At 41.5% G+C, this 144,179-nt stretch overlaps 2 protein-coding genes across 2 annotated transcripts; both read left to right on the top strand.

The window, feature by feature from the left end:
• Positions 1-5,783: 5,783 nt before the first annotated feature.
• Lsmem1 (leucine rich single-pass membrane protein 1) lies at positions 5,784-11,273 on the top strand. The gene is made up of 3 exons (XM_032908795.1): positions 5,784-5,910; positions 7,515-7,643; positions 11,143-11,273. The coding sequence occupies exons 1-3, from the start codon at positions 5,784-5,786 to the stop codon at positions 11,271-11,273; spliced, it is 387 nt and encodes a 128-aa protein (XP_032764686.1).
• A 41,704-nt stretch (positions 11,274-52,977) lies between these two features.
• Positions 52,978-124,787, top strand: Scin (scinderin). The gene is made up of 16 exons (XM_032907669.1): positions 52,978-53,218; positions 59,005-59,159; positions 61,998-62,159; positions 79,027-79,176; positions 99,456-99,548; positions 101,695-101,827; positions 102,301-102,389; positions 103,288-103,503; positions 106,071-106,192; positions 106,625-106,715; positions 111,164-111,334; positions 115,202-115,379; positions 115,611-115,732; positions 121,089-121,166; positions 123,450-123,510; positions 124,031-124,787. Exons 1-16 carry the CDS (start codon positions 53,020-53,022, stop codon positions 124,156-124,158), a joined length of 2,148 nt encoding a protein of 715 aa, XP_032763560.1. The 5' UTR covers positions 52,978-53,019; the 3' UTR covers positions 124,159-124,787.
• The last annotated feature ends 19,392 nt before the right edge of the window (positions 124,788-144,179 follow it).

The following is a 144,179-nucleotide window of genomic DNA, read 5'->3' as shown; positions in this document are numbered from 1 at the left end:
GTGGTTGGCCAGCCAGCCAACCACTGATTCTCAGCCAGATTGCTGTGGCACAAGAATTAATTTTGAAGCAGTCAACAACAGGTGACTCAACTCTGTGAAGGCATTTATTGGCTTTCCTGGGAATTGACTGAATAACATGAGGGACATTTGAAAGGAAGTGCAAAAATCCATGATAGACAATTTCTGTGACAATGTTTTCTACTGATTCAAAATTTAAAGCAGCTTCAGATACTGAGAGAGATGTCATATCTTACTCAAGTCATTGTCTAGGAGTTCAACTAAAGCCAGGCGCCTTCAGACGGGTGTGATGGGATGGATGCGTGGAGTTGTTTCATCTCTGCCACTTTATCCTCTGGCCTTGGAGTACTTAGGCTGTTTCCCAGTTCTGGAGGACTAGTACTTGAAGATTATAAAGTTGGGAAGGAGAAAACAGTGATCAAAACTGAAGCAAGTGCTTCTGCAGGTGATAGGGGATTTGGGACAGATTGGATAGTTAGAAGGGTTTTGTTTTCTGACCTGCATGATGATTTGACCTAGCTGATGAGAACATCTTCTTTTCTGAGCTTCGATGAAGTTAGCAAGTGCATACATAGTCTTGGTTCTCAAGCCACGGGAAGACCAAAAGAAGTGAGTATAGTAATGTCTCTAAAGAAACGTGGAAGGGAAACAATCACACAGCTGTATAGTGAGCAGGCAGTTGTGACAAAGGAAGGCAAATCACAGACAACTGCAAGTCTGCTCCCACCCAAACCAAGCAGCCTGTGAACTGGCACCCGGAGCTTGCAGACCCCAACTCTCACTGCAGTACCTTGTGTGTACACCAGAGGGAAGGAATTGCCACATGTGGAAGGGAAACGAGATTGGCATTCCCAAGAGGCAGATGTGCTGAAGTTTAGATGTGGTACATCTACACAATGGAATATTACTCAGCTATCAAAAACAATGACTTTATGAAATTCATAGGCAAATGGATGGAACTGGAAAATATCATCCTGAGTGAGGTAACCCAATCACAGAAAAACACACATGGTATGCACTCATTGATAAGTGGATATTAGCCCAAATGCTTGAATTACCCTAGATGTACAGAACAAATGAAACTCAAGACGGATGATCAAAAATGTGAATGCTTCACCCTTCTTTAAAAGGAACAAGAATACCCTTTACAGGAATAGGGAGGCAAAAGATTAAAACAGAGACAGAAGGAACACCCATTCAGAGCCTGCCCCACATGTGGCCCATACATATACAGCCACCCAATTAGACAAGATGGATGAAGCAAAGAAGTGCAGGCCGACAGGAACCAGATGTAGATCTCTCCTGAGAGACACAGCCAGAATACAGCAAATACATAGGCGAATGCCAGCAGCAAACCACTGAACTGAGAATAGGACCCCCGTTGAAGGAATCAGAGAAAGGACTGGAAGAGCTTGAAGGGGCTCGAGACCCCATATGAACAACAATGCCAAGCAACCAGAGCTTCCAGGACTAAGCCACTACCTAAAGACTATACATGGACTGACCCTGGGCTCCAACCTCATAGGTAGCAATGAATAGCCTAGTAAGAGCACCAGTGGAAGGGGAAGCCCTTGGTCCTGCCAAGACTGAACCCCCAGTGAATGTGATTGTTTCGGGGAGGGTGGTAATGGGGGCAGGATGGGGAGGGGAACACCAATAGAGAAGGGGAAGGGGAGGGGTTGGGGGATGTTGGCCCAGAAACCGGGAAGGGGAATAACAATCGAAATGTAAATAAGAAATACTCAAGTTAATAAAGATAAAAAAAAAAAAAAAAAAAAGAAGAGATCATTTTGGAAAGAATGCTGAAGTGTGCAATCTTTGCACTCACACACACTTTTTGTAGCTAATTGAAGGCCCAGAAGTCCCCGGGCCTGCTGCTATAGTTTACGTCTCTAAAGTCTCCCTAAAGAAAGGTGTAGAAGGCTTTCTTGGTCACCAGCCTAGAACCAGTGGAAGATGGTAGACCGTTAGATGTGAGGCTTGTTTGAGGACAAGTCATCGACCTTTTCTTTCCATCACTTCTTGGCGTCATGAGACCGAGCCTCCTCTTCCAGCTGTAGCCACTACCATGTTTTCTATTGCTTCAAGTCTAGGCCAGAGGTCTGAAACGGTGGGCTAGTATAAACCTTTACTCTCTATAAAGCTGACCTGTTTTGGATACTTTGATACAGGAATGGAAATGGAACACACCAGCCATTATGCTAGTTGTATTATCACAACTATCCTCGCTGCTTACTGAGGTCTTTGCTTGGTCTGGAGTCCCTGCACACCAGCTGTCCCAGTGGCAGCTCCTGCCTCCTGCAGGGTATTTATACCCAGGAGCACACCCCAGCAGAAGTGCTAGGAATGTGTTGTCAGCTGATACAGCCACGTCCACTGAATAAGGACTTTTAGCTTAATAAGAACCACAACAGTTACCAACCGAAATCAAGGCTTGCTGGTTTGTTGTTTTAAAGCCAAGTTTCAGCGATGCATATCTAAAACTCTTAGACATTACAGGGGAAGCCAGTGCAGGGAATCTTGCAGCTCTTGAGTAAATTTACACTAAATATAGACTACCAATTATGTGCTGGGTTTATGGGCCTCAGGGGAGCACTCGTGAGCCGCAGGGAGATCAAGAACACACTACAGAATTGGTAGAAAGTTTTGCTGTTGTTGTTCCTGAATAGTTGTCGTTTCCGGGTAACTGAGCAGTCCAGGATCACGTCTTCGTAAGTAATTCGCATGCTATTCCTTACTGAGGCCGAATGTTGATTCTTGAGTCATTGGGGGCTTTCATTGCCTGTGTTCTGTGCTTTTCGACTGCTGACTGAAAAGATGTAGACTTGATTTTAAAAATTACCTCCCGACTGAAGCATGAACTTAGGAATGCTGCTCATAAATGGCCATGACTCACTCAGGGAGGTGTCTCATTAAGCTTTGAATTCAGCCTTCATTGGTAAACAAGTTTGAGTCAGTAACATACAGTATGGTGTGGGTTATTCTGGGGAGGGGGGACGAGTTTTTTCAGAGACAATTTGTTGAAGTGTAGAAAAATCAAGCAATTATTAAATGATAAACGCTCAGCTGTTAGCAGTGATCGGGAGCACGGGGAAATGAAGCTACTTACGTGTCTCAGTTCCAGGATCAGAAATGGTTCCATCCAAAGGATGCTGCCTTGGCCGTTTGGGAACAGGCTGATCTACACAGTAGAGTTGGGCAGGAAGGCTGAGCTAGGCGGACACGGAATGGCTAGTGACACTCTTCACCGGCCTTGGTGGTTGTTCCCGGGTGCCCTCATTTCAGCTGCCAAAGATAGCAACCGCTGGTGTCAACAGCAGTGGGTTCTGGTTTTCAAGACGTGTCCTTGTGTCCATTTCCTGGCAGAGTCCCTGGCAAGCCACCTGCAGGGTCTCAGGGGCCATGGGGGCCCCTGTCTTTTTCTCTCTACTAGTTTGTCTTTCATTTTAACATGTTGCAATATTGAAAAGGTTTATTGAAAAAACATCCACGGTGTGAGCTCACTGTAAACAGGTTTTTCAGAGCACTCCATTGTTTACTTGGTTTATCTTACATTTAGGAAAAATCTTGAACAAATTTTACTACGGATTTTATTCTAATTACGTGGGTGGGAGGGGCATGTTCACGCTACAACGCCTGTGTGGAGGTCAGAGGAAAAGTTGCAGGAGTCGGTTCTCATTGAACAAAAGTGAAGGAGATTAAGTTCAGTCTTCCAGGCTTAGTGCCATGTCTCCGTCCCTTAGATTTCCTGGCATCACCTTAGTCTGCGCCAAGAAAAGTTTATTAACTGGACTACTACTTGGAAAGCAGGACTTTTTAGCAATGACTTTTGTAGCTAGTTTTCTACTTTGTAACTAGTTCTCTCCTTTCCTCTCCTCTCCCCGCTCCTCCTCTCCCCTCCTCTTCCCTTCCCTCCTCTCCCCTCCCCTCCCTTCCTCTCCCTTCCCCTCCCTTCTCTGCAACACTAGTGACATTCCTGAGGGGGAAACGGATATTAAGTCAGATTCAGAAATGAACTGTGTCTCAGTTACCACGCCCAAAATAGAAGCTGTGTTTGCAACAGTGATCCTACCACGTGACACATACAGCTTTCTTTCCCTGGTCACCCCCGTACAAAACAATAATAGTGCTTGGGATAATAAAGTATAAGGAGGTGATGAAACAGAAAGCACTTCTGGAAGAGTGGTTTAGAGCCCAGTGTCTAGGTGTCCGACAGCACTTTGAGGGCGTGGCTTATCTTCCAAGGGGTGTGGTTTGCTCGCTAAGACCCTTTCCCTCACAGCTGCTGCTGGTGTTGTTTTTAAACTGTATCATGTCAAGTCACTCTCTTCGGACTGCTCCATGCAGCATATTTGAAGTTCAATAATTTCAATATTTAAAGTGTTTTATAATAATAACTCCATCCATGCGTTCTTTCCAATTAAAATTTCAGGATAATGAAAACACACAGTTTGGATTTATGAAAAAAAAAACCCAGTGCATGATTTTCTGATCTTACAGTGTTTCTCAGCTAGGAATCTATGAATATGTTTAACACAAGTGCCACTAAATTTGTGGGTGCTACTTAGAAACCCTCCACCCCTCTACCCCTCCGCCGAGCATGCGCAGTAGGCGCTCACAGAGGCCTGAGGAGGAGGTCGGATTCCTTGGAACTGGAGATAAAGGTGGTTGTGAGCACCTGACGTGAGTGCTAGAAACCAACCAAATTCAAGGCCTCTAATAGAGCATCAGGCTTTCCTAACGGCTGAGCCATGTCTCTAGCCGTGAGGCTTTTGGTCGATAGTATAGTTTAAGGAGTTCAGGAAGGATGTGATGCTTCCCCCCAGATTTTCTATGGTTAGATTAGTAGTCTTCCCCGTTTGGTTTCTTCGAACTCTATGGTTGGGTCTTAAAAGAAATCTCTTCAGAGAATGGTTATCAGGAACAAATCTGGGCCACCTAGATAGACAGGCACATTTACTGCTGCCTCCTCTTTCTGAGGATTATTTCAATTAAGTATCCTTGTGTCTAAGTGTGTGCATGTGAGTGCGGGTGCCTAAAAAGGCCAGAAGAAGGAGTTGGAGCCCCAGGAGCTGGAGTTACAGATGGTTGTAAGCCACCAGACACAGGTGCCCCTACCTTGTCTTTCTAAAATTTTAGCCTTTTAGACACCAGACTTCATATCACCACTGACTCACCTTATGAAGAGAAAAAGAACTTCCTTAGTCATTAAATATATGTCTTGGAAGCTTTTTTACATCTTTCAATGATCCAGAATTTCTTAGTATGTTAGAGTGTGTGTGTGTGTGTGTGTGTGTGTGTGTGTGTGTGTGTGTGTGTCTGTGTGAAATTAGGAAATTAGAAGGACTCATAGCTAAATATTTGTCTGTTTGTTTTACGATCATTTTGTTGACTAGCTTGTGTTTTTGTACAGAGGACTTGAAGCATATTAAACTGGCAACCATGTAATAGGGGGGAAAACATTTTGAGAGGCAATTATGAAACAAAATACAGACCCAGAGGAAAGAAGATAGAAGTGGACAAGCCGAGGAGGAGAGAAGAGCGTTACAGGGTATGAGTGGCTGTGTGCTAACCACACACTTGATTCAGGCAAGCAGAGGCAAAGGAATAGCCAGCATTGTCCAACACAGCGTGTCTCTCCTCTAGCCCAGCATTTGTGGATGGACTATGGTAACTCATGAGCCTATCCAGCTTCTTCCTGCTCTGGCTTACGCAGCCCCCCCAGCCCAGCTTCTTCCTAATGTTGGTGCTTTCTTCCAGGCACAATGACTCATTCCTCTCAGGATGCTGGATCTCATGACGTCCACGAAGAAGGAAAACTCTATGTCGTGGATTCCATAAACGACTTAAACAAACTCAATCTCTGTCCAACGGAATCACAGCATCTATTCTGTATGTGTGATCCTGGAAGCATGGCTTTGGGACTTTCTAAAAACACCAAGGGCGTGGTGGATGTGTTTTGTGTGGTGGGGGCAGGGTGGACATCAGCAACCACTGGGCACTGGAAGTGGTGTTTCTCATTTAGCAGTTTTGATTTTGGGCCCCCAATCTGTCAAAGCATCACTGACTTTCTCAGCAAGGGCTGAACTCATCAAAATTCCTGTGAGAAGCTAGGCATAGTGGTTCGTCCTATTCTTGGAGCACGAAGCAGGAGGATTGTAAGTGTAAGGCCAGCCTGGGCTAGCGTAGGTAGTTTCTGGTAGCCTGCCTGTATAGGAAGACCCTGCTCCATATCCTGTTTTTCCCTTTAAAACTTTTGAGGAAGAAGCTATGGTGTTTTCTTACTGGGTACAGGGATTGCTCAGTCCCTCTCGGCTGTTGGGCCTCTGGGTGAGCACGGTTAGTTAGGTTTATTATAATCTCTGCTTCCCAGGGGTGTTGCTTTTATCAGAGATTACTGAGGAAAATGCTCAACACATTCATCAATTCATTTTCAAAATCATTAAAATTGTGCAAAAAGTCAACTTCCTTCTCTACTTATCAATTACAAATTGTCCAATTAAAGTACTGGAAGAGACATGAGAGCAAACCTAAAACCTCCAAAATACACAGTGTGTCTGGCTCTCTGGTGCTAGAAACCAGGCCTTTTGGGCCCTCTGGACCCCATCTTTTCTAGCTTAACTGACGACTATTCAAACACAGGCACGGATGTGCTTCCTTCATGAACACTCTACACCTACCGTCCAGTTCTATAACTGCTATTTCCATTCTTGTCTCTTCAGGGTTCTTCCTTTTGTCATTGTTCAGATCCTGGCCTGTTTTTAGTTTGGGGTTGTGTGGTGTCAGCTGTGGTGTGGCGTGGGTTAGGAAACAGCAGCTGTTGACAGGCCGGAACATGGGATGCACTTGATTAGATAATCAAGCAGTGGGACCAATTCAGGGAGGAGCAGAATATAAGATGTGTATTGGCACTCGCTCTACCCCAGGGGTTTCCGCCTCTTATTCAAGGCTATCTTGTGTATTTTTAGGCACCTGAGGGTTACAAAGTACCTAGTGAGAGACAATTCCCGGCCCAAAGCATTTAGAAGAGCCTGACTTCTAGAACAGATCTATCTTGGAAATAGCTTCAAGAAACCAAATACCCCAGGGGCTCTTTTGTCAATGGATATAGACCTAAGAGATTATTCTGATAATAAAAGCAGCTTCCTGGGATACGCCACACAGCTTTTGCTTGTCCACTCAGGGAAGGCATCACACCTAGCTCTGTTTAAGTTACCTAGGAGATGGCCAGTACAGCCTCATCCATTTTCTATTCCTCCTCCAAAGAATAATTCATGCCCTTCTACTCCACAGTGAACAGTTTTCAAATAATCTTCCCAACAGGTTCAATGTCATAGCTCGTCTACTCATTTTTTGAATCCCAACAGAGAAGGTAAACAGCCCCAAAATTGCTCATCCAAAGGCATTCCTAATGCAGACGTCACTTTCAGGGAAAATGGGTGTGTTCACCACATCTCTGTGAGATGCCGAGATTCTGTCACTTTGTTTCCCATCAGCTTTAGAGGAGAAAATTCCAAATGCTGGCACAACTCCCAGAAATGGAAGGCAGGGTATGTTTTTTGTGGGGCTGCTCCTGGTGTTGACGGTCAGCCTGGCTCTGGTCTTCTTCTCCATCTTCCTAATAAGTAAGTACTTAATAAGTCTGTCTCTGCTTGTGCGTGAGTCCTTTATAGCTGTTGCTTCTGGAGTTAGCGCAGCCTAGCCATCAGAATTTCCAGAAGAAGCCAGTGGGAGACCCAGTGTCTTAAGGGCAGTTCATTGCGCCTGGACTGGGTCCTTGGCTACAAGTCCAGGGCATGCTCCCGCAGTTCCAGGTTACATTTATGTTAAATATTTATGTAAGCTTTTAATTTGTCACCTGGAGCCCCTGCTACCAAATTGTATGCAATGTGTCCTACTTAATTTTAGTTTTCTTTATTCAACACATAAATATCTTCATCACATTTAGATATATAACACACAGTTTCCTGAGGTTTTAACACCCCCTCATCTTTCCTCATTTGCATATCTCCCAGAGGTCTGTTAGGAGTAGCAAGGGCTTACACTAATGGCTAGAGCTAGCTCTGGGGTTTTGAGGGTGGGTTACTTCTGCCCTGTTTGATACCAGGTAGCTTTGGCCCTGTCTGCTCTTGGCCTGGGCAATACACGTCACCCTTAATTGATGACACAGAGGTTTTCCCATACCTGCTCCTCAGACTAGAGACCCCTAAGCTGATCATGTCACTGTTCTGTCTGGATACCAGAAGAGGAACTATCTACCTGAAGTGTGATGTGTGTGTGTTTGTATTCTTCTCCATCAGAGCTACCATAGTTCTCTCTTAGATGACTATTTTTTTTTACTATTATCAGTAATTATTGCTATATTCTTTCATACTACAGAATGCTACCTGGAGTCGGGGATAGGGAGGGTGTTATCTTTGACACCATTTTGAGTCTTCCGTCTTGTCGTTTCTTCTGCCCTTTCATGCTTTTGGCATCTGACAAGTTTTCTCTTTTTGAAGCAGGATCTTACTACATAGGTCAGGCTAGCCTTGACTTTGAGATCCTCTTGTCCCAGCCTCCTGAGTTCTGGGAGTATAGGCATGTGTCACCACTCCCGTCTTGCCTTCAGCAATTCTAAATAAGAAATGTAACTTCACGTCTTCGCAGTGTTTCTTACTTAAGTTCATTTAGGAGTAGAGGAGGTGGCGGTGTTGACGATAATATGACCCCTTTGGGTGTTTGAGGTGAGCTTGTGAGAAGGGGTGGTGTATGACCTTTCCCATGGAGACATGAAAAAAAATGTCTATTCATCCCGCCCAGACAAATCAAAAGAAATGACTATATTCATTAAACCAAGGAGTTTATTGAGATTGTTTATATGCATTAAAGGTGTATGAGTAACTTTTCTGTTGCTGGGATAAAAACACACAGCAAAAGGCAACTTAAAGAGAGGAGAGTTTGCCCATGATGCTGGGGAGGCATGGTGGCAAGCAACACTCGTGGTGGCAGGAGCTGAGAGACGAAGTCTTTCACCACAGACATCAGCACCTATCCCCAGCAATGCAACTCCTCTGATAAGGCTCCATCCTCTCAGCCTTTCCAAACGATGCCGCCAATGTGAGCCAAGCACAAGTACCTCAAAGGCAGTTTGCATCCCAGGATGCAGACTTTAACTTTTACAGATGGGAGGGCACAACGTGAGTGCTGGGAATGGAGCTCTGGTCATCTGAAAGAGCAGCGAGTGTATCTCTCAAGCCCTGTCTTCTCCTCCTCCTCCTCCTCCTTCTCCTCTTCCCCCTCCTCCCATTCCCCCTCCTCCTCCTCCTCCCCCTCCTCCTCCCCCTCCTCTTCTCCCCCTCCTCCTCCTCGTTCTCCTCACAGGGTTTCTCTGTGTAGCTGTGGCTGTCCTGGAACTCCATCTGTAGACCAGACTGGCCTTGAACTCACAGAGATCCACTTGCCTCTGCCTCCTGAGTGCTGGGATGAAAGCTGTGCACCGCTGCCTGGTATTTTCTTCTTCTTCTCTTTCTTCTTTACATCTCCTCTTCGGTGATGCTCTATGTGCTTTGGAGGGGGTAAAAAGACATTTTGCTCACAGCTCCCTGGGAGAAGCCACAGAACAAAGAATGACATTAGATAGCTTCTTTTCCTCCAAGATTCTGTCCCATTCCACTTAGAGGCAGTAGGTGAATTATCTTTGCAGTAAATGCAAACTTGTAGCTAGCTGTCAACGTGGGAGGGTCAGCCACCTACCTAACCCACAGGTACGAAAGAGATCTAGGTTCTGATTCTGAAATGTTGACATGTTAGCGCAGAATAAATGAATGGCCTGCCTGTTATCCTGCCAGGCCTAACTTCAGGTAATGACCCAGTGAAACTAGCGCGATAGTTTAGATGTGCCTATGGATAACTGAGCAATCTGAGGTAGCCCTCTCTTCTGTAGGATACAGGGAAAGATAAGAGAAATGACAATAGCAAGTGTCACATGTGAGGTGTGTAGTCCTAGGCTGTCTGCCAGAAACCTTCCAAAAACTGTGTAGTATAGGATCTAAAAAGTTTTTTTAAATATAGTGCCGAGGTGTGAACCTGGGGCTTTGTGCATATGAGGTGACTTTCATACCACGAAGATGGATTGCTAGCGCCCCTTTTACCTTTTATTTCGAGACATACTCACTAAATCGCCTTAAACTCACTGAGTAACCCAGTTAGGCAGATAAGGTTGTGATCCTCCTGCCTCAGCCTTCTGAGTAGCTGGGATTACAGGATGACATTACCTTGCATGGGTAGGCTCTAGCATTATCTTGAGTTGACTACTGATAAAAATGGAGCCTCATGTGCTCAAGGTGACACAGCTAATAAGAACCCTTCAGGACTCTGGCGTACAGCACAAGGCAGAACACGAATGACACTGTTTTTCAAAAGGCTTACTGCTTTATGTGTATGAATGCCTTGAATGCATAAGTGTGTTCTATTGAGGACAGGATCATATTGAATAAGAACAGGAAAAAATGAGGCGAGGAAATAAGAGTGTCTTCATGCCGACTGGGGTGGTACATACTTGTAATTCCATAGCTTGGCAGACAGAGACAGAGAACATGAGTTCAAGACCAACCTGAGATACACAACGAGACCCTGCATCAAAAAAAAAAAAAAAAGTATATTTTTATCATACAAGCACCCTAGGCCAGATGTATCAATCTCATTATCGTGTGTGTGTGTGTGTGTGTGTGTGTGTGTGTTGTGTGTGTGTGTGTGCACACACATATGTTCATATGTATGGAGGCACAGATTGATGCTGGAATCAACAGAATATCATTTTCTGGATAACAAGGGAAAGGTATTTCTAAGAAAGGGCCTGGAAATAAGACAATGTGACAATCACTCCTAACGAACCAATCAGACACACTGACAGCCCCTGGCACACCCTTCTCAGCCAGAGTCGTATGGCATTGCCAGGAGTGGTCTAGCCTGGCACTAGGAGGTTTTAAGCATAGTTCACTAGCTAGGCAACTCTTCCGTTCCTTTCTGGGCTTCTCGGATGCCTGGGGGATTTGCCAAGGGTGCTTCTCAGTACTCAGTTGAGTATCCGCACAGGGCGCCCTCTGCTGGCTCTATTGTAACAGTGTTTTCCATTTTTTTAAGTTCAAACAGGAAACAAGATGGAGGACGTGTCAAGAAGACTGACAGCTGAGGGAAAGGACATAGATGATCTTAAGAAAATCAACAACATGATCGTAAAGCGGCTCAACCAACTGGACTCTGAACAGAACTGAAAGGATTTCCCCCCAAGAGTGGTCATGGATACCAGAGCTCACTTGCTGGAAGTACACTAGGACTGGGAAAATGCAGTTCTTCAGGCAGTGGATACGATCCGTTATACCTCCTGGTTCAAGGATGGAAATAACGCTCAGGGAAAGAGTTTAAAGACGGCAGCTGAAATGGGGGAACTTGATTGAGCCTTATTGACTGCTAGCTGGCTGCTTCAGTGTTCAGTGGCGTTAGAGTGGTGGGCGGCTAGCGTGGAGAAGAGTCAGCAGCAAGAGAACTTAGCTCTTTACATGCGACTACTTTTTAAAAATAAACTTGGTTTAGAAGATTTCGAATATTCTAGTGAGGTCTATGATGCCTCACGTACCTGTACAGATTCCTGCACACGCCTAAAAGAATGCACTGAACTGTCTGTGCTGAGGTGAACCAGGTGCTACTCTTTTCAGCAGCGTACATGCTTCTTTTCGGGTGACACTTTGACGACAGCTTCCGAGCCCTGTTAGGTGATCACTGGAGAAAACATGGCTAGCATGAAGTACGTGTGGTGATGCTGAGGGATGAGAGATATATACTACTACTATTTCCTTCCTTGACTTTAGAGACTCTACCACACTCATATGGAAAGAAGGAAGTATGTCTATTTATATCATCTACAAGCTCGGCTAGCTTCATCATGAAAAAAATCCCTAGGAATCCTGCTTATGGCTTTGGAAGAAACTGGTTAGGTTTGTGTGGTCTTTGCTAAACTAGAGTAGAAAATTGTGTATTTGGAAGCAAGAATAAGGTATTCTATATCAATGAGGTATTCTATGTCAAGAGTGAGGTAAAATAAATGAGTTTAAAAGCATGAGTTTTTATTTAGTTAAAATACACCATTTATGCATCAGTTGAAGAATTATTTAATTTTTTGGGTCATTTTAGTTTATTCAAAACATTTGAATTCCCTTGAAAATGAAGCCGATGCAAAACCACATTTTGAATAATAATAGATGAAATAAACAGGAAGAATCTTACTTCCATTCTTTATTACTAGTTTTACACTAAAATATTTATATTGCATATTTTTCTTAAAATGATCAATATACAGAACATTAAAAATATAAAATTTGTGTTTACTGGATCATATTGATCTGTTACAGCAAATCCTTGCCATAAGGACTTATTGGAAAATTGTTTTAAAAACTAGGTCTGACGCCACAGCTCCAAGAAAACATTCATTTCTTACTCCACTACATTTTTGTCTTTCTACTTACATCGTGCACATTTTTATGCTCAGTAATAAATGATCTTTATTCAAAAGCATTGTGAATTTTACAATGCGAAGCAATTGAAAATAATTATTTTTAAGAGGGTTCTGGGGATCAAACTCAGGTCTTCATGCTTGCAAGACATGCGTGTTGCTGACTGAGCCCTCTCTGTAGCCCCTGAAAAATCATTTTATTCTTCTTTTTCATCCTGCTTATATTGTGTATACAGATGGAGGCATGGTGACCACTCTGGCACTCAGTCTGAAAAAGACCACAGCTTGTAGTACGGTATCCACAAATCAGAGACTTCTAATGAGATAGTAAAAGTTTGGTGGGGCCAGAGAGGAGGCTCAGCAGGAAAAGGTGCTTGCTAGACCTCGTGACCTATATCCAATCACCAGACACAAATATCCAGGAAAGAGAGAGGGGAGAGGGAGGGAGAAAGGAAGGGAAAGAGGAGAGGAAGAGGGGAGAGAGAGAGAGAGAGAGAGAGAGAGAGAGAGAGAGAGAGAGAGAGAGAGGAGAGAGAGAGAGGTGTCATAGGCTCATCTGTGCATACATAGACAGATAGACAAATATATATATATATATATATTATAATTTCTAAAACCGTATTGGTTGGCTACATGGCAGCAGCAAGACAGAGCAGATAAGACATGGGCTGGCCATCTAACTTCCTGATTCATGTCCTGGTTATCACTGCTGATTGTGACTTTGAGAAAATAATTAGCAAAATGGATGCTTATAAAATGTATTTCATAGTATTACTCTGAGGCTTAACAGAAGTGACAAATGTGAAGGAATGAAAAGTGTTTGATACAAGAACAATTTGTTGAATGTACTCAAAGTACTAGTCAGTATTGCTAAAGTATTATTGTTAAAAGTCTTAGACATGGCACTATGGAAATAAACTGATGTATTTAAACATAAGTCTATTGGTAGAGACCCAATTATTTTTGAGTGTTATTTAAGATCATAGCATCATATCACCAGACAAAGGATGCGAGTAACTATTTCAAGAGACAATTGGTATAAGTGGGAGGGTGTGTTGCTTTCCTAACTGATTAGTCTGGACAACATTAGAATCTATTGTTGCCTTCCTGAGATGGAATTAAGACCTGTCTCCACTGGACTCATAAATGACTTGATCATAAGGTGTGGTAGGGAGAGGAGGCCAGTGTTATGGGAAGAAGAAGCCAGGTGTGATGGGAGGAGGGAGCCAGGTGTGATGGGAGGAGGGAGCCAGGTGTGATGGGAGGAGGGAGCCAGGTGTGATGGGAGGAGGGAGCCAGGTGTGATGGGAGGAGGGAGCCAGGTGTGATGGGAGGAGGGAGCCAGGTGTGATGGGAGGAGGGAGCCAGGTGTGATGGGAGGAGGGAGCCAGGTGTGATGGGAGGAGGGAGTCAGAATATTAAAGACGGTTGCAGAAAAGAAATAGGAGGGACTGGTGACACATGTCTTGATAGGAAAAGAAAGATTGTAATATTCTTTCAATGCATTCTGTGTCTATAAGATGCTGAGATTTCTTTCTGTTAGTGGACCTTCTCTGTGTCCTCCTTGTAATAATGTCCTCTTTCGGCTCTGCTAGGAGGATGGCACAGATGTTCTGACCAGGTCCTCAGAGATGAACTTTCTCTTTGGCAATGAGGACCCTGGTAGGACCCTCTTTCAGACCTGGCCATGTTGACTCCCTGCAATAAGCCTAACCCAGCCTCTGAGGTACACTCAAGGATCTCTGGTGTGTGTGTGTGTGTGTGTGTGTGTGTGTGTGTGGGTGTGTGTGTGTGCGTGTGTGTGCGCGCGTAAGTGTCTGCCTCCACCTTTCAGTGCTGAAATTACAGATGAATGCCACCATGCCTGACCCTTTTCATGGGTGCTGTCTTATATGAACTCATATCTGCATACATTTCCAGCAAATGTTTTACCCACCGAGACATTTTCCTAGCTCCTACCTAGGACTCTCTTCAAATATTTTTGGGGTCCAGATAACCCCAGATATTTTAACAGTAATTACAGAAGTTACAAAGGAGTTTTCTTTTTCTGTGGATGTGTGTGTGTATGTGGAGGTAGATATGTATGTATATGCAGGTATACATGCACATGCATGCATGTAGAAGTCAAAGGATAAATTAGGTGTTACCCTGAAGAGTACCATAACTCCATTGACACAGGGTCTCTCGCTGGTCAAGAGGTTGCCATGTAGGCTTGTCAGATGGGCCACTGAATCCTAGGGATTTTTCTACCTTGTCTCCCCAGCCCTGAAATTACAAGCACATGCTAGCACTCTCTTGCAGTTTTTACATGGATTCTGGGAATTGAAACCAGGTTTTCAAGCTTGTAAGGCTAATTCCATAATCTCACAAAAGAGGTTCTTTTGGTTCTTTTGTTTTTAAACAATGGTTTTATTGATTTTGGGGGATTTTACATCATGAACCCTGAGCACACTCACTTTCCAGTCCTCCCAGGTCTGTCTTCCTGTCCTTGTGACAACCCTCTGCCAAAAAAGAAGGAGGAGGAGAATGAGGAGGAGGAAGAGGAGGAAGAGAAGGAGGAAGAGAGAGAGGGGTGGGGGTGAGAAAGAGAGAGGATAGAGAGAGAGGAAGGAAAAAGCAAGGGAAAAGGAAGGAAAGAAGAAAACAAATAAACAAAACAAGTCCAATTAAATTGTTGCCCATATACTCACTGGAGCATGGTGGCTAGCCCCTTAGAGAAAACCAAGACTTTCATCACCCGCATCCCTGCTAGAAGCTGTCAATTGTGGAGAGCTACAGTTCAGCATCCTTATCACTGGTTTTTCTAAAAAAAAAAAAAAAAAAAAAAAAAAAATCATTGTTTCCCTCATTAAGTTGAACCCACAACTTTATCCGACCCTCACAGTTGTGCTTTGAAACTGGAAATTTGTGTTTTGTCCTTCTTTGACGTTCTCTTCTGGGCCTGGTTTGATTTTATAATTTAGCTAATGCAAATAACTTTATAGTAAGCCATGTAGGTTTATAGTAACTTTATAGTAAGGCATGTAGGTGTCTCTTTTCTGTGATAACTTCTGACAGTGATTTAAGGAACATACAAAGTTTTCGGTTTTTTTTTCCTAAGCTTTAAAATTAAAGCTAATTTAAAAATGTTATTTATTATAATTATATGTGGGTATATGTATGTGGGTATATGTATGTGTGAGTGTGTGTATGTGTGTGTGTGTGTGTGCGTGTGTGGTATATGATGTGTGGAGGTACATGGGTGTTCTAGTGTGTGTGTGGAGGTCAGAGGACAACTTTTGATGGTCAGTTCTCTCCTTCCACTGTGGGTTCCTGGGTCAAAGTCAGACCATCTGGCTGTGTAGCAAGTGCTTTTGCCCTCTGAGTCGTCTTGCTTGTTCATGAACGTAATTTCAAGAGCTTGTCTGTTGATTATAGGTTTGTCATGGATAGCCTTTATGGTATTGAGATGGATTCCTTCCATTTCTACTCCATTCAGGGATTTTTATCTCAATTGAAGGGTTGTTGGATTTTCCCCATATACTTAAGAATGATTACATTTTTAATATGCAGAAAATCATTTGTCCATATGTAGGAAATCTGTAAGTTGTTCCCCCTTCCTTTGCAGGGAATGAACACAACGAGGACCTCCTGAGTCTTGGAAGTGTATCATTTCTAACTTGGGATATAGTTACTTTGTGGCACTATGCTTATTTCAAGCTGAGGGTGGTGCTGTATAGATGTAATCCCAGCATTTGGGAGGTAAAGCTAGGAGGATCACAGATTCAAGGCCAACCTGAGCTAAGCAAAGTATAAGAGGTCAGCAAATAAAAGCTAAAAGCAATCAAGCAAACAACGTTTCTGGGTCCTATTCTGTATATATGTAAGACTTTAATGTATCTTTGATACAATCCAGAATGATACAGAAAGAACATCTTTTTTTAAAGATTTACTTATTTATTTTATATATATGAGTACACTACTGCTCTCTTCAGACACACCAGAAGAGGGCATCAGATCCCCTTGCAGATGGTTTGTGAGCCACCAAGTGGTTGCTGGGAATTGAACTCAGGACCTCTGGAAGGACAGTGAGTACTCTTAACTGCTGAGCCATCTCTCCAGCCCCAGGAAGAAGATCTTATGAAAGAGTATCAAGATTAGGTTGGTCTGAAGGGGCTTTACCTTGATTATGTTAATTGATCTGAGAAGACTCAGGCAGAATGTGGGTGGCACCGTTCCTTGGCTTTGTTCTGAATTGTATAAGATTAGAGGTCATCGAGCTGAGCATTGAACGCACACACTCATCCTGTCTTTGCTCTTGTCTGAGGATGTAACTAGCTGCTTCAGGGGCCTTTTTGACTTCTCCGCGGTGATGGACTTGCAAGGCATTTTATCACAGCAACAGAAATGTAATTAGACAAGTACTAAGGAGGCAGGGTGGTTGGTCCAGGGGTCACGTGAGGCAGAAATGCCCTCAAATTGTCCTGTGAACTCCTGCTTTCCCTCTGCTCTCGGTGAAGATGTGACTGCTTTACTTCTCTGTGCTCTGGCCGTAATGAGGCCCTACCCTCCTCAGAACGGAAGCAATGAAAGGCTTTGAACTCCAGATAGTGAGCGAAATAAACCTTGCCTCTTAAAAGTCAGCTGCCTTGGGCATTTCACTGTAGTATCCTGAAATTGTCGACTTCATTTAATATTTAGAAAATACTTAATCAATTTACCCTACAAAATATAATTTTGAAAGTTGGTATTATTAATGTATCTTCAAAATAGTTTTTCTACACTGATGACTTTAGCTTATTGAATATTAACAGAATCTCAAAGATCCTCAATTCCTGTTTTTGGTTGGGTGGGGGAACAGGGTCTCTCTACATAGCATTGGTTTGAGCCTGGAACTCACTCTGTAAATCCAACTGGCCTTGAACTCACAGAAGTCTTCTTCTTGCCGTTGTCTCTCAGCGCTGGTGTTAAAACAAGTGTGGCCAGGGGTTGGGGATTTAGCTCAGTGGTAGAGCGCTTGCCTAGCAAGTGCAAGGCCCTGGGTTCGATCCCCAGCTCCGAAAAATAGAAAAGTTAAAAAAACAAAAAACAAACAAACAAAAAAACACCAAGTGTGGCCAATGCCTCACCCGAAGAGCCTCTGTTTTGATGTTATCGTTTAACAACATTAAATTCCAGCACAGGACAAGGAAATTAACCCCACATAAGATCCTTATTGCCAACCATCATGGTTTACTTCCTATATCTGTTCTAGTTAGTCGTTTTTGCTCTTTCCAAAAAGACTTCAAATCCATTGGCATTTTACAGTAAGGTATTGGTAGTTATTAAATCCTAGAAATAGCCTAGCCATTTTCTGGCCACTAGCTAACTACTCTACAAAACAAAACAAAACAAAACAAAACAAAAAGCAAAACAACCCCCCAAAAAACAAACATCAACAAGAACAACACAGCTGCTGCTGCTACATCATCACCATCATCATCATCACCACCATCATCACTACCATCATCATCACCACCACCATCATCATCATCCTTTATATCTTATATCTTGAGTCTGGAGAAATGGCTCGGCAGTTAGAGTGACTCCTGTTCCTCAGAAAATTCAAGTTCTTTGGAAGACATAACACATAATTAAAAATATAAACGTAAATATTCTGCATTTTAGAAAAAGATTTTTAATTATGTGTATGTATATCTCTGTGTGGGTGTGTGGACCTGAGCGGTGGTGCTTCTCGGGACCAGAGGAGGTCATTGGATCCCATAATGTTGCATTCACAGGCAGATGTGAGCCTTCTGACAAGGGTCTTCCAAAGGGACAATATGGCGCTAACTGCTGAGTCATCATCCAGACTCTCGTTCACAGGATCCAGTAACAAGATCCGTGTGCTCACTGTGATATATAGACAGCCACAAACATGGTGGAATGCTTATGACAAACTCTCTCTCTCTCTCTCTCTCTCTCTCTTTCTCTCTCTCTCTGTGTGTGTGTGTGTGTGTGTGTGTGTGTTGGTAATGTCAGGTCCTCCTTTCCTTACCATACCACCTGGAATGTTTACACTTGTCCTTCACTGTCTTTTCAAATGAAACTTTGGACATCACTTCTCTTCTCCTAATGAATTCACTGACTGGTCTCTCTTCCCTGAGCCCTGTTGTAACATCTCTTTTATCACAGAGGTATTGGTTTTCATTTTTGTGTCTAACTTCCCAGTTAACTTTGAGTTCCTGAAGGACATGGAATGCCAGTCAATTCTCTTTGAATTCCTATTCCCTTGCACTCAGAACTTGCTGTGACAAAGGTCCTCAGTAAATCCTTGCAGCAATAATTCTCTTCCTTTGAACACATGTCCTCTGCCATTTCTCAAGTTCTTCTCCCCTTGGTAACCAGGTTCTTCTAACCTGGAGAGCGGATTGTGAGTTCACTACTTCTACAGAGACAGACTTCACCCATCTCCGGGGCTGTGGCAGATTATTCCGTGTGAAGATCCCTCTACGTACCGAGTACAATCATACATCAAGATGTGAAGATCCCTCTACATACTGCATCATGAACAACTCTTTGTATTATTCCTCACAAGCTCTCAACTCTCAACAGGTGAAAAGCATCCTTTAATCTGACAGCCTAAATGGAAGCTAACCCATGGGAAATAAAGCCCACTGAGCCTTCAGCTGTTTAGAAAACCATCGAGGAGCGTTAAAGTAGAGAATGGCGACTTTTCTAAAATAAAGCTTCGCCTGCTCAGCCTCAGCAGCCACTCCAGAAGGCTGTCTCTTAAGTCTGCAACTCTGATTCCACATGTGGATTCACAGTGACGTTAATGTTTGTGGATATTGGAGAATATATCTGAGCAGTGAGTACGATGACCTAGAACCATGATGTTGGCAGTTATGAAAGAGTATTTGATTCTCAACAGACAAGGGAAGATACACACTTCCACTTATCGCTTAGTAAGGATGGTTACCATGTTATAAATCCATGTGTATAATACTTCACTGAACAACATATGTAGTCGGACTCAGCAGCGAATGACAGGAGCAAGAATGGAATCTCTGTTGTTTCCGATGGGTCTAATCATGTCGTAAATGAGCTAGGTCTGAGAGGATCTTTCTTAAGTCTGAAAAACATATTTTAGGCATGATTAGAAATTAAGACATCATTTACCACGAATGTGTAATATAATAGTAATAAAGTAAATTCATGAACGAATGGGTGGATGAATGTCTAAGTAGGATATCTCCTTATTTTAATATATTTCTTTCTGATGACTAATAATTTAATGTATAGGCAGGTATTGGTTTTATAATTGAAAAAAGTATCAGAAAAATGCAGAAGCAAAAATGAGATCAAATACAATTCTATCATAATATGACTCTGATCTGTATGGGTATTTATAATTTCAGCGTATAAATATGACTCTTCCTATGTAAAGAGAAAAACAAGAGGGCAGATAAAGCATAAATGTGGAAAAATGTCTATACACATATATATACAGTATTTATATATTATATATAGTATTTATATATATTATATATAGTATATATACATTATATAGTATTTATATATTATATATAGTATATATACATTATATATAGTATTTATATATATTATAGATATAGTAATATATATATATATATATAGAGAGAGAGAGAGAGAGTGCTAGTAAAAGCATGATTCCCAGAGTCAGATTATTTCTGTTTTCATTCTCTCTAATTGCTGTGCATAAACTACTAAACCTCTTTCCTTGTTTATCAATAGAATAACAGTATGAATTCTAAATATTGATGGAGGTAAAATATTTACAACTAGGTCTGGTTTACTTAAGTATTCACTGAATGTCAACATTATGACACTGATTATACCTGTTAGTGTAAATGTTGAGAAACCACAAGCAATAATTGTCTTGTTTAGGCCATCAGATATGCTACTCTTAGAGATGGGGGTCAACAAAACATGCTTTCTCATTTGCGAGTGGTTACCAGTTTGACATAGCTTCTGGGGCTTAACTAAATATTTCACAAATCCTAGTTGGGATTCTAAGATTTATGAAGTAAAGTTCAAGGAACGAAGTATATTTTTATCTTAATGAAATTAGTTTTTGTAGTTGAGTGAATTGGAAGCATAGGGTTGTAACTGTGTAGCCACCAGATGTCAGTATTGTTACAGGTTAATTTTCCATGTGGCCTTACATCCTGTGTGTATAGGGCTGCCTTTAGAGTGCTCAGTGTTCCCTGTATACTGTGGGAGCATCCTCTAGCTCTTACGATCTTTCTACCTTCTCCATTAGGACCGGGCTCCTCAACTCTGCATTTCGATTAGTTATGGTTTTCTCTAATGGTCGCCATCTGTTGCAAAGAGAAATTTCCTTGACAAGGGATGAGGACTACACTTGTCTGTGGGTATAAGGGCACATGTTTAAAGTGCAGTCAGGGATTATGCTGATTAAGAGGTGGTTGAAGGTTCTCCTCCAAGACTCATAACTTCATTAGTCCTGACTAGTTGGCTAGATTCCTAGTACCAGGCATGACTCCTCTCATGGAGTAGGTTGCGAGTCCAATTAGAGAGCTGTTGGTTATTGTCATGGCACACGCACCACTACTGCACCCATAGATCTCTCATGCCACGTTAGTCATTGTTGTGGTTCATAGGCAAAAAGACAATTTTTGAGAGGTACTCTTTTGGATTAAATTTAAGACATGACTCTTAGGTAGAGGTGAGTTGTCATAAAGTTATGATTATTACAGAAAAGAAACTGTATGCATCACATTTTAACAGTACTTTTTATGAAGGCATATGGCTAAAAAGATAGTATCTTCAATTTGTCTTTGAGACGGGGTCCGGCCTCAAATTTGATATATAACAGAGGTTAGCTTTGAACTCTTAATTCTCCCTGCTCCATTTTACAAATATTGGAATCACAAGCATGCACCACCATACTTGGTTTGAGGTCTTACTATATAGCCCTTGTCATCTGGAAGTTGCTATGTAGACCAGGCTGGCTTCAAACTTACATATATCCACCTACCTCTGCTTCCCAAGTGTTTGAACTGAAGATTTAAACAACCACATCTGGCCAAAATGGTAAATTTTTAAAATGATTTTTTAATGTAACCACACCAATTCATTTACTTTGCTACTTATATTTATGTTAGACCTAAAAAGTTACATTTATGTGTGTGTGTGGGGGCGGGGTATATGATGTGTGGAGGTACATGGGTGTTCCAGTATGTGTGTGGAGGTCAGAGGACAACTTTTGATAGTCAGTTTTCTCCTTCCACAGTGGATTCTGGTGTTGAACTCAGGTCACTAGGGGTGCTTGGGAAATGCTATAACTAGTCTGATCTCTCTCTGTTTCTGTTGTTCTATCATTTTAAGACAGGGTCTCCAGTGTCCTATCCAGTTACTAAATTCTCTATGTAGCAAAGGATGACTTTAAACTTCTTTAAATATATTTTATTTATTATTCCTAAATGTATGTGCATGTCCATGTGTAAGTGGATAGATACATGTATGTGTATGTGTGAAGGTCAGAGGTTAGTCTCAGGCGACCTTCCTCAGGAACAAGTCATTTTACTTTTGAGATGGGCTCTCTGACTTTCCTTGGTACTCAGTAGTAGGGTAGGTTGGCCAGTGACGTCCAGGCATCCACCTGTTTCTGCTTTCCAAGGCTGGGGTTATAGAGGCACATGCAGTTACATCCAGCATTTTCACATGATGCTCTAGAAATTAAACTCAGGCTCTTATGTTTTCCTATCAAGCTGAGTCATTTCTCTCGAACAATTCATTTGTTTTTGAGACACAGGATCTCATTATGTAGTTCTGGCTGACTTGAATGTAGAATCCTGTATCAGCATTGGAATTAAAAGTGTGAGGTACCATATGTGGACTTTTAAAAATGTGTATGAGCGTTTGCTTGCATATGTGTGAGCACGTGTGGAATCCCAGAGGCCAGAAGACAACACTATTCCTACTGGAACTGGAGGTATTCACAGCGGCGAGCTGCCTATGTGGGTTGAACCCACATCATCTGCAAGAGCAGCAAGTGCTCTTAACTACTGAGCTCTCTCCGGCTTCACAGCTTTTAAATCTACACAGTGACTTTGGCTTCTCTGCAGGTTTGGGAATGTTTCCAGTATTGTTGCTCCTAGAACATTGGAACAAGAGTTTTTGTTTTTTTTTTTTTAACTAATTGTGAGAATTATCTTTAAGAAAAAAAATCACATAAAGGCCCCTGCCTTTTTCTTGAAATGTGAACAGCCACTATCTAGATTTTCTTTTTACTGTCTCATTTATTATGAATATCATTGATTCAGTAGATTGAAGGGTGAATGTTGTGAGGAATATTTCCCAAATCTCCTCCTCTCCTACTGGGAGCCCATGGGCACTCAGTTTAGTGAATCTAAATAATATATTCAAAGAAGAAGTTCTGACAAGAAGTCCTCCTCCTCCTCCTCCTCCTCCTCCTCCTCCTCCTCCTTCTCCTCCTTCTCCTCCCCTCCTCCTTCTCTCTTTCTATCTCTCTCCTCCTTTTCGCTCCCTCCCCATCTCTCCCTCTCCTCCCCCACCACTTGAGAAAACAGGCTTTTATGAGGGTTTAAAGCCCACCCTCATCAAATAAGACTGTTGTGTAGTTTCCGAGGCCGAGGTGAACACGATGTTACTTGGTACACAGCCGAGCATCCAAAGCACACAGTTGCCATCACTTGAGATAGGATCTCCTATGCAGCCAGGCTAGCCTAGAAAGGATTATATAACTTAGAATTGCTATCGCCCCATCCCAGCTTCCTGAGTATAGGATTAGAGGGTGTGTGTGGCCATGCCTGGCTCTAAGCGAAGATTCCTAGCCAACAATTTAGAAAAAAAAAATAAAAAGGAATACCCATTAAAACTAATGCATATTTGCTTTTGCTGACTTCCTCTGTAGCACCTTCCATCAGACATACAGCAGGCAGCAAGGAATGTGTGCAGTGCATTTATGGATTGTGTGGAAAAAGTTTATGAAGACACACCCGAGTAGGTGAGCCAAGAACTCAGGAAATGTTGATGAATGCCTGTATCAACTCTTTAGGATTACTATTTAATTACACTTTCAACTGAAGTATATTCTAGCCTAGAAAAACTAATATCACAGGAATATCAGGTGGAGTATTTACTTGGTGCTCACAGCATTTTAAGTGGAGTTTGAAAGACTCAATAATTATTATTTCCCCAGGTTTTAATGGCTTTTGGAAACTATCAGTAGACTGTCACCATTTTAGATTTTGTAAAAATATTAGGAGCCACCCATGTTTCTCCTCTCAAAGCTTATGACTGGAGAACATTTTTGTCAGACTTGCCTTTGAGTATCCTTGCTTGAGTATTTGTCTGGGAGCTGGGGCTGTCTGTCCACAGCAGGTCAGAAGAGCCCGAGGTTCCCAGTGGTGTCCAGCCAACAGCTGATAAAACTATTGCTAGACACTCTTCCCTAGGATACACAGAGGTCGAGGTTCAATTTGTACCCCGCTGGCTTTCCTGACTCGCTTGCCCATACTTTCACTTTGTTTTGAGAGCCACCTGTATTTTCAGCAGCATTTAGATTCTGTGTCTGCTTCAGGGAAACCCAAATCAGACATCCAGGAAGCAGAGGAGTGGTGTTGGAAGGCAGGAAGCCTGGACGGGAGTCTCACTTTGAATGTGCTCCTCCTGGGCATGTTAACACACAGACTATCTCTCAGGCCTTTACCTATGAAATGGCGGTTGTGTCTTCTAACCTTAAAGGAGACACTGGAATCTGAGTCACCTCGTGCCTTCTCAGTTCTCACATGACTCTTTACTTGAAGCGCATGACACAGCCTATGACTAGGGAATCGATGGCAGATTCATACAGGGTATAAGGAGACCTGGAATTGTGTGGTATTGAGTTTTTTACTTACAAATTTGAATCTATTTCCTGGGTTTTCTATCATTATAAAATACGACATGTATGGACACAGGACTGATATCACTTTGGTTCAGTTGTTTATGATTATCAATGATAGTTAAGTCATTCATGTCGCTTACGTAGGGATGTACTGAGAAGTGAACTCCTGTATGATATTTTGATTGTTGTTTTTACATGGGTGGTGTCTATGTCTGCTACATACCTGGCTCTATGATATCTGCTTATTACTTCTAGGACTAAGGCAGGTTAAAAAGACTGGGGAAAGTATGAGGACAAGGAAAGGAAGAGACCTCTGTACAGGGATTCAATGACATTTCCTGCTGGTGGAGAGTCAGGAACAGCCCCACAATTGGTGCAGTGACCGATCAGATAGTGTTATTTTTCCTAGCAGCATTTGAAGCAAGGCCACCCAAAAGGACATGGTAAGTATGCATGTTTGGAGCAAAAATGAATATGGTCTTGAGAGATTTTTTTCCCTCTTGACAAATAAAACAGGTATAGGAAATGTTTATATTTATTCTTGCTCAAAGTAACCAGGGCTGTTGATGAAAAAACAAAGAAAAGTGATAAAAAAAATCCCAATACTTTCTCAATATTTACAAAACTGATATAATATCAAACTTCATTTCCTTAGAATACACCAGTAACAAAAAAAAATCCAAGACCAAGATTGTATATGTATGTATGTGGATGTGAATATATAATGGCGACAATTACCGTGCTTCACCTTCTGGACTTTAATGCCCAGCTAGTCTGTTTTTATAGAAGGCGACTGGAGCTTGAGGAAGGATGTTTATCTTAGTGGGTGTTCTACTGCTGTGAAGGGACACCATGACTACTAAAACTCTTATAAAGGAAAACATTTAACTGGGGCTTGGTGATGGTTTCAGAGGTTTAATCCACTGTTATCATGGCAGGAAGCATGGTGGCACGCAACTAGACATGGTACTGGTAAGTAGCTGAGAGGTCTGTATCCGGATCTTCTGGTAGCAGCAGGGGTGGAGAGAGAGAGAGAGAGAGAGAGAGAGAGAGAGAGAGAGAGAGAGAGAGAGAGAGAGAGAGAGAGAGAGAGAGAGAGAGAGAGAGAGAAAAGAGAGAGAGAGAGAGAGAGAGAGAGAGAGAGAGAGAGAGAGGGAGGGGGAGAGAGGGAGAGAGGGAGAGAGGGGAGAAAGACTTGTAGCTTGGCATGGTCTTTGATACAAAACAAAAACAATTTAAAAAAAGACCAAGAACTCCTCCCAGGACCCATTATATATGTTTGTGAGATGCCATGTGGTTGCTGGGAATTGAACTCAGGACCTCTGGAAGGGCAGCCAGTGTTCTTAACTGCTGGACCATGTCTCCACCCCGCTTTAGATCTATTTAATAAACTTTGTTTCATTCTCATCTTACCTGGAATTCTCTACGGCAGAGTCCGTGACCCAGCTTTAGTGGCATAGGTCCCTGGCAGCGGTGCTGAGTTATGTCTCCCTGCCACTGAGAAGGTCACAATGAATGGAACAAACCAGGAAGCAGCTATTAGATATGTGAAGGCTGAGAATGCCATCAGATAACTTCTGAAACCATCAGCAGAGGTTTTCCTGCTTAACTGTAACCTCCTTACCTCAAGTCCCCAACAGTGTATTTGGAAATTGCCTTGATCTATGATCCTTTTTTTCTCCTGTGACTGTAAAAGTTCACAGAATGACTTCCACTTTGGAACATGTCATTCATGCCTGAGTCCAGAGTCCTGATCAGAGTGGGCTTTGCACTTTCTGCATTGTAGCAATCATGTGTCCAGAGTGTGTCCACAGCCTTCCTCAACTGCTTAACAATAGACCTAGAAAACCAGCAGCAAAATAAAACAAACAAATGAACAAAAGCCCTAAGTGCAAGGAATGCACCTAAAACAACAATAGGAAGTCGAGTAGGAAGTCAAGCATGGAGACCTGTGCCCACGATCCCATTTCCTTGGGAGGCTGAAGATAGTGAGTTAGCCTAGCCTGGCCTGCATGTCGAGAATGCCTTTAAAACAGCACACCAATACCTAGAACAGCAACATGTGCAGTTATCATTGTATCCAGCATGACATACTCTGTGGTAAGTGTATACCATTACGTGAGCTACTCTTCCTACCACCAGCACCACAATAGGCTTGTTCACATCTGCATCACTCTAGACCCACAGATAAGGCAGAAGAACACTGAGGACAACAGTGACACTAGAGAAGAGTTCTCCTTGGGACCACTATCAAGATGTCATATGGTACACAACTGTACAGTGATAAGGCATAGTATTATCAACTGTAGGATATTTGTAGGACTCTTAGGAAATAATTCAATTTGATTTCTCTGAAAAGTCTGTTCATAAAACATTTGGGACAGGGCATGAGGCCCTTAGTTTTTTGAATGAACACTTAAAATGATGCATTTTAAATTTGTAAGTAAAATTATATATTAGGTCTAGGACTGGTGAAGAAAGGATGATAGTTTATGCTAATACGCATTCAGAAATGTTAATCTATGAGTCCGTAGTGAAATAGCAGCCATCGGGCAGCTGTTAACGAGAGGGTCACCTGAACCTAGAAAGAGTGGGTGGTCAGAGACCTGGGAGGTGAGGGACTCTCAAAACTCAAAGGGAGGGACCTTAGATGAAGTGCCCTACAGTGGGGAGAGGGAACTTGTAGAGCCCACCTTCTGCAGAAAGACAAGGCATCATGTGAGGGATGGGGTTGCCATTCCACAGTTAAAACTCTGACCCATAATTGTTCCTGTTTGAAAGAACTGAAGGGATGGAAATGGAGAAGAGCCTGAGGAAAAGAAGGTCCAGCCACAGGCCCAAAGTTCAGCTCAAGGGGAGGCCCCAAGGCCTGACACCATTACTGAGGCTATGGAGCACTCACAAAAAGGAACCTATCATGACTGCCCTCTGAAAGACCCAACAAGCAGCTGAAAGTCAGATACAGATATGTGAACCCAACCAATGACCAGAAGCTGCTGACCCCTGTGGTTGAATTAGGGAAAAGCTGGAAGAAACTGAGGAGGGTGACCCTGTAGGAGGACCAGCAGTCTCAACTTAACCTGGGCCCCCAGATCTCTCAGACACTGGTTCACAACCAGGCAGCATACACCAGCTGAGATGCGGCCTCCAACACATACACAGCAGAGGACTCCCAGGTCTGGGTTCAGTCAGAGAAGATGCACCTAACCCTCAAGAGACTGGAGGCCCCAGGGAGTTTAGAGGTCTGGTGGGGAGGGTGGGGTGGGGACATACTCATGGCGGGTGGTAGGGAAGGAGGTATGGGATGTGGAACAGTCGGAGGATACACTGGGAAGGAGGGAATAAAATCTGGAGTGTAAAAAAAACAAAAGGAGTGGGTTGTGTGCCAGAATTCACTTGTATTTGTGAGTGGGTATACAGTCAGCCGTGAAGAAAGTAGGTGCACGATCTACCAGAATAAAAGGGATTTCGGAGAGTTTAGGTAAATGACACAAGGTATCAAAATATGTTCACCTTTATCAGGGAAACTCAATCAGGCACACAATGGCTGCAGTACACTCTGTCCCACAGAGCTGAAATGGAAAAGATAAATGCTATGAAGGACCGGGTATTGTGTGGCATGGACTAGAAATCTGTATACTGCTTGAAGGTTCCAAGAATTATAATTTGGAAAATTATTTGACAAAATTCTCTAATGTTAAATGTGTGTATATATAATTTGTGTTGCAAGATTTCATTGTAGTTATGTTCAGCTAATATACACAAAGAAGATATGCACACACATATACACACTGAAATATATGTGTAGGAACATCCATGATAAAATTGTGTTAACCTTTAAAGCAGAGACAAGTCCAGGGTCAAAGGGCAACAGAGTGGATAAAGTGGCATTAGTTATATAATGGATTATAACATAATATGGAAAATAAACAATTGTTGTTCTAAGATCACATAGATGACATCCACAAACACACTAATGGAATTGAAAAAGAGCCAGCCAGGCTTGCTTGTAATTCTGGTACTCCAGAGGCAGAAGCAGGCTGATCTTAGAGAGTCTGAGGCCAGCCAGGTCTACACAGCAAGCTCCAACTCAGCCAGGGAATGAGCACAGGGAAGATCTCCCGGATCTTGGAAAGATATTATTTCTGATTGGGGATATAGTTACTTTGTGGCTCTATATTTATTTCAGGCTGGGTGTGTGGTGCACAGGTGTAATTCCAGCACCCGGGAAGCAGAGCCATGCAAAGTACTGGAGGTCAGCTTGGCTCACCTTATAGGACCAGTCAAAACCAAAACCAAATGAACCAAATGCCTATCTAGATACCATTCTGTATATATGTAAGCCCTTCATAAGTCTTTGAATCAGAAGTTCTGTTGTAATTGCCTTAAATTTGAAGACTAAGCAAGGTCTCATGCATTTTAAAGCTCTTTGGAGCTTACATTCAGTTCAAAGGCCTATGCTCTCCGAAGCAGAAGCCTGTTCTGTAGTCCAGGGGTAAAAAAATGGAAAGTTGTCCTTCTCTTTCTGCAGTGTCTTCCCATCACATGCCCTTGCTTCTTGTTTTGAACTTATCTACAAGCTGTTGGTAACTGAGAGAGGGAGGGAGGGAGGAAGAGAGAGAGAGAGAGAGAGAGAGAGAGAGAGAGAGAGAGGAAAACCTCTAAGATAGAAAGATAGAGGTCCTGGATTGGCCACTGGCATCTCCATGTTGCTGGTGTCTAAACAGTGGCTTCAGGAGGATATTTTTGGTTCACTTTTCTTACTAGATAATCTTTAAAGTCATCTGAGGAAGGGAATTCACCTCGAGTCCCTGCTTGAGCCTCTGCCTCCAGAACTCACCCTGAGTCCAGTCTTGGCTGACTGCTTCTTATTGGTATCTTCAGAGGCCCTGGGAGTACCCTTTTGATTGGAACACCCATGAGACTACTGGAGCCCAGCTGCTCATCAATTTCCTATGTCTACGGGGTACTCCATGCAGGCCAGCAATGAAAAGGCACAAATGCTCCCACCCTTTGCTTTTCCTTTGTTGACAGTGAACCACTTATTTTTAATCTCTAAGAAAGCTGTCAGCACCTTCTCTGTTGACCAAACGACAGGCCAAAGACCTCCTGAGAGTATTTACAAGACCACCTCTCCACAGGAAGTTCTACACCACCGGAAGGGGGCACCAGAATGGGCTCTGTATTTCCTGTAGTGCAACAAGCATGTATCCAGAATATGGCTGCTGCCTGCTTCCTCTACAGACTGTCACAGTCTTCACAAATATTTTACTGACACTCATATGTTGGCTTTCTAGGGATCAGAGTGGTTGGTCTTCCATAGGACTTTCCTTCAGGGATAGTAAGCCTATGAAAAAAGAAACCCAAACGTTTTTCAGAATTTCAATAGTTAATTAGATGGGACAGAAGACTTGAGCAGACACTCTGGCCAAATCTCCTTGAGAAAGCCCTACAGGTTTGTGCCTTCTGGTACGCTTCTCTATGAATCATAAGCACTTATCTCTTAATTTGAACTTTGGGGCTTATCTTGGTTGGTTTTGTGCCATATCAACACAGGCTAGATTCATCTGAGAAAAGGCAGCCAACCGCAGTTGAAGAAATGTCTTCCTCAGATTGGTCTGTGAAAGGCCTGTGGGGCATTTTTCTTGATTAATGATTCATGTGGGAGGGCCCAGCCCATTGTGGGCGGCGTACCCCATGGCAGGCAGTCATGGGGTATATAATATAAGAAAACAAAGTGAGCGGTCCAGGAGAGACAAGCCAGCGAGGAGCATTCCTCCAGGGCCTCTGCTTCTTTTCTGTCTCCACAGCCCTGTTGGAATTCCTGCCTTGATTTGCCTTCATGATGGACAACAACTGTAAGCTGAAATAAACCCTTTTCTCCCAGGATGCTTTGGTCACCATGATTAGCACAGCAATAGAACCCCTAACACAGGGTTAAAAACTCTTTTGAAGAATCAGAAAATATTCCATGTCTACATCTTCTTACACTTATGTGTCTCAGCTAAGTGGGATTATTCTTTTTTTTTTTTTTTTTTTTAAGTCTTCTTGCCTCTAAGAAACCTCATGGTAACACTACTGTGTCCACCCAGCTCACCCCGGTGTGGATAGAGAAGGGAGTGTCTAAGTGTGTGAACCAGGACTCTTTGATGCTAGCATTGTTTAAGGGACTTTTGCTCACTGACCACCTCACAGTCACATTTGTATGACTTCCCTTAATTTCCTTAGGCCACATGATGAGTAAGGAGTTATAACTACCGGCATTTTTATTATAATTTACAGACTAGGAAACCAAAGCCTTCGTTAGGAACTGAATGTTAAAAAGGTTTATTTAAGATGACGACACTCCAGAACACGCACGTTGTTCCGTAGTACTCAGTTACATGTATATTGACCCCAGCAAAAAGTTACATCTGTGATAAATATTCTATAAGGCCGATCGACTGACTAGAAATTTGTGATTGTGGTAAGGTGGAGTATTGAAGATTCATAGCCAAAATTATGCTGGGCCGTCTTTAACCTCTCAATGACTATTTATTGCCCATCTTTGTGTCTGACTTGACAACCTTCTTACTATCAAATGAAACTTCTGAAATACATTAACTTAGTAGACCTTAGTAAGCTTTCACCAACCCCAAAGCTTAATGATGCCATCGGAAACCATCTGGAACCCACAACTGAGTTTCCCTGTTTTGTTGTAACATGACCACATGAAGTCTACCTCTGTGTATTTGGCCAAGGCCTTGATTTACATAGTGGGTTTTTTGTTGTTGTTTTTGCTTGTTTTTTTTTTTTTTGTATTTGGTTTTTTGTTTTGTTTTGGGTCCTGTGATTATAAAAGTTCATGTAACCTTGTGTCAACCTGAATCCGTATTTCTTTCTTTCTTTCTTTTTTTTTTTTAGGTTTCATTTTGCAGATTGTACTCTTTTTTTTTTTTTAAATCTTTATTAACTTGAGTATTTCTTATTTACATTTCGATTGTTATTCCCTTCCCGGTTTCCAGGCCAACATCCCCCTAACCCCTCCCCATCCCCTTCTATATGGGCTTCCCCTCCCCATTTTTCCCCCATTACCACCCTCCCTGCAACAATCACGTTCACTGGGGGTTCAGTCTTGGCAGGACCAAGCCGAATCCGTATTTCTAAGGCCATGATCATATTTGAAATAGAACAAACTCTCGCTTCTCTTTAAGTCGAGATCTGTGTTTTACATTACCAACATAAAACTCAGGCTTGACTAGCTCAGCGATGTTCTCCTCCCATATCACAGCTGTGGCCGCGCTCAGCCTTTTCCTTCCCACGCCTTTCTGAGTTTGGTTCCAGAGAGCTGCGTAGTAGAGATGGAGTGGATAACATTTAGCAGTCAGACTTGCGATCCCGAGAGTGACCTGAGAGCAAAGCCTCAGCCTTTGCCTAAGCTGGCGCTGTCGTCTGTTCTCATCCTTCTCTGCTGCTTTTCCAGAAAGCTGATGGAGAAAAACAGCACACGATGTCCTGAAATCCCCCCAGAGGATCTGAGCATCTTCTAATGAGGATGCCGAGGAACTGTGGCACCAGCCTGGATTCCAGAGAAGTCTGCACTCTCCCAGAGACACAAGAAACTCCAAAAATGACACATGTTTTCAGGCAGAGTTGTGAAACTTGAAACTCCCTTGTTGCAACATAGATGTGATTATTGTCACGGGGTTTTAATTTCATTCGTGAGGTTTGGATATTTGTATGCAACTGCAGAAGTTTTACTTTCTCTTGCTGCTCCAAGTTCAGGGGATGCTCTAGGCTGAGATCACCGAAGAAGAGGCAGACAAGGGGGAAAAAAGCTTATCAATTTTGACTACTCAGGCTCTCTATGGCGGATACTGTAATTAAATGTCCAAGTCGTTTAGAGAAAAAGACGTCTATATATTACACGGTCTCTTAAAAGATGACTACACTACTGTGTACAGAGGCATAATTATTGGGTATACCTGAAAGGATTTTATTTAAAAGGAAGAAGACAGTGTGGCGACCGGAGCTGAAGCAGCTCAGAATCAAATACTTCCTAGTGGGTATTACCCAGTGAGAAAGGGTAGGAAGGTTTTATTTATGGCACAGGCAAATAATTGTTCCTGGAAACATGTTAGTTTGAGAATTGGAGGGTAATGACAGGTAGTTTATAATAGTGTTATTTCTAAGGGGGGGGCAAGAGAGACACACAAAGTTATGTAGGGACTGGAACAAGCTTCTCTTGTATTATTGGCATGTGAAATCAACAGGGGAAGCTTTTGTTTTTATGTTTTCCTAATACATTAGTCCAAGCCTCTCCAATACATTAAAATGTAGAAGACACCCAAGAATAAGACATTAAATGTTTACCCTGAAGATAATCAGGCTTGGACAGCTTACAGTTTCAAGGTGCTGGAAAGTTCTTCTTTAACATTGGAACTATTTCCTAAAAAGCTATTTATAAACACTCGTGACAAGAAAACCAATGATTGGCAAGTGCTGTTTTGTTTCTGATCGATACTTGATAATCATTTCACAGAGGAGAAAAGGAAAGGTCAAACAAACTGGGTCATCTTAACTTCTTCTGGGTTCATTCACTATGAAAATTAGCCAAAATATGGTCAAACTTGTCTTAATATCTCTGTGTGCATAAGCAGCATTCTCTGGAAAGATGAGGACGTTTATTCTACCATTTAACAGTGGATTGATTCTCTGCACCATTCAGGTTCTAGAGTTTTAACAGACAATGCATGGAAAGGATTATATTCTTTAGAAAAACAAATACAGAAATGTAGCAAATAGTGGTTTCAGTACATTCCTATGGTGAACTCACTCCAGAAATGTGAGTGGAGAGGTTGGAACGCCCCAGGACTTTGTCCTTCTCATCCTTTGTTATCTACACGCATGGCCTAGGCAATCCCACCCATCCTATCGGTTATCTTCTTATGATTTCCTATGTATATACTTCATCCTGGCATTTCTTCTAAACTACACTTTTGGATTTTGGGCTGCCTCTGACAACCTATTTGGCACCTGTCTTAGTCAGGGTTTCTATTCCTGTACAAACATCATGACCAAGAAGCAAGTTGGGGAGGAAAGGGTTTATTCAGCTTACACTTTTCACATTGCTGTTCATCACCAAAGGAAATCAGGACTGGAACTCAAGCAGGTCAGGAAGCAGGAGCTGATGCTGAGCCATGGGACTTGCTTGCCCTGGCTTGCTCAGCTGCTCTCATAGAATCCAAGACTACAGCCCAGGGATGGCACCACCCACAATGGGCTGGGTCTTCCCCCAACTTGATCACTAGTTGCAAAAATGCCTTACAGCTGGGTCTCATGGAGGCATTTCCACAACTGAGGCTCCTTTCTTTGATAACTTCAGCTTGTGTCAAGTAGACACGTAAAACCAGCCAGTATAGCACCTCTCTACAAAACCCAATAACCCTTAGCTCCCTAAAGTCAAAACTCACCTCTCATCTCCTTCTCTATCCTCTCCTGGGCTTCGCATCTTAGCATATAGTAATTGCCTTCTTCCATGAGCTCAGGCAAAACCCCAAAATAATGTGGAGCCAACCATGTCTCTTATTTCCCACCCTATAAGCTGTTGCCTCACAAGCTTAAGCACTTTTCAAAGCCTCTAGTAAATATACTGGTCTAAATTCCACTGTCTTTTGTCTGAATTTTTGACGTGGCCTCCCGTCTGGAGGTCCCCTGGAGTCCCAGGCCTAGTTCAGTCTAGTGTCAAAATCAAATAACAGTGGTTATTTGATTCGTTTGAAATGCAGATCCCATCATGTTACTCCTTTCCTGAAAATCCTTCAGCCTCTATGTCACAAAACGTCTTTCAGTAGTCCTTGATCCTTTGGGCCTGGATATTACTCAGTGCTTGTATCAACTTCCTCCGACCACCATGTCTTCTTTCTAACAGAGGTACTTCATGAATTCAGGGAGTTTTGTCATGTGTTCTCTATAGAGTCCCAGTGACAAATAAAGCAATAAAAGACAGTAAAAAAATGTGCTTCATCGACTGACTCCACTTGAAAAGCTTGTGCCACATACAGAGCAAAGGTGTCTATGAAGAGTGAAGTTAACTAGCTTCTCGTTTGTGAGCACTTCAGCATTGTGACGTTCCTCTTCCTCCTCCTCTCCTCCTCCTCCTTCTCTCTCCATTTGCTTACAGCTTGAGCTCCTTTTCTTTTTCCAAGAGCAGGTAGTTGAATTTTATATCTCCTGAATTGACTTCTTTGGTCTCCAAATGAATACCCATGTAGGGTAAGATGGAGAGAGACAACATTAAGATCCTACTAGATAAGAAATGCAGCTTTTGGGGAAAGTATTGACAGAAGTGCCTTTCAAAAAGGTACACAATGGCATTGATTTAATCTGGACTTGCTAAAGCTATTCATAACGAAGAAATCGAAGCAATGAAGAAAATGACCTAAGTTCACATGTCCTAAGGACGGCCTGGGCTTGCACGCACTGTCAAAGAACTGAGTTTTCCACAAACATTCTAGTCTGAAGATTATAGTGTCCTTTGTGACAGGTCTGAGAGAAAGTTAAAAACCTCGAGCATGTCTTTTGACAAGGACTACATTAACAGTGATGTGTGCCATTGTCAAGGTTATGTGGGAATTATTAAGCTTTTTTTTTTTTATCAGCCTGCTAAATGCTAGAACTCAAAAGAAATAGTTTTTAACCAGATGAGGACAACTCTTAGTGCCTTTGGGACAATTTTCAGGATCTTTCAAGTGTACAGCTGTGGGTTGCATTTTTGACTCTGCATAAAAATATGGAAAATTCAAAATAATTATTGTGCCAAACATACAACATATCCATTGCTATTTGCTATCATTAAATATGAACATTATCATCCCAGATTAAGAATATGTAATTCTTAGTGAGTGCCTTCTGTAAACATTGTATTTGTTTATTATGTATAATGTAACTTACAACACCCATATATTCATGCATATTTTTATACACACGTATATGATGAAGCTATATATCATAATCATCTGTACATACATATACCCATCATCTTATAGAAGGGTGTGTGAAGGAAGTTATTAATTTTCAATGGCCACAGAGCTGTATAAGCAGACTGATTGGAGATGAAATCTGGTAGAACTAATTTTATTGCAATGTCCAGTTTCTGAACCACTCACTCTACTCAGGGCCTTCAGAGCAGGCAAAGGTAAGAAACAGGCTTCAGAGGGTCTTTCCATCCCTAGTTTTGCTTTGCCAAAATCTATCTCCCTAAGTAGGTACTGGACAGACATGTCCCTTTGTCTACAGATTGTGTTGTAGAGAAAGAAAGGTCTATTACTTTTAAGTTGAAGAATTCTTTTCTTTGAAAACAATAAAAAATTAATTGCTGTTTCTTAATGTCTACAAGGCATTGTCCTTCATGGTTGAAGACAAATACTAAAGTATAGAGGGCTCATATCCAATATATACAAAGAACTCAAGAAGTTGGACTCCAGAGAGCCAAATAATCCTATTAAAAATGGGGTACAGAACTAAACAAAGAATTCTCAACGGAAGCACCTAAAGAAATGTTTGACATCCTTAGTCATCAGGGAAATGCAAATCAAAACAACCCTGAGATTCCACCTCACCAGTCAGAATGGTTAAGATCAAAAACTCAGGGAACAGCAGATGCTGGTGAGGATGCGGAGAAAGAGGAACACTCCTCCATTGTTGGTGGGATTGCAAACTGCTACAACCACTCTGGAAATTAGTCTGGAGGTTCCTCAGAAAATTGGACATAGTACCTGAGGACCCAGGTATACCACTCCTGGGCATATACCCAAAAGATGCTCCAACATATAACAAGGACACATGCTCCACTATGTTCATAGCAGCCTTATTTATAATAGCCAGAAGCTGGAAAGAACCCAGATGTCCTTCAACAGAGGAATGGATACAGAAAATGTGGTACATTTACACAATGGAGCACTACTTGGCTATTAAAAATAATGACTTCATGAAATTCATAGGCAAGTGGATGGAACTAGAAAATATCATTCTGAGTGAGGTAACTCAGTCACAAAAGACCACACGTGGTATGTACTCACTGATAAGTAGATATTAGGCAAAAAACTTGGAATACCCATGATACAACTCAGACCATATCAAGCTCAAGAAGAAGGAGGACCAAAGCGTGGATGCTTTAATCCTACTTAGAAGGGGAATAAAATATTCATGGGAGGTAGAGGGAGGGAGGGACTTGGGAGGGAAAGAGGAGGGGGGAGAGAAAAGGGCAAGATCAGGTGTGGGGGGAGACAGAGATGATATACAGAGGGTCAGGAAATTGAACAGAGGTGTCTAGCAGTGAGGGATGGGGAACTGGGGGTAGCCACCAGACAGTCCCAGATGCCAGGAAAGCAAGAGGCTCCCAGGACCCAACAGGGATGATGTTAGCTGAAATACCCAACAAAGGGGAGGGAGAACCTTTAGAGACTATAGAGGTTAGGCACGGCCCTTGGTTGAGGGATGGGGCCACCCACCCTTCTCGAAAATTTTAACCCAGAATTGCTCATGCCTAAAGGAAATACAGGGACAAAGAGTGGAGCAGAAACTGAAGGAAAGGCCATCCAGAGACTGCCCGACCTGGGGACCCATCCCATATGCAGTCACCAAACCCAGACACTATTGCTGATGGTAAGAAGGGCTTGCTGACAGGAACCTGATATAGCTGTCTTCTGAGAGGCTCTGCCAGAGCCTGAACAAAACAGATAAGAATGCTTGCAGTCACCCTTCAGACTGAGCACAGGAACTGCAGTAAAGGACTTAGGGGAAGGACTGAAGGAGTTGAAGGGGATTGCAACTCCATAGTGAGAACAACAATGTCAATATTAACTAACTGGACCCCACCCCCCATAACTCCCAGTGTAGTTCAACCAAACCAACCCAAACCAAACCACCAACCAAAGAATACATGTGGAGGGACCCATGGCTCCAGCTGCATATGTAGCAGAGGATGGGCCTTATCTGGCATCAGTGAGAGGAGAGGCCCTTAGTCCTGTGGAGGCTCAGTGGCCCAGCATAGGGGAATGCTAGGGCTGTGAGGTGGGAGTGGGTGGGAGGGTGGGGGAGCACCCTCATACAAGCACGGGGAGGAGAATGGGGTAGGGGGTTTTCGGAGGGGAAACTGGGAAGGGGAATAACATTTGAAATGTAAGTAAATAAAATAATCAATAAAAATAAAAGCAAAACAAACCAAAACATTTGCATATAGAATTAAAATATTCAGGCTTCAGAATTAAATGATGAGACTCTATTGTGAAGACAACACACACTTTTGTTGTAGAACACAAACAAACCATAATAGAATTGAGCTCCCAGCTTTCTCTCTGTGCTGGATAGCTTTCACAGTGCTGGAAGTTTCTGTGTAGGCAGCTGGAGGAGAAAAATCAGCAGCAGTCCTCCCAAGCTGGTGATCTTGCGTGTTAAATTAAAATGTGTGAGGCAAGGTACACCTTTTGATACAAGAGTGGCACAAATTTTATGGGAGAAAAACCAACTGATTTCTGAATAGATCCACAGGAGAATACTAATGCTGGTCCAAGATAAGATAATTAGCTTCTGGACCTGCAGCATTCCAACCTCTCCACATCCCTGCAGTTCAATTCAATCAGCCTTTGTAGACGTAGATCTTTCCAGGAATTCTCACTCGCAAAATGTTGGTTCAGACTCAGGACCATAGACTTCTACAATATATCCAGCTACATCACCCTAAATGCACCATCCCACGGGAATTGCAGTTTAATGAATTTTGGAACTACATAATGTTCAAATTTACCCTATTAATATATAGTCAAGATCTTTAAACATTCTAGAATGCATAGGGCCAAGAGCCCTATCTGCCATTCACTCAGCATAATAATTCTTATCACTTGGGCAATTCTATTTTACCTGCCCTTTCAAAATTTATCTTGAAATGTGTGAAAATAAATCATTTTACTCACAAATATTTTCACTCTCTCTTTAAATGAGAACAAAGAGTTTGTATCATTTTCACCTGCTATTCTTGATCAATGTGCATATACCAATATTTCAGTACTATTATTTAACCCAGTATTGAAGTTGCAATAAGAAATATCAGTGCGGGGGTGTGGGGGGAGAGCTCATTAGTCCTCAGCCTTACACAAAGAACTACAGGCAAACTAGGGAACTCTGAGAGGAGAAATAGTCCTCCCCTGGGATGAGCACACCAATTGGCTATTCAATACCTAGTGGTCAATCTTACAGCATATATACAAGTAACATTATACGGACGGATCAGGTTGTATTCATATTAAACTATAAAGAACAACACATAAAGAAAAAGAGACCGAGGATTTGAGACAGGGATGTACACAGGAGGAGTTGAAGAGAAGAAAAGCGATGTGGTATTATAATCTCAAAGGGTAAAAAAAAAATATGAAAAAAAAAAAGCCAGAAAATCATCAGTGCAAGAGGACAGCAGTTGAGGCCACTGGCTGCAGCAGAGAGGAGGGACGTTTGCTGTTTGCTTGCTTCTATTGGAAACACTCAGGAAGCCATATTCTCTGCGCCATGCACTTATCTCAGTAGGCAAGCCTGCTCCCTGACTTGCTAGCGTTATCTGTGGACGGATAAAACGCCCCCAAATCCACGCTGTATGGAGCTTGCTATTCTTAACACTCATTCGAATGTTTTCATGGCGATCGATGGTTAGGCTGTAAAAACTCTAGGTCATAAACACAAGTATTTCTCTACACAGCCTTACACCGCATGGTAATAAAATAGTCAATGAGTAACTCGGGTCTCACAGTCCATGTGAAACACTTCCTGAGCTATAGATTACTTTTTTTTTCTTTTGTCACCGAAGCTGAAAGTAGGCAGAGGAAGCAATAGGACCTAAACCAGTATTCTTAACTTCAATAATGCTCCTAAGTCCTCCAGCTTTCTATAAATCCCTAACTAGATTTCTTTTTTCTTTCTTTCTTTCTTTTTTTTATTAATTGTGGCAACTGTGAAATTTGCACACAGGTATAAAAACAAATAAAAGTCTGCCACTTAGATACAGAAAAAAAGTAAAAGCCTTTTTTTTCTTTTGAAATAGGGTTTTATTATGTAACTTCAGTTATTCTGGAACTTTCTATCCTTCTGCCATGGCCTTGTCAGGGCAGGGATCACAGGTGTGCGTCATCCCGCTGTCGTGTTTTACAATCTCTCCTCTGTCTTTACTCTGTGCTGTGCTGTGAGTTTGGATATGAGGTGCGCGGGACTGAATTGATGCTGTTCTTTGGCTTGCGGCTTTTTGGTGCTATTTGTTTTTCGTCCTCGTGTATGCTAGTCCCGTTCCCTCCCAGACATCTTTTTGCTTTTTATTTCGAGGCAGGCTCCCTCTAAATTGCCCAGGCAGTCCTTGAACTCACTCTGTAGCCTAAACTGGCTTTGAACTTTTGATCTTCCTTCCTCTGTGTCATAAGCCCCTGCGTCCAAGGTCTGAGTCAGCAGCCTTCTGGCTCGGCATGAGTCACGTTTACTACTGACCTGGCTTCTTCCTGCTCTCACGTTTTATTGCCTGGCTATTTCGTTTGTTCCTCCATTTTCATTCTCCTTCTTGTCCTTACCAAGCACCCGCTCACATTCAGTTACTATATGCTCTTCCGCATTGCGTTTCAATTGTTTGACAGCCATTGCAAACACGTCCATCTATGGTATTCATCTTTACTAATATAAGCAATGCTTTCTTCATTTCATAAATTCATGTCTCAATTTTATTTGAAATTACAAGCTTGAAACTTGTCTATGCTACCTCCCTTCCATGCTGTTCTTGCCTCTGACTCTGTCCATCTTTCTTCTCACAAGCATCTACCTCCCACAATGTAATTACACATTTCCTTACTCTCCTTGGTTGCATTCAGCTTCTTTGTTTGTTTGTCTGTCTTTGGCGGACAAATTCTAACACACCTAGAGTTAGATTCAAACTTACTATGTAAGTGAAGATCACCTTGATCCTGATGCCCCCACCTCCCAAGTGCCAGAAATAGGTCTGTACCCCACTCCACAGTTATGAAGTGCTGGAGATTGAACCCAGGGTTTTACACATGCTAGGCAAACATTCTATTAACTGAGCTACACCTCGCCTCTGCTTTCAATTTCTTTCTACCACAAATCTGATATAGCAAGTATCATTGTCCATGTCTCGTGATGTATCTACAAGGAGCATCTGGGAAACACTCCTACACAATCAGAACTTGAGAGCACAAGTATTAATTAAAGTACTAGAATATGCTTGCAATTTTCAGTAAATATCACTGCTTCCCAAAGGGCTCCATCATGCCAGATCTAAATCCCTCCTTTTCCCATCTTCTGACTGGACTCTGATGTTCTAGAACTGGCTGTAAACAACCTGGTAGGTATGAGATAGAATGGTGTCTCAGATGCAGGGCACTCACAGCAGTTGTACTGTTGGGGTCTAGGCTTAAGCATCCTGCTTCGATGCAGGTCCTAAGTCTACAGCTAGTGTTTGTGTGGCTCTGCTCCTGTTCTGTAGTCTGTAAGATAGACAAATGCACGATCAGAGTTGTGGAAAGGATCAGAGCTGTGTTTGAAAGGGTTTAGAGTGGTCCTGCTGATATCAAGCCCACAGATATTGTCTCTCACATCCTTTCTTCCATTAACCACTGCTTGTTTTTGTTTGTTTTGAGACAGGGTCTCATTATGTAACCCAGGCTAACCTGGAACTCTCTATGTAGCCTATGCTTGCCTCAAACTCACAGAGATCCACCCGCTTCTACCTCCTGAGTGCTGAGATTAAAGGCATGTATAATTAATTATTAAAAACCTGAAATATGATTTCCAGCTCTATACTAATATGTGAACAAATACTGAGATAATACCATACCTCAGAGGGTAGATGATCACAATGATAAAACTTGATGTTCAATTCATTCTTAGTTTTCTGTGGGAAAATATAGGGGCATTGATGAGTTTTGTGAAATAAAACAAAAAATCTAAAACAAACAAACCAGTGATAATGCGCCAGAGGAAAGGGAAACATAGTCAACAGTTGATATTGAAAGATACAAAGTAAGAATTTTATGTATGAAAAATTACTGTGCTTCGGCTCGGTATCTATACATGGATTATTAAACAAGTCATACTAAGGAACGTGATTATCACTTTGGACAAAGATTAACATGATAGCACAAATATATTCCGAATGGGGCAAAAGTCCAAAGAGGAAAACCCATTTTTATAGCAGAGCAGATGGAGACCTATTAAACATGTGATCAGTAACACTTGCTAGAGGAAGCATAGGAGGAAAGTAGAAGATTCATGTGGAATGCACATAGATGGAAAATCAATCTTTATCATATATAACTATAATGAGAATGCTTAGTTTAGAAGACACACATGTAAACAGCATGATATTAATCTTCTAGCGAAATAAGCCTATGTAACACATCTGTAGAATGATGCTCACTTTCCCTAGTATCCAGATATTCAACTTCTAAAACTTGAGGTAGGTGTTTTATGCATAAGGCTGAAAAAGATTTTTTTTCAAGTGAAAGTTTCTTAAAATTTAGTCTGTAAGTCTGTAATTGAGAAGATCTTAAAGCTTTCGCCAAGCTCATGCCTAATACTCTACCGCTCAGGAGACGGAGGCTGGAGGTTGAGTTGTTCAAGGGCTTTCCTGGTCTCACAGTGAGTGTGAGGTCAACACAGTGAGTCTCAGGACTGCAAAAAATCTTGTCTCAAAAAAACCCAAGGGAGCCCCCTAACTGTTTTTTAAATGTAGAGCTAGCATGTTTTTAATTAGTACTGCTGAGGCAGGAGGATTAGGAGTTTAGGGTCAGCTACAGAGCAGGACCCTGACTCAAGAAACAAAACCAAACTATTAAAGTCATTTAGCTGAATAATTCTATTTTTAGATGTCTACTTTATAGAAATACTACTGTGCATATGCCCAAACCAGCATGCATGGAAATTTGTTTCTTGAGATATTATTAAGGGAGATACATTTTGGGGCAACTAGAAGTATAGGAGTAAGGAAATAGCATATTAGTATTATGAAATACAAAATCGTTATTTTCAGTGAAGCAAATGTTTACTTACACACCTGAAAGGATCTTCATAATTAAATAACACCCATGTCTTTTGTGTATAATGAAAGCTTCCTGCCTCAGCCTCTCCAGGACTGATTAAAAACATGTACTTCATTTTGATACAAATTCCTGTGGGTAGATGAGATATTCATGTTTGTTAATGTGTACTAAATATAAACATTTTGAGAGCTATATTTGTTGGCAAGAGCAATTTCAAGGACTTAATCTGTACATTTCGTTTAATTCCTGTAACAATTCTATTGCATGGTTCAGTTTAGAACTCAGAACCTCACGTTTCCGAGCCATGTTCTGGTCACCACACAGCTGGAATTGACAAAGCAGGGAGCTGGGAGAGCTGCTGCCAGAGCCTGTGCTCCAACCACAACAGTCAAGGGTGGCTGTGTGAGCAGAGAGACAGGTGGACAGACGGGTAGTACTAACTATGTGGGCATGTCTGAATCATCTCAAAACGCTTAAAAATGTATCAATTTATTGAAAAATACATCCATTTTTAGTGATGTAGTCTCTTAGACATATAAGTCAGTTGACCGAAGATAGGCACTTACTTCTTACATATCTGCTGAAGTAAAAGAGAGCAAGCAAGATGTAAGTGTGAACACCATAGTTAAACAATTATGTAAGGCTTTGTAAAAGTAGTTTTTGGTTAAAAATTCAGTACAGTCCTCTTTGACTATGAAATGACACAGAATCATTTCTGTATATTGTCAAGCTTTCCAAAAGGAAAGATGAGGTTTTAAAAAAATCTTATATTGTTTTCAGCCCCACTCACGTCCCAAAAGGTCCAGGTGTTGCAAGCTACAAAACTAATTATCAGTCAACACATGTAGGGTCATCTCAAGGCCTCAATTAAAAAAAATGTGATCAATGTTTATCTTAGGTTTTGTGACCAAGTATTATCATGATTTTACATGTATTTTGTAATTTCAAATTTGACTCCAGTGAACATGTATGTGTGTGTTACTTTCTTGTTGTGACAAAGTACCTGATAGAGGCTCTTCAGAAAGGAAAGTGTAGAGTCGAGAGAGGGATCAGCAGTTAAGAGCACTGGCTGCTCTTCCAGGGGGGTCTGCATTCAATTCTCAGCACCTGCATGGCAGCGCACAACTGTCTATAACTCCAATTCCAGGGGATCCAGCACTTTCACATACACAAACATGCAGGCAAAATACCAATGTACATAAAATGAAAATAGATTATTGAAGAAGAAGAAGAAGAAGAAGAAGAAGAAGAAGAAGAAGAAGAGGAGGAGGAGGAGGAGGAGGAGGAGGAGGAGGAGGAGGAGGAGGAGGAAAAGAAGAGAAGGAGGAAGAGGAGAAGGAGGAAGAGGAAGAAGAGAAGAGGAAGAAGAAGAAGAAGGAGAAGAAGAAGAAGAAGGAGAAGGAGAAGGAGAAGGAGAAGGAGAAGGAGAAGGAGAAGGAGAAGGAGAAGGAGAAGGAGAAGGAGAAGGAGAAGGAGAAGGAGAAAGGAGTGTGTTATTTTGGCCCCAGATCATCATGGGAAAAGGCACAGTGGCAGGAGCTTGAGGCAAATGGCCACATTGCATTTGCAATCAGGAAGCACAGAGGGATGAACACTGGTGCTCAGCCTACTTTCTCCATTTTATTCAGTCCGGGACCTCAGCCTGTGGAATAATATCACCCCTGTTTAGGGTCAGTCTTTACACCTTAATTAATGAAGTCTAGCCCTTCATAAACATGTCCACGAGTTCCTCTCCAAAGCTATTCTATATCCTATCAATTTGACAATATTAACTGCCACAGTGTTTATCCACTGTAGTAGTTAAAAACACACAAGGAAAATTGCACAGAAAGTCAAGGAAAAAATTCTTACTCGTCTATAGAAAACTGTCACAGTATCCCATTGACCCAGAGCTCCTTTGGCAAAGTATACTGTCCTCTGCCATGAGTGTGGGGTGTCTAGGAGGGGTTGTCAAATGTGTTTCCTGAAATACGTACTACAGACCTGATGGACTCCTGGAAGCCTTGTGATGTCAAGGAAGTCTCAAAAATACCAAAATAAGAGGATGTAAAGAGTGACCGGATTACCAGTCGTATTGCTCAATGTAGAGACACCCGAAGGGATGCAGACGGCTGCGAAGGGGAAAAGAGGAAACTTTCTAAAGGAAGTGACCTCTGGCCAGCAGAAGTAAACCTCAAACAACTTTGAAAACCAACCTTTGCTTTCATTTAGGTGAATCAAATCATCATATTTTGTAAGTACTTTGATAAGAAAACGATTGGTCATGTTTGACCTCCATCCTTTTCCGCAGTCATACACACCTGGGGCTTAAATGTTGCGGACACATTCCTTGAAAAGCTGAGTCGGTTTCCCATGAGCTGGTTAAGGCAGGACTACAACCAGACATCGCATGTTAACTGTGATCAGTGGTAAGGAGATGCAGCTGGAAAACCATACACAGAGAACAGGACGCTGCCACAGTGGCAAACAGCTTAAGCCCAGCTTTCTGATACTTTCCAATTGTCTTATCTCCAGTTACAAAAACTTATTAAAGGATAAAGGTGACTATTTAAAATCATCAATCTCCATGAAGATGAAGCCGGTTCTCAAACTTTACGATCATCACCAGCTTATTCTGATATATAAACCTCTCAAGTCACCACGATGCCACCTCTCAGGGGCTGGGGGTTGACTGAATGGTAGTAACAAGACTCTTGACAAACTGTAGTGCAATGAACAATTGTAATCTTCCGTGCTGTGCTGCTTTTAAAGATATCACCAATGCAAAAAGGTGGAGCCGAACAGAAATAAATATGCGTGGTGCTGCTAATGAGTCAAAAAGGAGTGACATGACCGTGGACCTTCAGCACCAGTAAAGCTTTCACCTTAGTGCTGAGCCAGGAACTATATCTCTATAGTACTAGCTTTATATTAGTGTTAAAGTATCCTGTGCTATATTGAAGTTTTTTTTTTTCTTTTGCTTTTGGAAGGGCCTTTTAATATTGGAGTCTACTATAAAATTGGTGATTATTGTATGCCATTATGGGAGGCCAAGTTTTTCTTTTTTAAATTAGATATTTTATTTATTTACATTTCAAATGTTATCCCCTTTCCAGATTTCCCCTCTGCAACATCCCTATCCTATCTCCCCCTACCCAGCTTCTATGAGGGTGCTTCCCCACCACCCACCCACTCCCGCCTCACGGCCCTAGCATTCCTCTACCTTGATTCCTGGGGCATCGAGCCTTCACAGGACCAAGGGCCTTCTGTCCCATTGATGCCAGATAAGGCCCCTTCAGCTCCTTCGGTCCTTCCCATAACTCCTCCATTGGGGGGTCTCTGTGATAATCTGTTGGTTGGCATCTACATCTGTGTTGGTCAGGATCTGGCAGAGCCTCTCAGGGGACCGCTGTATTAGGCTCCTATCAGCAAGCACTTCTTGGAGACCAAAGAGTGGATGCTTCAGTCCTGCTTAGAAGACAAATTATCAAGGGAAGTAGAGGGTGGGAGGGAGTTGGGAGGACGAGAGGAGGGGAAGGGGAAAAGAGGGGCAGAATCGGGTATGTGAGGAGACAGAGGAGATGTACAGAGGGTCAGGGAACTGAACAGAGGTATCTAGCAATGGGGGATGGGGACCTGGGGGTAGCAACCAGAAAGTTCCAGATGCCAGGAAAGCAAGAGCCTCCCAGGACTCCATGGGGATGACATTAGCTAAAATACCCCACAAAGGGGAGGGAGAACCTGTAGAGACCATATCCAGAGGTTAAACATGGCTCCTGGTTGAGGGATGGGGCTACCCACCCTCCAATTTTTATTGAAGCTTTAAAATAAAGCCTTCTAGAGTCAGAGTGATGGCTCAGCAGGCAAAGGTGCTTGCCACCTGATCATACAAGCTTGACGGCGTGTGCTTGATCCTCGAACTCAAGTTCCAAGGTGAAAGGAGAAAAGAGACTCATCAAATTGTCTTCTGACCTGCCCGTGCCTCATGAGTACCGTAGTACTAATGTCTGGCTCCGAATAGCAACGACAATAACAACGATATAATAATACTCCCCCAAACCTTATAATTGGTCTCCTTGGGCAGGGTGAATTACCCCCACCTTCCCCCACCCCCCAGAGTACGTTCCCACTTGAATCTCCAAGTGTTGCAAAGCGCCTTTGCTAATCATTAACCCTGTTTATTGACTGTGTGCTTGGGGTTTGACATGAATAATCTTTTAATCTTCGCAACCCTCAAGTCTTCTGACTCCAGGTTTGATGTTTATGCCTGCAAATAGTACAGTAAATAAAACACAAATCGTTATAGCTCAATAGAAGGACCAAGAAAATGAATGTATTTTAATTGCATTCATTTTAGAATTTATAATAAAAAGAGAGTCATAACTAACACATGTGAAGCACCCCCTCCTGGTGAACTTCCTGTCATTTACACGCGTTTTGTTTTTATCAACTGTGGCTGTTATGCAGTGAATACAAATATGGTGACTGTCCCCACACATCACGTGTCACAAGCAGCCTTAGAAGTGTGCTATAAACATGTTCAGACTGTTAACAAAAAGGAAAACGTGTAGGAACATCTTATTTTATTTTCAAGTGATAATTCCCAACATTTGCTAAAAAAAACCACATACTTTGTATTTTGTAACTCGAAAGCAGCTATTAGAGTGTTTCGGCGATACAGTAGGGGATCAGAACATTTTTGGAAGAAGAATAAATACATAAAGAGACACTAATGAGTATACTTGCAGCAGTCGATTTGGCTATTTTGTGAGTAGATACAATGAAATAAATGTTGAAGTTTTATTATATGATTAAGACTGGAATTATTAAATCTTTCAGGTCTTTCTTTTTGTGTGTACCTTTCTGTCTGTGTGGGTGTATGCCACCTGTGCGCGGGTGCTGGCCATCAGAAGATGGTAACCTGTCCCTGGGAGCTGGGGTTCCAAGTGGTGAATAAACCAGTGAAAGTCCTGGGAATTGAACTTGGGTCCTTTGGACAAGAAGAAAACCTTTGCATAGACTAGCTGGTCTTTTTTTTTTTTTCCTGGTGCTGCTGACTTGAAAGAGAATATACTTTGCATATGCAGGTGAATGCTTACAATTTTTGTATAAAGGAAACTAACAACGTTAAATATTTTATTGTTTTTAAAAGGTATGGGGCAGGCGTTGTGACACTCATCCCAATCCTAGTCCTAGGGAGGGAGAGACAGCCAGATCTCTGAGTTTGAGGCCAGCCAGGTCTACGTAGTAAGTTCCATAACAGCCAAGGCTTTATAAGATGACCCTGTCTCAAAAAAACAAAAGAAGAAATATAAGAAAAGAAAAGCAAAAAAGCAAAAAACAAAAAAACCAACCAAACAACAACAACAAAACCAAAAACCAAACCAAACCAAAAAACCAAACCATTTGAATCACATTTTGAGGAATGACAGTCACTTGAAACTAAATGTTCAAAACTGTTGTTATCGTTTTGTTTTATGTTTGTGGGTGTTTTGTGGGCATGTGTGCCTGTGGACCATATTTGTGCCTGGTGTCTGCAGAGGCCAGAAGGGCCATTGGATTTCCTGGTACTAGAATTACAAATGGCTGTTAAGTTGATATGTGGGGGCTAGGAATTGAATACAGGTCTTTTGGAAGAGTAGGCAGTGCTCTTCGTCACCGAGCCCCACGCTCAGTTGTTTTCCTAACCTAACAAATCACAAAGACTCAATTGTATTATTTGACATAGTGATTGTTTCAAGGATTAGGTAATGTGGTATTTCCCCACTTAGATAGCAGCTCTCTAGAGCACCAACCTTGAATTTGTCACAGGGCTCCAAATCCCAAGTCTTTAACTTTAATAAATGACTCGTTTCCATTGTCTATTTCCCTTCAGGATGACAGAATTTATAGATTGATATAATAATACAAAATGAACAATTCAACCATACTTATTCAACATGTGTTACGGGAATGCTAGGGAGTACGGAGATGTAAGGCTCCAGGTTGGCCTATGGCTTCATGAGACAAAGCTTGGTTCAGAGTGTTGTGGCTGCTGGAAGGTGAGACCGTGGAATGGGAACACAGGGTGGGTGAAGACTCACTGGGTCCAGGGAGGTAATGATAGCGAAGGTGGGAACCTCTCATTATCACAACATATATATCATATCAAGAGAAAAATTTTGGATACACACACACACACACACAGAGAGAGAGAGAGAGAGAGAGAGAGAGAGAGAGAGAGAGAGAGAGAAACAGAGAGAAACAGAGAGACAGACACAGAGAGACAAAGAGACAGAGAAACAAACAAAAAAAAGAGACAGAGAAACAGACAGACAGACAGGAGACAACAGGGACAGAAATGGAGAGACAGAGAGAAAACAGAGCAGAGAAAAGGAAGAAGAAGAAAGAAGAGGAGGAGAAGAGAAGAGACGAGAAGGGAGGAAGGAAGGGAAGGGAAGGAAGGAAGGGAAGGAAGGAAGGAAGGGAAGGAAGGGAAGGAAGGAAAGAAGAAGGCGATGTAAAGGCCTACAAGGAAATAGGATTTGGAGGCCTTTATTATTTGGGCAATGGGTAGTCCTTATCCAAGCTGGATTTGAGGAATTCTCATAAAACTAGACCAGGAGAAGAGAATTAATAATCAGTCTCAATTGATTTCACAGCTGCATGCTGTATGCCAGAAACTGTTCCAGGTTTGCTCTTGACAACTGTGGTGGTTAGAATGAGAATGGCCCCCATAGCTTCATATGTTTGAGTATGTGGTGTGGTCCTTAGTTGGTGGAACTACTGGGAAAGGATTAGGAGGCGTGGCCTTATGGGAGGAGTTGCATTCTCAGAGGCAGGCTTTGAAGTTTCAAAAAGCCACACCCTTCCCAGGTTCTCTTTGGCTTAGATTGGCTGTGGATGAGATGTGAGCTCTCAGTGCTTGCCTGCTTGTCACCATGTTCCCCAGCATGGTGGTCATGGGTTCTAATCCTCTAGAATCACCAACCTCAAATTAAATGCTTTTTTTTTATTAAGTTGCCTTGACATAGTATCTTATCACAATAGAAAAGTAACTAAGACAACAATTAATTTCTACCAGTATTCTCATGCTTCAGATGAGAGACCTGGACTTAACCATGCTGAGGAATGCCCGAGCTGTCAGTGCAATCACAAAGGAGGAAGAAGCTACCCAGTATGGAAGCCACAGTGAAGAGATGGGTTCTCCTCTGCAGCATGTCTCTACCAACAGGAATCAGCAGAAGTGGAATTCAGGCATCTGGGCACGAATTTGATAAAGGAATTTTCACTAAAATTGAACTTGAACTGAATGAAAAGCTCTGATCCTTAAATTATCTGAAGTCCAGAATGCTAGGTCTTTCTGAGCAGTAGTTCTCAACCTTCCTAATGCTGTGACCCATGACCCTTTAGTACAGTTCCTCATGTTGTAGTGACCCCCCAACCATAAAATTATGAAGTATGAATTCATACTTCATAGCTGTAATTCTGTTATTAATTATGATGTGAATATCTGTGTTTTCCGATGATCTTAGGCAATCCTGGGAAAGGGTCTTTTAACACCCAAAGGAGTTGTGACCCACAGGTTGAGAACTGCTGATCTAGAAGAACAAGAGGAAGTCTACAAGCGTGCAAGAAAAGCCCCTGTGAGCATTTTTCTTTGGAAAAGACATGGGTGTTTTATTTGTGTCAGCTCACTAAATCCAAATAAGTTATTTTATGATGCCTGGTTCCTGTAACTATAGTTACAGATGGCTGCGAGCCACCATGTGGGTGCTGGAAACCAAACCCAAGTCTTCCAGAGGATCAGCAAGGGCTTTTCCTCACTCAGCTGTCTCTCTAACCCCCTACATAGCAATCTTATGAGATGAAGACACATCTAGTCTCATTTTATGAGGACTTGAAACTTACCATAGTTGCATGAGGTGAGGAAGAAGGCAGGAATTGAATCCGTTGGAGAAGGTGACATCATCATCCTTAGCAAAAACATTTGATCCCAGTTGCCTCTGTCAGGGTCCCTTCCTATTGTGACAAATGCCTGAGGAACCAATTTAAACAGAGCACCATTTTATTATGTTTCACGGCTCAGGCGTTCAGTCCTTATTCACTGGGCCTTGCTGTGCCTTCCAGCAGGCACAACCCCACAATGGGGAGCATGTGGTAGAGCCAAGCTGCTTACCTCTTAGCATTTGGGAAGCATACGGAAGGGAATGGGGCAAGGTGGGTCTTTCCAGGTAATGCCCCAATTGACTGACTTCATCCAGGCATAGCCTATCTCTTGATTCCTACCGCTTCCCAGTAGTGTGGCCACATTCTTAATTTGTCAATGGATCGGTGCTTTGACTAGATAGGAGCCCTTATGATCCAGTTACTTTCAATGATAGGATTCCCTGAGTAAGGACCAAGTCTTTCATTCATGAACATTTCAGGGACATTTTGCCTTGAGGCTGTAACACCAACTCTGTTACTACCAATTACATGCCATGAAACATAATAAAATGGTGCTCTGTTTAAATTGGTTCCTCAGGCATTTGTCACAGTAGGAAGGGACCCTGACAGATGCAACTGGGATTAAATGTTTTTGCTAAGGATGATGACTTTTTTTTCACAGTTATAATGGCATTCATAATAAAGTTTATTTAAAAGACTCACAATATTTATTGGCAAAATATAAACACCATAAAGGCCTATGAACTTGAGCAGAGCAAATATAGTCATTTATTAGGTAGAATACTATGTAGTCTATAAACAAGGCAGCTCTGTGACTCTCTCTCTCTCTCTCTCTCTCTCTCTCTCTCTCTCTCTCTCTCTGTGTGTGTGTGTGTGTGTGTGTGTGTGTGTGTGTGTGGTGTGCTGTTGCCAGGTAAAATGTTATCAGGAGATGTACTACCCTGGAGTACTTCCTGGAGGCTTTACGAATCTCCCCTGATCTTAAGATATGCACACGCATACAATAAGGGCTGGGCTATGGCTCAGTTAGCAGAGCTTGCATGAAGTCCTGGGTTTGATCCCAAGCACCAGATAAACCTGGGCTGTGGCAGTGCATACTTGTAACTCATTATCTGAGAATGGGAGAGGCAGACGTTCTGACTTGTCCTCAGCTAAATGTTGAGTCCAAGGTGAGTGTGGGCTACATGTGGTACATGGGAAGCCGTCAAACAAAAACTTGATAGCAAACAACAACAAAAATCCCCATGAGCTATGCATATGTAATACAGATTCAGGACAGTGTTTACAAGTATCCATACTACATTATGCATATTCTTGTTGATTAATACTTGCTCTAGAAAAATAACAAACTGGCAACCTTTAGGGGAAGGGAGTGGGGTGGTTGTGGGAAATGCAACTGAATTTCTATTGTAATTTTGTCTTGTTTTGTTTTTTGTCATCTTGAGGAAGGATCTCACAATGTAGCCCTGGCTGGCCTAGAGCTCTCAAAGAACATCCTTCCTCATCCTGGGATTACAGGTCAGCCCACTGCACGATTGAATAAATTTTATGCTACTTAATTTTTTAACACTTCATATATTGCTTATTTTAAAAAGGTCATTAAAGAGAGCATCTAAGTGTGCCCTTACTATTAACGGACTTCCAGAGAGCTCTGCAGTTCGAGGAACAAGTGAAACAATCAAGTGCATTAAAAACAATCAACTCTCATCAATCAATCATCTTTCGTGCAGTTCCCAATTTGCATTTTCAATAATAGAATGCAAGGTAATGAACGCAAGTCATTCTTTAGTGAGCAAAACAAGGAAGTGTCAGTGAGCCAATGAGAAGCCAGTGCCTTGAAATCAGGTAATTAAATCGCAGGTCAGGCTTAAAAATCACTGTCATGGACAGCGCAGCACAGAGCATCCCGGGAGGGCGGCTTAGGTGTTTTGTAGCGATTTTCTTGGCTAAGCAAGGCAGGTGGCACGTTACCACAGTTGCAGGACACCAAGGGATTTGCGGATCTCTGACGCTGGCAGTCAGATAGTTTGTCAGATTCTTATCTTTTCTAGAAAACCTGACGTACACGGAGTTTCCAAACCCATCCAAAGAGAAACCTGTGGCCACCAGGAATGGGGAGTCTGTCCAGCATGAATCTGGAGTCGACTATGCGCGCGACTTTTAAAGGACCGCACGATACATCTCTCCGCGCTTGCGAAAGTGACAACAGCCAGTTATTCCGACCCCTTGCGGTACCGCATGTGTTGTGGTCTTCATAGCCAGACCTGTTTTGCGAGTGGACGATTCTAGTTCTAGTTCCTAACGCTCTCTCTCCTCACCCTGGCATCGCAGGGTGAACACCAGTAGGGAAGGAACTGGGGTAGCAGGGACCAGTGTGCACTGGCCCGGTTGATGCCAGCAGAATCCATCTGTTGCTAGGTAAAATATTTCTTATAATATTTATTTACTTACTTATTTGTTTTTCGGAGGGAGGCATTTCCTAGAGTTTTGGTCAGCCGGGTCCAAACTGGTATGCAGGTTCCCGGGGTCGGGCGTGGCTATTGGCTTCCCTCCCTGCCCCGCCTCCGCTTCGGGCGAGCAGCATAAAAGCCGGGAGAGCAGGTTTGCTGTCAACCGGCTCAGGGCGCGGATCAAGTCTTCGGCTCTGCCAGCATCGCGGCACCATGGCTCTGGAGCTGCAGCACCCCGAGTTCGCGCGCGCAGGAAAACAGGCGGGGCTGCAAGTGTGGAGGGTCGAGAAGCTGGAACTGGTACCGGTGCCCCAGGGTGCCTATGGTGACTTTTACGTTGGAGACGCCTACCTGGTGCTGCACACCACCAAGTCGAGCAGGGGCTTCTCCTACCGCCTGCACTTCTGGCTGGGTAAGCAGTGAGCAGCACAGGACATCGGTGGACCCAGGCTCTGTCCGCGGTCCCGTCACCTGGGCGGGCTAGGTGACACTCAGCCAGCACCCTCTCCTAGCCCCAGGTCAGCTCCTGGTGAGCCGCAAACTCCGGAGATGTGAGTCACCCAGGACTCGCCGGTCTTGCTTGACCAAACCATATCTTGGGTCATACTCATTCCTCCGAGTTTTCTACTTTAGCTCCAAACCCCGGTGTATTCCTGGGGACTGCCTGCCTGCCAGAACCCCGAGTGCTGGTCAACCCCCCCCCCCAACCCCCTTGCAACTTCAGTCCTGGTTTTTCAGGCAGGGTGGAGATGAAATCAAACGTGTTTGTGAATATCTGCTGCTGCCGGAGAGAAAATTCCACTCCCAGCTCCAAACTTTTATTCATCTGTATTTGTTGCCTTGGGGCTGGGGCTTAGATTTCCCCGCTACCTGTGATTACTTGCCTATGCCGCCCAAACCAAGGTTATCCCGGCACAACAAGTGCTTGTGTGTTTGGGAAAAGATACAGATATCTTTTTTGTTTTGTTTTGTTTTGAAGTTGCCCTATCTGGCTGGTGTATTTCTTTAGATAGGTTGCTTTGCTTCAAATTATTCATTTATTATTAATCTATTTTAACAAGGACCCAGTGTGGACCAGGACAGCTTTTTCAGCAGTCGTAATTACTTTGAGCTGCTTTGCTGCCAGGCTCTCAGGAGGACACTGGCCGTGTGTTCTACTTTCTCCACCTTCTACTTTTACCCGTAAACATCCTGAATGTTGAACCTTTCTCTGTGAGGTCTTGTGCCACTAGGCACGCCCCGTCTGACAACCTCTGAGCTAGCCTCTTTTCCAGCTAGCTTCCCTCCTTCTACCAGTCTTCCTTTCCGTGTATTTATTCTTGAACTCAGGAGGGAAAACACTCAAAACCACAAACTTTGAATGCCATTTAATTTCTAACATATGAAAAGTTTAAGAAACAAGTAAAAACATTTAGAAGTGATTTCCCAAGCCTTGGCAGACACGGGGAGCAGTCGTCTGAGACAGGGAGCACATAGGGAAAAGGTAGTGTCTTTAATTACAGCGCCGGGTGCTGGCTTGCCGTGGTTGAGTGCCCATTGCTATTTCCCCCGCCTTGTAATGCCACTCCAGCCATAATACAAACGACATATTAATATATGCTCTATTCATAGAATAGCGACCCTAGGTAGAACAGCATTCCGACCCTGAATACGGCGTCTAGAATGGATGAGTGTCTGAATTGTCAGTTGGGTGAGTTTAAATGGGTGAAAAGACAGCTTGCTGTTAACAGCAGCTATATTTGGCTTCATAGAAGACTTCTCAAAGAAGACTAATTGTTTAATTCAGTACATTTCTCTTTATCCAATCAGGCTCCTTAAGCATGGTGTTTTGCCCAGTTTAGAGACAGGGGCTTATGGTCAGGATGGCCCAGAACTCTCTGGAATTTAAGTGTAGCCCAAATTTGCCTCTCTTTCTTTCTCCTCCTGCTTCCAGATCCTGAGTGCTTGGCTTACTTATACTTAATTTTCTATTTAATGTTAAACAATCTCACAATGATAATAGGATATACTCTGGGCAGAAACAGCCTGTGATCTTAAAAATCTGGGAAAAAAAATCTCTCTAAAGTTAATAGTTTATCAATTGCAATCTAATCCATCTATAACCTTTCAAAATGCCCAGGAGCAAGGAAGCCACTTAAGATAGATTGTTTATGAAAATTTCCAGAGAATTTATCACCCCAAAGGAGCACTAAGCAAAAAAAAAAAAGGTAGAATATGATTGGTGACACGTAAGATTCATAGGCTCGGTGTTACAATGACAAGTAGCCATGATGGGCATAGGGGAGGTTAGTGTGGGAAGGTTCCGGTGCCAAGACATAACCGGCAGCAGAAGAGGAGCCCGAGTTTCCCAGCAGCCTTTGCTACTTCAGTTCTTCAGGCAATGGAAATTCTGTCTGAAAGGGTTTATTCTGAGATCCGAGTAGGGAAGAGTTCATGAGGATTAGTTAGAGAGAATGATTGAAGCAAGATCTAGGAGGAAGCCCCAAAAGTGCAGGGATGAAGTTAGAGAGGCTGCCTGAGAGAGGCACACGGAGTACAGATGAGGGGATAGGAGTACAGATGAGGGGATAGGAGTACAGATGAGGGGATAGGAGTACAGATGAGGGGATAGAAGCAACCGGAGGAAGCAGGCGAAAAGGGAGGGAGCAGGACGAAGATGAAGGGACTTGCAGGCAGTCTTCCTTTTAGTCCACTCAGCGTTTCCATGACACTAGGGCATATCTCAGATAACTATGTCATATTCTAAGCAGGGAAAGTAAGATGTCTTTGCTATAACTTTGAACGTTTTGTATTCCTTCTGAGCAAATGTTTCAGCTTTGTACCTAGCAGTTAAGCTGCACCTGCCTTTTGCCTCTGGTTCCTCACAGCCTGCAGTCTGTGGGCAGGACTTAGTTTAAAGGTGCTATTGCACCTCCAACCCACACTACAAACACCTTTCCTCAGCCTTGCTCCTTGTCAGCTTTAGATGTTACTTCAATCTATTTTAAAACAACATTCATTTATGTCATAATGCGTGTGTGTGTGTGTAGCCTTACACAGGGCACTGGGACACCAAAGGACTAGATTATAACACAAAATGTACAATATAAGGCTCTCATATTATACAAAAGGCTAGTGAGAATACCGAGGAACTGATCACTGGGCCTACAAGATGGCTCGATGTATAAAGGAGCTTTCGGTCAAGGCTGATTCTGACTCTTCAAGTTCTATCCCTGGGTCTTACATGGTGGAAGGAGAGAAGAAAGTCCTGAACGTTGTTCTGTGATCTCTACTTGAACAAGCTTTTGTCTACACTAAGTAAATAAATGTAGAAAATATTTTAAAGAAAGCAACACGAGGGCCTTTTGGGCACCGGAGGTCTTTAGTATCTGGATTCTGAAGGCAGACGTGTGAATTAACACACGTGGTAAAAGTGCACAGAACTAACTTCACATAGGCACATCAACGGGGCACTAGCGACACTGAGAATGAACAAATAAGGTGGACTGTGTCTCCGTGGGGATGCCAGTTGTGTGCCCTTACAAAAGTCTGTGCTCACTTGTACTTCAGTGTATTATGCCACACTCAGGTCCTACAGAAGTGTGGCCAGCTTCTGTGTGTTTTCAGGAGATGCTACTCACTCTGGTGAGGAGGCTCATTCTCTTCTCTTCCTAATGTGGGGCTGTGATCCTAAAATCAGGAATGAGAGCTGGATAAGTCTATTTGTGAGACCCCTCTTTAAATATGGGTCTTGTGTATAAAACCACCCGTCTCCTAGTTTGAGGAGTCTCGCATCATCCATGCCAGTGTAACACCACACTAGAATATAAGGCAGCACAGGGCAGCCCAGAGGAACAGGACTCAGAAGAACTAGTTTAGGAAGGCGGGCGGGGACTTCACAAACACAGTTCACGTGGGAAATCAAATGAAGTCAGAGGCAGAATTCATACAAAAACATTTTTGAGTACTAGAATTTCATGATGATTCAGTAGACTTTCACTCGGCTCAACACATTAAAAAGGTTTCTATTGGCTTCATTAAGTCTTTTCAACTTTTGCAGGCAAGGGCTTACTTATTCTGCTATTCTCTGGCTCAGTTCATACATACGCATCAGCAGATGAGCGCATAATCTAGTTAACTCATTTCCATCTCATTCATTAACTTCCTGACTAGCATTCTCAAAAGAGTCATGTTTTAACTTGTCAGATAACAGTGTTTCTGCCAAATACACCATCTTTAATATCTTTGATACCAACCCTGACTTAAGAGTCCCTCTTAAAGCATCTTTGCATGAACTTGACGTCAAGATCGTGCTATTACGAGAGTTGAGAAAATAGACAAGGAAGGATGATACCAACATCTTCCAGATTGCAGAGTTGGATGTCCAAATACATTTGGCCATAGAAAGTTTACAGAACTGTTACAGTATCAAGTGCTGTTCTGGGTACCGAAGTTTTGTCTGAGATCTTTGCTATGTAGGTGAACAGGGGAAGGGAACTGTAAAGGAATTTGACTTTTTCCCTAGTCTAGGTAACTGGTTTCCTTTCCTCAATTTTGATAAATTTCAATTGGCATTATTCAGGGAAATACTGTTACTGCTTCTAAACTCATGGCTCATTAGGGAAAAGTTGGGATCATCTAGGGATTTGCTACAATAAGAATTGTAATAAATACACGCCGTGCTGGAGAGATGGCTCAGGGTTTGGGAGTGCTTACTGTTCTTGCAGAGGACATGAATTCTGTTCCCAGCCCCACACTGGGTGCCTCACACTGCCTGGAGCTTCAACTCAGAGAGTCCAATGCCTTCCTCTGGCTCCCAGGACACACAGACAAGCACATGAGTAATTTAAAAAGTCTTTTAAGAAACACATGTGTTGTCCTTCCTAAGAACTTGCCCTTTAGAATTCTGTAAACTTGTTTTGAAAGCCTTTTATAACCCGAGGAATTACTCAGCCTCTCCCAGAGTGTCCACGACCTCCACAGTACTACAGTATAAAACAGGTCTGTTTCCTGGGGCTACTGGAATGTCATTCCCATGAAATACTAGTACCGTGTGGCCTATGGCAAGAGTAGTATAAATGTGTTGGGATTTGCATTATTAGCAATTATGATTTTTTTGTTCAGCTCAGATGTAGTGAGGGTTTTGAGGGCTTATGGTTGTAATTTTTTTTTAAATGAACCGTGACTCAAGCCTGTCTTGGTTCTGAATGTCACATACACCGTAGACATTGATGCTCAGGGACTTGACTTCCTTGACCTGGGCAGATTTTACTTCATAGCTGTGAGCATTCCTTATATACTGCCTTAAATTCTGTCAGATAAGTAGCATTTAAATGTCAGCACCTTAGTTCCTTTACTGACTTGTTATCATGATTATTTAATATAAGTGGAAGGGGATAGTGAGGTGGGGAAACAGCATGAAAGGCAGGGCACAGGTGAAGTTTTATTCCTTTTTTTAATCTTAAACATGATGCAGATATTTAATTGTGACCCACAGAGTTCGTATTCCTCAGTGGCACAGGGTAAGCCTGCAGCGTGCTGATAAGGCGCTTCCAAAACGTTTTCCTGGCGGGGTCTTATTAACTACACGAGACGAGTGTTGGCTTCAGCCTTGCTAGCGGATATTGATCTTTCCACAAGCAGAGCCGAATGGCGGTGTTTCTTCTAACATTTTTTAAAAGAGATCAGAAAAAGCAGGAACATAAAAAGCTTTTGGTTCTGAGATGAACAACGTGGCACAGGTTGCTTTTGATGAGGGATCTTTCAGCTGAGACTCCTGTCCTGAAACATCACTGAAAAATAAAACAAGTTTCTCCACGCTAAAATGTCCATGGACATTGTTGTGTTTGGCTGGCAGAGGGAGAATTAGCCCCTGCTAGGGATGAACTCCATAACTGGTTACTCAGTACAAAGCGGTCAGCCATGAAACCATAGACACGCAAACAACGAAAATGGATGTACTAAGCTGTATCATATGTTTGTACATCCCATATATATGCATATGTGCATATATACACATGCAAATTCTTTTAACATACATGCATGTATATATATGCATATATACAGATTTATCAATTTGAGAAGGGAAGTGGCATGATTATATATTAATTAAAATGTATAAATGAATGAATAAAAAGAAGAGAGAGCTTCTGGTGTCCGCATCAGCTCCTCTGCCCCGTTGTTCTTCCCCAAGTAGCTGAGGGTCTGTGTTGGTTTCAGGAAAGGAGTGTTCCCAGGATGAGAGCACGGCAGCGGCCATCTTCACGGTCCAGATGGACGACTATTTGGGTGGCAAGCCGGTGCAGAGCAGAGAGCTTCAAGGCTATGAGTCGACTGATTTTGTGGGCTATTTCAAAGGCGGTCTGAAGTACAAGGTAAGCACTTCTCATTGACACTTTCCGTTGTCACGTTTTCAACTGGTTTCTCTTCCTGATCATCCACACTTCACGTCTTCATGGATTTCAGCTTCATGGACAGCATGGGGTTTTGTTTGTTTGTTGTTGTTTTTAGCTTGTTTGTTTGTCTTAGAGTGGGTTTGGTGTGTGTGAGTTGCGTGTCTGTGTGTCTGTGTGTGTGTGTGTGTGTTGTGTGTGAGATTTATCCTCATATTTGTCAGACATGCAAGATACTCAGTGAATGAAACTCAGTTTCAGAATGTCTGGTATAATGTGAATTATTATGGTATAATTTATTTACAATGGCCATTTTTTTCCTCGACAGCATCTCTTATAGCCTCAGACTCACTATGTAGCTGAAGATGACCTTAAGCTCCTGATGCTCTCCCTCCCCTCCCAAGAGCTGGTATTATAAGTTCGTGCAGCCATTCCTGGTTCAAGCTGTACTTGAGATGGAGCTCAGAGTCTTCCAAATGGTGAACTAGCACTCTACCAACTGAGATACAGTCCCAGCTCCCTTACAATAAAGAAGTGGACATGTTACTTACTAGTTAGACAGCCTCTAAAGGCAATGCCCAGTAAAGGCTAGACCTTGTCCAAGGCAATGCATAGTAAAGGCTAGACCGTGTCCCTCACCCTACTTCTCCCAGTGAGCTTTAGAGTTGGATCATCCTTTCCTGCTCCTTGCCTCCCTGTCCACATAATTCAGTTAAAACATGACGGGAGGAATGCCCTCCCTAGACAGATACCCCAGAGGCAAGCCTTTTCTAGGAAGACATATATCCCAGGTACCCTGTACAGCTGCTACCTCACTTTGGCTGTGTCCCTAAGACATCAGAGCTAAATAGGATTTCTGGTCATATGTTAATTTGCCCTTTAAAATGGCAGATTTAGGTCAGGCTTGGGGTTGGCATACAATAGTCCTAATATTTAGAAGGTTGAGGCAGCAGGGTCGGGGTTCAAGACCATAGTGTGAACTATATGAAAGATATCAGCTTTATATCTCTTTTTATCTGATTATATCCTTGGCTGAATATTTGCAATATCATGAGATCAGAGCAAAAGAACCACGAGGTGTCATCTATCTCTTGAAATCATTGTTTCACACTAGGATGTAAACCACTTCAAACATGGGACTGCTACCTCTCATTTTACTGAATTCCCGTGAGTACCTCTGGTTTGTGTCAAAAGATCCTGAAGTTTCTTTCACACCAATGAAGCCAAGCTTCAAGAACTTTAAGCTTATATTGTTCAAAACAAGTGAGGTAAAGTCACCTTGTTAGTAACCATTTCATGCACAGGTGACTGGCTTGCCTCAGGGAAGTGCATAAGCTTTTTAAAACCCCTGGTTTTCGGGAGAGTACACTGCAGTTTACAGTTTCCCTGTACAGGTATTGCATGGGGATTAAGCATTACAGTAAACAATAAAATTCTAGTATACCACATACTCAGGATGAACTTGTGTGTTAACAGGATCTTGGGAACCAAATCTTGGATACATATGTAATAGTGGACATAATAAAAAGTAACTTTGCAGTTGTTGGGTAATTATCTTATAACTATCTACATTTATGCTGCCACAAATCAGCAGTTTTCAAAAAGGGGATGTTTGCAAATGGAGGTCCTGTAGATCATCAAGACCAGCTGACTCCCTAATCAGCAGCGCAATGCTGGTGTGAATGGTTCCAGGAGCAACGGCTTGCCAGGACCAGTGACTTCAGAGAGTGTTTCTGCCTTTGTCTACACTAGATACCTAGTCACTGAGAATGCCCTAGATGACCGTGTGATGCCCTTTCACCTGCTTTTACTGTCAAGTTTATAGATTATGCTAATCATGGCATACACATGACCTCATTTAGTCTACACCCTCAGTTGGTGCATTTGCCATGGTTACCAGATGAATAAAGCAAGACTGAGTGTGTGCCACTTTCACCCAGTCTCTAATAGAAGTGACTGTGTGGCCTCTTAACCCGGGGCCAAAGCTGGTAATCACCGTTCTCTGCTTCTCTTGACATAAATAAGTGATTCATGTCAGGGCAAAGATATAACGAAGGAGCACCTGGGAAGCAGTTTATTTCGAGAGTCTGTCATCAATAAGTCTGTCAAAAATCATCTTATTGCTGATTATGAGAATAGATACGGTTCCTAATTTAATTAGGAAAAGAGGAAATGTACAAGATGGTTGCAGTACTACGAGAAGATTCAGTCAGTTTCAGTCATTTTTTTTTTCTTCAGAAACTCTCATTCTGTGCTTTTGTTTTGTTGTGCCTGGGGATGTAGAATAAAGAATGTGTATAATGCTTAACTTAAGGTAAAGATACTTAGTATTTAGCCCTTTTTTTTATACTCTTCATAGGAAGAGCCCATCTTTCCCCCATTTCCTTCTCTGCTCTGTGACAGTGGGAAGGTTGGGATCCTCTTTCTTTGAGTGACAATGGAGAGATCTGAGCCACCAAAGTTGAGGTTCCTTATCTCCAATTTCTCCAGCCTCCTGTTGCTTTCTTGGTGACCACATGAGTCATCTGGGAGGACATATGGGAGGACAATCAATATTGACTTTTCCTCACTGAGGGGAGCATTCCTCACTGAGGGGCCTTGGGAAATACTTTCAATTGTATATTAAATTTTTATGATTGGGGGAGGAAGGGTAGTCAACTCATCTGTAGATTTCACCAGTAATTCTCATTCCTCGGTTCACTTTCCACCTGTGCCGAGGTGTATTTATCCTGTGCATTCTTGCCTTGCAGCTTGTGCCTTGTGTCTGGGTAGTAGACTCACCTGTCTCGGTTTTGTGTTGTGTTTTGCTCCCTTGGCCAGGCCGGAGGTGTGGCTTCTGGACTAAACCATGTCCTCACCAATGACCTGACAGCGAAAAGGCTTCTGCATGTGAAGGGTCGGAGAGTGGTCAGGGCCACGGAAGTTCCCCTCAGCTGGCAGAGCTTCAACAAGGGCGACTGCTTCATCATTGACCTTGGCACCGTAAGTTTCATGGGCACAGGGAGATCTGTGGAACTTGCTGCATCAAATAAGATGCTCACACAAGTGTGCTTCTGCACCCTTGGCAGTTAGTTAAATGACACACAAAGTGGGACCACTTCAAAGATTCTTTGTTCTTTGATAGGTTTAGAATAGAAGAGTGATTTAGTTCTTCCTACCATAGAACAGAAATTGAACAATTTTCAGTGTGTTTCCTCATGACTCTGGACAGAGTTTCCGCTGGGTATTCTTGTCTTTGATTGTGTGTGAGCAAATGGGGCTTGGGGGAGGGGAAGTGATTCTCTAGGCAACCAAAGGCTCTAGAATTTGAGCTGGATATACAAGTTTAAAGAGCATGAAGAACTAAGAAGAAAATATTTTAAACACATAAGCATATATAAATGTGTGTGTGCGGGCATGTGTGTGTGTGTGTGTGTGCATGTGCACATACCTTAATGCTTCATGTTTTTTAATGATCTTAGGGTTATTAGATAAAAAACCAGAAATACAAATATGTATCATCTTAATGGCATGTGGCATATTGTATCTCACATTTTCTCCCAAGAAATAGGCCCCTCTGATATCAGGCACATTTTTTTTTTTTTTTTTTTTTTTGGTTCTTTTTTCGAGCTGGGGATCAACTCAGGGCCTTAAGCTTCCTAGGCAAGCGCTCTAACCACTGAGCTAAATCCCCAACCCGTCAGGCACATTTCTTAATCATTATCATTATGACAAAGAATTGTAAGGCCTATGTTAGAGCCTTATAGGTAGGGTTGATATTGTGTCTTCAACATCACAGGAGAGGGCACTCCCTGCTATTGAAGACCCACGTGCCATGGTATAAAAGGATAGGCAACGTAGCTCTTGATTATATTTTCTTCTCCCCTCTTTCTCATGACCCTTACTCTTGCCATGTGATTCACAGTCATGTTCTGATAGTTTTTACACTGAGTCCATTACTTCAGATAGCATGTGATTTGAGTTTCCTAGACCCCACTCAAGGTGGCAGAGCCAGCAAATGGTGAAGCCAGAGTTAGACTCCAGGTTTACATGACTCTCCTCTCAGCATTTGGTTTAGCCATGTTATCTGAGCTGCATTTTGAGATAAAGCATCAGAGAGAAGTCAAAAGGGTTTATTCTTCGTGCACAGAGAAGGGAGCAGTAGGTTTCAATAGTGGAGCTGTGTGGTCGGTTCCATTTGAATAATATTAATTTGGCAACAACCAAGGTATGGAATGTGCTAAGGTTATAGATTAGAGAATGGTCTGGAAACATGAGTGCCATCAGTTCCTCTAAGTTAGGGTGTGTCTATAGCTTCAATACTGTTAGCCTATATTTTGATTGTTTTGGTTCATAGCAGCTAGGATGTGCAACCGAGATTTGAACAATACCAATGCTCAAAATGTAGTTCCCAGTCCTGCTCTAGACATCTGTACAGGGGACTAGGCAGTCTCTTATTCTGAGACTCATGGTCAATTTCATGAGAAATCCCTTCCAACTTCAAAACCCAATCCACTATGCTAACCAGATTTAAGACCTGGCCTCCATATCTAGGCACAAACCAGCTATTAGACCACTCTACCATTAATCTAGACCAAAAATAAAGACATCCTTATTGGAAGTAAAGCCCAGAGGCATCATTAAGCCACACAGTTCTAAAAATCAACTGTAATTGTCCCGCAAGGCCTGTGCACAATTAAGTATTTGTCTCAGCTTTAATTTTAACCATATTTTCCTTTTTAGAAACATGACAAAATAAAGTATAATAAGATAGAACAAAACCCATCATATTAAAGTTGGGCAGGGCAAACCAACAGAAGGAAAAGAGGCCAAGAGATAGTACAAGAATCAGAGGGCTACTCATTCAGAAGTCCCATAAACATTCGAAACTGAAAGCTATAATATATATGCAGAGGACCTGGTGCAGACCCATGGAGTTTCTGTGAGCTTATATAAGCACTGCTCAGCTGATTTGAAGGGCCTTGTTCTCCTGGTAGCCTGCATCCCCACTGGCTCCTACAGTCGGTATATACCTTCTTCTGAAGGTTTTCCTGAGATCTGAGGAGAGGATTTAATGGAGACATCACATTTAGAGCTGGTATTCTAAGATCTGCCTGGCTGCCTGCCTCTCTCTCTCCTCCTCTCCTCTCTCCCCTCCTCCCTCTCTCCTCTCTCCCTCTCTCCTCTTTCCTCCCACCCTCTAATGCCTGGCTCTGTATTTGTTCCCATCTACTGCAGGAGGAAGTTTCTCTGATGATGACTGAAGAAGCTGCTGATCTATGAGTACAACACAATATCATTAGGAGTCATTTTATCACTACTTTTTTTTTTTTTTTTAGATCAGCGGTCTTTGGGTTTACCTTGGTCTCTGGTCTATCTAGTTTCTCGCCCTTGGTCATCCAAGCAGTGGCAGGGATGGTTTCCATCTTGGGGGTGGGCCTTAAGTCAAATCAGATTTTGGTTGGTTCCTCTCACAAGCTTTGTGTCACCACTGCTCTAGTACATTTTGTAGGTGGGACAGCATTGTAGACCAAAGAGTTTGTGGCTGAGTTGGTGTTTACCTTTCTCCTTTGGTAGCTGCAGAGTATCTTCCTGTACCTAGACACTAGAACATAGAGGTGAAGGTTCTATGTAGGGACCATCTCCGTGAGTTGTTTGGGAGTTATCTTCAGCAATGGGGACTTGCTGTCAGTTTATGGGTAGCTACCTATTCTCTTGACAATAACCTGGGTTGTTTGGGGATTTTCATGGGACCCCTATGGCCAACAACTCTCTTGGATGTAACTCGGTCCTAGTACAGGAAGCTTCATTTGGGGACAAGGGATGGCCAGCTGGGACTCCATCTTCCTCATTATTTGGAGACTTCATTAGTATCAATTTCATATATTTAAGGGAGTTCCCGCTGCACTAGGTTTTCATATCACCCTTCTTATGTCCCTCAATTCTAGCTATTTCTCCCTGCATTTCCTCTCCATCTCCCCTTTCCCTCCCCATCCAACTTCCCTATTCTTGCCTCCCCTTCTCCAGTCCACCCATAAAATATCTATTCAATTTCCCTCTCCTAGGAAGATACCTGTGTCCTCCTAGTCCTTTCCTCTATTCCTAATATTTCTGGGTCTATGGATTGTAGCTTGGTTATGATTTACTTAATGGTTAATATCCATATAAGCAAAACATACCATATTTATCCTTTTGTGTCTGGGTTACCTCACTCAGGATGATTTTTCTTTCTAGTTCCATCCATTTTCCTGCAAATTTCATGATGCCATTAAAAAAAAAAACAGCTGAGTAATAATCCATTGTGTAAATGTACCACATTGGATTTATCTGTTCTTCAATTGAGGGACGTATAGGGTGTTTCTGGCTATTGTGAATAGAGCAGCAGTGAACATAGTTGAGCAAGTGTCCCTGTTGTAGGATAGCATGCTTTGGGTATATGCCCAAGAGTGGAATAGCTGGGTCTTGAGGTAGCTCAATGTCCATTTTTCTAAGGAACTGCAACACTGGTTTCCATATGGGCTATACAAGTTTGCAATCCTACCAGCAATGGATGAGTGTTCTTCTTATTCCATATCCTTGCCAACATGAGCTATCACTTATATTGTTAATCTAAGCCATTCTGACATATGTAAGTAGTTTTGTTTTGCATTTCTCTAATGGCTCAGGATGCTGACCATTTCTTTGTTTCTGTGCTATTTGAATTTCCTCTATTGAGAAGTCTTTGTTCAGATCTGTGCCTCACTTTTAAATTGGATTATTTAGGTTTTTTTGATATTTAGTTGCTTGTTTTTTTTATATATATTTCGGAGATTAATTCTCTATCAGATGTAGAGTTGGTAATTACATTTTTTTCTTAGACTGTCACTTTGGATGGCAGTATCCTTTGCTTTAATAAGCTTTTTAGTCTAATGAGTCTTGTATTTTTAATTATTAATCTTAATGCCTGTGCTAATGGTGTCCTGTTTAGAAAGTTCTCTCCTATACCAATGAGTTGAAGACTCTTTCTCCCACTTTCTCATTCATCAGATTCAATGTGTCTGGTTTTATCTTGAGGTCTTTGATCCACTTGGTCTTGAGTTTTGTGCAGGATGATAAGAATGGATTTATTTGTATCTTCTATGAGAAGACAATCAGTTAGACCAGCACCATTCTTTGAAGATGCTTTCTTTTTTCCAGTGTGTATTTCTGGCTGCTTTGTCAAAAATCAGTCACAATAGGTGTGCAGGTTTATGTGATTTCTCCAGAAGTTCTTTTATTATTCAGGTTTGTTTTAACTATCCTGGCTTTTGCTGTTCTTGTTGGCAGGGGGTTTTATGTGTGTGTGTGTGTTTACGTGTGCGTGTCTCTGTGTGTGTGTGTGTGTGTGTGTGTGTGTGTGTGTGTTTCCATATGAAGTTGAAAATTATCCTTTCAAGATTTGTAAAGAACTTCACAAATTTTTTATGGGGATTGCACTGAATCTGTATATTGCTTTGAGTAGGATGGCCATACCTTTATTATCACCAAAAATAAAGAAATACTTATTAGGAGTAAAAACCCAGAGATATCATTATGCCACACAGTTCTAAAAACCACCTACAATCGTCCCTCAAATCTGTTTAGTGTTGTTTTAGCAACACTTAGCTTTTTAACACATATTTTAAAGCCCTTTACATGTGTTTTGCATATGAAAATTTAAAGACATAGAAGACCTCAGCTCTAGTTTGAGTTATGATGATCTCAGGTTCTCATCTGTGAAGGTAGGGCTTTGATTGGGGGATCTCTGGGGACCTTAAACAAGAGGCACCTGCCAGAGCTGTCATTCCTCGTGCTCACAAATTTTTGCTTCATGAGTTTGATGTGTTATGCAATTGCACAAATGCCGTGATCTATTTAATGATCATGAATGGCTTCCAATTCAGCTTTCTGATTATCTACTCTTTGACCTTGGGCAAATAATTAACCTCTTGGAATCTTAGTTTTCTCTTATTGTCACATCCCAAGGGCTTCTGGTCCCTTTCTAGCTTAGCAGACAGGGGTTTATTCCTACCTGACAGACTTACAACTGAGAAATAGCAGTCAACATTTTAGTTCTCTGAAGGAACAGAAGTCCTCAAAAGGCTATGCAAAGTGAATGATGACCTCAGAGGAGACCTGGGGCTTCTATCTCTATACCATGGTCTTGTCATTTGCCAAAGCTAATCTGTGTTGTATGGGATAGCATGAGGTTGAATGGCTTGAAAAATTTCAGAATTTACTGAGTTCAGAACTGATAATGCAAATCTATCTGGCTGGGGTTCCCTGAAAATTGGTTTTCTGACATTATTATTTTATGGAACAAAGATTGAGTTCTACAATCTGCTAGGTAGTAACATGTTGTAGACAGGTTGAGGTCCCAGGGACAGGTATTTCTTCTCATAGGCAATGCCAGTCATTGGGGATATGACACATAAAAACCTCAAAGGATTAGGGTATACATAACTCAAAGATATATTTCTGTTTAGCAATAATTTATTTTTATTTTGGAGATACACTTTTGCTTTTAATTGTGTGTTTATATGTGAGTATGTGCTCAGGTGTTGAGGAGATCAGAAGGTGTTGAGTCGCCTAGAACTAGAGTTATAGTTGACGGTGGGCCAGCCAATGTGGGTATTGGGAACTGAACTCTGTAAGAGAGTATACACTATTAACTAGAGCCACTTCTCCAGCTCTCGAATTATCTTTATTTTATGTAGTTAATTACCTTCAGCAAAGCTCAAGTTTTCCTGTCCGGGGCCTCATAGGTGGGGTGTGGAGGCAGTGTGCTTAGCTACCTTTCATAGCATGGACGTTTCCTACACACTGAAGGAATACTCAGGTAGGAATCCTCCCGAGTAAATGCTCAGATCTGTGTCTGAGCTACTAACCTTTATCCCACTGACGTTGCTAAGTGTTTCTAATTGTGATAAGATCTTGTGCTTATCTTGATAACTTTATAGTGGGGCATGGCACAGTGAACAAAGAAGGACACTGGACATAACTTTTCTGAACCATGTATTTCACTATATCATATGAAGTTTAGCTTTGGGCTAATTAAGCAGACTATCTGCTTAGAGGGTATGGACAGGAAGCCATTGCAACTTAGATTTACTTTACCACCCATGTACGACAAACACAAGTTAAATGCCCAAAGCTGTCACTGAACCAAAGCCAGCAGGACCAAACTTAGCTTATATATGCAGTCCAAGTCCTGTATTTAATAGTGTTTGAGAAACGCAGCTGTTGCGATAAACGGAATTACTAACATGAATTCTACGTGCCTTAGAGACACTTGCTCTTTTACAGGGTCTTAAGCTGTGGGGACACTCCCTAGGCTTATCACGTGAACTGCTGGGCATGAGACTTGAGACTGTAAGGTAATAAGTTTAGTCAGTCAAGAAAATCGTGAATATCTTAGAGAATGATTTATTATATTTGTGGTATCTTGGTATGCCATTAGAAAATAAATGGGATGTGGCTGGATCTTCAGCAGATCCAATACGTGAGAAGTAGAGGCAAGAGGGTCAGGGGTTCGGGGTCATCCTTAGTTGTGTGGTGAGTTCAAGTGTGAGCTACAAGAACCCTGTGTTAAAACAAACAGACAACCACCCCAGCAAAGCACCAGTAACTACGGAATGTGAGCGCGCTGTGAGGGGCCGTGTTCTCAAGGTTCTCAAGGGATGTAAGGTTCACTTTCACAGATACCCCTGAGCCAGCCACAGGTGGAGAATGAAGCCTCACCAGAGGGGAATTCCTGAGCTGGGTTACGAACTTTGCCCTCCTGCTTCTTCTGTTTCCCTGTTAACTCACTGGATCAGCTACAGAGCTTTGCCCTACTCTGCTGACTGTGGCCCGTCCCCCTCCCCCAATGTCCAGCCACCTTGCTTTAAAGAGCAGTCTCTATTTCCATATTCACCAGTCACTGTGCACAGTACCCGATTTATAATCCCGTCATGTCTTGCAGAGGACTTCTGTGGTCTCATTGGTGCTGCTGCCTTTGGACTCCCACCATCGCCTATTCCTCCACCTTTGGGCTGTGTTGGGCGCTGCGCATTCTCTTGCCTTCAGCTCCACTCCTCACCTGGCTTGCTCTTCTTCCTTTCAGGTTACCCATTCTCATCTCTCCGTGCACGATCTGTGTGCCCACCTACCACGAGCACTTTAAAAAGCGATGCCATCACTTTTAATTGTTTTCTTCTTCTCACACATTTGTTTGGATCTCGCTCGCTCCCATGATAATTTAATTGTCGTGCACTGGCGAGTCCCCATTTTACAGTCTAGTCCCGAGCTCCGGGCATGTTCGGCTTGCCTAGATATTTCAATTTCAACATATATGTATCATGAGACCCTTAAACTAAGTAAGTTCAAAAACATCTAAATAATCAATTAATTAAATAAGAAAAGAAGGCCATTGACTTCACGATCATCTCAAATCATTTCTCCTCCTATTAGTCCTTAACTTATCACAGAGCCACTGCTCACTTGGGCTGCCTAACTCCAAAGCCAGGAGCCATGCCGATACCTATTCCCAGGTACCCCTTACAGCTAATCACTCTCCAGGTCTATTCTAGCATTGCCATTCTTTTATCACTATTGCTATTGTGTGTGTACAGGATGCTGTGTGTGACACGCCCCCTCCAGATGTCTTCCAGAATATTTCCAGATGGCCTAGAATATTTTCCTCTTCAGTGACACCTTTCTCCAGCAAACATCCACCAGCACATTCACATCCCAGATGTCGCCTTCTTCACAGGGTGCTCTCTGACCTTCTTTTCTGTTTCCCTGTCCCACCTGTGGTGTAAGGTCTCTGCTTGCCCATCTCTTGTCACCGCACAGAACTTGCCTCACAAGGCATTTTTCACAGTTCCTCTCCATTCGCTCTTCAGATTCACTGAATGGATTTGTTCCTAGCATAAATCCTGGGACTTAGAGCCATTCAGGAGATACTGCTACAAATGCTAGCCATGCAGCAGAAAGCATGCAGGCTCGGGGGAGCTTGTGTTCAGAGATAAGAGTTTCATCTCCAGCTACAACTCGGTCTGACTTTCCATGGGAGGATCCAAAATCTAAATCACACACACACACACAGACACACACAGACACACACAGACACACAGACACACACAGACACACACAGACACACACACACACACACACACACACCACATACACAGAGAGAGAGAGACAGACACACACACAGACACACACAGACACACACAGACACACACACATACACACACACACACATACACCCACACACACACACACACACACACAGACACACACACACACACACACACACACAGACACACACACACACACACACACACACAGACACACACACACAGACACACACAGACACACACACACACACACACAGACACAGACACACACAGACACACACACACAGACACACAGACACACAGACACACACACACACACACACACACGATATTGCAGCCTGGGATAGGGGTGAGGTTGGGCATGGAAGAACGAGTCTGACTAACCTTCACACACTCTCTCTCTCTCTCTCTCTCTCTCTCTCTCTCTCTCTCTCTCTCTCTCTCTCTGTTCATGTATGTCTGTCTCTTTATTTTTCAGTCATGGACTATTTCTGTAGTTTACGCTGACCTGGAATTCATCTGTGTAGCTTAGGTTTACCTCAAGCTCACAATTCTCCTGCCTCAGCCTCCCGAGTGCTAGGGAAAAGCTACCATGTGATTTTCTACTATTTTTTGGGGGGGAGGGGAAGAAAATCTTTGCGACATGATCTTACTGTAGCCCACGCTGGACTCATTATGTAGCCAAGGCTGACCGTCTACTTCTGATTCTCTTGCCTTCACCTTCCAATACAGGGATTATGGTTGGGTACCACTGTGCCCAGCTCTGTGCTTTGCCTTCTTAAAACTTTTGCTGTGGGATGTCCTTGGGCTCAACTTGGTTCCCCGTTCTCATCTCAGCCGTAAGACTTTCCCTTTCAGCTACTGCTTCACTCGTCACAGGGTTGCTGCTTGGTTTTTTCCATGTCCCCCCCTCCCCCCAATAGAGGGCTGAGCTCCTTTGCCCACATTCCCCCATGGCCTGATTGTCTGGACCGTGTCCTGCAGTCATTTCTGCTCTGATATTTGGGCTCAAGGATGACTATGTGAGTGATGAATTTAGTCATCTTTGTGTACCTTTGACAAAAGTACCTCAGATAGTTAACTTGAGAAGAGTAAAGGCCTGTTTGGGCTTGTGGTTTCAGTTCCTGGTTGCTCCATCCCATTGCTTTGGGGCCTGTATGCGAGATACCACAGTGAGAATGTCTTGGGGGGGGGGATAACTTACCTCTTACATCTGAAAAGCAGAGTGGAAGAAGAGAGGGGCTGGGATCTCAATATCTGCTTTAAGGGCGTGCTACTCTCTCTCCTCTAGACTCCTAGGTAGGTCCTATCTCTTAAAGGCCCAATACTTTCCAATCACATCCTGGGCTGTGGTGCTTCTCCAAACCATGCTGATGCCAAATGCACTGAGGGCAAGTGTCCTGAGTCACTGCTTCCAGTCAGGTTCTTGCTTCTCTTACTTCTCTATGCCACATTGTCTATCTATCTGTCTATCTATCTATCTATCTATCTATCTATCTATCTATCTATCTATCTATCATATTCTTGCCTGAGAATTAGGAACTGTGGTTCCTAGGACCTAAGAGGAAGACTATGCTTCTTGGCATACAAACCATCTTTCTAACCATTGTCCTCTTCTCTGAAGAAGGACTCCTTCGGTCGAGGCTGTGGCTTGATGGGAGAGTACTTGCCTCTCACAACTGATGCCCTACATTCAACTTCTGTTCACAAAAAGGAGGGTTTTTTTTCCTGGTAAAATCACATATTTAAAAAATTAAAACAGTGAGTTTTCAGAATTTTATCTTTGCTCTAAATAAAAAAAATCTTAGTTTAAAAATAAAGTAGATGGGACAAACAAGTATTCTTTGTTCTGAAAAGATTTGGACTTTCTCCACAGTAATGCACAATACTAGTGTCATAAGAGGAAAGCCTTGTGGTAAGAAGGAAAGATAAGAAGAAACATTAACTCAATCTAAATCCTTACACAATACCCTACAGTAAAAAGCAGGGACCAGTGGCATTGCATGTGCTCATTGTGAGTGTTGTAAGGGTGAAGAGCAGGTAGGTAACTTTTGACCTCTAGCTATGAGGTGCTCAGTGTGACGGGGTGGAAGATGACCACGCTGGACAAGGTACAGTCTCACTAGAGTTGATAGACCAGTAAGGGCCCTAAGAAAGACAACACTGCTGATGTTAGAATTTCTAATCTAAAGCTTACTTCTGCCTTTCTGTTGAAACGTTTTAAAATTGTTTTAAAATTGTTTTAAAATTCTGAGCTTATCACTAGACCCCAAAGGATATTGAATTTAAAGCTTGGAGTAACACTTTAGTGTTGATACATTTTTTTTTTGATACATTTTTTTAAAGCTCCTTCTCCCTGGGTTGTTTTTTCTAAGGTACTACGCTTCAGGATAGGAACTAATAGTGGTGGACAGTTCAGGGTCATAGGCATGAAGACTGGGCAAGTCATTTGAATGGCTGTGTACAGCTACTGGCTTTTGATAAAGTGTGACTATAAACCTTTTTGATTTGTCAAACACTTTGTTAGTACAGGTAAACACAGTCTCACCTACTCTCTCTGATGTGGGGACAAGAAATTGGTATCAGTGGGTGACATCACCATCAGCAGACAAGCCAGAATTGTCCAAGTTCTTTCTCCTTTCTTTGAGCCTCTAGTGCAGTGGTTCTCAACCTTCACAGTGCTGTGAACCTTTAATCCAGTCCCTCATGTTGTGGTGATTCCCAACCATAAAGTTATTTTGGCTGCTACTTCATAGCAGTAATTTTGCTACTGTTATGTATTGTAATGTAAATATATCTGTCCATGGTCTTATGGGACCCCTGTGAAAGAGTCATCTAACACTCCCCCCACAGGGGTCGTGATCCTCAGGTTGAGAACCACTGCTCTTGGGTACTACCTACCTAGTGGCACAGTCCGTAAGTCCTGCAGATTTAATCCTTCTAAATATCCTCTGTTCCCGCTGCTTCTGGCGCTCTGCTGGAGTTAAGATGTCATTGCTTCTGGTCATCACGTGTTCAGCAGTCTAGCAGGACAGTCACTCATCTTCTATCCTTCATTTAAGAAGTGCAGGCTGGTGAGAGGGAACAGCCTTTAAGGGCATGTGCTGCTGAGCCGAGCGACCAGAGTCTGTTGTGATGTAGTTCTGCCAACTTTGCCCTGTCATGAGTCAACATGACGTGAGCTGCTTTGTGCCCCCTCTCAATTAACTTCCAAAATCACCACCGAGTACTGGTTTATTTTTGCTTTTATTTCCTGTCCCCAAGTGATGTTTGCCTGCCCTTTGATGTTTTACGTATTAACTTTGACCACATAGTTGAAACTGCTGCTTTTGTAGATGAGTAATAGGCACATCCCCTCCTGAAATGTACTCGTGTCTAAAATCGTCATTTGCTTGCTTCTATTTCTGGTTATTCATGGGTCAGACTAACTGCTAATAGCAGGCTGTCGTCCTGTTCTTATTTCTTCCTTTCCCAATTGTGTAGAGTAATTCTGTTTTCCTTTGACAGTTTGGATGGTAAATGTTACTGATGGCTTTGTGAACTTCTACTGAAGGGTGTGTGTCTCAGTTAGGGTTTTATTTCTGTAAAGAGATATCATGAACACAGTCACTCTTATGAAGGAAAACATTTAATTGGGGCTGGCTTACAGTTCAGAGCTGTAGTCAATTATCAGCATGGCAGCAAGCATCACACAGGCAGGCATGGTGCTGGAGAGGTAGCTGAAAGTTCTCCATCTAGATTGGCAGGTAGCAGGAGGAGACTGAGTCACAATGGCATGGCTTGAGCTTCTAAGACCTCGAGGCCCTCTCCCAGTGACACACTTCATCTAATAGGGCCACACTTCCTCCAACAAGGTCATACCTCCTAATAATACCACTCCCTGTAGGCCTATGAGGACTGTTCTCTTTCAAACTCACAGTATGCATGGGCAATACGTACACCAACAGCCAAAGAGGTAAGCAAACTTCATTCCAAACTGTGTGGATGTGTCCAGATTTACAGAGGTTTTTTCTTTTTTTAATATTCTGTGCCCAAAGAAATACCACATCTAATATTTGATAAATGCCTTAATAGCTTAGAAAGTAAGACAGTTGCCTCTGAAACCATGTTTACTTTCTAATTTTCAGTGCCTTAGACACTCAGACTGATGGAAGGTTTTCAGTTAAATACTATGGTAGCATTATAAACAAAGTAACTTAGATTATAACATTTTTTTTTCTATAATGGTGCAAATTAACCTATCATGTCAATCCAGACTTCTCTTGGTTTTTTTTTTTTATTATAATTCTACACAGAATTTCTTTTTAAGGCAAATCTGAAAAACAGACCGAGTTGAGTTATAGGAGAGTTTATTGAAGCATGGTGCCAATCGAATACAAAGTGTCCTTGTGTGGAAAGGCTAAGCAGTCCTAACCATCTACCTCTGAATAGAATGAGTGTTGGGCAGGGTAGTTTATTAATAGCACCGTCTACACTGTTTCCACAGAGCTGAGCTCTACTAAAATGAAAACACCCTAGACACAGCATCATTAAGTGAAGTTTAAGCTCTGTAAGTGGAAGGGATTGCTACAATTCTGTTTATATTTTTAAAGCAAGCTTTTACATATTACTGCCAGAAGTCAGTCAGCTATTTGCATACCAATTAATTACATTAAACAGGTTAAACCTTAATTAAGGTGACTCTTCAAACTCTTCTGATGTTTACCTTTTTACCATTGAACAAGTCTAGAGAGAAAATACATCACTTGTCTACAAATAACATATGAAGAAAAGAATATATATATCTCATTATATATATATCTCCTTTGTATAAGTGACCTCTCATCTATTTCAGAGAGTTATATAAAATCAGAATTGTATCACCATCTCTAAGCCTAAATGTATCTAAGTTGTCTGATAGATAATGTTAATTTCACAAACATTATTTCTAATAAAATTTTAATACCAAAATGTTAACTATATTTTTGGATGGATGAAAATTTTAATGTGCTTATCAATTCACAAATAAAATCAGTTATCAGTTGTATAAAATACTCCTCACTCTTGCTTAAAGATCAGTTTCTATGTTCCAATTAGAAAAAAAAGGTAAGAATTACTTGTGTTTAAAACAGTAAAAGTTTTCAGTGAGGTGTTCCTTTGAACTTCAAAATGACTAAACAACTAAAGTAAAAAATAACAGCCTTATTTTGGCAAGTTCTTACTAGACTTGGTTTTCAATGGCAAAAAGTCAAAAGTCAGAAGAGTTTTAAGAGTCACCTTAATTAAAGTTTAGTCTGTTTAATATAATTAATTTGATATGCAAATAAACATAAGTTAGATGATTATATAACTGGAGAAAATCTGTTATGAAAGTCACTAATTACTCTGAGGAACCTAGAGAGTTAATTCTGATCCACTTTCTCTATTTACTGTAATATAAAATATCAACACTCAAGTTTATCTTCTTGCATCTACCATGAAAGGAATTGTTTGCAAACTGTCATCAACTAGAGTAGGGAAAGGACTCTGACCCCGGGCTGCGCTTGCCAGAATGGTGAACTGGGCTTCATGTATGTATTGTGTGCCCAAAGTGATTGGCAATGGCTTTAATGCCAGTGAGTGCTGGAACCTCCGAGAAAATTTTCAATACGCAGTTCCTCAGAAACTCTCTCAGGGTAGGGCTTTCTGTGAAGGCAGTCTTGTGGCAGGGCAAATAATTAAACATGCTTCTAATATCAGGAATTTCTGTGTTTTTAATGCTACAGAATGGTTTGAACACGAAGTATGATAGCAACAGAAACTTCCGTCTCTGTGTATATCTCTGTATTTTTTTAAAATGCCCTTTCTGCTCCATGGATCTGAAGTCTCAATGACTAATAGTCATCGGAAACCATGTGTTTTCATGCATTGTAATTGCTGACCTTGGTGTGGAATTCAAGGGGCTCTGCATGTATGCCTCGAATCCAATGTGCCGGTTCAGAAATAGGGCTAGGAAGGAAATAAAAGGAATACATTCTGTAATAAACAGGAAATAGATGAGCCTTGATGATACTGAGGAATGAAATCATATCAGGATAAAATGAAACACAAGGCAGCTTTTAGTATTTATTATCAAAATTTGAGCTACTAATAGATATGCTTTGTTCTTAAAGAGGACTACAGATTGAGTCAGGTGGGAACATGAGAAAGAGGAGGGTTTGAAGGACAGTTGCAAGTCCATGTTGTTTCAAGCTGTGCCCTGTTACACCCAAGAAAGCTTGTCCCATTTTAGTGCCTTTGAGTGACAAAATGATTCTGGAATGAAGATATCTTACAGTATGAGTGTGCTTTCATATTGCTTTTAATATCTATTACATGTAATATATTATGCACAGCATATTAGATATTTTATGGTATGAATAATAATGTATGTGAATACATTTAAAACCTGCAAACACACCATAATACCAAGGAGTGGCTGTCCCAGCCCCTCCTTGCTGACACTTCCCCTCTCTCACATTTAGCTGCCATGCTGCCTAGTCTCCAGAGTTCACCAGGTGAGACTCACGGAAGTTGAACAAACAGCCAGGGTGCAGATGTTAGGGCAGCTGTCTCTCTGTGTAGAATCTCCTAGTAGTTTTGTCCTATTTAATTCCCTTTCTCCAGAATTGCCTGCACATAGAGCTCTACAGAAATGAGTGGGACAGTGGTGGGTTTCTCTCTAGCTACTCATAACTCCATACTTAAGGCTGTGCCTCCTTAAATATCTTTCTTGGTAGCCAATTAATATTTTTGGGTCTACTTAACTGTGTTGCTCTGTGGCTTTGTTTTATTCTTCATGGTTTGCCTGAATGGCTTCCACACCGTATTAGAATGCACACCTCGGTTTTCGTCTCTGAGCATCCTGTATGCCTGTTGTGTAGCAATCCCTCTGTTGATGCTCCCTTTCTCTCTCACAGCTCATGTTCTAGCTTCTCTGTAGCACAGAACCATGGGACCTCCTGATAGTAGGAGCATGTTAACGATTTGGTCTGCTGCTAGACTACCCACAAAGGAAGTTCCTGTAGGTCTGTCTCTATTACCCAGATAGTGTGTGATAATTCACTGGGTGCCTGGGAAACAACTAACTTCTTTCACTTGTTAAACCGCATTCTTTTTGATAAAATATCTTCTTCTTAGAGAGCAAGGGCTTATGGGAGGATTTGGAGGAAGGAAAGGGAAGGAGAAACTGAAGTAGTTATATTATAATCACAAAAATAATTTTCAAACATCTTTATTTTACAGTTGCAGCTGTGTATATCATGATCACTGTTGTCAAACTTCAATATGTAATGTTTCAACACAAATGACACATACAATAATCTCTGTGTTATTGCATATGACTTTTACTCTTCTCTGTTAAGAGTAATTTTAGTAGTTCAGCATCCATTTCTTTTCATGCATCTTAATTTAAACAGCTTTTCCTGTTATAGAGTATTTAATAACTTTGTTATGCCTTATTAAGATCACATAGTAACTACAGTTCTTGTGCATGTAGGTTTTTCTTCTTTTTGTGAATAATTATCAAAATGAACCATTACTGAGTCAAAGGTCATAAACTCTTTTTATGGCTCTTAATAAGAATTGCTGAGTTATTTTACGTATCTTAGTTTCTTAGATTTAGTTATTCAATAGTACATATACATGCATTATGAGCATGTATATTAAGGTCCTATGACATATGCATATTTTCAACTCAACTGTTATTCTATATAAATTGTATTGGCTAATTTAAGAAAATGAGCAAATGAAAAAATTATTTCATGAAAGTGTTACATCAAATTTATGACCATCAAAATTTAATACTTTAACAGATTTTGACTATGTTTCTGAAATAAGGTACTCACAAATTTTAATCTAAGTAATCAATGTAAATTTACTTTTATAAACTATAGTTAATAATTAATATACACATAAAGAGTGATAGCAATGTTTTTCATTTAAATGCTTTCTTTATAATGCTATCAAATCAATAAGATGCAGATAAGTATATAAATATTTACATATCTTAATAGTAGCTGACTCTAATTTTCTTTTTAAAAGGTACAATCTTTATATTTATTCTTTGAGAGTTTCATACATAAACAAGGCACTTTGGTCATTCTCATTGTCCTCCCCCAGCTCCTCCTGGACCACTCCTATGGTCCCCTCCCAACTTCATATTTTTATTTTATTATCCACTGAATCTAATTAGTGCTGCCTTTATACACATGGGTGTGGGGCCACCCACTGGGCACACCCCTAAAGAAAACTGACTTTCTGTCCTCGCAGCTACCAACTGTCAGCGATTCCTCAGCTACGTGTGGGGCTGTGCACCCCTCTGAGTCCAGGCTGGAGCTTTGACTGTGTTATCTTGTGCAGACCTTGTGTAAATGGCCACAGCTGCTGTGAGGCCCTGAGTTTACTAGTCCCACATGTCCAGCAGACACTGTTTCACTCCAGCTCTCTCTGACCTATGACTCTTAAGATCTTTCCACCCCCTTCTTCCTTGATGTTCTCTGAGCTGTGGCAAAGGGTGTGTGATATCGGTGTTTGATTCAAGGTTGAGCATTCTGAAGACACTTTTTCTTTGTACGCTGACAGTTATGCATTTCTACTAACTACCATCCTCTTTATTTATTATCTATTTTATATTATTATCAAGCCTCTATATCTTTATGAAACTATCTTGATCAACCACCAGAAGGTTCATACTAAGGCTGAAAGTCCTCTGTGTATATTTCAGGTCAAAAAATTTTCCTGCTTTCTTTTAGGAAATTTACCAGTGGTGTGGTTCCTCCTGCAACAAATATGAGCGTCTGAAAGCAAGTCAGGTGGCCACTGGCATCCGGGACAATGAGAGGAAGGGAAGATCTCAACTCATTGTGGTGGAAGAAGGAAGTGAACCACCAGAGCTCATGAAGGTACTGTGTGATTCATCTGATGACAAGTCTGAGCCACGCACAAGTGTGTGTGTGTGTGTGTGTGTGTGTGTGTGTGTGTGCGCGCGTGTGTGTGTGTGTCTGAGAGAGAGAGGCACTAAGACACACACACACATACACACACACACACAGAGAGAGAGAGAGAGAGAGAGAGAGAGAGAGAGAGAGAGAGAGAGAGAGAGAGAATGAGAGACAGAGAGGGGCTGGGGAAGAGTGTAGGATCAAACATAGTATCAAATGGGCAGCTTGGACTATAATTAGTTTTCGAAAAGCACCAAGGTTATATAAGTCATGGTGCCATGAGAATTCACTCATGTCTCCTTTCTCTCAAGATCTGTTGATTGTACTCATCTTTCTTTTTCCTTTTTTCAATGTTGGTGCCTTGAGTGTAATAGGCAAGTAAGTCATCTACTACTGTTCATCGTCATATATTTCGAAGTATCTAATAGTTTAATCATCTAGATTTAATTCCTTTTTAAGTATGCTGATTTTCTTTAATGTAAAATGTAAAACTACTTCATTGAAGAATGAAGAGACTGGGGCTGGACAAATAGTTCACCAGTTAAGAGCACTGGTTGCTGTTCTAGAGGACTCAGATTCGATTCCCAACACAAGGTTGGGAATGGCAGTTCACAGCCATCTGTTACTCTAGGTGCAGTGGATCTAGATACATATGGTGCACAGATATACAGACAGGTCAAACACTGACACACACAAAGATAATAAAATAAAAATTAGTTTTTAATTTTTTATTTATTATTTGTGTGTGGAGACACAGGAGGACAACTTTATTTATTTTTTTTAATATATGTGAGTACACTGTAGCTGTCTTTAAACACACTGGAAGAGAGCATTGAGTCCTATTACAGATGGTTGTGAGCCACCATGTGGTTGGTAGAAATTGAACTCAGGACCTCTGGAAGAGCTATCAGGGCTCTTAACCACTAAGCCATCTCTCCAGCAACCCCAAATGAGTTTAAAAAGGGATGGAAACTCTTATACCAAAGTGTTAAATATCTCAATTTTTTAATATATTTTAACCAAGCTAAAAATCTTGTCTTATAAATAAGATATTTGTGATTTTACTGTAGTTTCTAAGTGAATATGGCAGTTAAATATCCATAGCTCTACAGAACCAACCCTTTATATGCTGACTAGTTTTTAGTGGCAACATGACATAAGCAAGAATCTTTTGGGAAAAAGGAATTTCAGTTGAGAAAATGCTCCCATCAGTGTAGACTTTGGGTCCTGGATGTATAAAAAAGCAGGCCATGGGGAGCAAGCTCACAAGCAGTGCTTCGGTTCTTGCCTCCAGGTTTCTGCCTTGAGTTTCTGCCCTGACTTCCTTTCATGATGGATTGTGATTAGAACATGTGGGCTGAAAGAAACCTTTTCCTCCCCAAGTTGCTTTTAGACATGGTGTTTTATCAAAACAATAGAAACCCCAACTGAGACACTGTACTTTACTATCACAGCAATCTCACATTTACTTGTGTCACAGTGGCACGGTTGCATACGCTCACACTTAGGGTCCTTGATTACTGTTGCTTCTTTCAGAAAACTGAAAAAGAAAATTTGAACTTTCAGTGGATTGCTTTGTACTGTTGAAATATGAAAATGCTAATGGAAGGCAAATAAAACCTAAAAATACAAATCGAACTTTGAATTCTAGAAAGTAGAAAAGAGTTCCAACTCCCAAGATGCTGTTTGCATTTCAGAGACTTCTTGTTTGGGTTTTTTAATTCCCAAAAATACACGTACTGTGTCTCCTTTCAGTATGTCCAGTATCTGAGCTGCATCCTCTCTCAGAGCTCTCACCTGCACAATGTCTGAGGTGAACCTCAGTGAGGTGAACCTTCCTTAAGTAAAAGGAAGCAGACAGTGGGTTTTCTGTCATGGCTGTTTGCAGCAGGGCTTGTTTGAGGTACTGACTATACACCAATGGGAAACTAGTTCAACTCCTAGAGTTTTTAGAGTTGGTAACTATGACAAACAAATCCAAGGCCTCAACTTGGTTGGAAAATCTACAACTTTATTTTCTTGTACTTATGAATGTGTCATTTCCTCAAATTGTGGATGCAGCAAGCCAGAGTAGTGTGACTATTCCTGTGATTATTCAGACCACAATTCAGTTACTGTGGATAACCTCAAAATAGCAGTTAGCTTCATCACAACTTGGTGGTTATTTTTGATATCTGCCATTTGGTAATGTTGTTTAATGAGCTGATGAAGAAAATGGTGTTTTCTTGTTGATTTGTTTTGTTTTGTTCTTTTGAGACAAGGTGTCTCTACCTAGCCCTGGCTGCCCTGGTATTCACCATGTAGACTAAGATGGCCTCTAACTCACAGAGATCTCTGCCTCTCAAGTGCTAGGATTAAGGGTGTGCTCCACTTTACTTGGAAGAAGCTCATATATTAACTGGCTTCTTAGAAATATATTTAAGACCCGGGAACAGCACAGTAAAATGAATCCCCACACTTGGGAGGTAAAGGAAAGAGATTAAGAACTCAAGGGTGTTCTTGGCCACACTGTAAGTTCAAGTCCTCTCTGGGCTTCATGAGACCCTGTTTCAAAACAGAACAAAAATGACAAGTAGGTAGATGATAGATTGATTGATAGTTCTATCCCTGTATAATTGTTTTTCATTGTAATTTTTTTGTATTTTAGTTTATGCATTAAAATCAATTTTCCTGGAGGGAACCAAAGTTCTCTATAACATACAACCCAGAAATGGTCCATAGTTTCCCCAGTCTCCTTGTGTAAGTCAATGGAATGCCATTTCTTCCTCTGAGGCTCTAATCCAGTAGTGATCTTGTGAGAGAGGGTCCGAAAATCTAAACATCTGTCAAAATACCCTTTAGATTTCACCCTCATTCATGTGTGCAGAGGCTGTGTCTTAGTCAGGGTTTCTATTCCTGTACAAACATCATGACCAAGAAGCAAGTTACGGAGGAAAGGGTTTATTCAGCTTACACTTCCACATTGCTGTTTATCACCAAAGGAAGTCAGGACTGGAACTCAAGTGGGTCAGGAAGCAGGAGCTGATGCAGAGGCCATGGAGGGATGTTACTTACTGGCTTGCTTCCCCTGGCTTGCTCAGCTTGTCTTCTTAGAGAATACAAGACCATCATCCCAGGGATGGCACCACCCACAGTGGACTAGGCCCATGCCCCATTGATCACTAATTAAGAAAATGCCTCATAGTTGGATCTCATGGAGGCATTTCCTTGAGGGAGGCTCCTTTCTCTGTGATAACTCCAGCTTGTGTCAAGTTGACACACCAAACCAGCCAGTACAGGACGTTTTAAGTTACTTAACCCTGGAGACTTTAAATGTCTACATGAGAAAGTTACTAAAGTCTCAAAATCAAGACTTTTCCAATCCTGAATGATCCAATGCCCATGACTGTTCATGACTTCGTACTTAATGCTTGGGACTTGGGTATGTGTGGAACACAGCCATTATTTCATACAATTTCAATATGCCTTCTCTCAGACCAAAGCTCTTTGTAGAGCAAAATTACGGAGCAGGCAGGACATGGTAAAGGCACAAGACTGGGGACACAGGATGTGTGGTTGTTCTATTTTCTGCTGTGTTATTAGCACATCTAACATCCTATATGCCTAACTGTGAGAGCAACCCTGTGTGGGGAAGCCTCTAAAACTCCAGCTACTCACATTTGACTCCGTGCTTCCCTCCCCCCCACTGAGTATTTATCGTGAAAGGCTGCACATAAATTATGTAAAGATTCTTCTTGGTCTTTCTTCTTTTCATATTTAAAATATTCACTGAACATGAAGGGAGATTAAATATCTCACTAGCCCTAAGGCCCCCTAAGCTTATTCCTTGTCTGTATTCTTCTTTAAACATCAGGAAGGAAGCTGAAAGATGCCCCAAGGAAAAAGATAATTTCTCTATCTGATTATGTATTTTTTTAAAGGCAGCATCTGGTAGGATGAGAGACTAGGGTGGGGCAAGTTGTTTTCTAATTCAGAAAGATTATTTTTAAATATATTGTAATGAACTTGACCATAGAATCATTATAAACACTCCTGGCAAATACTACTACTGTAAAAACAAACAATTTAAATATGATAAAGGAGATGCAGGTAGCTGCTGAGGGACTGAGCTGGCTCCTCTCTTGTTTTTATAAAAATAACTGGAAGACTCTTTGCAAAGTTATATGTTCAAACGTTGTTTTGGGTTCTCTATAAGGAAAGAAAATTGGAAGGAAAATCATATTGTGTCTCACGGTGTTTCTTGAGCATTTGGGTTTTGTGTTTGTCACTGTTCTACTGCTGTGAAGAGACATCATGACCAAGGCAACTTATAAAAGGAAGCATTTAATTGGGGGTCTGCTTACAGTTTTGGGATGGGGAGTCCATGAACATCATAGTGGAAAGCGTGGTGGTGGCAGGCAGGCAGGCGGACAGGCGGGCAGGCAGGCAGACAGGAGGCAGGCAGACATGGTACTGGGAAGTAGCTGAGAGATTACAACTGATCTTCAAGTTGGAGGCAGAGCGAGGAGGACACTGGGCCTGGCTTGGGCTTTTGAAACCTCAAAGCCCAACCCCAGTGATACGCCTCCTGATCTTTCCTAAAAAATTCATCCACTGGAAACTAAATGCTCAAATATATGAGCCTACGGGGCCATTCTCATTCAAGCCACCAACAGTTTGTTCCCAATAAAGACTGAAGTCTCAGCTAATTTTACTGTTTAGCAGAGGAGCAAAGCACTAGAAAAGGGAAGGGCGAAGACGGGTGGTAAGGACCACACACTTCCCAGAGCTGGGTGCCATGTCTGTTGGCAGTCTTATGAATTTCGTATTTCAGGCTCTTTGATGGTCACGAATATTTAGATTAACCTTAAAGCCTCTCCAATCCAATGAATTGAGGTGCTATTGTTTTTATTAGTTACAAATAATACTAATAAACTAATTTATCCAGTCTCTTTGTAAGCTGATTGGATATTTAGTATCTATAGGTGTGGGAATCTGGTAAGTAAAGACCGGAGTTGGATAGTTTAGATGGTTTTAAAATCAACTTTCCCAACTTTCCTATCTAAGCAAAGAGCAAAATTTTAGTGGTATTTCCCCAAAGTATACTGTGAAATTAAATCTGTATCTTATGCAGGCCACTTCACATTCCTTGAGATCAGGCGCTGCTGTCATACGTGTGTAGCTCTAATGAACTGCTTATTAATGTTGCCATAGTATGAAGCACGTGTATCAGATTTCTGTTCTCTAAAGGTTGAGATGACAGTGTTGGCGAATGTATGAACAAAGCCATGTTTTTTGATGGAAATACACTGTAAGAGCAACTACATTTATATGGGCATAGCTGGCATTTCGATGAGAATCCTTCACACATTTGTTTTGTCTTTGTTTTGGTAGATGGTCACAGAAAGTAACTTAGATAATCACAGTGAGTGAAACAATAGTCCACATTCCCCGCAAGCAGCGTGCGTCCCAGATGAGATCCTGAGTGCTGGGATGTATGCAGCTGCTGTCTAAAGCTGTCTGTTCCTTTTATAACAAGGCATAGTTACCCTTCTGTAAAGATTTCCTCCCTAGGTCAGGTCAGCTTCCTATGAATTGTTCAGCAGCCATAAAAGTCTGACCCACCTCTCCCTGTAAGCTGCAGCACCGCTGGCCCCTGGCCTTGGCCAATTGGCCTGGCTATTGCTCCAGTATCGCTCCTTCAAGATCTGTTAGCACAGTGCCCACCACTCTGGCTTCTTTTGTGTTTCTCTATCATCCGGTTCAAGTCTTTTCCTTCGCCCAATAAAACAGTAAAGGTCTATGCACGTTTCTGCTGTTTCTGAAGGTCTCCCGCAGAGTCAGTTTATAGAAATCAGGATGACTTCGAACTCGATGATTTCAGTTCTGGGACAGTTGGATATATCATCCATCCATACTGCACATTTCAGGATATGAGCTACTAGGACAGATCAGACTGGAATAAGGAGATGTAGGATTTGGTCAAACCTGACATAGGTGCTGCAACCAAACTCCAGTTCTCTGCACAAGCAATAAATGCTCCTAACCACTAACCCATCCTTCCAGCCCCAGGATTTGTGTTTTAATCTTTTAATGAAAATATAACTTTTTATTTGACTCAAACTGAGTTTCTTAAATGTCCTCTATAGAGATGGAGCATTATTTCCTAGGAAGTGCTTTTGATTAGATGAACCATTCTCCACTTTTCTTTGTAGAGTCAGAATGAAATCAACCAAAGAAGTATAATAATAAAACCAAGGGGCTGGTGTGAAATCTTTTGCAATCATTTTGCAACAATGTATACAATTTTTAAACTCTAAAGCTTCATGGGTAAATATTATTAATAGGAATAAAAACCACCCTGCTTCTTTTCATCAGAGAACAAACATGGGTGTTTTGGGTATCATAAGTGTAAGAGAGACCTAAGATTGTTCTGTGTTTATAATACCCATGTGAGAAAAATCACAAGAGGAAGGAGGAGAGGTTGAGTGGAAGGGAGGAGGCAGTAAAAATACATTGTATATGAGAAGGATAAAAAAAAAAAAAAAAACAAACCACACTCCTTAAACCGTTTTCTGTAGCTATCTTGTTTATTTCATTGTTAGTTAAAACCGCGCTTTGTGGGAGTAGAAACGTGAGTTGCCTGAGAAGTTTATTTGGTCAATAGGCACAACTATGTTTGTCTTTGTGTGCTTTTCCAATAGTGCTGTGCTCTGCGTTGATTTTTCCTCTGCTCTCTGGGACCTTTGTGTTTAGGTCCTTGAGAAACTGAAAAGTAGCTGAAATATTTTGAAATCTTCCATTTCTATGGCATGGCACCTGGTACATGGGAGATGGCCGCCAGAGATTATTATCTGATTGAAATGATGTTATTATGAGAGTTGGGTGAGAGAGGACTGTCTCATTTACAGTTTACTGTTCAAACTAATTTAGTTAAAGGAGTCAAATATTTGCCACTCTGTCTGGATTGCTTCTGAGGTTGCATTACCTGTACAGAACAGATGGAGTGTCAGAGGTACCAGAAAGTAGGAGCCTTCCCCTTTCTCTTCACTGTCGCATTGTGAGGAGATATTCTCTTCCATTTTCCTTTAAGCAATGGTATTCTGAATAGTTGATAGCCAAGCGAGTGCACTGGCAAACATTACATTGTAGTTGGTGTAGCCATTTATGGTTACTTTATGGCTAAGTACTGTTCAGAGCAACATTAACTTAATTGTTTTATTTTTGCCAACATCTAGGATTGAGTCCAGGGCTTCAACCATGTTAGGCCAGTGATCTCCCACTGCGTTATACCCCTTTCCTCTTTTTTCCCCTTGATTTTGCTACTGGGCCTCATTGAGTTGCCCAGGGCATCACTCTGTAGCCCAGTCAAGCTTTCAACATTCAATCCTCCTGCTTTAAAGCTTCAGAGTATCTGGGATTACAGGCCTGCACCACCAGGCTTGGCTCAGCCACTTAATGCAGTGAATTTATTATTTGAATTTCTGCTATTTAGTTAACTCCCATACGCATCTTGCTCCTTATCAAATTCTTCTGAGGGGAGGAATTAAAATATTCTGAACCCAGGGTAAGTGGTATCGAGGTGATAACTTAGTCAACCATATGCTGTAATAAAGTGACAATATCTTAGATAATTGTTGTGTCATAGAAGTTCAACGTGGAGACTTGTGACCTTGCTGATAAGATACCACCTTTACAGGGTCAGCGTGGCTTGATACCACGTGGCAAGCACTTCGGAATGAGTAAACTTTTCTCTTTATTTTGCCATGGAAGTGAGAGACAGCAGTAGAACCTGTCAATGGGATGATACAATTCCAAGACAGGTAGACTTAGTGAGCAGCTTAGGGGACAGTGAAGCATGGCCTCTGGAGGATACATTTGAACCAATAAGCTAATAGCTAATAATAACTAATGTAAATATTAGCCTAGATAAACTGCTATAAATACTAAACTAGAATGGTGGGCTTCAGCTCTGCCAGCGCTGTGTTCCTTATGTTATTGTAATATTGATGCAATCAATATTATAAAGAACCAATAGGAAGCCAATTTCTCCTTAGTCTCTTGTGCTAAACATTAACCCACTCCAGATACCAATGACCAATATTTAATTTAATTGTTTATGCTCCTTTGCATTGGCTTTATAAATGATATAATTTAGAAGTCTAGAACGATGAACAGTAACAGTAAGTTTATATTTAGCTTCCTGTTACATCTGTGCTAAGAATTTTTGAGCCTGGATATTAAAAAAGCTTCACGACCCACCAACCTGTATCCCTGTGGCATTTATTTTACTATTAGCGTTTGTTTAATGCCATGAAGAAATCTGCTTCTGTAGCATAAAGATATCCCTGAAGTGGGAGATGACTGAACTATGGAATTAACACTTCGCCCAGAGCCAAGGGCAACCAATGTGTCATAACTGGATAATGTCAACAGTATCTGTACAGATAGGTGTTATTGCAGACATGATCGCATGGGTTTCTAATCATTACAAATCTGGAGTTAACATTGTTTGAAAACCTATATCTATATAAATATATTCATAAAAATAAAAATTTAAATGACCTTCTAAGGAAATCATTGTTCGTGTAAATAGAGTATTATGCCATTTATAAAGGGAGGGGACACCATTCTCCAAAGTTGGTGAAAATAAAAAAGAGGTTAGTTACTGAGGGAAGAGGCTCAGAGATGGTATAGACCAGAAACAGCTTTGGGGAGAGGCCACAGCTTTGAAGACCAAATGCTTTAAAAAAAAAAAATGTGTAGCTAGGTGGTGGTGGCACATACCTTTAAGCAGGAGCAGTAGATCTCTGTGAGTTTGATGTTAGCCTGGTCTACAGAGTGAGCTCCAGGACAGCCAGGGCTACACAGAGAAACCCCATCTCAAACATCACCACCTCCACCACCACCACCACCACCAAAATCTGAGGCTCAGAACCCTCACAGTCTCTTTAAATATATCTGGATGCAAAAATAAGCTGTAGCAGATTTTTAGAAGGGCCATTGTACTTGGCATTTACTCTGGAGTGATGATCACTGAGCCTTGAAGAAATCCATTGTAAATATTCGGTGATTGTTTTCTGAGGGTATGGGGTTGCTTTTCTTTGGGAACTCCAGAACCTTAGCATGACTCCAGTCATTAAGGTATTCCTGGCAAATCTAGAATTCTTAAAATGGCTGCGATCGATTAGGTAATGGTTCCTAGGTCAGAAGAGACTTGGGTACACTGTCATTGACTTGCTAAAAGGCCTTTTGTGCAACAATAATGAAGTGCTCTTGCGAGGCAGTTTAGAGTTCAGCGCATCAGAGACTGTGCTGCCCTGCTGCTAGGACGCCTTAATGCATCCTTCAGTGTCTCTGCCTTCCATCCATCCGTGTAACTCAGAACACCGACAATAAGTGGATGTGTGCTCATTCGTTTCTTCCATTTGCTCAGATGTGAAGTAACTGCCTGACCACGTTAATATCTTTTTCTACAGACTAATCTAGTGGTCTCTACCCACATAGGAACTTATCAAGGACCAGGGAAACCCACATACATCCCTGCATTGAAAGCGAACGGAACATAGACCAAAAGCTGACTTGTTAAGGGTTATAGCCCCCGCTGTCTTCTATGGTATTGGTACACTTCAGACAACCCTAGAGTAAATCTTGCCTAACTCATATCTCTTGCCTCGCTGAAATAAAGTCCTGTGTGGAAGACTGTTGGAAGAGTAAGATTTAAACAATAGGAGAAGAGAATGCATTTTAAAACCAAGTTCTAGTGGCATTTATACACACTGCAAATGCAGAGATAACTCAAATGGAAGAAGTGACTGTTCTGTTCCTTCTTCGGGGCATTGCTAACCACTGCCAGGTTGATCATGCAGGTTCTCTGCTGTACTTAGATAGGGATAAACAGATCTATCTTCACTCTGTAGTTTTAAAGTATAAGATTTGACCAGGACCATACACACACACACACACACACACACACACACACACACACACACACACACACACACACGTATGTGTACGTTGGGATGTAGCTAAGTTGATAGAGTGCTTTTCTAGCATTCTCAAAGCCCTGAGTTTGATTCCCTAACAGCACATAAACTGACCATAGTGGGGCACACTTGTAATTCCAGCACTTAGGAGGTAGAAGGAGAAGAATCAGAAGTTCAAGGCTCATTTTCTGCCAAAGAGTAAATTTGAGACCAGCATGGTACATATGAAAGAGACCTTGTCTCTAATTAATTAAAAAATCAACAAGATATACTGTCTGACATACAGTCTTTTTGGCAAAGCCATTAGACTAAGATATAAAAACAAAACAATAAGAAATGTAAGTTCCCAAGGAGAGTTAGAAGTTCATTATAAAACCACCACTCGAACACTGATCTGGGTCAGAAAGGGATAGTTTATTGGACATTCGCCCAGGACTGATCAATCATGGCTGCATGATGATTGGGAGCTGGCTACACTCAAAACCATGGTCCTCTAGATCTTTTCAGTCTTGAGATCCACAAACATCCATGTCAAGTTATTTCATCAATCAGGATTTAGGGATAGGGGATTGATTTCCCTAGGAACATGTCTTTGTTGTACACTTACCTTGTCCTCATTGGTTGGAGTATTCAAGTATGGTGGGGAACTTGCCTTGCCTAACATTTATGTCTTAACTTGCCAACCAAGATGTCATGACCTACGTCATGTCATTTTTTGCCAAGCAGGATGTCGGTTCCTAGGGAAGTCTTGGGCACTTAAACTTTATTTGATTCTTCCTCAAAATGGAAGTCTTATTCCAAATAGTTTCTTATATTGATGCAAGTGTCTATCTTATGTTGGGGTCCATCCCAGGGGTAGCTTATAAAGGCAGGAAACCATAAAAGCTTATACACAAGTGCAGGAAGTGCTTGCTGCTTGGCGGTTGGTTCAGGTTCAAGCTTACTGTGAAAAAACTGTACAAAGCCCTTCTAACTGACCTCTGTTGTGATTGGTTTCCAAGAGCACCAAAGCACAGAACATGGCCGAATCTGCCATCAACTAGAGCATGAGAAAGTTCCCTAGTAATAGCACATGAGAAATTTCCCTTATGACATTAGGAACAGCAGATAATGATAGGTTAGCCAGGTAACAGATAACGAGGCCTTAACACTTTACCTAGACCTTTGTGTCTGTATGGCTTTTCAAGATGTATGGCATCGTTTACAAACATTTAACTTAAGTACATGGAAATGAAATAATTCAGTCAGTCACAGAAGGACACTCCATGGGATCAGTAGCAACAGATGGCTGGTGTCCCCTGTGTTCAGCCACACCACTGTGGGGCATTTCATCACAGTAGTGAGTGCCAGTGGATAGCCCTGTGCTAGATTACCTCACGGGCACTTCACTGACCCCAGCCTTTTATCCACACATGTCCCATGCTTTATGCACTCTAAAACTCCTCTACTCACAACCCAGTACAGCAAATCCCCCTGTATCTGATAAGACAATAGAGGAGTACATGTGTTTAAGAAGCTGGAAAGCTCGTAGCAGAGAGCAAGTGTTGGGTTCTCGTGTCCAGGGAGTGGCAGCTGCTACGGGAGGTCACAGCCCTTCCTCAGAAGTCCCCGTGTTTGTTTCTATCAGCATCTTCCCTATTATCAAATATTTGTCTTACCCAAGGCACAAAATGCTCTGCAGCCAGTAAATACAGCAGGCAATGTGCTTACCTTTTCATTATGGGTTTCTACGCTCTGTGTGCTTGAGCTTCATTTAGGGAAAGGAACATGGATGCAAAAATTACTGAGGATTAAAGTGTTCCCCCCATGAAATCTTGGAGCTTTCTCTGCTCCAAGGATAGCCATGCATATTAAAGTGATAAAGACATGAGTGGGCTGCTTCATTTTCGATGCATGGGACCTTTAGTGGTGGTCATGGTTCTGGTAATGAGAACCAGGAAGTTCTGAGGCAGGAGACTGTACATCTGAAGTCGAGATGGTTTATTGAATCCACTGTTTAATGTCAAAATCTGACTTATTTACAACTGAGCTCTTGTTGAAGAGAGAAGAGCAGCAGAAAGGACGGTTAATTTTGATAGAGGACAAAAACCAAACCAAAACAAACAAAAGAACCCCTCTATTTACATAGATTTTCAACCTTTTGAATTCAGAAAGGAACCTCAGGTTGTAGATTGTTTCCAGTAATTTTACTGACATGGCTGAGAAGAGTGCAAGCCATTCCCACTTCCTGCTCAAATCTTCCCTTATAGGTCCTACGTGATTCTTCCTGGAGACGTGAGGCTCCTCGTGGTCACATCTACATCTTTGGGTTGTTGCTTCTTTGATACAATGTTTTAGGAGAGTTAGGAATCCGTTAAGAGCACTTCCTGTGCTGTGATGACTTGAGCGGCCTGTGATGAATCTGGGAGACGTCAATGAACAGGAAATGATTACTCTAGGTGAAGTAAGGACATAGATATTCTGTTCCGGAAGGAAGAAAAAAATACAAAACAAAGCAAGAAGCCTTGTGTGTGTGTGTGTGTGTGTGTGTGTGTGTGTGTGTGTGTGTGTGTGTGTAGTATAATTTTTTACTCTTTTATTTGATAAGGAAATAAATATACTTACTACTAAAATTCTATGAAATATATCTAAAATTTGTAGAAAAAAATTTACCCCAATATATCTGAGGAAAGTAAATATTTTTCTATAAACGTTATTATTTTATGAGTTCATATTGTCGATAATGCTCTGTAGCTTAAATTTTTACTTGAAATACGATATTTTCCTTCCCATAAATACTGTTATAAATTTAGGATTTGTATAGTTTTCCATCATTTGACTATAGTCACTTTAATCAATCTCTTACATACTAGGCATTCAATAGTTTGCCCTTTTTATTATCAAACATCGTCATGAAAATTTAGGTTATTTTTCTGTATAGTTATCTCTCTCTTTTTGAGACAGGATTTGTCTGTGTGGCCTTGGCTCTGTTGGAACTTGCTCTGTTGATCAGACTGGCCTCAAACTCACAGAGATCTGCCTGCTTCTGCCTCCAAGCACTGGCATTAAAGGTGTGCACTATCATCTCCAGGCTTAAGTTTTTTTTCAGAGTGAACCGCCACGATAAAACTATCAACTTAAGTAATTGGTATGTTTTCTGTTATACATGGCTAAACCACTTTCTTCTTCTTTTTTTTTTTTAAAAGATTTATTTATTTATTACATATAAGTAGACCGTCCGTAGCTGTCTTCAGACACACCAGAAGAGGGCATTAGATCTCATTACAGATGGTTGTGAGCCACCATGTGGTTGCTGGGATTTGAACTCAGGACCCTTGGAAGAGCAATCAGTGCTCTTAACCACTGAGCCATCTCTCCAGCCCTAAACCACTTTCTAGAATTTTCCTTTACATCAGACAGTGGTTGTTGCTCACATTTCCTTCACATCACAGATTGTTGTTGTTTGCTATTTAGTATTTTTATTTATTTTTACTTTGGGGCATGGTCTCCCGTATCCCTGAGTATCCCCAAACTCAAGAATGGCCTTGAACTTATGATCCTCTTGTCTCTACATCCTGAGTGCTGGGATTACAGGTGTGTGCTTTTATGTAGGATCCAACTTGGGGTTTCATGCATCCTGGGCAAGTACTCTACCAGCGGAGCTCCATTCCTGCCCACAACTTCTTCTCTTAAGGTCTGCTCACCTGTACACTTTGATGTGATGAAAGAATTTCTCTGTTTCAGAACATAATGGCCACAGCATAGGCAGTCCTAAGAAGAAGAAAGAAAAGAGACAGGTATTGGAGAAAGATGGAAACAAGTTCTGCAGGGCGGGGAGTTGCCCACTCCAACCGCCATGAATAAAGAGTATGCTGCAGTCTCACCACCACCCTGGGCTAATCCCAACAGGAGAACCAAAAGCACTTCCTGTGCACTCTGTGGAGAGATGAAACTTTGGGAGTATCTGCAAAGCAACTGTGGCCCTTTAGTTAAGATTATACAGTTGGAAGCCAGAGTTCAAACTGCTTTGTCACGTGAAGCGGTGGAACCTTGAACACGGTATTCCTCAGACTTTGCATTTTCTCATTTTTTAAAATAGGCAGTTGTAAAATGGGATAAATAACAGGGCTAGCTCCTAGGGTTGCTGTGACAGGAAGTGACTTAATAGAGTGCTTAGAGAGGTGTCTGGTGCATCTGTTAAATCAGACTTTAAAGTTACCTTCATTGCACATAATGGCACTCGGAAGTACTGGCTGAGACACATAGTAACTAGTAAGGGGAAAAAACATACACAGACCCTGTGTGGTACAGGCGGATTAGACAAGTTGAGTGCTGGTGTTTAAGAGTAATTTTCAAAGAAGTAAAATCAAATGAATGAAGTCTTACAGCGATATTCAGTGGCTGCCTCAGTTACTTTCTATGGCTGTGACAAAACACCATAATAAAGGCAACTTATAAAAAGGAGCTTTTAACTCGGGGCCCATGGTTCTAGAATCGTGGTTCCCAACCTTTCTCATGTTCGGATGCTTTAATACAGTTCCTCATGTTGTGGCGACCTCAACCACAAAATTATGTCATTGCTACGTCATAACTATAATTTTTCTATTACTATGAATTGTAATGTAAATATTTGATATGCAGCCCCTATACGGGTTCCAAGCCACAGGTTGAGAACCTCTGTGTTTAGAAGCTTAGAGTATGAGACCATTATGACAGGGAGTAGAGCAACAGGCAGGCAGGCATGGTGCTGGAGCAGAAATGCTGAGAAAACAACCATGAGAAAGAGAGAAGGCCAACTGGAATGGCGTGGCTTTTGAAACCTGACCGTCTACTTGCTATGACACACCTCCCTTAAACAAAGCCACACCTCCTCCAACAAAGCCACACCCCCAACAAAGCCACACCTCCTAATCCTTCCCAAACAGTTTCATCAACTCCTGACCAAGTATTCCAAATATACATACATTCTCATTCAGACCACCACAGACTGAGGGCAAAGGCTGTGTTTAACTCATTTCTTAGAGAAGCAAAACCATTATAACAAAGAAACCTTCAAAGGACAGGCGTGTGCATGTGTGGAAGTGAACTTCTGAATCGGTACAATGCTGACTGCTTGTACAGCGTAGAGGTGATTTTTATTTCTACCAGACAAAAATCCTGTGCTTCTCTGTGAAGAACCACTTGAGGCCATCTATTTCCTACAGCACTAGATCATAAATCAAAGGAAAGGTGCAGACACTTGGAGCATCAGATTGCACGAGGTGTCCCTGAACATTATCTGTGAAATAATTCTTATTGTCTCATTCAAAAACTTGAAAGCGTTCCCTGATTTAGAGAAGCATGTAACCAATTATTTCGAGTTGACTAAGAGGCATTAAGAGAACATGAGGGGGAATCTTAACCTCAGTACTTACCGGTTAGCTTTATGAAACTGTGCCAGCTTTCTGAGTAACAGCCCTTTTGTGGGATTAGGATAACAGTGTCTGGTTCACAGATCTAATGAGGATGAAATGACTTAAGTTCTTGATGTGACTCACAGCCACTCAGCGAACAGGGACTATTATAAGCTTAATTATAACTAACTGGGCCAGGCAAGGAGTCATTGTTCAGTTTTCGCTTGTGCCACACCCATTACCCTAAGTAGAAGCTACATCCAGCAAGAGAAAAAGCCCCGGGGGAAGGAAGGGGAAGGACTCCCACAGGGGACACAGAGGATGTCATTCTGATTAGAGAAAGGAGCTAGGGAGAGAGCACCGAAAAACAGCACCAGGCTGGCAATGCACAGCATCTGCAAGCGTTCTGAGATCCCCACTGAGGAGGGTTGGCTTGATAGAGTAAGTACCTGAGTCTGAGCCGGCTGAAGTGCAGATCCAGAGGCTAAGTCTGAACCTGGTGACTGGGCTGTTGGCAGTTGACAGCCCGTAATTTGTCAAGTCACCCAGATGTTGCTTGAATAACCGGAAGTTTAAAAGTAATTGGTACAGAATAAGTAAAAATCCTCTTGCTTTTAATTTTGTATCATTTTTGAGGTATGGTTGATAGTGTTTTTTTTTTTTTTAATAAATATTGAAAGTAGACAAAGTGATCTTTAGTTTTGGTATCGATGTATATTTGTGAAATAACTGTCACAATCAAACTGATTAGAGTCGAATATCACTGTTCTCTTTCTCGTGTGTCTGTGTGTGTCTGTATGTGTATATGTGTGCATATGCATATAAAATTAGGATCCACTCTCTTGGAAGAATGTAAATATGCAGCCCTTTGACTAGTGACTGAACTGTTCACTAGGTTTCTAGCACTTTTTCATCTTGTCACTGAAATTTACACCCCAAGGCCAAAGTCTTATTTCTGCCATGCCCTGCTCTCAGGAATCCATGATCTACTCCTGCTTCTGCTCCACATAGGAGTGAGGGCATGCCACATCTTTCCTCCTATGTCTGGCTTATTTCACATAGCAGAATGTCCTCCAGGTTCAAGAATGTTTCAAATGGCAGGATTTCCCTGGCCAAGTTATATTCTTAAAACATAGGGACAGTATAACATAAGGATCAGCAGGTAATGTGCTAGGTAGGTTATAACGACAAAATGAGGTGAGGTGGAAGGTAGGAGGGAGTTGTCAACATAACTGGGACCAGTGTCAGGAGGAATGGGGCCTTCACTAGAGTCCACATGAAGGACCCATTACCATGACCATAAGAGGGAGCATTTAGTGACTCAGTGGAGAGCAGGCTTTAAAGTTCAAGAAGAGGATGTTGGAGATATCCTGATACAAGCAGGAGAATGGGAATGGCCAGTCAGGAATTTGCTTGATGAAGATATTTCAAACAGGTGCTTGCTTACAGGAGTGGAAAGACAAGCAAGCTCTAAGCTTGAGTGACAGGTCTGAGTTGGAACAACAAAAGTTTTGTGGCAGTCAGAAGATACCATTCCACATATACACGCCTCATGGACTGGAGGCCAACCATACAGAACTGAAAATGAAGACTTTTACACTTATGGTCAATCTTGCCTGGAACAATAGAAAAGGTGCAGTCTGTTTCAAAGATCAAAATGTATAGGATAGTTGACAAAGTGATGTAATTTAATTATTTTGCTCTTTCTAGGCAGGGTGTATAATCCTTAAGGGACAGTCAAGGTGTTTGGAAACTCACTTACACTTCCCAGTAAGGTGCTTGGTAAATGCTTTGTTGTTGAACTGAGGTTTAGGATGATCCCTAGAGAGATGTGAGCATATGCCACCTCTACCCTGGAGTTTTCAGCCTCTAGCCTGTTTTCAGCAAGTTGCATTGGTTCAATTCCCAACTGTGCTAGCATCCTTCGGGAGGCTGATTAAGACACCTGGCTAACATGGGAATTGCTATCTGGAAATTAAAAGTTAAAGTACCCCCAGTTCCCAGTCTCAGCTGGCCCTATGGGAGACTTGCCATAGGGTATAACCATACTAGTTATACCCTTAACTAATAATAGTTATACCCTATAACTAGTAATAGTTATACCCATAGTAGTTATACTCTTAAGCAGAATGATTCCCAACTGTATGTTGGTTGGGGATAGAATTACAAAGGCTTCAGGAGGAGACTGAGTGATTCTTCCCTGCCCCATTTGCTTTTATCAAATTAAATGTGCCTTTTTTATTGGACAGTTTATGTATTTACATTTCAAATGTTATCCCCTTTCCCACTTCCTCCCTCTCTCATCACCTCTCTCCCTGTTTCTATGCTCCCCCTGCCACCCACCCACTCCCACCTCAACACCCTAGTATTCCCCTATACTGGGGCATTGAGCCTTCTCAGGACCAAGTGCCTCTCTTCCCATTGATGCCCAACAAGACCCATCCTCTGCTACATATGCAGTTGGAGCCATGATCTCCCCCTCCCCCCAATGTGTAATTTTTGGATGGTGGTTTAGTCCCTGGGAGCTTGGGGTGTCTGGTTGGTTGATATTGTTGTTCTTCCTATGGTGTTGCAAACCCCTTCAGCTCCTTCAGTCCTTCCTCTAACTCCTCCATTGGGGTCCCCGTGCTCAGTCTGATAGCTGCAAACAGAGAGTTTTTGGTTTCGAGTATTTTAATTTAGGATATTTAACTTTTAGCCAAAGCAAAAGCAAAACAAAATAACACAACAAGAAAACCTTCATTGCAACCTTTTAGTTTTATAATAATTAAAATGTTTTGTTGCTTACTGTGTAAATAAAAGTGTCAAGTTCCCAGAGCCTTAGTCCCCAGGTGAATTTCCAAACTTGAGATTGTACGGAAGGTCACAAAAGGCTTGTGTATACTTGAATTATTTGATATTCAGTAATGGATATTTTCACGCAACAACAGTGTCATAGTTACTTTTTTTTTGCTGCAACAAAAACCTCCATGACCAAGGAAGCTTAAAAGAGGGTGCATTTAATTGATCTTATGGCTTCAGATGATTAGACTATGATGTGGAGTAAAGGCATGGTGAGAGGAACCGCTGAGAGCTCACATCTTGTCATTAACCATTTGTTGAATCTATATGAACATCTTCTGTCCCTTTCTGAATTTAAATTGATATTATGACAATCACATTATTTAGAGGAAGTTTATATTTTTTGTCTGTCCTATGATATTTATGTCAATTAAGTTAATGAATCAAACTTCTTTAAAAAAAAAAACTTGATTTATTTACATTCCAGCCATTGTCTCCCCTCCCAGTTCCCTGTCCCACAGTTCCTCATCCTATTCCTCCAACCCCTTGCCTCCAAGAGGGTGCTCCCCCCTCGCTAGGCCTCCCCCTTCCTTGGGGCCTCAAATCTTTTGGGGATTAGGTGCATCTTCTCTCACTGAGAATTAGGTGAATCAAACTTATATTTTGTGACTTTAGTATGAACAAATGCAGAGCAGATTCAAATGAATATTTTCCCAAATAACATACCTGAACTTTTGGATTGCATCACACATGCAAAGCATTGATAAATATATTTATCTACTCAGCGGATAAATATGTGTGGAGCACCAACTCTATCGCTGGTTATTCCAAAACTGGAAGCTCATCATGAAACAAAGTTTAATTGTGGTCCATGATACAAACTGTATATTGTGGGAACTGGACCGAGGATGGGGGATGAGAAGCAACAGAGTCATGTGACAAATCCAGGGAAATCTGACTCCGGGTGCCAGCATCAGGGCGCAAATCTGAGTTTATTTCGCAGCGCATAATCTGATCTACTGTGAGCCAATCCCAAGCCCCTAAATCCTCTTCCAGTCGTATCTCGACACACTGTCACCATGCCCCAATGAAAGCCATGCCTGATGAGGTTCCTTAGAAGGAGGGGGCATTGTCACCTGTTAGGACTTCCCTGAAGATGAGGCAAGCAGCTGCCGCCCTGGCCTAAGGTTCCTTTTTGCTGTCTCACGGGTACCGGGAGCCATCTTAGATCTAAGGCCTTGTAGGGCAGATCGGGACTCTTCGTGGAGTCGCAAGAGCCTGTGTTGTCTCCCTTTCCATCCCATTTTTTTCCTTCACAAGGTTGACCTCCACATCCCTCAAGGTATTTGTGCTTTAGGTATGGTGTGCATATCTGCATGCTAGGTATGAGCCCTGACAAAACATCCTGACAAAACCCTCTTAAGAAAGATGTTTAGTTTTAGCTCACACTTTGAGTTCCATTCAGTCATGGCAGAAGCCTGAGGTGGCTGGCCGTTGCTAGAGAGTGTGGAGTGATGACTACTGACACTCAGCTACCCTTCTTTTTATACCTTTTCGGGACTCCAGGCTAGGAACTGGGGCTGCTCACATCTATCTATGGTAGATCTTCCTATCTCGACCTAACCGATATAATGCCTCATGGATGTGCCCAGGGTTTATCACCTAGGAGGTTCTAGATTCTATCAAGTTGGTGGTTAAGATTAATTAACCATCATATTTTACCTCAAAACAATAATTTAATTTGAGAAACCAGTTAGTAGAAACTGGAGTATTTTTTATAAGCAAAAGGTCTCAGAAGAAATCTGGTCTGCTATGGAATTGAGCTGAAGAACTCATTTTACTTAATCCCTGTTAGCCTAAAAATAAACGGGGGCCCCTGAGTTTTCACATGGGCTTTCTTGGAAGTGCATGCCAGCAACAGGCACAGGATTTGTTTACTTCATGCCAGCCGCGCTTTAACCCACGGGAAAAGGCCTGTGTTACAGAAATTGATGAGAAATTCATGACTCTGCTATTTTAATTACATAGATTTTATAATTGACATCTTTATAAATGTCAGATGGTTCATCGTTTTTAAAATTCTGCACAACTTTTTTTTTTTTCCCTCTCCACCTTTCCCCAGGTTTTAGGGAGAAAGCCTGAACTTCCGGATGGGGACAATGATGATGATGTCATAGCAGACATAAGTAACAGGAAGATGGCGAAGCTCTACATGGTGAGTTGCTGGGGTGAAATTCTGGGTTTGGCCCTGGAGAGACTGTCTCTACTGTAGTAGGGAGCTCTCCTTGCCCTTGGAGAGAAATGTGCAGGTGATTTTTCACATATGTGTATTAAAATGATCACCCCTGTAGCTTTTGTTCTTTCCATTAGTGGTAACAAAGTTACTGTTGTAACTTGCATAGTGTTGTATAGTTACCTGTTAGTTTGTTATATTTTGATATAGTACACCTGATAAGAATGTTTCCTTTGTAGAATAAAACGCTTTGTGAGCTTTTTCTTATAAATTCTTGGTAAGATTGCAAAATATTCATTTTCTTTAGAATATCCTTTTAGTACACAAAGGGCTTTCTTTGTTTCAGGAAGGTGAACTCTCAGATCAGTCAGCTTGAAGGAAACAGGGTGGAACCAGCCTGGGGTCAGGACTGGTTGACCTAGTGCCCAGTGGCTTCTGTGGTGAATGACTGGGCACATTGTTCTGAGGCTCTGCTTTCTGAAAGGGAGGGAAGGAGGTGGGGAAAGACACGGGAGAAAGTGATTTTAGTAGGGGATTATTCAAGTTTCTTCCAATGACAGAATTTTGAATCTACTCTTGTAAAAGCAACAAAAGTCACACAACACAGCAGAGGGGACTGAAGACAAGAGTCTCCAAGTGATTCTCTCTTACAACTTCCTAAGGAAGTGATTTGGAGCAGATAGTATCTCCCTGTACAACTTAGTGACTTCCTTCTTTTCAACAGGAAGAAACTGTATTTGGTGGCTTTTAAGGACCTTCTTCCTCTTCCTCCTCTTTTCCTCTCCTTTTCTTCTTTTGAACAGGGTCTCCCTATGGTCTATGTAGTCCTGGATATCCTGTCACTAGCTATGTAGACTGGACTGACTTTGAACTTACACAGACTACTTCCTGAATGCCAGGATTAAAGGCATGTACCACCACACCTGGTTGCCTTTCAGGAACCAAGTTCATTGTCCTGAATGAAGATGGATTATTAATTTGCGTAACATGACTTCCTTTTTATAATGAGGAAGTGGCTTCTTTTCTTCTTAGGTGATAAAGGAAAATATGATTATTACATCTGCTAAATATTGATATTTTTAACACGATCCATACAAAGATTGTTAACTAGTTTGTACATCATTACTCTTTCTGCAATCTAACAAATGATATTTATTCCCCACCATTGATCAAAAACTTTTCCCTCTTGGACGGCATTACGTATGAAAGAAATATTTCAACATAGCAAAACATTAACCTTATACTATAGCTCCCTCTATCGGAAATGTGGTATAATGTACAACTTGGGGCCAAATAAGCCTGGGAAGCCAAATCTCTGTGGGCACTTTCTGATTATACAGCGTGCAAACTCCCCTTGTTGAGGCAAAACTTGGTTACTGATTGAACTTGGGTCTGGAGTCTTCATATTTAACAAATAGGCAGTCGATCCCCTGGAAACCAACAAGCTGACCTTTGAAAACCAGGCATTGAGATGGTGCATAAATATCACCTTCAACTTGTACGACCACCTTCAAAATTGCCTTTATACATGGCATTATCTCTACTGCGACAGAAAACAACTGACCTTGATAGTTTTCTCACCATATAGTTAAATTTCTGGACTTAGATTGAAAAGTATCTACAGACATCAACTACACTGTACAGATGCTTTCTCCAGGGTAGTGGCTACCATTTGATAAGGATCCAGTGACTAAAGTTAAATAAATTTACACTCAGCCTTCTGTGTGCATATAATGAGTATAAGATTGTCACCTGCTTGAAAAGTTTGCTCTAAATTTTAAAATAAATGACCATGGAACGAAGAACTCACAGATCTTAGTGAACACAAGCATCGTGGTAGCCCTTACACAGTACAATTATAACCACAGTTTTCTGATGCCTTAGAGACAGTGTCACAGTTTAACTTTCCATTAGAAGTTTTTCTGCCTTTAAATATCTTTCTACAAAATATTTGGGGTACAATTGGGTCCAGGGATGCTTTGTCTCTGTCTTGAATCGTCTCTGCTACACTCTCAAAGCATGCAGTATATTCTCATGACATCTGCAGAGTGTGTAACTACCACTGGAACACAATTTTTGAATGATTCTCCCCAAAATGAAATCACGTAGTCCAAGTGTTTTCTGTTAGGTTTCAGATGCCAGTGGGTCCATGAAAGTGACTCTGGTGGCTGAAGAAAACCCATTCTCCATGGGCATGTTGCTTTCTGAAGAATGCTTCATTTTGGACCATGGTGCTGCAAAACAAATCTTTGTGTGGAAAGGTGAGAGATGCCATTTCTATGGTTGCTGTATTTCAGATTTGATGCTTTTCTCCTAGGGGGTAAAAGAAATCATCCTTATTTTTAAAAAAGCATCTCTCTTGAGAATCAGTCTGTAAATCTCTCACCTAAGACGCAGCTGGTGATCACATGTTTGGAACCATGCAGCAAGGGTTAGGGAGCTAAGCATTTGCGTATCAGAAATATAAATTGTTAGACACACAGTCAATTACTGTGATAGTAAATGCATTTAACGTTCCAGGGAATTCTGCTGTCCTCCCATTGCTCTATTCAAATTAAATTATTTTGGTATGTACGTTTTTCTTGATCATGTAGTCTGTTCACATCGGGGTCTAACCATCTGGGCACTGCTTAGATTCTGAGACTAGATGAGGTTTAGGCATGCTCAGGGCAGTGGTCACATACAATGCAGTACATCCTCTTCTGTAATTATATATACCTTTATCTTTCTTTAGGTAAAAATGCTAACCCGCAGGAAAGGAAGACTGCCATGAAGACAGCTGAGGAGTTTCTACACAAAATGAATTATTCCGCCAATACTCAAGTATGTGTGAAACGAAGCCACTAGAAGAACCATTAAAACTTGAGAGAGTCAGGAAGTCTCCACAAAGCTCATGAAAAGTTTGCTTCAAAGCAGTGTGTGTGTGTGTGTGTGTGTGTGTGTGTGTGTGCTGGTCATTCTCCTGTTGAACATGTATCATCTTGTGTCATGTGTAGTCTTTTTGTGAGCTAAGTTTTGCAGAAAGTGGAGGTCAGACTATAGGGCTACACAGAGCTGCGGATGTCCTTGGTAGAATGCTTGCCTAGAATACATGAAGCACTGGACTCCATCTCAAGGACTGCATAAAACTGGGTGTGGTGGTGCACATGTGTAATCCTAGTACTTGGTATGTGCATTTCATTCAAGGCCATTCTCAGCAACCTAGAGAGTTTGAAGCCAGCCTGCATTGCATGAAACCCTGTCTCAAAAAATTAATAACTTCCATAAAGACCACCAGCCATTCTTTAGACTATTATAAAGACCCAAGTATCAGCCTTATAATGTTTGGTTTCCTCCAGATCAAGCTACTCTTTTTTTCCCCATGTTTGTGTGTGTGTGTGTGTGTGTGTGTGTGTGTGTGTGTGTGTGTGTGTGTGTGTATCCTGGCACAAATAAAACAGTGGGATCATTTCTTCCTGGTCTCTTGTGAACCTAACATAGAGAAACATTTATTCAGTGGTAACATATGAAACCTTTTCCTCATCTTTATCATTCAGCATCAATGGATTCAGCTGTGAGAAAAACCTAGGTTGAATTGCTGTAGTTGCAGACTTACAGAGTTACAAGTGTAGTCACAGAAACAAGGACAGTATTTCTATTACTTCATTCTTTCTCCAACTCTAGCTGTTCTTCTTGGCCTCTTACTTTCCCATCGATAATTTTTTTGTTTTTTAAATTGCAGATTCAGGTTCTTCCGGAAGGCGGTGAAACACCAATTTTCAAACAGTTCTTTAAGGATTGGAAGGATAAAGACCAGAGTGACGGCTTTGGGAAGGTGTACATCACAGAGAAAGTGGCTCAAATAAAGCAGATTCCATTTGATGCATCAAAACTGCACAGTTCTCCGCAGATGGCAGCCCAGCACAACATGGTGGATGATGGCTCTGGAGGGGTGGAGGTACTTTTAGGTCTTTCTTTCTGTCTATGTTTTCCTCAGGCCTCTCTGTGGTATCTGAGAGGGGGAAATAGCGCCTTGGCAAACTTTAAAGGTGAGTTTTACTTAGTAAGGAAAGAGGCCTAAAACTATATATACTGAGTTATGGGAGTTACAGCCAAGAGCTGCTGGTCCATTTGTACATGTGTGTGTGTTGATTCTCTTTACAGTAGTGGTGGGCACAGCAGCTTTTTCTGTCAGAAAGACTGTGTGTGGGGTTGTGTAGAGTTGTACTCAGAACATGCCAACTACCACCCACTGCCTGAAGCATTCGTGAAGCAAAAATGAGATAAGAGCAGATGTTTCCTGAGCACTTATTTATTTATTTATTTATTTATTTATTTATTTATTTATTTATTTATTATTCCAGTAATCAAAATTGCTAAAACTCTCCCAGTTGTCTTAAACTAAAATCTCTTCAAATCCAGTTCACTCTCCAGTCATCTGATTTAGTGAGGACTGGTTAATACCTTCTCTCCTCTAAAATATCTGCATGGCTCTCCAGCCTTCCTGAAGCTTCTCTCCTGCTGGAACCTTCAGGATTTGATCCTTGGTCTCCTCTTGACATCTGAAGTATCCCCACTCCTCCATGCACTATTGTCAAACAGTTTCCATCCCTAGCGACTCAGTCCAGTAACAGGTATATTGTGGTAAAATTAAAAATGAGGTTTTCTTTTACCCTGCACTAGATGCCGCCACTGTAGTGCCCCATGACATCTATTGGATATTTTCATCTCAGTCAGCAAAGCGTCTCACCCGCTTAGCTCCATCCCATATCACACTGCTGATGGCTACTCTCTGAGCCTGGCAACAATCTCTCTACCCATCTAGTTCCCAAAGCAGTTTGCCACCATGCCAGTCGTACACATCCCAATTCCGTGGCAGGCCCAATATCCGGCCACCACACACTCTCTTGAACTCAATGAAATCGCCACATGAAAGAACACACAACACAATAACCTCTGATCCAATTAATAATATGTAATTGGCCCATCTAGACATACAAAGCCCTGTACACACCCATCCCTTAAGAACACTCATAACAACCTATAAATGTGCAGAGGGGAGTCTTAGCATTCGCCTCCATGTTCTCTCAGCTGCTCCTTCTCCCTGGCTCCAGTCTCCTCTCTCAAACTTTTCTCCCGCCTACCCTTCCTTCTCGTCCAATGACAGGCCTCTTTCTTGTACTTGCCTTCACCTGCGTAACGGCATCATCCTAGATAGGTACACCTTCTTCTGAGGATCTGTCCCTCACACCAAAAAGGGCCTTCTCAGTGATATAGGTAATGATTTGTGTAGGGCACAATTGTTATCCAAATGTAGCACATCGTTGTTGCTAAATGTATCACAATCTGTTATTTAATCATGGGCTTCTCCTAGATCTTTCCTCAGTTCCTTGTGGACAAGAGTTAACTCCTTTCTGTCTACATCCCTAGGTCTTACCACAATGCTTGAGCCAAGAATACTTGATAAGTTTAGGGGACAGTTTTTTCTCTTTTCAGAGAACAGAAGTGTGATGCTAAGCTTCTTAGGCGTTGGCGTGTGGGAACAAGAGCTTCAGCATTCAGAGGCTACCATGGGGGTGGGATCAACCTCCTGGTCTGCGTCCCTCTCCTGCTTGGGTATCCTCGCTGCAGCCTAGCACGAGCAGCTTTGTAGAATGTACTCTGAGCAGACCGAGCTCCTCATCACCAGCTGTGCCTGTGGTGCAGGCTTAGGCTCTGGCCACGGCTTCTCTGAGAAGGCACCCTGTGGCACACTGGCACTGCTAATGCCTGGTGTCTGTGTTTAGGATCTCGAGGTTGGTGAGGCTCTGATGCTAAGCCCTCTGCTCTCTAGAAGGTATGGTGAAAGGATGCTTCTCCTTAGATGCCCTGTACTGTTCTCTGGATTGGGCATTCCATATTCCAAAGCCATATTCTGACCTGCTTTTCCCCAGCACCCACATGGGAGGAGCTATGCCATTTACACAGGTACAATGCAGTGCCTGGTGGCCTCTAGCTCACTGGCCACTTCACAAATGATGAAAAAGTTTTACTATAAATTTGAAGCATATTTCTGAGCTGAATTGTTGTAGTCTTATTGTAGTAGTACCAGATTATTTTCATTAATTCACACACATGCATGCACGCACACACATCAATAGTATCAAAATTACTGGGCAAGTTGGCACATGCTCATCTTCTTGGCACTTAGCAGACTAAGGCAGATGGATCATGAGTTCAAGATCAGCCTGGAATACATAGGGAACACCTGTCTCAAAACAGAATAACAACAATATTTAAGAGCAAAACCATCAAACAACGTTCTCAGAACTGATGAAGTATTGTGGAGGAAACAAAAGAGAGAGAAGATTTTAAAAATTAAGAAATTTGTTAGCCTTCTTGCTTTTGCACGATTTAAAAACTGCTTAGAAAAATAACTAAAATTTTGCTTGATAATGAATGTAAAGTGGAAACGACCTACACTTTATGAATAGTATTTTAGGTCAGTGAACTTTTAACAGTGTCTGTCTACGCTGTCTCTTTCAGATCTGGCGTGTGGAGAACAGTGGTAGGGTCCAGATTGACCCAAGCTCTTATGGTGAGTTCTATGGCGGTGACTGCTACATCATCCTCTATACTTATCCCAGAGGACAGATCATCTACACATGGTGAGTCTTTCCATGGGCCATGCACATACAAATGACTGTACTCTTTGCAGCATGAGGTAGAACCATCCTTTGATTATCTGTACAACGTGCAGATAGTACTCAGATTCTACGCACTGTGGGAATGAATTTCCCAAAATAGCAGGCATCAGACAGACATGGGTTACTTAGCAAAGTCGCATAAGGAGCCAAGGTCCAGTTTCTTTAAAATGGAGATGAAAATGTCCTGCCCAATGTACACATTTCTAGAAATACACAGGGTGACCGATCCAGGATCAGTACTTACAAAACAACAGTAGCTTTGACTGCTCTGGTTATGTTGAACTATTGGCTTCCTTTTGATATTTTATAGTTTCAAGTCTCCTTTTGAAATGGCTGCATGGGATGCTATTAAAACTTAACTGAAGCCAGTGTAATTTGCTTGCATTCCTCTAGGCAAGGGGCAGATGCTACCAGGGATGAGCTGACGATGTCCGCGTTTCTGACTGTTCAGTTGGATCGGTCTCTCGGAGGGCAGGCTGTGCAGGTTGGTATACTGACCTTCCCAACTCATGCAATTCCCCGATTTCCTAGCCCTCTTCCTGATGAAAGCACACTTCCCACATTCAGAAGGGATCTTGGGATTTTTTGTGTTGAATTCTTTTTATTTTGAAATTCACTGATGACACTGGTCATCTCAGATTCTGAAGAAGAGGAGGCCACTGAAAATAGAATAAAAACATGGACAACCCAATAATTTAAGAGACCAAGAAGACACATATTCATTTACAGTTTTAAAATTATTCTTCACATAGGAGTTTGGTTTTCATAAAGATGAATTTTAAACTGAAGACTTGGGTGAAACCAGTGAGATTATTTATCAACAAGTTTCCATGAGGATGTTTGCATGTTTTCCACTGTGTGATAAACATAGTGATTCAAATAGTTCATGTTTCACTCCAACAGCCAGCAATGGCATACAGTAACATTGTATGTTTTATTTACATTGCAATTCAGCATGTTTGAGATCCAATCTTATTAAACATTGCATGAAATTTCCATGTTTAAAACTTTGATTTTAGGAGTGATATATTTTATAATTCTACCCTTCAAATGGAGGTTAAAAATTTACAAAAACAGATATAAATTAATGCTAATAGTCATGTCACACATTCTTTCAAGGTGTTTTGCAGAATTAAAAGTAGATTTTTGTTACAAAAGATGGAGAAAGGGAGGTAGTGTTTAAAAATTCAAGTTTAGTGCATTTATTTGGAATGACTATGAAACTGATACACATGTGATATTAGGATTTAAGATGAATTTTATTTTGTAAATTAATTTATTCATATGGTATTTTATGTAGATGTTCACTTTTTCTTATGCCTCAGTCAAGTTTTGAAAGTCTATGAAAATAAAAATTAGTTACTCTGCCTTCTTGCAGAAAGGGAAATAATAATATAAAAGTATATGAATTAAATAGAAAGTATAAGGGAAGAGGTATACTAATAAAGTGTAATAGAAGAGAAGATGCATTATTTTGATTAGGTGTGGTCTATAACATTGCCAAAATATTGTTTTTAAGTGAGTATATTGCATTTAAGTGAATATTGCAAATAAAGTAGTCATTCATCAACAACAATGAAAAGAGACCAAGAAGGAAGCAAAAAGAGTCTCTTTTCTTTAGAATCCACCGTACACCACAGTTATTAGACATCTCCAGCTGTGAACAGTTATAATAAACAGACTTATGTGTTGATATAAGCACATCCTAACCCTGAGACCCTGTGAAAATGTTACGTTACAAAGGAGAATTAAGGAGAACCATGGTTGCTCATCGACTGGCCTTACGTGAGGGAGATGACTGGGTAAAGCAAAACACTCAACAGTGTCTTTAGGAGCCAACGAGGGAGAAGGGCAGAGTGAGAATGATGCAGTGTGATGAAGACTCCATGGACCACTGCTGGCATTAGGGAAGAAAGGGACCCAAAATAGAATACAGGCAACCTTGAGGAGCTGAAAAGGGCAAGGGAAAGAACACATCCTAGAGTCCCTGCATATCTTAGTTACCGTTCTATTGCTGGAAGAGATACCATGACCACGGTGACTTATAAAAGGAAGCATTTAACTAGAAGTTTGCTTACAGGTTCCAAGGGTGACACCATGGCTGTCATGATGGAAGCATGGTAGCAGGCAGGCAGGCAGGTAGGCAGGCAGGCAGGCAGGCAGGCAGGCAGGCATGGCGCTGGAGCACGAGCTAAGAGTTTACACCCTAATCCACTGGGAGTAGGCAGAGAGTTAGACTGGACCTGGCATGAACTTTCGAAAGCTCAAAGACCCCCTCCAACAAACCTTCTCTAATGCCACAACTCCTAGTTCTTTTCAAACAGTTCCACTAACAGGAGACCAAGCATTTAAAGATATAAGCCTCCGGGGGCCACTCTCATTCAAATCATCACACTGCACTAGCCGGCTTTAGTCCAGTGAGTAAACTCTTGTATATTTTAACCCAGTGACTAAATTAGGGTAATAATTCACTTAGAATTTATGGCCTTTTGAAGTATAAGATGATGAATTTATATATGATAATTACTACAATAACAACAAGAAATTACAACAGTACAAAGTAAGCACAACTGGACAAATTCAGTTAGCTACAACAGTAGATAATCGTTAAACATAGGTAAAAACATAGAACAATATTCTGTGCATTCTCAGTCATAGAAATCCCTAAGTTCTGGTTCACACAGGCAAGCTGAAATCAACCTTGACAGATACATAGATCCATATTTTCCCTCTTAGGGATCAGAATCTTGCTTGAAACAAAGTCCATTGGCCAAAAGTGATGGAAGTATCAGGCAGGAGAAAAGAGGCAAAAGTGGGCAGGGAGGGGATAGAATGAAGGAAAGAAGGAAAGAGGAGCGCAGGGGAAGAGAAAAGAGATGCAAAGGGAGAGAAGTGGGGCAAGGGAGGGGAGAAATGGATCCTACGTTTGGTATTTCTAAAAATTAAAATAAAAAAAACCTTGAGAATGACTGAACTCTGAGTCAAAAATCACACACATATACACACTCACATGCACACACACACACATACATAAGTACACACATGTGCTAATACACATGTGCACACACACATACACACATGTACACACATTCACATTCACACACATACACACATGTGCACACACATGCAAACACATGTACATACCACACACATGTACACACATTCATACACATGTACACACACATATACACATGCATGAACTCACACACATGTACACACACACTCACATGCATATACATATACACACACATGAATATATACACATTTACACTCACACACACCTGCACAAACATGTACACGCACTCACCCACATACACTTATTCACACATGTACACACACACTCACACATACATACACTTATATACACATGTACACATATATGCACACACACTCACATGCACACATGCCCACACACTTATAGAACACACACACACACACACACACACACACACACATTTTGTTTTATGAGATGGGTCAGCAACTACTGTCTGACAAGGTGCAGACAGTATGAGTACTAGGTCAACATGTCTCTGCTGTGTCTAAAGGGCCGTGTCCAGTGAGTTTCAGTGTCAACATTCTTTCTTCAAGTCTGTTTTTCCTCCTATGCTGGGAAGTCTGCCACATTTCATAACTGTTATTAATAACTACAAGAAATGTATGGTCTTTGCCTATTTAATTCCTTCCCCTCTATCTGTAGCATGTCTGTCTACTCTTAATATCTGCAGAATGGCACTTGCTTGTTCCTTGGCCTTACACTTAGCTAGAGATTTCTGTCTCTCTTTTCTATTTCCTCTCTCTTTATAACTACATCGGTTGCCTTACCATCTAGCTGTATTCTCTGGCTGGTTTGGGGGATGACATTTGTTCCCTTGTACTAAGAAAAAAACCCATCTTCTAGACAGCTCCATTGGCCTGCTATGAGAGTTCTGACTCAGCATCATGAAGTATAAAGTGTTCTCTTCACAAGGATGTGTCATCTTGGCTACCTCATGTCTGAAGTCAAGTGAGCTCAACTCCTACATGGCATAAAAAATACTTTGTTTTCAAACATTTATAAGTGTGAGGTTTGATGTTCAAGTGTAATAATTAAGCAGAAAGGTGACTCAGATACTTTAGGACACAAGTTTAGTGATGGGGAGGCTGAACTTGGTTTCATTCCCTCTTGGTATGAATTAGTAGATACATAGAGCAAGCTGGCCCCACACGTAAAGGGACACATCAACCATGCATATAAACAGACTCGATCAATAAAATGGTTGGGTTCTTTAGGTGCACGCAGCTAGCTCCATTCCTAATCAAAGGTTTCATTGGTTGGAATACAATATTTACTAGCTAAGAAAAGATAAAGCTGTTCCTCACAAACGATTCAAAATCTTTGAGAGCCACACACTGTGTTTGGAAATTTTACAATATGGTAGATGATGCACAAGTAATGAATTTCTAGGAATTAGCCAGTTGAACCCTACAGTTGATGAAACACTAGTTCCTTATTCAATCGCTAGATGGCAGTGGTTCACAATAATTATTTTTAAATAGCTGATGTTCCGCATTGCTTTTGGTGAGGTAACTCGGAAGTACTTAAACTATTAAGCATTTCAGTCTACCCATTGTCCACCCTAATCTCTTTTAGAGTAAAGTACCGACCTTAATGAGTGTCCCTTCACCTCACGTCAGCAATTCCCCTCTTTTGAGGGCTACGTAGAATATTGTTTTCAGTGCTCCCTCCTACACTTTCCAAACTGTGGGACCACGGCAGCAGATACTTAGTAGCTACTCACCCACTTGGATGTGTAATTGTTCAACCATATCTATGAAGTCAGTTATTCTCAGTGTTCCCCAAGCCCCTATCATTGAGAATGCCTCTGAATTCCCATTTGCCTGGCCTTTGGAAGCTCTTGTTCATACTTCTGTCTCCCTGCCCTGTGTATCCAGGTTCGTGTCTCTCAAGGCAAAGAGCCTGCTCACCTGCTGAGTTTGTTCAAAGACAAACCACTCATTATTTATAAGAACGGGACATCTAAGAAAGGAGGGCAGGCACCGGCTCCCCCTACACGCCTCTTTCAAGTCCGGAGGAACCTGGCATCTATCACTAGAATCGTGGAGGTAAAGCTATGCATTCTGTGACTATGCTCTGGGTATGTACTTCCCAATATGCCTGGCCGTCATCAGTGTTAGCCTCTATCCACTGGCAAGTGACTGCCCTTTGCTTCAACAACGTAAAGCACAGAAGAAGAGACATTGCAAAAGGGGGCAGCTCAGGTGTTTCAGCTGTACTGCACCCAAACACATGAGTTTTGAGAATGTCATTGCCAGTGACACTGGCAAGAGGCAGGAAGCAGCTACAGTCCTACCATGAAAGGTCTGGGCTAGAAAGACTGTGTGGTGTGATCCGATGATCATGAAACCAGGGGAGATCTGAGAAGGGGGGCCTCTGTACGAGAACATCTGCCCACACTGGAGTAGTCTGTCCCACCTCTAGTTCTAGTCACCATTGAAATCCAGGCCTCTCCTACCACTCCATCGCGCCATGTTTCTCTGGAGCTGCTTCCCAACCCTTTTAGTTTTTAGGAACCACTCAACCCAGATCTGAAAATTCAACCAGTCTCGCCTCTGTCTGCCAGCAATCTCTCTGAGTCTCCTCCTGCTTCATCTCTGCCTGTCCTTCGAAGACTGACTCTACCACGACTCTTGGTGGAGATTGTAATTCCTAACATTCTCCTTTTGCTGGGACCCCTGGATGGGGCAGGTCACCCAGGCCTCTCTGACTTCTCTTTTTATTTGGTTCGTCCCTGCCTCTTCCTTACCAATGCAGCCCCTCCACTCACAGCCCTCTTCTGCTGTCATCTGCCCTGTCATTGTGAAGGCCGCAGCCATGGTCTCTGTCACTTCTACTCTGCCCTGTTCCTTTCAACAACCTCCTCCTTCTCTCAGAGAGAACATAAATATAATCACACACACACACACACACACACACACACACACACACACACACATCGTGCCTGCAATTTCACAGCTACAACTGTACATAGATATTATCCTCTCCTCTGGCTTATGAAGTAGTTTAAAAAATCAACTGGCTCATGTTTTTTTAAAAACATATATATTAGTAAATTATACAAAAGTGATGAGGTGTTGCATCAATTAATATCAATGTCTCCCATAAATTATGTATTTTATAGTAATTTGATAAATTGGTTAATAAATACTTATTACGTAGAATAAAAAGGTATGGTTCTTATCTAAAGCCAAATTGCTCCAGCCCTCAGTCTACCCCTCTGCCCACGATGTCCTCTCTGCTTTTGCTTGGACTTTCTTTGGTTTCAGATCCCCTTGTATGGACTCACAGTTCTTCCAATACTCGCCATTCGTTCTGACTGCAGGCTGTAATCTCCTTTTTCCTCATACACGTGACACATTTATCTTCTATTCTGGATCATTTACCAAGAGAGGTGAAACCAGGAGATGTGCTTGAAAACAAATTCTGTAGAAACTATCTCTTGCCTTCTCCAGGGATTTCTCGTTTCCATTCCTCTGACAGCACACATTCCTGAGTGCCTAAATGGGTGGGGTAAATGGGAACAGCGCTTACAAAGGCTCCTTCTCTCATCCTGGTTTTCTTAACTAGACACAGACAGGCATTTGCCATGGTCAACTCGTACTGTTTACTGAGCACATTTTTCCAATGAGGGAGATGTCACCACATTCCTAGAGAGGTTTGATTGGGCTTTACTCTGCTTGCCCTGTAAGCACCGAAGTGTTTTTGGGCTAAGGTGTGATCATATCAGTTAAAGTCAGCCTTCATATTGATCTTGCCTACAACACTCTAGGCACAGATACTCATGTGTTCAATCATAACTATTTGTTTGTAAATCCATTAAGTTGACAGTGGAGTTCTTGTCTGTGGACACTCATTTGATTTTATGTGGTAGAGTCAGTCACAATGCTCTGCTGTTGAATTCCTGACCTCTTCCAAAGCTGACGTTTCTTTAGGGGGTGTCATCGGTTGAATTCAGTGCATCACCCTGTTTCCTTGCAGCACCCTGAATCGGCTTTTCTCTCTTTACTTTCTCTGATACTTAGGCTATGATGCGTCTATGTGGCCCTCTGTCTTGTTTCCTGGAAAGCTGGTCTTCCCTAAACAGACATTGCTCCTTTTCCAGGCTCACCCTAATCTGGGCACTGGCCTCTTGTCACCTCACCTCATATGCCTGATGCTTCTTCTGCAATAAAAAAGATACAGATCAGAAAACAGGAGTCCTGAAATCAGACCTGGCTACTGGCATTCTTTACCAGTCCAAGGAGGCTTTCCTTAGACTTGACCTTAGGAGGCCTCATTTCTGGTGAAAGAAGACAATTATAGCTTCCCCGAATATTACCAGTCTCCAGAACTCCAACAGCCACTTCTTTTTCCTCTAATTTTTCTCTCTAGAGTCAGGCCCTTACAAACTGGCAAGATCCATCTCTCCTGCAGCAGATGCCTTGGTCTGGGCAATCCAGTGACATGGGCTAAATGCATCATTTGGAACAATGTATCATGCCAGTCTTTTAAACATGTTTTCTCCCTGTCCTCTCAGGTTGGCCACACTCCTGTTTTCCTCACCCTCTTGGTTGCACTGTCTTGGTCTGGCTTACTGGTTGTTCCTGGTCTCCATGGGAGTCATGTTACAGTCAGCTCTACAATTACTCAGAAAATCAATTACTGCTACGTGACTGTGTGTTCAAACCAATTCTCACAGATGCATGATGTCACCAAACCACAGAATCCTAGACCAAGCCCATCCTAGGATGCTCATGATCATGACCAGGCCAGGGATGTCACCATAGGCCACACTCATACCTCAGTGTCTAACCCATTTGGGCTCTTTCCTCTGTAGACACAGGGACCCAAATTGCACTTGGTAGGCCCCAGATAGTGTATCCAGCTTCTGGTTACAAGGAAAGTGTATGCCAGAGCTGCTTCTCATCCTCTACACAGATCTATCACTTAAGCTGGCATTTATCTGAGTTAGAAAACACTGCTAGTGAGCCCGAAGTCATCTCTTTTCCCCCTCTGTTTTGTGGATTTCAGGACTCTCTCTAATTAATACCACGAACATTCTCTTTAGTGGGGAGAAAAAGGTACCATCTTTATGTTTGCTATTTGATGTTGTACCCTTTGTGCAGGCACCAGATGTGGCAAGTCTTGTCTCTCTGTAATATCTCTGAATATTATTTTAGTCACTTTGTCACTAGTTGGGTTGCTTTGGTGTTTTCATTTTTGTGAGTGTGTGTCCATGTGAGAATCTACTATGTTGGTCTGCCATGTTTGCCTGCCAAGTTTGGAAATCACAAGAGGGTGATGGATCTCCTGGAGCTCCATGGAGTTAGAGCAGTTTACCTTGCCTGATGCAGGTGCTGGTGACCCAGCTCAAGTCCTGCAGAAGAGCAGTGTGTACTCAACCACTGAGCTGTCACTGTAGCCTTGTTGCCTTGTTTTTGAGGTAGTCGTCTGTATAACTTAGGCTACACCTTTTATTTTCCCTTTGCTTCAGCTCTTGAGTGGTGGGATTACAGGAGTGAACTACCTCCTGTCTTCTGGCCAAAATCCTCAATTCTTGACTGCCAGCTTGGCTATTTTAATTAATTTTGAGACAGTCTCTATGTAGTCTTCGCTGCCCTGAAACTTCTATGTAGACCAGGCTGGCCTTAAATTCACAGAGATCTGGCTTCTTCTGCCTCTTGAGTGCTGGAATTAAAAGCTTGGGTCACCAGCACCTGCAAACTGATGACATTTTAAAGCTGTGTTTTATTGTCTGAGGGCAGCTGAACGTCATGTGTCATGGACCAAGACGTGCTTACTCAAGTGTTTCAGGCGTCTATTTCACCTGGGCCTTGAATTAATCTCCTGGGGTCAGGCAGAAGGCTCTGGATGGCTCCCCACACCCTCAGTAGTAAATTTGAATCATTGCATTGTTATCCCTCATGCCCTAGGTTGACGTGGATGCAAATTCATTGAATTCTAATGACACTTTTGTCCTAAAACTGCCACGAAACAATGGCTTCATCTGGATAGGAAAAGGGGCTAGCCAGGAGGAGGAGAAAGGAGCAGAGTATGTGGCTGACGTCCTCAAGTGCAAAACCACAAGAATTCAAGAAGGCAAGGAACCAGGTGTGTGCTGTAGGTCCAAGGTCACCACTTTCATAGTCTTAATTGACTTTATTCAATAAACAATCATTTTTCTTATCACTAGAGTTGTATATGGATGCTTCTTTTAATTGTAAGTGTTGATGGCATCTAGTATAATTTACTTAGAATGAGATAATACTGCCATTAGTGTGAAATTCTATAAAGTATATGACTATAGGATTTGTACTGACTAACTCATTGTGCATTCCATAGAGGAATTCTGGAACTCTCTTGGAGGAAGAGGAGACTACCAGACTTCACCATTGCTAGAAACACAGGCTGAAGATCATCCTCCTCGGCTTTACGGCTGCTCCAACAAAACTGGAAGATTCATTGTAAGTGTCCTAAACAGACGGAGCTCACTGTTAGGGGAGGAATTCTGTCGTGGCTCTGAGAACTTTGAAATATGGGGCAGCTGTGAGTCCCGTGTTTGGTTCCTCTGTACGCTGTGGGTGATAATCTTTACTCTGTACAGGTAGTTTAAGGCCCAATGATGTGACAGATGCAGAAATATCTAGAAAACTCTAAAGTAGTATATAAATTAAAATGCCCTTTAAAATATCTACTTCACATCTGTATCGGCATTTAGTGTTTCCTTGTGAAATTCGGATGGCTAGTTCTGCTCATTTATTTATTAGATACTTTCTCGGGAGAGCAGAGCCATCATTTCTCATCTAAGTGTAAACAGAAGATACGGATTCTTCCCAGGTTGACAGACAAACAGACAAACAAGTATGGGATTATTAAGGTCGTTGAACAAGGTCACAGAGAACTTTGTGCTTCCCTGAAAATTCCATGACATCAAGAGTAATGTTATATTTTCTAGTCCTTTATAGTTCAGGCAATTAACAGTAAACTTAGGAGGCTGTGCATATCTATTGCGTGACACCATTCCTTGGAAGATGTGAGTAACGGTCTACTTGCCCCAGATAGGGAACCAGATGCAGACCAAGAATGCATAAATACTAAAGTCCAGCTTGGTGAACCAATGAGTTTTATTAGTGTTACTTACAGAAGCAGAGATGACTCAAAGGCAGCTGCATCATCAAAAGCCACCTCCTACATGGGCGACGTCTCATGAAAACTGGAAACCTGGAAGTCACTACACAACCTGCAGGTGGCAAAGAGGGTTGGAGGATGCCTCTTCAAGCATCTCGTCTTGGTCTGAGAGTGTCTCTCAGAAGCCCTTACTAGTCACATAGGCCTTGGGAGGGAGGGGGCCTAACATATCTAGTTAGTTTCAGGACTTCCTGAAGCTTTCCGGTTGCCTCCTTCATGGATTTAATGCCGGAGGGATTGTTTCGTCTCCCTTTACAACATCCTGAGTCATAATGAGCGTCCCATAAAGAGAAGGAATGTTTCATCCGGGGGATAGTGCTGCACACGGAGTCTCAGTTTAAGCTGTTGTAACCCAAATATGGTAGACTGGAGTGTTTAAACAGTAAGCATAGCGTTCTCATATCCTGGAACCCTGGCGGTCTAAGCACCAGCATATCTGCTGTCTGGAGAGGGCTCTTCTAGCATCTTCACATAGCCTGGAGAGCCAAATCTGTCTCTTCTTAGGCCACTGCTGGGCCTTATCCTTGTGACCTCAACCAAACCTAATTGTGAGCATCAGCCCCCACCTCCTGATTCTGAACACAAACATGCAGTCCATAACAGTGCATGATTTTCTATTGGGTTCCGAAATTTCATCCTGAGTCATGTACCTCCACGTAATCAGAAAAGTTTACCATCTCTGATGTTCTAGAATTATGTGTGAACTCGAGAGATTCTTCTCATCCTAGTGAATAAAAACTTAACTTCCATTACACAAAATGTCAGAAGTGCTCAGCAGATTCAGTACTGGAAATAAAGTCCTAAAGGAGCTGCCCATTTATAAAAACATACTTGGAGCTTACAAATGATTTGACCTGAAATCTTAAGATGTAATGATGGGTAGTGATAAATATTAATTTTGGGGACCACAGTTTCCCATCTATTTTAGAAAAATTTTGAACTTGCTCTGTTTTATGTTTACTATATGAAATCTATTTTATTATTAGTATTACATCATATCCAAACAGCTTCTCTTTTTGTTCACACATGCTTAAATAATCTATTTGCTAATATTGCTATAGATTCTTGATTTTATTTTGTAATTTCCAAACATAAGTACTATATTGTTTCTGTCTATTCTGTCCCCCATCCAATGCCATTCATGTTCTCCCTGCATGCTCTCAAATTCATGACCATTTTTTGGTACATGCACACTCACATACACTCCATATTAAATTAATTTAAGTGTTGTACATTTAGTTGTATGCACATGTATTATAGTTTGACTGCTTGGGATTGGATACGAAGAGGCTCATCCTTGGAGAAAACCAATTTTCCATCTCTTAGCAGCCACTGGTTTCCTGTCTCTCTTCATATAGGGATGAGGCCCTCTGAAATGTCCTCATCCGTGTTGGCATGTTGAATGGTATTGTCCTTATTCAGGTCTCATTCGAGAAACCATATTGTTGAGATTTTATGGGTTTAGCTAAAAGACACTAGAAGTTGGGGTTGAAATAGTTTTCCAATGCAAGAGTATCTTGGAAATTAGAGGTCAAGGAATACTGCAAAGTCACACCATGCAACAAACCTCACACATGAGATTTATTGGGGGCAAACACATAATGACAGCCCCTGAGTCATAGGGCTGGGGGGTTTAAGTCCTTAGTTTGGGAGTAGGCGTGGGGCAGGGTGATTTTCTCCTAGCCTGTAGTACCCTATAGAGTACCAGAGGGGTCCTGGTCATCTGACTTCTGTCTTCTCTTCTGTGCTGTTCTCTGAGCCTTAAGTTTTTAGAGGTCACACTGTAGAGCCATTGTAGTTGGATATCCTCACAGTCTTAGGAAGATATAATTTCATAAAACAGGTACTTTGGCTTCATCACCAGTTGGATTTTAAAACCATTAGTTATTTATTTATTTATTTATTTTTTGCCTGTTCATGGTCATATTACCCATTATTAGAAATACACATTTTTTTTCTGTATTCTCTCTCTCTCTCTCTCTCTCTCTCTCTCTCTCTCTCTCTCTCTCTCTCTTATGTGGCATTTGGAAACTTTCCTGTTCCTTTCACAGCTTAAGAAAAAGAATTATTACCAATATGTGTTTGATGTTACCATAACCATCGGGAAATAGATTTAAACATATACACTAGTGCACGGCAGCAGAGCCCACTGTTGAAAACATAGCTTTTAGAAACAACCTTCCTATGTGACAGCATCTACTGGATGATGTTACATGCTGGCTGGGCGACCTTAGGCAGCTTCTATGCTCTCGCTGTGTGCATGCTCCCATTGTTTTAAATGTGGGAAAGGTCAGTATTTACTTCATATGGTTGTTGTGTTAATGATTTGTGTAAAAAAATTAAAACAATCCATAGCAGAGAAATGATATTTAAAGTTTTGTCTTTTAAATGACCAGAGGATTGGTAAATATTCTGCAAGATGGCGGTACAGGATTGGGGAGAGGTCTCAGTGGTTAAAAGCACACACTTGTATAGGACCCAAGTTCAGTTCCCAGCACTCCTGTAGGTGAGCTCACAACCACTTGTAACTCCAGTGCAAAGAATCCAAGACACTCTCTTTTGGTTTTCTAGGACCTTGTGCATCAAGTTAAGTACACACACACACACACACACACACACACACACACACACACACACACACACCCCGACACATCTATACATGTTTAAAGATAGTCTTTGCTGGTTACCAGCCCAGCATCTGTTCTCTGAGAAAGGCAGCAATGAGGTATGGACTCAGCGATTGTAGCCAAAACTTTATCTCTGGCAATTCTGTTTATAACTCTATTCTGAGGCCAAACATTGCTGGCTTTTGGTAATTAATTCCAATAATTAATAATAGCAGCATCATGGGATTAAAAGAAATAAAAAGGCTTAATTACACATACACATTCCAGTCCGGCCTGACCACCTATCTCATAAAACCATGTGTGTTCATTCATACTTACATACTTACACATATACCTACATGCATATACATACATGTAGACCAACAGACACATACTTACATTTGGTGGATCAGGCAGAACCTCCCAAGCCAAACACATACATTTGGATGGATGGGGCGCAGCCCCCCAAACTACCACTTCATTTCTTCTCTCTGGCCTTTCTATACCTTCTCAGACAAAAGTGTCTTGGAAAGGTGCCAGATGGATAAAATGTTACACAAAAGGATGTGTACACAAAAGGAGTTACAGAAGGATGTTGATAGTGAGTTCAAAGCAGTGTTTCATTCTGTAAGTTTACTATATATTCAAAGCAGCAGTTCCCCACAGCCTTGCTTTACCATAGTGCACACCTGTGGCTTCATCCTTGGGCCTGACCTAGAATGAAAGGTCTTTCTTGATCATGAACTGTCCCAAGCCTATTTCTCTTCTCAGTGTAACTGTGAAACTCATCATCCTCCCTATTATGCAGCCTTTACTTACTATTCTACAAGGAGGGGATACATTCTATTATTGACTGTTATCGTGTCTTTCTAAAACAACAAAAACCATCTCCTTAAACTTTTTCTTGAAAGTATTTGAATTGTTAGGAATTCTGTAAGTCATTAATTCATCTAAACAGCATTAATTCATGAAAGATCATCTTCATGTTGATCTGCAGGGAATTTGTCCAATAAGATGGGCTGGCTGATGTCTAGGAATCATTAGGTTATGTAATAGTGACAGGAAAGGCATACCAGCAGCAAGAAGCAATCCTGGGATATATAGGCTCTAAAGACCCTGCATTCTTAGAGCTCACCCATTGCAAGCCATGCAAAATGGTGGGCCTTCTCCAGACAACTCACTTGCTTGCCTTTAGCATTTCTTACATTGCTTCTGACAAATCTTTAAAACAAAATGACAATATAGAGCAATTTATTCCTCTCTGAGCTTCTGTCAAGTTTCCCATGACAGAGTCAGGAACATAGGAAACCCCTGATAAGTCACATTTGCTAATATGAACTGGCAGAAGCCAAGGTCTATGCCATCCTTGTGACTGCTTAGAGGGAAGATCCAAGGAATAGGGAACCAAAATCTAAACTGTCAAACCTCCCTAAGAATCAGGAAGAATTGCAGAAATCTCTAAGCCTTTGAGCTTCAGGTTAATATGGTCTACTTGTATTGGTAATACAGTAATTCAATTACCATCTAATGGCAGAAAACAAAATTTATTCCATTATAAATAAAAACGATGAAAACTTGCATGTATAATATGCTGACTTATTAAATTTGCTGATTAGAATAACCAGATCAACTGACTCTTAACTAAAATAGTCTTGACTTATAAAAGAAAGATAACTCCATACCCACACCATTCTATCAAATGTCTTGACACTAGGCAGGCAAGAAAATCGTGACGTTTTTGTCATAGGAAACTACAAGTACCAAGAAGCTGTGTTCACACTGACTGTACATGTCTGTCCTAAATGTGTTCAGATTCTGTGTTTATATATTAAATACTATCCTAGCTGGACTGTACCATCATTTTGTAACACTCAATTACATAGATAAATCTGTTTACCCTAAACTAAGAAAAAATGACGAACCAAGGAGTTCGTTGCCATCCAAAGTACTAGACAGTGCTTGTCTCCAGTGCGTCACAAACTCCCTTGCTGTATTGCTCGGTCATAAAGTTCTTCAAACGTTTCAGATTGAAGAAGTTCCGGGAGAGTTCACCCAGGATGACTTGGCTGAAGATGATGTCATGCTACTTGATGCGTGGGAACAGGTACAGCTGTTGGGAACGGACAGTACTTGCTTTGGGAAATGGCCATTCAAATATCAAATAGATCTAGGCTGTACTTGGCTGTACTCAAGAGAAATTGCACAGAGTTTAGCAAGTTGATTTCTTACTGTGAAAATCATTCTATGGCTTTCATATTTTATAGCTTTAGGCAGAAACCTCAACTTTTTATTTATTTATTAACTATACTCATTAACTTACTTGTGCATACATTATAGTAATAAATGCATGAATATGTGCAGTGTGGTGGGAAAGACCAAAATATTGAGAATTTCAACGGAATTTCCAAGGAACCCATCTCTTGCTGAAGAAAATTAGGCACAGAATAGGTTTGAAACTAAACAGCAAAATACGTTACTGTTTATAGATCTTAATTTAGGAGAAAATCAGTGGTTACTTGATAGGTGAAATATGTATATGTACGTGTAGATATATGTATATACACACATAAATACATGGTGGTCTTTTAAAATCCTTATGTAAATTAACAACCATGAAAAGGACAAACATGTCAAGAATCAAATTATATAGAACAATATGTAAAACACTGGATTAGGCCTACTTTTAGACTCAGCCACAAACTTATTTTCAAATTGCACCCCCCTCCTTTCTTTCCTTCCTTCCTCCTTCCTTCCTTCCCTTCTTCTTCTTCTCCTTCTCCTTCCTCTCCTTCCTCTTCCTCTTCCTCTTCTCCCTCCTCTTCCTCTTCTTCTCCCTCTTCTTCCTCTTCCTCCTCTTCCTCTTCTTCTTCTTCTTCTTCTTCTTCCTCTTCCTCTTCCTCTTCTTCTTCCTCTTCCTCTTCTTCTTCCTCTCTTCTTCCTCTCCTCTTCCTCTTCCTCTTCCTCTTCTTCTTCTTCTTCTTCTTCTTCCTCCTCCTCCTCCTCCTCCTCCTCCTCCTTCTCCTCTTCCTCCTTCTCCTCTTCTTCTTCTTCTTCTCTCCTCCTCCTCCTCTTCTTCTTCTTCTTCTTCTCTCCTCCTCCTCCTCCTCCTCCTCCTCCTCCTCCTCCTCCCTCCTCCTCCTCCTCCTCCTCCTCCTCCTCCTCCTCCTCCTCCTCCTCCTCTTCCTTCTTCTTTTTTTAAGATTTTGGGCTGGAGAATTGGCTCAGTGGTTAAAGGCCCTTGTTGTTTTAAAAGACCAGGGTTTGATTCCCACCACTCACATGGAGGCTCACCCACCTCCTTAGGCACCAAGCATGCCAAGTGATACAGAAATACACACAAAGGGAGAACACTCATACACATAATTATGTAATAAAAATAAACATAAAAACAAAAATATCTTTTAAAAAGTATATATTTTCTGTGCATGAGTGTTTGGCCTGCAGAGGTCATAACAGGTCATTGGATCCTCTGGAACTGAATTAATGAATGAATGAGTAAATGTGGGTGTGGAAATCAAACTCAGATCCTCTGTATGAAGAGCTGCTTTTAACCCCTGAGCGTTTAGATCGGTTTCTGGCAGCTAAGGCACTCAGTGGCCAATACCCTGGCCTTGGGTCTGTAACGGGCATACTTGAATTGGGGAGTCAACTCTAACCCTCCCAGTACGTCATTTCATCTCTTTATAAGCTATATCTTTTATCCAAGATACTATGCTGTTGTGGTGTCTTCTGTGCTCCAGCACACTGTGTGTCTGTTAGAACACAATGGAAACTTAATTTGACTGAAGTTGCACTGCTAAGTGACCGTAGGGTGACTGTATGTGTAGAGTAATTCAGGAGAGTGCCTCAGCACTACAGGCTCACATATGTATTCTATAAAGATTATATGCATAACACTTTAAATGCAATGTTAAACTCTTGACATTTAAATACTGGACATTCTAGTACTTTACCAAGGTACTGTAGGGCACTGTTCTATAAGAAAGCATTAGATAGAAGCCAGGGGTTCGAGAAGACATCCACAGACAAGCCCTGCACCTACATGCAGTCCTTTGTAGGTCTACTACAGCGTGGGATGGAGATGACTGCCATGCAGGCTTAGAAGATGGATGTAAAAGCAGTCAAGAAGCTGTTGATCTCCAGAGAAAGCAAGCAGGCTCACTTTGTAACAACCCCCTTGCAAACAAGTTCAGGTGTAAACTGTAGTTAGAGAGGCTGTGTGTGGAAACAAAGGTCTCCTGGGAGAGGGAGCCTTGAGAAAGCCACAGGGTTTCCACCGGCTTCAGCTTTACCCACTTCCTGTGTGTGGGTGTGTGTGAAGGTGGCTGTGTGGGCGGGGCGCCAGGCAGCACTCATATTCAGCGCTTGCTCTCATGGCGTTTTCCAGATCTTCATTTGGATTGGCAAAGATGCCAATGAAGTTGAGAAAAAGGAATCAGTGAAGTCTGGTAAGTTGCGCTGGGACGACTGTAGCAGCAGCACCTCAGGAACAGTGTCCCGGCCAGCCTGGTTATCCTTAGCCTGTCTTCCAAAACACACACCAAATTTTAGATGCCCAGCTATCCATCAGAACTTGAATAATGCTATCTTTTAAAGCGAAAGAGTTTCATGATACAAGAAAATTGTTCTGTTGCCTAATTTAGAATATGTCTGTCAAAATCACAATATCCTTATTTTTGAAAAAGGTCATTGTGTCCTTTTTTAGCACCTATTTCTATTTACTGAAGTGTCATAACAATTATGAGGACAGTTTCATAAAGTTTGGAATTCTTTCAGGCAACAACGACACTTTTTAATGGTATTTTGCATGGCAGATGAGAGAAAAACCTGGAGACTGTTCCTACTTGGCTACTTGGGGCAAAAGAATTTTATTTTTTACTTGTATGAAAGAATTTTTCACTGTATATTTCAGGTTAACTGAAACTAGCTGAACCGTTGTCTTTTCTTTCTTTCTTTTTCTTTTTTTAGCCAAAATGTACCTTGAGACAGACCCTTCTGGAAGAGACAAGAGGACACCAATTGTCATCATAAAACAAGGCCATGAGCCCCCCACATTCACAGGCTGGTTTCTGGGCTGGGACTCTAGCAAGTGGTAAACTGAGTTTCAAAAAACCAGCAACTATTCTGGCTGCCTCAGGACAGCTGCCCCTCTTTGTTGTTGGGGATTTGTTTACTTTTTGTTATTGGCTTTTGAAGATAAACGCCTTCTGCCAAATGGATACATATAAATGACTAACATGCTCCTCTTCTTCTCTTTCTCCTCTTTTTAAAGGAATTGTTATATGCTATATTGAAATAACTTAAAGCAAACACTTGTTTTGGATCAACTTTGCAATCTAGGGAGATTTCTGAGGAAGGAATTTTATAATTCAGCAACTGCTAGCCAGACTTGTCTTTATACACCAGAGAAGAAAGCCGCAATGCTTCTAAACATTTCCCCTCTGCTTATTCTGTGTGCAGTAAGGTTTACTTTATGTATGGCTTTAACAGTGCCTTGCTGTTTCCCATCTCAGGTCCATGTGACTTGGACACCATTCACCTCCAAGTGTCCTTATATAAGATGAACTTCTTTAGCTTTTTTAGAAAACTAAAATCACAGGCTCTTCGTGATAAAACACATTTTATTTCTATAAGTTTAACTTTATACATTTGATATCACATGCTCAATATCATAAAGAATATGCATTGAATGTTTTTCATCATTAAAATATATCTTTTTGGAAAATGTTTTGTATCGTGACATTTTAGTGAAATTTGATGGTTTAATGTCTATTTTATAGTTTGATACTTTTATGTATAAGTAAATGTGAATTTATATTTCTTAAACATTATTTAGTAGTCAAATGACTTTTCTATGGTTAGATTATTATAACATATTTTAAATATCACTGAGTGTATAAAAAACACAGGCTCTAGAAGCCAGAATTTCGGGAACAATCTAGAACTCCAGTAGCATACAGTAACTCCAGTAACATAACAGACAGACTTTGACAGAGAAGTGTTGGGTGTAGCTTTAATAGGGTAGTTTGAGTAGGTCTAACTGGTTGGATGATATTTTATCAATAGTGTCTAGAGAAAAAATCAAAACCGGGTGGTTAGACTCCGGCAGGAGTAGCAAACAGAAAGTTCTTGAAGAGGAAACCTATCTAACAAATAAGAAAGCCTTGCGAACAACAACAGTCCATAAGTGGGTAGTCTGGGAAATGAATGTAGATAAAGACGCTAAGTCAAGGGCAGAGCCTGGGAATGTTCCATCAACTAGATGGTGATCTCAAAGAAGCAGCGCCAAGAACAAAGTTATCCTAGAGAACGCTTTCATGTGATTGCTGACTTTCTTTACATCTTTTTTTTAAAGGATTTATTTATTTTTTACATAAGTACACTGTAGCTGTCTTCAGACACCAGAAGAGGGCATCAGATCCCAGTACAGATGTTTAGGAGCCACCATGTGGTTGCTGGGAGTTGAGCTCAGGTCCTCTGGGAGAGCAGTCAGTGCTCTTAACCCTTAAGCCATCTCTCCAGCCCACAGTTTTTTACTTTCTTTATACATAAATGTGAATTTTGTGGAAACACACATCTTTGCTGTTTTGATAATTTCCCTACCCCAAACATCCAAATATCTCTGTGGATGTTAAAAGGGTTACCACCAAATTGTGGTAGTAGTTGTAACCACAGGGCCAAGTTTGTTTCCCAGTTGACAACTGTAAAGACCTATTGCCACTTTTGTCTTTCACAACTGTGAACATCTAATACTGCTGGCATATAAGCAGAGCCTGATGATACTCTAAACGTCTTATGATGCCAAGGATAACTACTGCCCACAACAACAAAGAATTATGCCAACAGTGCCACAGCTAAGAATCTATAAACTATACTCTAGACAAGTAGTTTTCAACCTGTGGGTTACAACCCATTTAGGAGTCTTATATCAGATACCCTGCGCATCAGATATTTAAATTATAATTCATCACAGTAGCAGAATTGTAGGTATGAAGTAGCAATGAAATAATTTTATAGTTGGGGGTCACCACAACATGAGAAACTGCATTAAAAGGTTGTAGCATTAGGAAAGTTGAGAAACACAATTCTAAACTTTAAGTAGAAACACAACATTCTGTTACTGTAGTGCATTTTTTCCCTCCACCTTTATTAAATTGGGTATTTCTTATTTACATTTCAATTGTTATTCCCATTCCTGGTTTCCAGGCCAACATCCCCCTGAGCCCTCCCCACTCACCCTCCCCTTCTATATGGGTGTTCCCCTCCCCATCATCCCCCCATTACCGCCTTCCCCCAAACAATCACATTCACTGGGGGTTCAGTCTTGGCAGGACTAAGGGCTTCCCCTTCCACTGGTGCTCTTACTAGGCTATTCATTGCTACCTATGAGGTTGGAGCCCAGGGTCAGTCCATGTATAGTCTTTGGGTAGTGGCTTAGTCCCTGGAAGCTCTGGTTGCTTGGCATTGTTGTTCTGTTCAAGCTCTTCCAGTCCTTTCTCTGATTCCTTCAACGGGGGTCCCGTTCTCAGTTCAGTGGTTTGCTGCTGACATTCGCCTATGTATTTGCTGTATTCTGGGTGTGTCTCTCTGGAGAGATCTACATCTGGTTCCTGTCGGCCTGCACTTCTTTGCTTCATCCATCTTATCTAAATGGGTGGCTGTGTAAGTATGGGCCACATGTGGGGCAGGCTCTGAATGGGTGTTCCTTCTGCCTCTGTTTTAATCTTTGCCTCCCTATTCCCTGCCAAGGGTATTCTTGTTCCCCTTTTAAAGAAGGAGTGAAGCATTTGCATTTTGGTCATCCGTCTTGAGTTTTATGTGTTCTGTGCATCTAGGGCAATTCAAGCATTTGGGCTAATAGCCACTTACCAAGGAGTGCATACCATGTGTTTTTTTCTGTGATTGGGTTACCTCACTCAGGATGATATTTTCCAGTTCCATCCATTTGCCTATGAATTTCATAAAGTCATTGTTTTTGATAGCTGAATAATATTCCATTGTGTAGATGTACCACATTTTCTGTATCCATTCCTCTGTTGAAGGGCATCTGGATTCTTTCCAGCTTCTGGCTATTATAAATAAGGCTGCGATGAACATAGTGGAGCACGTGTCTTTTTTATATGTTGGGGCATCTTTTGGGTATATGCCCAAGAGAGGTATAGCTGGATCCTCAGGCAGTTCAATGTCCAATTTTCTGAGGAACCTCCAGACTGATTTCCAGAACGGTTGTACCAGTCTGCAATCCCACCAACAATGGAGGAGTGTTCCTCTTTCTCCACATCCTCGCCAACATCTGCTGTCACCTGAGTTTTTGATCTTAGCCATTCTCACTGGTGTGAGGTGAAATCTCAGGGTTGTTTTGATTTGCATTTCCCTTATGACTAAAGATGTTGAACATTTCTTTAGTTGTTTCTCAGCCATTTGGCATTCCTCAGCTGTGAATTCTTTGTTTGGCTCTGAACCCCATTTTTTTTCAATTATTTATTTATTTATTTATTTATTTTTTTATTAACTTGAGTATTTCTTATGTACATTTGGCAAACATCCCCTTCCTCCCCCCTTCCTTATGGGTGTTCCCCTCCCCACCCTCCCCCATTGCCGCCCTCCCCGACAGTCTAGTTCACTGGGGGTTCAGTCTTAGCAGGACCCAGGGCTTCTCCTTCCACTGGTGCTCTTACTAGGATATTCATTGCTACCTATGAGGTCAGAGTCCAGGGTCAGTCCATGTATAGTCTTTAGGTAGTGGCTTAGTCCCTGGAAGCTCTGGTTGCTTGGCATTGTTGTACATATGGAGTCTCAAGCCCCTTCAAGCTCTTCCAGTTCATTCTCTGATTCCTTCAACGGGGGTCCCGTTCTCAGTTCAGTGGTTTGCTGCTGGCATTCGCCTCTGTATTTGCTGTATTCTGGCTGTGTCTCTCAGGAGAGATCTACATCCGGCTCCTGTCGGTCTGCACTTCTTTGCTTCATCCATCTTGTCTAATTGGGTGGCTGTATATGTATGGGCCACATGTGGGGCAGGCTCTGAATGGGTGTTCCTTCAGTCTCTGTTTTAATCTTTGCCTCTCTCTTCCCTGCCAAGGGTATTCTTGTTCCCCTTTTAAAGAAGGAGTGAAGCTTCACATTTTGATCATCCGTCTTGAGTTTCGTTTGTTCTAGGCCACTAGGGTAATTCAAGCATTTGGGCTAATAGCCACTTATCAGTGAGTGCATACCATGTATGTCTTTCTGTGATTGGGTTAGCTCACTCAGAATGATATTTTCCAGTTCCAACCATTTGCCTATGAATTTCATAAAGTCGTTGTTTTTGATAGCTGAGTAATATTCCATTGTGTAGATGTACCACATTTTCTGTATCCATTCCTCTGTTGAAGGGCATCTGGGTTCTTTCCAGCTTCTGGCTATTATAAATAAGGCTACGATGAACATAGTGGAGCACGTGTCTCTTTTATATGTTGGGGCATCTTTTGGGTATATGCCCAAGAGAGGTATAGCTGGATCCTCAGGCAGTTCAATGTCCAATTTTCTGAGGAACCTCCAGACTGATTTCCAGAACGGTTGTACCAGTCTGCAACCCCACCAACAATGGAGGAGTGTTCCTCTTTCTCCGCATCCTCGCCAGCATTTGCTGTCACCTGAGTTTTTGATCTTAGCCATTCTCACTGGTGTGAGGTGAAATCTCAGGGTTGTTTTGATTTGCATTTCCCTGATGACTAAAGATGTTGAACATTTCTTTAGGTGTTTCTCAGCCATTCGGCATTCCTCAGCTGTGAATTCTTTGTTTAGCTCTGAACCCCATTTTTTAATAGGGTTATTTGTCTCCCTGGGTCTAACTTTTTGAGTTCTTTGTATATTTTGGATATAAGGCCTCTATCTGTTGTAGGATTGGTAAAGATCTTTTCCCAATCTGTTGGTTGCCGTTTTGTCCTGACCACAGTGTCCTTTGCCTTACAGAAGCTTTGTAGTTTTATGAGATCCCATTTGTCGATTCTTGATCTTAGAGCGTAAGCCATTGGTGTTTTGTTCAGGAATTTTTTTCCAGTGCCCATGTGTTCCAGATGCTTCCCTAGTTTTTCTTCTATTAGTTTGAGTGTGTCTGGTTTGATGTGGAGGTCCTTGATCCACTTGGACTTAAGCTTTGTACAGGGTGATAAGCATGGATCGATCTGCATTCTTCTACATGTTGACCTCCAGTTGAACCAGCACCATTTGCTGAAAATGCTATCTTTTTTTCCATTGGATGGATTTGGCTCCTTTGTCAAAAATCAAGTGACCATAGGTGTGTGGGTTCATTTCTGGGTCTTCAATTCTATTCCATTGGTCTATCTGTCTGTCTCTGTACCAATACCATGCAGTTTTTTATCACAATTGCTCTGTAATACTGCTTGAGTTCAGGGATAGCGATTCCCCAGAAGTCCTTTTTATTGTTGAGCATAGTTTTAGCTATCCTGGGTTTTTTGTTATTCCAGATGAATTTGCAAATTGTTCTGTCTAACTCTTTGAAGAATTGGATTGGTATTTTGATGGGGATTGCATTGAATCTGTAGATCGCTTTTGGCAGAATGGCCATTTTTACTATATTAATCCTGCCAATCCATGAGCATGGGAGATCTTTCCATCTTCTGAGGTCTTCTTCAATTTCTTTCTTCAGAGTCTTGAAGTTCTTGTTGTACAGATCTTTTACTTGCTTGGTTAAAGTCACACCGAGGTACTTTATATTATTTGGGTCTATTATGAAGGGTGTCGTTTCCCTAATTTCTTTCTCGCTTGTTTCTCTTTTGTGTAGAGGAAGGCTACTGATTTATTTGAGTTAATTTTATACCCAGCCACTTTGCTGAAGTTGTTTATCAGCTTTAGTAGTTCTCTGGTGGAACTTTTGGGATCACTTAAATATACTATCATATCATCTGCAAATAGTGATATTTTGACTTCTTCTTTTCCGATCTGTATCCCTTGACCTCCTTTTGTTGTCTGATTGCTCTGGCTAGAACTTCAAGAACTATATTGAATAAGTAGGGAGAGAGTGGGCAGCCTTGTCTAGTCCCTGATTTTAGTGGGATTGCTTCAAGTTTCTCTCCATTTAGTTTAATGTTAGCCACTGGTTTGCTGTATATGGCTTTTACTATGTTTAGGTATGGGCCTTGGATTCCTATTCTTTTCAGGACTTTTATCATGAAGGGGTGTTGAATTTTGTCAAATGCTTTCTCAGCATCTAATGAAATGATCATGTGGTTTTGTTCTTTCAGTTTGTTTATATAATGGAGCACGTTGATGGTTTTCCGTATATTAAACCATCCCTGCATGCCTGGGATGAAGCCTACTTGATCATGGTGGATGATTGTTTTGATGTGCTCTTGGATTCGGTTTGCCAGAATTTTGTTGAGTATTTTTGCGTCGATGTTCATAAGGGAAATTGGTCTGAAGTTCTCTTTCTTTGTTGGGTCTTTGTGTGGTTTAGGTATAAGAGTAATTGTGGCTTCATAGAAGGAGTTCGATAGTGCTCCATCTGTTTCAATGTTGTGGAATAGTTTGGATAATATTGGTATGAGGTCTTCTATGAAGGTCTGATAGAATTCTGCACTAAACCCGTCTGGACCTGGGCTCTTTTTGGTTGGGAGACCTTTAATGACTGCTTCTATTTCCTTAGGAGTTATGGGGTTGTTTAACTGGTTTATCTGTTCCTGATTTAACTTCGGTACCTGGTATCTGTCTAGGAAATTGTCCATTTCCTGCAGATTTTCAAGTTTTGTTGAGTATAGGCTTTTATAGTAAGATCTGATGATATTTTTGAATTTCCTCTGAATCTGTAGTTATGTCTCCCTTTTCATTTCTGATTTTGTTAATTTGGACACACTCTCTGTGTCCTCTCGTTAGTCTGGCTAAGGGTTTATCTATCTTGTTGATTTTCTCAAAGAACCAACTTTTGGTTCTGTTGATTCTTTCTATGGTCCTTTTTGTTTCTACTTGGTTGATTTCAGCTCTGAGTTTGATTATTTCCTGCCTTCTACTCCTCCTGGGTGTATTTGCTTCTTTTTGTTCTAGAGCTTTTAGGTGTGCTGTCAAGCTGCTGACATATGCTCTTTCCTGTTTCTTTCTGCAGGCACTCAGCGCTATGAGTTTTCCTCTTAGCACAGCTTTCATCGTGTCCCATAAGTTTGGGTATGTTGTACCTTCATTTTCATTAAATTCTAAAAAGTTTTTAATTTCTTTCTTTATTTCTTCCTTGACCAGGTTATCATTGAGTAGAGCATTGTTCAATTTCCACGTATATGTGGGCATTCTTCCTTTATTGTTATTGAAGACCAGCTTTAGCCCATGGTGGTCCGATAGCACGCATGGGATTATTTCTATCTTTCTGTACCTGTTGAGGCCCGTTTTTTGACCAATTATATGGTCAATTTTGGAGAAAGTACCATGAGGAGCTGAGAAGAAGGTATATCCTTTTGCATTAGGGTAGAACGTTCTATAAATATCCGTTAAGTCCATTTGGCTCATGACTTCTCTTAGTCTGTCTACGTCTCTGTTTAATTTCTGTTTCCATGATCTGTCCATTGATGAGAGAGTGGGTGTTGAAGTCTCCTACTATTATTGTGTGAGGTGCAATGTGTGTTTTGAGCTTTAGTAAGGTTTCTTTTTACGTATGTAGGTGCCCTTGTATTTGGGGCATAGATATTTAGGATTGAGAGTTCATCTTGGTGGATTTTTCCTTTGATAAATATAAAGTGTCCTTCCTTATCTTTTTTGATGACTTTTAGTTGAAAATTGACTTTATTTGATATTAGAATGGCTACTCCAGCTTGCTTCTTCCGACCATTTGCCTGGAAAGTTGTTTTCCAGCCTTTCACTCTGAGGTAGTGTCTGTCTTTGTCTCTGAGGTGTGTTTCCTGTAGGCAGCAGAATGCAGGGTCCTCGTTGCGTATCCAGTTTGTTAATCTATGTCTTTTTATTGGGGAGTTGAGGCCATTGATGTTGAGAGATATTAAGGAATAGTGATTATTGCTTCCTGTTATATTCATACGTGGATGTGTTATGTTTGTGTGCTTTTCTTCTTTTTTGTTTTGTTGCCAAGACGATTAGTTTCTTGCCTCTTCTTGGGTATAGCTTGCCTCCTTATGTTGGGCTTTACCATTTATTATCCTTTGTAGTGCTGGTCTTGTAGAAAGATATTGTGTAAATTTGGTTTTGTCATGGAATATCTTGGTTTCTCCATCTATGTTAATTGAGAGTTTTGCAGGATACAGTAGCCTGGGCTGGCATTTGTGTTCTCTTAGGGTCTGTATGACATCAGTCCAGGATCTTCTGGCCTTCATAGTTTCTGGCTTAAAAGTCTGGTGTGATTCTGATAGGTCTGCCTTTATATGTTACTTGACCTTTTTCCTTACTGCTTTTAATATTCTTTCTTTATTTTGTGCGTTTGGTGTTTTGACTATTATGTGACGGGAGGTGTTTCTTTTCTGGTCCAATCTATTTGGAGTTCTGTAGGCTTCTTGTATGCCTATGGGTATCTCTTTTTTTAGGTTAGGGAAGTTTTCTTCTATGATTTTGTTGAAGATATGTACTGGTCCTTTGAGCTGGGAGTCTTCACTCTCTTCTATACCTATTATCCTTAGGTTTGATCTTCTCATTGAGTCCTGGATTTCCTGTATGTTTTGGACCAGTAGCTTTTTCCGCTTTACATTATCTTTGACAGTTGAGTCAATGATTTCTATGGAATCTTCTGCTCCTGAGATTCTCTCTTCCATCTCTTGTATTCTGTTGGTAAAGCTTGTATCTACAGCTCCTTGTCTCTTCTTTTGGTTTTCTATATCCAGGGTTGTTTCCATGTGTTCTTTCTTGATTGCTTCTATTTCCATTTTTAATTCCTTCCACTGTTTGATTGTGTTTTCCTTTAATTCTTTCAGGGATTTTTGTGTCTCCTCTCTATGGGCTTCTACTTGTTTATTTATGTTTTCCTGAATTCTTTCATGCATTTTTTACATTCCTCTCTGTAGGCTTCTACTTGTTCTCTAAGGGAGTTCATCATGTCTTTCTTGAAGTTCTCCAGCATCATGGTCAAATATGATTTTGAATCTAGATCTTGCTTTTCTGGTGTGTTTGGATATTCCATGTTTGTTTTGATGGGAGAATTGGGCTCCGATGGTGCCATGTAGTCTTGGTTTCTGTTGCTTGGGTTCCTGCGCTTGCCTCTCGCCATCAAATTATCTCTAGTGTTACTTTGTTCTGCTATTTCTGACAGTGGCTAGACTGTCCTATAAGCCTGTGTGTCAGGAGTGCTGTAGACCTGTTTTCCTCTTTTCAGTCAGTTATGGGGACAGAGTGTTCTGCTTTTCGGTGCAGTAGTTTTTCCTTTCTACAGGTCTTCAGCTGTTCCTGTGGACCTGTGCCTTGAGTTCACCAGGCAGGTCACTTGCAGCAGAAAAGTTGGTCTTACCTGTGGCCCCGAGGCTCAAGTTCGCTCGCGGGGTGCTGCCCACGGGCTCTCTGAGGTGGCAGCAACCGGGAAGATCTGCGCTGCCTCTTCCGGGAGCCTCCGTGCACCAGGGTTCCAGATGGCCTCCGGGGTTTTCCTCTGGAATCAGTAATGTGTGCAGAGAGCAGTCTCTTCTGGTTTCGCAGGCGTGTCTGCCTCTCTGAAGGTTTAGCTCTCCCTCCCACGGGATTTGGGTGCAGAGAACTGTTTACCCGGTCTGTTTCCTTCAGGTTCCGGCGTGAACCCCATTTTTAATAGGGTTATTTGTCTCCCTGCAGTCTAACTTCTTGAGTTCTTTGTATATTTTGGATATAAGCCCTCTATCTGTTGTAGGATTGGTAAAGATCTTTTCCCAATCTGTTGGTTGCCATTTTGTCCTAACGACAGTGTCCTTTGCCTTACAGAAGCTTTGCAGTTTCATGAGATCCCATTTGTCGATTCTTGATCTTAGAGCATAAGCCATTGGTGTTTTGTTCAGGAAATTTTTTCCAGTGCCCATGTGTTCAAGATTCTTCCCCACTTTTTCTTCTATTAGTTTGAGTGTATCTGGTTTAATATGGAGGTTCTTGATCCACTTGTACTTAAGCTTTGTACAGGGAGATAAGAATGGATCGATCTGCATTCTTCTACATGCTGACCTCCAGTTGAACCACCACCATTTGCTGAAAATGCTATCTTTTTTCCATTGGATGGTTTTGGTTCCTTTGTCAAAAATCAAGTGAACATAGGTGTGTGGGTTCATTTCTGGGTCTTCAATTCTATTCCACTGGTCTATCTGTCTGTCTCTGTACCAATACCATATAGGTTTTTTTTTTTTTTTTTTTTTTTTAATCTCTATTGGTCTGTAATACTCCTTGAGTTCAGGGATAGTGATTCCCCTGGATAGTTTTACCTATCCTGTGTTTTTTGTTATTCCAGATGAATTTGCAAATTGTTTTAACTCTTTGAAGAATTGGGTTGGTATTTTGATGGGGATTGCATTGAATCTGTAGATCGCTTTTAGTAAAATGGCCATTTTTACTATATTAATCCTGCCAATCCATGAGCATGGGAGATCTTTCCATCTTCTGAGGTTTTCTTCAATTTCTTTCTTCAGAGTCTTGAAATTCTTATTGTACAGATCTTTTACTTGCTTGGTTAAAGTCACACCGAAGTATTTTATATTATTTGGGACTAGTATGAAGGGTGTCGTTTCCCTAATTTCTTTCTTGGCTTCTTTCTCTTTTGTGTAGGGGAAGGCTACTGATTTATTTGAGTTAATTTTATACCCAGCCACTTTGCTGAAGGTGTTTATCAGGATTAGTAAGTCTCTGGTGGAACTTTTGGGATCACTTAAATATATAATCATGTCTGCAGTGATAATTTTGGCTTCTTCCTTCCAATCTGTTTCCCTTGGATCTCCTTTTGTTGTCTGATTGCTCTGGCTAGGACTTCGAGAACTATATTGAATAGGGAGAGTGGGCAGCCTTGTCTAGTCTCTGATTTTAGTGGGACTGCTTCGAGTTTCTCTCCGTTTAGTTTAATATTAGCTACTGGTTTGCAGTACATGGCTTTTACTATGTTTAGCTATGGGCCTTGAATTCCTGTTCTTTCCAGGACTTTTATCATGAAGGGGTGTTGAATTTTGTCAGATGCTTTCTCAGCATCTAATGAAATGATCATGTGGTTTTGTTCTTTGTTTGTTTATATAGTGGATTATGTTGATGGTTTTCCGTATATTAAACCATCCCTGCATGCCTGGGATGAAGCCTACTTTATCATGGTGGAAGATTGTTTTGATGTGCTCTTGGACTTGGTTTGCAAGAATTTTATTGAGTATCTTTGCATCAATATTCATAGGGGAAATTTGTCTGAAGTTCTCTTTCTTTGTTGGGTCTTTGTGTGGTTTAAGTATAAGAGTAATTGTGGCTTCATAGAAGGAATTCGGTAGTGTTCCATCTGTTTCAATTTTTTGGAATAGTTTGGATAATATTGCTATGAGGTCTTCTATGAAGATCTGATAGAATTCTGCACTAAACCCGTCTGGACCTGGGCTCTTTTTGGTTGGGAGACCTTTAATGACTGCTTCTATTTCCTTAGGAGTTATGGGGTTGTTTAGCTAGTTTATCTGTTCCTGATTTAACTTCGGTACCTGGTATCTGTCTAGGAAATTGTACATTTCCTGCAGATTTTCAAGTTTTGTTGAATATAGGCTTTTGTAGTAGGATCTGATGATTTTTGAATTTCCTTTGATTCTGTAGTTATGCCTCCCTTTTCATTTCCGATTTTGTTAATTTGGACACATACTCTGTGTCCTCTCGTTAGTCTGGCTAAGGGTTTATCTATCTTGTTGATTTTCTCAAAGAACCAACTTTTGGTTCTGTTGATTCTTTCTATGGTCCTTTTTGTTTCTACTTGGTTGATTTCAGCTCTGAATTTGATTATTTCCTGCCTTCTACTCCTCCTGGGTGTATTTGCTTCTTTTTGTTCTAGAGCTTTTAGGTGTGCTGTCAAGCTGCTGACATATGCTCTCTCCTGTTTCTTTCTGCAGGCACTCAGACCTATGAGTTTTCCTCTTAGCACAGCTTTTATTGTGTCCCATAAGTTTGGGTATGTTGTATCTTCATTTTCATTAAATTCTAAGAAGTCTTTAATTTCTTTATTTCTTCCTTGACCAGGTTATCATTGAGTAGAGCATTGTTCAACTTCCATGTTTATGTGGGCGTTCTTCCCTTATTGTTATTGAAGACCAGCTTTAGCCCATGGTGGTCTGATAGGACGCATGGGATTATTTCTATCTTTCTGTATCTGTTGAGGCCTGTTTTATGACCAATTATATGAACAATTTTGGAGAAAGTACCATGAGGTGGTAAGAATAATGTATATCCTTTTGCCTTAGGATAGAATGTTCTATAAATATCTGTTAAGTCCATTTGGTTCATGACTTCTCTTTGTCTATGTCTCTGTTTAATTTCTGTTTCCATGATCTGTCCAATGACGAGAGTGGAGTGTTGAAATCTCCTACTCTTATTGTGTGAGGTGCAATGTGTGCTTTGAGTTTTAGTAAGGTTTCTTTTATGTATGGAGGTGCCCTTGTGTTTGGAGCATAGATATTTAAGATTGAGAATTCATCTTGGTGTATTTTTCCTTTGATGAATATCAAGTGTCGTTCCTTATCTTTTTTGATGACTTTTAGTTGAAAATCGAGTTTATTCGATATTAGAATGGCTACTCCAGCTTGCTTCTTCCGACCATTTGCTTGGAAAGTTGCTTTCCAGCCTTTAGCTCTTAGGTAGTGTCTGTCTTTGTCTCTGAGGTGTGTTTCCTGTAGGCAGCAGAATGCAGGGTCCTCATTGCATATCCAGTTTGTTAATCTATGTCTTTTTATTGGGGAGTTGAGACCATTGATATTGAGAGATATTAAGGAATAGTGATTATTGCTTCTTGTTATATTCATATTTCGATGTGAGGTTATGTTTGTGTGCTTTTCTTCTCTTTGTTTTGTTGCCAAGATGATTAATTTCTTGCTTCTTCTAGGGTATAGCTTGCCTCCTTATGTTGGGCTTTACCATTTATTATCCTTTGTAGTGCTGGATTTGTAGAAAGATATTGTGTAAATTTGGTTTTGTCAGGGAATATCTTGGTTTCTCCATCTATGTTAATTGAGTGTTTTGCAGGATACAGTAACCTGGGATGGCATTTGTGTCTCTTAGGGTCTGTATGACATCTGTCCAGGATCTTCTGGCTTTCATAGTCTCTGGAGAGAAGTGTGGTGTGATTCTGATAGGTCTGCCTTTATATGTTACTTGACCTTTTCCCCTTACTGCTTTTAATATTCTTTATTTTGTGCATTTTGTGTTTTGACTATTATGTGATGGGAGGAGTTTCTTTTCTGGTCCAATCTATTTGGAGTTCTGTAGGCTTCTTGTATGTTTATGGGCATCTCTTTCTTTAGGTTAGGGAAGTTTTCTTCTATGATTTTGTTGAAGATATTTACTGGTCTTTTGAGTTGGGAGTCTTCACTCTCTTCTATACCTATTACCCTTAGGTTTGATCTTCTCATTGAGTCCTGGATATCCTGTATGCTTTGGATAGTAGCTTTTTCTGTCTTACATTATCTTTGACTGTTGTGTCGATGATTTCTATGGAATCTTCTCCTCCTGAGATTCTCTCTTCTATCTCTTGTATTCTGATGCTGATGCTTCAGATCAGATGCTTTTATCTACGGCTCCTTGTCTCTTCCTTTGGTTTTCTATATCCAGGGTTGTTTCCCTGTGTCCTTTATTGCTTCTATTTCCATTTTTAATTCCTTCAACTCTTTGTGTTTTCCTGGAATTCTTTCAGGGATTTTTGTGATTCCTCTCTATAGGCTTCTACTTGTTTATGTTTTCCTGCATTTCTCTAAGGGAGTTCTTCATGTCTTTCTTGAAGTCCTCCAGCATCATGATCAAATATGATTTTAAATCTAGATCTTGTTTTTCTGGTGTGTTTGGATATTCAGTGTTTGCTTTGGTGGGAGAATTGGGCTCCGATGATGCCATGTAGTCTTGATTTCTGTTGCTTGGGTTACTGTGCTTGCCTCTTGCCATCACCTTATCTCTGGTGTTACCTTGTTCTGTTATTTCTGACAGTGGTTAGACCGTCCTATAGGCCTGTGTGTCAGGAGTGCTGTTGACCTGTTTTCCTGTTCTCTTTCAGCCAGTTATGGGAACAGAGTGTTCTGCTTTCGGGAGTTTAGTCATTTTGTCTTCTGGTCTTCAGGTGTTCCTGTGGGTGTGTGTCCTGAGTCCACCAGGCAGGTCACTTGGAGCAGAAAAGTTGGTCTTACCTTTGGTCTCGGGCCTGGAGTCGCTCCTCAGAGCCGGGTTTCAGCTCTCTGTGAGGGCAGCAACCAGAAGGGCCTGCCCCGCCTTCGCTCGGGACCCTGTGCACAGGGGGCCCAGATGGCACTAGGCGTTTTCCTCTAGAGTCAGAAATGTGGGCAGAGAGTAGTCTGCTCTGGCTTCCCAGGTGTGTCTGCCCCTCTGAAAGTCTAGCTCTCCTTCCCACGGGATTTGGGTGCAGGGAGCTGTTTGACCAGGTCCCTTCAGATCCGGGTGGTGTCTGGACCGCAGTGTTGAGTGCCCCTATCACCCTGTCCCAGAGGCCCTATACAGTTTCCTCTTGGGCCAGGGATGTGGGCAAGGATGGGCAGTACTGGTGGTCTCTCCTGCCCTCCAGTCTCAGGAGTGCTCACCTGTCTGGGCGCTGAGCTCTCTCTCCCCTACTGTAGTGGATTTTTAAGAAAACAAACTGAAATGAAGTGTTAGGAATTTTCATGTTTAAAAAATATAGTGATCCACAAAAAGGACCAAATAAGAAAGAGCTGGCTACACTTATCATATTCCAGCTTCATTAAATAGACATTTCACCCAAGACCTGTACGTATGGATAGAGTTATATACATTAGGCTATCTTTTAAATGCTTTCAGACATTTTAAATTTGATGCTTTTATATAGAGGATATTATTTATCAACTATTCAAATCTCTAATAGGATCCCTTAGCTTTTTCGTTAAATAACATTTTTATTTATTCTTTGAACATTCACAGATTTATACACTATAGATTGATCATATGTACTGACACTTCTACTTCCCCCAACTTCATGGTTTCTTTCCTGTTATCTTTTTGTTATTGTTATCAATAACCCCATAAGTCCAAATTAGTGCTTCCTATATGGAATCTCTCTTGTAATGCCATATAAAAACCACTCCAACCGCAGTGACCTAAAACAATGCACACAAACTGCGGTATACTTCTGATGTTCGGAATTCTAAAATAGGCGAGCAGAGACAGATCCTGGAATCCCAGGGAAGAATCCATTTCCTTGTTTCCTGATTCTAATGGCTAGTTACAGTCTTTGGTTTGTGGCTATTTTCTTACCTTACCAATTATCAAAATAGTATTTTCTTTTTTCCTTTTTTTTTGGTTCTTTTTTTTGGAGCTGAGGACAGAACCCAGGGCCTTGCGCTTCCTAGGCATGCGCTCTACCACTGAGCTAAATCCCCAACCCCTAAAATAGTATTTTCAAACATCTGTCTCCCTGTCTAGCCTTTTCCTCTGTTGGTCATGTCTTCCTTTTGTTATTAAAATATAATTTCACTCCATTCTGTTTTCTTTATCCAGCTCATCCCATGTCCCCCTCACATGTCTCCTCTTCTTTGTTATATCTTTTTTTTTCTTTTTTAAACTCTGATTCTCTTGTCTCTCTCCCTCATTGATAAGGACCCTTTTGTTTGGTTTAGGTCTATCGGATTATTCGGTCCTGGAATGATCCAAGATAGAATTCTTATCTCAGTGTTCTTAACCACACTTCAAAGTCTCTTTCATTGTGTGAGGTAACATAGAAAATTCACACATCTTTGCTATGGTCTCCAGATAGCTTTGCGGCATGGGGCTATTTATTAGTTAGCCTTGATAGAAAGGTTTGCAACAAAGCTAGTGTTCTGAGTAGTAGGAGCATTGGTTAAAAGCAGACACAGTGAAAAACTGATAGATTTTTCTATATTCTGTTAAACATACCTTTAGCCTACAGCTTTATTTCTAAAATAGAAAAAAAAAAAAAAACCAGATGATGAGTAGGGGAAAAGAGAATATGGATAGTGTTTCTTCTTTGTCCCAATCCTCATGAAACTGCTGCTGCTGTTCTAAATTGGAAATTCACAAACCTAGGTAAAAAGAAATGTCTCATGCTGGGTTCACAGACATCTACTGCTGATTGCAGAGCTCTGGGAACACTGCAGGAAAATCAGGAGCATAAGAGAGCATCTGTGGACACTAGAGAGTCAGGAGAAGATTTCAGCTGTGTTTAACCAAACTGGAAATATTTTAAACTAATGGTCTGATTTAATAAGAAAATGCTGAAACACCTGCTCCCTCTCCCCTATCACCACACACCTTTCTGCTTTGAGTGGCATTTTCTTATTCCTGACCGCAGGATTTTCTGAATTTGGATATCCAGAAAGGACATTACTAGAATGTTATCAGCAGTTCCTCAGGTAGATGATGGGCCTCTGATGGTACAGGTTCAAACAAGAAAAACTATTGAGTTGAGATTCTGACTTCCAAATATAATAATGCTTACAAAAGGTCAGGTATGCTTTATAAGGGCAAACGTTATATGAACTTACATGAACACCAAATGAAACACACATGAACATATGACAGAAAGAGGGGTGGGGGGAAGAATACTCCTGAGTGACCTGGGTAATCCCCATTACCTCTTTCTTAGTAAATTAATGACAATATTCCTTAGGATGAGCAGCTCCTGCCAAGCACAGCAGTCAAGTACTTCTCATTATAAACTGCATAAATGAGCTAGGGACATCACTTTGTATTCCAGAGCCAAAACTGCTCCAAGCTCAGAAAGAATATATGTAGTGATGGTCACGAAATAACGATTCCTCAGTTTTTAATGCAAAAGCTGATAACAAAAACATAGGATTATGTCCAATTTCTTTATGAGTTAAAGATACTTTAATTAGGGTTTAATTACTTAATTAGGGTTGCTATTGCAACACCTAAAACAGCATGACTGAAGAAACTTGGGGAGAAAGGGGTTTATTTGGCTTATACTTCCACATTACTGTTCGTCACTGAAGGAAGTCAAGGCAGGAACTCAAAACAGGACAGGAACCTGGAGGCAGGAGCTGATGCAGAAACCATGGAGGAGTGCTGCTTACTGGCTTGCTCCACATGGCTTGCTCAGCCTACTTTCTTATAGAGCCCAGGGCCACCAGTCCAAGGTGATACCACCCACAGTGGACTGGGCTCTCCTCCATCAGTCAAGAATTAAGATGCCTTACAGGCTTGTTTATAGTCCAGTCTTATGAAGGCATTTTCTAAATCGAGGTTCCTTCCTCTCAGATGACTTTTAATTGTGTCAAGCTGACATAATGCTATCCAACACCAGAGTATAGATTTCCTCGATTATCTGGGAATCACTTTTCTTACCAGATAAATAAGCAATTCAATTTAAGTCTTGGTGGAACCATTTCCCTTTGTAATGCCTGTCTTAGTTACTATTCTATCCCTGTGAAAAGACATGATGACCAAGATTACTTATAAAAGCATTTAACTAGGGGCTTGCTTATAGTTTTAGATGGCTAGTCCATTTCCATCATGGCAGGCAGTCTGCTATCAGGAAGGTGAGCATGGTGTCAGAATAGTAGCCAAAGAGTAGGATCTTGATAGGTCCTTCAAAAGACCCTAGGGAAACCTTGGGGTGACATCTGATCCATAAACAGAAGGCAGAGAAGGCAGGACTTGGACTGATGTGGGCTTTAGAAACCCCAAAGCCTAGTCCCAGTAACCTACCTTCTCATCCTTCCTAAATAGTCCAACAACTAGGACCAAGCATGCAAATATATACACCCTTAGGGGATATTCTTATTCAAACCACCATATTCCAAGCACTGGTCCACGAAGGCATGTAACAAATCATGTAACTTACTGTTGTGTGCAAAACACAGTTCTTCAAATTCAAAAGTCCCTACAGTCTTTTATAGTCTCAACATTGTTTAAAAGCCCAAACTCAGGCAATCTATTTATAATCCCCTGTAAAATCAGAGCATATCACACACTTCCAACATACAGTTACCTGAGAATTGCTGCTTCTCAGCTTCTTTTGGTCTGAAAGCAGTGTGGTTGATTCTAGAGTTAACTCAATGCCATGGAACAGTGCCCGGTGTCTTGATAGGTCCTTCAAAGACCTCAGGGAAACCTTGGCATTATCATTAGCTGGGCTGAGTACACGTGGTAAATCATGACATTTTCAGCTTCAGGTTATCTGTAGTGAAGTATGCTCTATACCTACTTATTTACCTCACAGACTTTCACTGGTGAGCATAAATTGGGAAAATATCGGCAACTGCTACAAGTGTGGGGAGCAGAGCTTGGTGGAAGGCAATATAGAAAAGAAGGAATAAATAGGACCTTAGAGAACAAGACCAAATATTTCAGTGATAGAGCATGTATGTGGCATGTGCTGTATTCCACATTTCCTTAGTCTCACACACACACACACACACACACACACACACACACACACACACACACACACACACACACCCCACTTCCCTGGGTATACATGTATTTCACTATTCAGAAGCTTTTAGAAAAAAAGTGAACTTAGGAAAAGCTCAGTAACCGAATGAATGGATAAAAGAGTGTTGGTCAGAGTAGGGAGATGCTGAAGCCAGAAACTATTGCTATTATAATCTAAACTAGGCTGTAATCAGCAACGTTTTTTATATATATTCACAGAGGTGAGGAGTAAAAACTAAGGAGAAAAACACATGCAGTTGTTAAGAAAACCTCCCTGTCTTAGTCAGTGTTCTATTGCTGTGAAGACATCATAACCATGGCAATTCTTATAAAAGAAATCATTTAATTGGGGCTTGCTAATAGTTTTAGAGGTTTAGTCCTTTATCTTCAGGGTGGGGAGCTCAATGGCATGCAGGCAAACATGGTACCTGAGAGATTGATATCTGGATCCAAATTTCAGCAGGAAGTGAGAGCCACTGGACCTGGCTTAGGCTTCTGAAACAGCAAAGCCCACTTCCAGAGACATAATTCCTCCAACAAGGCCATACTTTCTAATCCTTAGTACCATTTCCTGATCACTAAGTATTCAAATGAATCTATAGGAGCCATTTCTGTTCAAAACACCACACTCTTTTCCCCTAACCTTCATTTCTTATAAAAGCATTTATCTTGTTTACCATTTTCCCATTTTTTGAAGTGTCCTAAATATCCCATGTTGGCCTGAAACTCACTCTGTAGCCTGCTGACCTTGAACTTCTCTCCTCCTGCCTTCATCTCCGTTGTGCTAAGATTACTAGGTGTTTGTACCACACACCTGGTACTCAAAGCCAGGGTTTCATGAATGCTGAGCAAGCACTCCCTTAGCAGCATCCCCATTCCCACTTTATATATCTGCCTTAAATAGTTCCCACCATCAGATACATTAGTAGGATACCCAGATCTTACGGAACACTTCAGGAAGCACAGGGTAGAAGTTTAGAGCATTCTCAACAGCACTGAAAATGCACCCAAGAGTAAAGTCAATGGTACAGAGAATGAAACAAAATGTGCTACAATGTTCCTACTGATTGCTAACTTGGGGCTGATTAAGTCTGAGTTTTTAAAATCATATCTCTGCTGAAAATATATAGCTTTGTGAGTCACTTAGAAGCTAAAAAAAGTTTCTAAATTTGCTGGTTAGTTTTGTCAAGTTGACACACGCTAGGCTCATCTGAGAAGAGGAAATCTCAGCTGAGAAAATGCCTCCATCAAATTGACCTGTAACCCAAATCTGTAGGAGCATCTTCTTAGTCAATGATTGATGGAGGAGGGCCTAAGTAGTCAAAGAGTGCAGGCTGATTAATCCATCAGAAGCATCTCGTTACTTCTTCATGGTCTCTGTTTCAGTTCCTACCTCCAGTTAATGCCTTGGCTTCCCTGAATGGACTATGACTCAGGATATATAAACCAACAAATCCTTTCCTCTTCAAGTTACTTTTAGACACAGTCTATTGAAACAACAGAGGGCAAAACAAGACACTAAATATGCATGTTATTTTCCCCTAAAGTGATATTAAAAATATATAAAGGACAACAAAATATATTG

This window comes from Rattus rattus, chromosome 7 (assembly GCF_011064425.1).
Source record: "Rattus rattus isolate New Zealand chromosome 7, Rrattus_CSIRO_v1, whole genome shotgun sequence".
Classification (NCBI taxonomy): Eukaryota; Metazoa; Chordata; class Mammalia; order Rodentia; family Muridae; genus Rattus; species Rattus rattus.
Note: the sequence above shows the minus strand (reverse complement) of the source record. Positions and strands in the feature narration are given on the sequence as shown.

Coding starts and splice junctions, on each gene's coding strand:
- Lsmem1 (XM_032908795.1), top strand. CDS start 5,784: ATGACTCATTCCTCTCAGGATGCTGGATCTCATGACGTCCACGAAGAA. Junction 5,911..7,514: donor GGAATCACAGCATCTATTCT/GTATGTGTGATC, acceptor GTTTCCCATCAG/CTTTAGAGGAGAAAATTCCA. Junction 7,644..11,142: donor CTTCTCCATCTTCCTAATAA/GTAAGTACTTAA, acceptor CATTTTTTTAAG/TTCAAACAGGAAACAAGATG.
- Scin (XM_032907669.1), top strand. CDS start 53,020: ATGGCTCTGGAGCTGCAGCACCCCGAGTTCGCGCGCGCAGGAAAACAG. Junction 103,504..106,070: donor ATGGCTCTGGAGGGGTGGAG/GTACTTTTAGGT, acceptor TGTCTCTTTCAG/ATCTGGCGTGTGGAGAACAG. Junction 106,193..106,624: donor GGACAGATCATCTACACATG/GTGAGTCTTTCC, acceptor GCATTCCTCTAG/GCAAGGGGCAGATGCTACCA.